Source organism: Lacerta agilis, chromosome 5, assembly GCF_009819535.1.
Source record: "Lacerta agilis isolate rLacAgi1 chromosome 5, rLacAgi1.pri, whole genome shotgun sequence".
Taxonomy (NCBI): Eukaryota; Metazoa; Chordata; class Lepidosauria; order Squamata; family Lacertidae; genus Lacerta; species Lacerta agilis.
The window spans coordinates 92,758,538-92,901,985 of record NC_046316.1 but is presented as its reverse complement, the minus strand read 5'-3'; the positions used below and the strand labels follow the sequence as shown (position 1 = coordinate 92,901,985).

General features: G+C 46.8%; 4 protein-coding genes across 4 annotated transcripts; 1 reads left to right on the top strand and 3 right to left on the bottom strand.

Moving 5' to 3' along the window:
* Positions 1-2,154: 2,154 nt before the first annotated feature.
* Positions 2,155-6,464, bottom strand: LOC117047603 (cytoskeleton-associated protein 5-like). The gene has a single exon (XM_033150912.1). The coding sequence runs from the start codon at positions 6,193-6,195 to the stop codon at positions 2,335-2,337; it is 3,861 nt and encodes a 1,286-aa protein (XP_033006803.1). The 5' UTR covers positions 6,196-6,464; the 3' UTR covers positions 2,155-2,334.
* A 7,141-nt stretch (positions 6,465-13,605) lies between these two features.
* LOC117047602 (somatostatin) lies at positions 13,606-18,775 on the bottom strand. The gene is made up of 2 exons (XM_033150911.1): positions 18,507-18,775; positions 13,606-13,960 (listed from the first exon to the last, which is right to left on the bottom strand). The coding sequence occupies exons 1-2, from the start codon at positions 18,645-18,647 to the stop codon at positions 13,748-13,750; spliced, it is 354 nt and encodes a 117-aa protein (XP_033006802.1). The 5' UTR covers positions 18,648-18,775; the 3' UTR covers positions 13,606-13,747.
* A 5,376-nt stretch (positions 18,776-24,151) lies between these two features.
* On the bottom strand, positions 24,152-25,665 carry LOC117046357 (somatostatin-like). Its single transcript, XM_033148153.1, has 2 exons — positions 25,409-25,665; positions 24,152-24,488 (listed from the first exon to the last, which is right to left on the bottom strand). Exons 1-2 carry the CDS (start codon positions 25,547-25,549, stop codon positions 24,276-24,278), a joined length of 354 nt encoding a protein of 117 aa, XP_033004044.1. The 5' UTR covers positions 25,550-25,665; the 3' UTR covers positions 24,152-24,275.
* A 26,536-nt stretch (positions 25,666-52,201) lies between these two features.
* LOC117047601 (mannan-binding lectin serine protease 1-like) lies at positions 52,202-140,893 on the top strand. The gene is given in 13 exon segments (XM_033150910.1): positions 52,202-52,610; positions 63,450-63,675; positions 91,229-91,289; positions 91,292-91,405; positions 93,557-93,688; positions 95,048-95,244; positions 95,449-95,476; positions 95,479-95,595; positions 102,984-103,102; positions 106,427-106,505; positions 120,883-121,020; positions 125,148-125,222; positions 139,774-140,893. Coding segments are annotated over 13 exon segments (2,175 nt in total). The 5' UTR covers positions 52,202-52,605; the 3' UTR covers positions 140,658-140,893.
* Positions 140,894-143,448: the final 2,555 nt, after the last annotated feature.

Below are 143,448 nucleotides of genomic sequence, written 5' to 3'. Positions count from 1 at the left end.
GAAGGGATTACAGTTGGAGTTATATGATGCACGTTTGGAAATACAGCAGGAAGGCATAAGAATTAAAATGAAATCGGGAGTGGGAAGGGAATGTGTGATATTTTTGTATTTGATTTTTGTTGGAAGCTGCCCAGAGTGGCTGGGGAAATCCAGCCAGATGGGCGGGGTACAAATAAATTATTATTATTATTATTATTATTATTATTATTATTATTATTAAAATAAATAATGAAATGGTATGAATCGTGATGGTCCAAAGGAACTGGGTATCTCCTAAGTTACAAGAAATATATAAAATCACCCACTGCGCTTTTTTGGAGATCTGGACAATGTTTAAAGATTTAAATCTCCAAAATTCCATGTTTGGAGGCAATGTTTCATTTAATTTTACCATTTTTGAGCATTAAGTCTTTCTGTGTTTTAGAAAGATTGGTAAGACGGTTGTTACTGGTTTAAAATTGCAGCATAATCTTCTCCCTTCTGCAACTTCTATTGATTTGCTTTGTTTTGACGCAAACTTCCTTGAAGCCATGTTCTGGCAAAAAGCGCTGTTGTGTAAGAAACAAAAAGTACATAACAGAAATATTTAGGATGATGCTGAGCGTTAGCCATAATCAAGAGTAAGCCCACTGAAACCAATTTGTTTAAATAAAGCGTTCTAAGTTTGCAGCCAATCACTTCCATTGGATGACCCAAGGTCTCATATGACCGGGGGGGGGGGGGGGAGAGAGAACTTTTCACTCCCTCCACTTCATGAAGAATTTTGTAAGCTGAACTATGTGTTTCAGTCGCCTTGAGGACACTGGCGAAAGTAGGCGTGTTTAAAGACAAATTCCATGCTTCGAGCAGAAGAGCAAAATTCTATAAAGCTTTCTCGACTCCCCTATGAAGCTGATGGGGAAGTTATGATCCTTGTAATGGATCATTGTTCTGTGGGTGTCCATAGCAACCTTAATGCATGAGCCATTTTGCATCCGACAAGCGGCGGGGGGTTTTGAAATTCTGCAGGGAGTTCTGATTCCCTGTATAACATGAATGGGGAACAGGCTGCATCTCTAACCACCCAGCGTATTGACATCTCAGACAGTTTCCATGCCTCAGGTGTGTTTGCAAAGCCAGAAGGGTCAAGCGGTGAGAGGTATGTTTTAGGGTACAGAAGAAAGAGGTTTTGTGGAAATGAGGCGGGGAATAAAGTTCAAAAAGCCAAACTCAGTATCCAGCATGTCCCAAGAGAATGCTACTTTTGGGGTTCAAGTACTGAAGACTTGCAGCTGACTAATAATAATAATAATAATAATAATAATAATAATTTATTATTTCTACCCCACCCATCTGGCTGGGTTTCCCCAGCCACTCTGGGCAGCTTCCAGCAAAAGATTAAAATACTGATACATTAAAACACCAGTTACAGGTAGGTAGCCATGTTGGTCTGCCATAGTCAAAACAAAATAAAAAATAAAACAATTCCTTCCAGTAGCACCTTAGAGACCAACTAAGTTTGTTCTTGGTATGAGAAGAATGTATCTGAAGAAGTGTGCATGTACACGAAAGCTCATACCAAGAGCAAACTTAGTTGGTCTCTAAGGTGCTACTGGAAGGAATTGTTTTATTTTTTATTTTATTAAAACACCAATCATTAAAAACTTCCCTAAACAGGGCTGCCTTCAGGTGTCTTCTAAACGTCAAATAGTTGTTTATTTCCTTGACATCTGATGGGAGGGCGTTCCACAGGGTGGGCGCCACTACTGAGAAGGCCCTCTGCCTGGTTCCCTGTAACCTCACTTCTCGCAGGGAGGGAACTGCCAGAAGGCCCTCGGAGCTGGACCTCAGTGTCCAGGCTAGATGACTTCAGGTATACTAAGACAAGGCCGTTTAGGGCTTTAAAGGTCAGCACCAACACTTTGAATTGAGCTCGGAAAGTACTGGGAGCCAATGTAGGTCTTTCAAGGAATGCACCCTGCTGAGTAAAGGAAATTGCTAGCTCAGTGAGGAAGGATTTCAATAAACAATATACCCTGAACATTCCCACATTACCTGTCCTGACTCTCCCAGCATTCAGCTTCATTGGATGTTCAGGAATTCTAGTGTTATGAGAGAGAGCCCATCTATCCAGCCCCAATGACCCAAGCATGATTTCAATAATGGCACCTCTGGTGTGTTAGGTAGGCGGTTGATTTTATTGTTTAGTTTTTCACCTTGAGAATGATCTGCTGGCTGGAGAGGGAGGGCCAGTGGGAAGCATGCCTGGCCAAGTCATTGACCCTCTTCTCCTGGGACTTCTTACTTGAGGTTTCTTTCTCTTTTCTTAGGCAACGGGGGTCTGTAATGTTAGCATCACTCTAAGCCACTTTCTCCAGGAGAAGAGCTCTTCTGTTTGCTTTGTCTGTCTGTCCCTATAACTGCCAAACCGTGCTTGACATAGCTCCGGAAAAGGAGCGAGCTGTTTCTCAAGAAAGGCTCCAAGTCTGCCTGTGGGTTTTCCCCCTTGTATTCGTACAGTTCCTCAAGGCCCGCCCTGGCTGTCTCCTTGCAGTTGATCTTCTTGAAAATGGCTGCCAGAGTCTCGTTTGCTTTGTGCTCACCTGGGTGAGGAGAGCCCTTGTCCTGGTGGACAGCAGCCTGCTCTGACAAGTGCTCCACAACCTTCCACAGGTGATCCTCCAACTCAGACTCTTCTCTGTTCTTGATCAGTGTCAGGTGACCCATGATCTCTGCCCCCTTCAGCTTGCACAGAGTGTTCAGAAGAGACTTCAGGGCTCGGAATGGGTAGCTGCTTGAGTACTGCTTCAGCTTCTCCTTAGGCATTGCCTTCAGGAAGACGTGGATGTCCAGCAGAAGCTGGTCGAGATTGATGCTGCCGATGGTTTGTGGCAGGAACTTGATGGCTTTCCACAAGCACTTGGCAACCATCTCAGAAAAGGCCACCAGGTCAGTGGGGGCATTCAAGCCTTCATGGAGCAGCAGCAGCAGAGAGCTGAGAAGCCTGTTGTGGTCTGATTTCTCCAGCACCTTGCTTATCAAGTGGCTGATAGACTGGGCGGTGCCCTGCTCTTCCTGGACCTCTTCAATGGGAGAATCCAGCAGCAAGGCAATGAGGCTGCTCAGGAGGTCCTTCAGCACCCCAGCAGAGGCTTCCTGGGCGAGGCTCTCCACCTGGAAGAGGGAGACCATGTTGGAGATTATGCAGCTGTAAAGCTCCATGACTTTCTGAGTCCTCATCTCCTCCTCCGCCATCACGTGGAGCTGGTGGATGAACTTCAGCTGCCGGAGCGTGGCGATCAGGAATGGGTTGATATGGCCGGACAGGGTTTCTGCTTTGTCCTCCTGCTTTAAAATCTCCTGGATCTGCAAAAGCGCCTCAATACTGGTGCTGGTGCTGCCGCTGGCTACCCGGCAGATGATCATGTTGATGTTGGGGTTCTCAGACCGGTAGGGGACAACATCAACTGCTTTTGGACTTCTGCAGGAGGCCGTGCCATCGCTGACATTCTGCCCCCCAGCTTGGTCCGCATGGGAAGCCAGATGTTCTCCCCCTGTGTGGCTGCCACCAGCTCCGAGGCTCTGTTTGTACCCTTCTAAGGACCCCAGCCTAAGACTCAGGTTGAAGACCTGGGTGTCCACTGCTTCTTCCTTGACTTGCTTGGCAGCTGCATCTTTCATGCTTCCTTCCAGCAAGTTCATGTGCTTGTCAGAGATGTTCCCAATGGCCTTGAAGGCCTCGACTCCATAGACGTCCCGGGCAATGGCGATGACTTTCAAGGCCGCGCAATGGACAGCATTGTTTGAGTCTCCCGTCAAGGTGATCAGGGTCTTCAGTGTTTTGCTTGGGTTTGGCTGACACACGTCTGGACCATACGTCTTGAGCAGCCAACCAAGCTCTTTCAAGCACCCCACCCTCTGGTTAGCATTCTTAGCCTGGGCTCCCTCCAGGAGGAAGCAGAAAGTCTTGGAGGCCGGGTAGATCAGGGTGGTCTGCTTCACGATCGCCCGCACCTCTTTGAGGATGGACTCCTTTGTCCCTCCCAACTTCAGGAGGAGGTAGGGCAGGAAGGAGGCAGCTTCGTTCTCCATCAGCTGGTACCTCTCCTCAATCAGGAGACTGAAGAGTTTCTTTAAGTATTCCAAGGTCTTCATCAGCACCCATGTGTTGGTGTCAAACAGCCGCAGGCTGAGCCATTTCAGGATGAGGTCCAGGCAGCTGATGACCCCATCCTTCTCACTCTCCAAGTGCTTGGTCATCACGGTCAGTGCCTTGATGTGGTGCTGGAAGTTGGAGTGAAAGAGCTCCTCCTGCAGCCAGGTGGAGAAGCAGGTGCACATCTGGGCCTTGAGTTGCTCCACATATTTGCTGCTGGGGCTGCTAAAATTCCACCTCAGCACCTTCAGAGCCTTCTCGTCCTTTGCCCTCTGCTCTTTTGCTTTGGGGACGATGATGAAGATGGGGCCCAGCTTACTGAGGTCTTCCTTCATGCCGAGTTTCACCTGCGCCTTCGCATTTGGTAGCTTCTTTGGTTTGGGGACGGCGCCTTCCGACTTGGCTTTCTTGACATCCATGCCCCCATCGCTGGCTCCTAAGTTCTCTGTTGAGGAGGAGACTGGCTTGCACTGCTGGGGAGAAGCCAAGATGGATTTGGGCCAAGACTTGCCCCGTGGTAGCTTCGAAAGGGATTTGGGGAAAGGCCGGGTGGGCTTTGCAGGATGACCAGCTTGGGTTTGCTCCAGCAGAGAGAGCACCTGGTCTTTGGAAGCTGGCTTCAGCTTGTTGGCAGCTTCGGACATCCTCTCAAAGCCAAGCTGGAGGACGAAGAACGGCACAGCCTCGTATGCTGCTTTGTGCATGTCCTCGTGGTTGTCCTCCAGGGCAGAGTAGAGGTGGGGCACGCAACGGAGCAGGTCGTTGGTGGCGGAGCTGGAGGACGGCAGCTTCTCCACCAGCCAACCCAGGAGCCCCTGCCTTTGGAAGAAACTCTCCTTCTTTGGATCTGCGGAAAGATCCTCCACTTCCAGCCATTCCTTCATGCCAGTCTGCTCAGCCCAGGCTTCCACAGTCATGAGAGCCGCAGCCCGCACACCACTTTTGCTGTCCCTCAAGATGGCTATGATGGACATCCCCAGAGTCTTGACGTGCTGCCTAATGCCTGGGCCCATTACCTTGGCCAGCTGCTGGAGGACAGAGAGTGTCTGCTTCACAAGGGCTTTGTTGGAGTCGTGCAGGCAAGCCTTCAAGGCAACGGGGAGGTCCCCCAGGCTGGGCTGGATGGAACTGACATTGCTGAGGATCCTGGAAACCTCTTCGAGCCCTTCCTTCCGGACCTTCCAGCTCGTGTCCTGCATCTTTGACATCAGCTCCTTGGAGATCTTCTGGCTAATGTCAACAGCATCACTTCTCTTGCAGGGTTGAGCATCGCCCCCTCTCCGCTCGCTCCCGCTGTCCCTGCAGAATTTGCAGCGGCCTCGTGTCGGAGAGGGCGGGTGCTGACCACTCACCTTCTCAAACTCCATGTCAATCTGGGAGAGCACAGCAGGCTTCTCATCCTCAAAGAAGACCCTCAGCGGGGCTCCGACATACAGGTACATCACTCCGAGGAGGCTGAAGGCAGAAGCTCTCTCGTCCGGGTGAGCAGCAGTCAAGGCAGCTTTGATGTAGCCAACAAAGTCTTGGGCCTCCAGGCTGTCGAAGCCAAAGTCCTTGATGGCACCAGTCAGCCAGCTGAGTGTTTCCGAGTGGGTCCTGGGGCTGTCTTGCAAGAAGGCCGCTTCCACCACCTTCCTCGCTGTCCAGGGCAATCCGCAGGCTTCCGCTACGGCCGTCAGAGCTTCCTTGGTGTCACCGCTGCAGATGACATCCCCGATCTTGTCCACCAGGTTCCCCAGAACAAACTGGGCAGTGGTCTTGGAGAAGTTCCCCCTCTGGGCGATGAGGGTGACGATGTGCAACTTTTTCTGCATCACCTGCAACTTGGTCTCGTTCCACCCGGGCTCCCTGTCCAGCAGTCTCACAAGCGCCTGGCAGGGCATCTGACTCTTTTCCATCTTCTCCACGGCCTTCTCAAACACCTCCAGGCAGGAAATCCGCTCCTTCCAGTTACTGCTGTCCATGTCCCGGAGGCAGGATGCTGGGAGGACAGCGGCAGCTTCCAGCTCACATGTTTCCTCTGAGAGTTCCGCCTCTGGCACAGTCCTTGGATCTAGCATCTTGGCTCACCTTGAGTTCTAGAACTTTGGCTAGCCATGCGGGGCATGGTGGCTTTGTCCTCCCTTGGACGGCCCTCAGACCAGGGAGGGCAGAGGACATTCCGGGGAGTAAGAGAGGTGGCGGAAGGACCCTCAAGTCTTCCTGGCTGCCCCCCAGCCTCCTCCCTGGGCCCCTCCAGAAAGGAGGTGATGGTTCCCACACCTTGGGGAAGGGGCCCTTCCTGAGGGGTTGCTGCTCCCGCTGGTGAGCGGTGGCTTCTGCCCGGAGGCAGGCTGGGCTCATTGTGAAGTCATCAGGACCCTAGCCAGGAGCTTGCAGCAGCAACAGCAGCAGAGGAAAGAAAAGTCAGGAGGGGAGAGAGTCTTGCAGCTGCCATGAAAACCTCCAGAGTGGGATGGTGCGTTAATTATTGAAACCTGCTGTGGGCCCTCAGGATGAAGGTTGGGAGATAATTTTAAATCATCATCATCATCAAAAGTTAATTTTATTCCAAGCTTGTTAAGGTCTAATGTCCAGATCTAGTCTACTTTGGTAAAACCACACCTGGAGTCCTGTGTCCAGTTCTGGGTGCCCCAATTTAAGAAGGATGTTGACCAGCTGGAAAGTGTGCAGAGGAGGGCAACCAAAATGGCCAACAGTCTGGAAATGAAGCCTTATGAGGAACGGTTGGGGGGGGGGAGTTGGGGTGTTTAGCCCAGAGAAGCGGACACTCAGAGGAGATATGAGAACTGTCTTCAAATATCTGCAGGGCGGTCACAAGGATGAGGGAGCAAGCTTGTTTTCTGCTGCTCCGGAAGGTAGAACTAACCCAATGGATTAAAATGACAGGCAAGGAGATTCTGATTAAAGATTGGGAAGAATTTTCTGATGGTAACAGCCATTTGACAGTGGAACGGTCTCCCTCGGGCTCGGGAGGTGGTGGACTCTCCTTCCTTGGAGGTTTTTAAGCAGAAGTTGGATCTGCTAGGGAATCTTCATCTGTGGACCAAGTTAAACAGTACACAAAGAATCACAGAAGCATAGAATTGTAGTTGACCCGTTGGACCCCTTCCAGGTCTATAATTCTATGGTTCTATTATCAGCATCTCCCATTTCACGTTGTTCATCAGTGGTGGGTAGCTATAGTGTCCTATAGCAGTTAGAGTATCATCCATGAATCCAAACACCTCCCTAGATGGTCTCCTGCTACTAATATATTTTAAGAACTTGTTGTTGGTCAATGTTTTTAGCACTGCATTCCTCAAATTCTTTTTTAGCATTCCTCACTGTTCCATTTTTTGAAGGAAGCCTTCTTGCTTCTAACAGCTTCCTAAGGAAAGTTAAGTATTTAATCCTTGTGTTATCTCTGTTTTACTCACTTTTCATTCCGTCCATGCAACGAATGCATGTAGAATGAATGCATGGATGGCGGAACAGAATTCTGCCTCAAGGGGGTTGTCATTTCCCACTTCACTAACCTGGGCGATCTAATCTGCATATTATGGAAGTTTCTTTGCTAACTCTGCCATTTTTGCCCCCATTTTGTGTGAGATATCTGCTTAGTTTTTTGCTCCAGGAAGGGGCCCTGGCTCTCAAAAAACATCGTTTCTATACTGCTCTCTTCAGATCATTCTTTTTCCCCCAAAGAAGCAAATCTGCTAACCAGGTCTGGTGTCAACAGGCAACTAGATACAGGCAGACCTGCTAGGCCAAATAAGTAGCTTTTTATTAATATACCAAAAAAAACACACACCAAGAACTCTAGCCAGAAATTTCAATACTAGGAATAAATCCTACTCATAAGTTGCATAGAACAACTCATGAGTACAAACTCATGAGAACAAACATAGAACCACTTGGTACTTTACTAACTAACACGAACTCACACATTAGGTAAGGAACCAAATGCCACATAATTCTGTAAATTTATAATTTATGATAATTTAGAATTTTGATGCATTGCTATAGAATGTTGATATATTTGTATGCCTTATTGATATTCCCAGCTGATGAAGGCATTCATACCGAAACAGGTCTCTGTCCTGGGTTCTTTCTTTGAATCGACTCTCGACTCCGGCTCCACATACAAAACGACTTTTTGAATACTTTTGGATACGGACTTATACATCATTTCGTTGTTCAGTCAAACCTCTTACGTTCTACATTGTAACGAATTATACATATGTGACTTTAAAGCTGTTTTTTCTGTTAGAATTTACAAGCCTGTAACTCTTACCAGAATATATACCTTTATTTGACTGCAACTCGTGAGTAGGATTTATTCCTAGTATTGAAATTTCTGGCCAGAGTTCTTGGTGTGTGTGTTTTTCGGGTAAGTAGCTTGGCAAACATTTGTTGCACATAACGGGCAGCTGGCACAGCACCATTTATTTTGACCTCTGCGGCCAAAAGTCTTGCATTAAAAAAAAAAGAAATGTTTGCAACACAAGCATCTCCTGCTCCCTGAACCCTAATATGAAGCCTAACAATTTGTGCAAAGGAAACCAGTGCTTTTCTACAAATTGTTTCTTCTGGGAAATGTGCTCGAGCTCTGATTGCAGAATAAAGAATGAATCATAAGTGTGTGCTCTTGTTTGCTTGCCTGTTTATTTGTTTAGCCTCCGGCACATGGAGAGAATTTGTTGCCATTTATTTGCGGAGAGTGAAAAGCTCTCAGGGAATCAGAAAGTGGGAAGCGGGGGTAAGCGAGAAGCTGCTCTTTTCTTGGGAGGAAACAAAAGGGCGCACACAGCCCTTTCCCTCGCCATCTATGAAAAGAGCCCAGCTGGATCAGGCCAATGGCCCGTCTAATCCAGCATCCTGTTGCCACAGCGGCCAAACCCAATGCCTTTTCTGGGAAGCCTGCAGGCACAACACAAGCACAACAGCACCCTGGCCACCTGCAATTCCCAGAAAGTGGTGTTCAAAGGTCTGCTTCCAAGGAAAGTGAGAACATAGCCATGATGGCTAGTAGCTGTCGATATGCCCTCTCCTCCTCCATGAGTTTGTCTAATCCTCTTTAAAAACCATCCAGGTTGACTTCCGGCGAGGACGCCATTGCCGACGGTCGAGGGTCGTTTCGGCAGCGAGACGACCCTGGCCTTCCCGGGGGTTAGGAGCTCCGCTACCGCACAGCGGGCTCCGTTAAACCGCGGGTCGAACGTCCCGCGGCAAGGGCTCTCCAGCTGGCCCCATATTGCACTGAACCCTTCTCCCGTTCCCCTTGTAAAAGGGGCGCGGGAGTGAAGGGGCAACGGCGCGGGGCTGTGGAGGCTATGCCCCAGCCGGGAAGGCGAAGTGGCGGCTGCCGCCAGCAATGAGCATGTCGTTCTTACCTAACTCGAAGCAAAAGAAGAAGAACCCCGTAAGCCGTAAGTACGGAGGTTAATTGGACTTAAAATTCTTTAATTGGCTTTCCGGGAGGAACGTAAAAAGGAAGCCCGTTCCTCTCCCTGCTGAATGGAAGAAAATAACAACGTTTCTAGCTGCTGCTGCATTAGCGGATACAATGTTTCCACGGAGTTCTTTTTTTGACAAGTACGATCGGCTGAATCCCTGTCAGGGGAGGATTAAGATGTTGGAAGTATTTCTTCTTTAAAGTTGCTGGGTTACAATCTTTGCACCCTGATTTGGGGGGAAATGGCGGCTGAAACTTGTGGCTCAAAGATGGAAAAGTACTGAAATCTGATATCCCCTGCCTACTTCTACCATGTTTGGTTTCGCTTTTAAACTGGCTCTAGATCTGGGTATGACCCATGGACAAAGGATAATTCTTTTGAAGTTAGAACTTTTAAATCAGAAATTAGAATTGTTGAATCAGAATGTTGATGAAAAGTTTTCTGGAACGGGAAAGGCTTTTGAGAACTTTGCTAAACTGGAAGAAAACCTTGCTAGGGAACTTGAGGAAATATTTGAGGATCAATATACAGTGACTATGCAACTCCAAGAAGAGGGAAAATCCTGCTGGTGTGAGAGGCCCAGGGTTGAAAGACATATTATATCCGATTTCTGGGGTGGGAGCCCAGAAATGAAGGGAAAACCATTTTGGAAATTACAATTAGAAGATGACTGGAAGTTTGAAACGGAGGTGCTGGATGGTGACGTATCGTGTTTCCTGAAGTTCTCTGCAAGGATGTTTCTGGACAGTGTTTTGGCCTTTGGTTATAAAGAAAAAGAGGACATTCTGGACAATGATGTTGGAAGAGGGTGGAGAGAAGTTTGGTGGGTGATCCCGAGATGGCGAGGGAAAATGGTTAGAAGAGGGATAGGGTGAAAAATCTTTAAAATATAACTAGGACGGCTCATCATGGTACCCTGAAGTCAGTGTGTTAAGAATTTTAGATTTGATTTAGTGAAGAGATACTTGGATTGTTTATTAGCAGCAGTTTTAGTAAAATAAGGTGTTAAGATTTGTTTTAAGAAGTAATATTTTGTATTATGAAGCTACATTATGTACCAAGAAGTTATATTTGGATTTTTTGATGGTAATGGATTTAAATTTTAGAGACGAGAAGTTATTAAAGTAAATTGGAACTGGAAGCAAAGGAGAGAAAACGGGGGAAGTCCCCCAATTAGATTTGAAACAAGATTTTTTATTAGTGAAAGGAGTGTTGGTGTTCCAGTGTGGGTTTGTATCTTTTTATTTCTGTTTTGTTTGATGTATTTGTTGTTGTATTTGTCTTATTGTATTTGTATTTGTCTTATTGTATTTGTATTTGTTTTGTTGTGGAAAACCAATAACGATTTCTGTTCTTATCCTCAAGCAAAGTTCTTAACCTGAAGCGTTATTTCTGGGTTAGCGGAGTCTGTAACCTGAAGTGTCTTTAACCTGAAGCGTCTGTAACCCGAGGTACCACTGTATACACAATATTGCCGTGTGTTTATTCTTTTCAGAGGGATAAAAGGGAGCTTGCCAGGAATATACAATTCAATACTGAATTGTATATGATAGTGAGAGGCTTACACAAGCCTGCAACCTACTATCTGCTGTGCGTTTAAAAGGGGAATGTGAATCTCTGCTAAGTTAAGGAACTTTCTAGCGCAAGTTAGGAAGGATATTAATAAACAATATATTCTCTCCTGCTTCCCTGAACATTCCCACAGATACTAGAGAGGCAATTGGCCTGATCCAGCAGTCTCTTTTTATGTTCTTAAGACCTTATAAGCCGAGGAGGAGTGGGGGGGGCAGGGAGAAGAAGGAGGAGGAGGAGGAGAATCTAAGTTGCTGTCCATTATAAGCATGTCCTTTATAAACGGAGCATCTTTTCTTACTTTTAATTAGGGGGAAATTATTTGATGGTGAAGACATGAGGCTGCCTCTTAATGAACCAGCCCATTGCTGCATCTTTCCCACCCTAGTTGGCAGTAGTTTTGTATGATCCAAGGGAGACATGGGTCTTCTCCATTCCTTGTCACTTGAGAGCCAAGTTTTTGCTGAATGTGTTGAAGGTAGATACTTGGGATTTTCTGCAATGAAAAGCAACTGCTCTGGCTACCGGACAACTCTGGGCCAGTCCAGAACACAACATGTGGGAATGATATTTTCAACACAGTACTGGACATTGGGTTACATTGTCTGCTGATGTATATGATTGTCATTAACTACTAGGATAATTTGCATGAGAAGTGGTTGATTGTTTTTTTCACGTGCTGGGGACTTTGCTTCAGTGTTTGATATGATTCAGGGGAATCTATCATTTGCAGAGGAGCTGCAAAATATTATTCAAGAGTTTATGTTAGCCATGAGTTTAGTTCCACTTAGAAACATAGAATCATAGAGTTGGAAGAGACCACAAGGGCCATCCAGTCCAACCCCCTGCCAAGCAGGAAACACCATCAAAGCATTCCTGACAGATGGCTGTCAAGCCTCCGCTTAAAGACCTCCAAAGAAGGAGACTCCACCACACTCCTTGGCAGCAAATTCCACTGTCCAACAGCTCTTACTGTCAGGAAGTTCTTCCTAATGTTTAGGTGGAATCTTCTTTCTTGTAGTTTGAATCCATTGCCCCGTGTCGGCTTCTCTGGAGCAGCAGAAAACAACCTTTCTCCCTCCTCTATATGACATCCTTTTATATATTTGAACATGGCTATCATATCACCCCTTAACCTTCTCTTTTCCAGGCTAAACATACCCAGCTCCCTAAGCCGTTCCTCATAAGGCATTGTTTCCAGGCCTTTGACCATTTTGGTTGCCCTCTTCTGGACACTTTTCCCTGACTTCGCTCAGGAACCTTTTAGGAAAACCCATTTGTCCACTGATTTCACGATACAGCTCAGCTTCAGCCCCACCCGTCCCAAAGAAAGGAAGGCAGCAGTTAATATTTGTTAACAGCAGTTGATAAAAAGAAAGCCTCCATGTTACTCCACATCTGCTCCCATGCATTCAATCCTTGTGGACTAGCAACATGTTTTAAACTGACAAAACAAGAGAACATGGAACTTCCCAACTGCCATGGCAGTGCTGGCCGGGACTGGTGGGAACTGTTTCCCCAACATTTGCAGAATATGTTTGGCAAATGCTGGAAGAGATAGGCTATTGGCCTGATCCAGCAGGCTTGCCTTATAAAAAATATTCAGAGCAACATATTTAATTACCAAACCACACCTTAGCAGATAATGTAAACAGCCTTCCCCAACCCAGATCTCTTGGACTAGGACTCCCATCAAGCCAGGTCAACATGGCCAAATGTGGCTAACAATTATGGGATGCGTAGTCCAAAATATCTGGAAAGCACTGAGTTGTGGAAGGCTGAGCTAGAAAGGTTTCATCACATTGGTCTCTCTCTCTCTCTTTTTATATAGCTACTGATAGCTGACTTATCTGCTTCTCACCAGGACAAATTTTAATATCTTAAGGTGAGAGCCAATATACTTTAAAACGTTTGTGTGGTCTGTTTACTTCACTGCCAAAATGTCTTGTCTGTGAAAAAGGTACATGTCTAACCATTCTGGAAATTCCTTCTAATTATTATTATATTTTGCAGACACACATCTTAAGCGTGAGGGCCAACATCAGTTGGTGTGCTGGGTTCAAGGAGGTCCTTGGCCCGTAAATGACCTCCTGACATCTCCACTTAAGCAAATATTAAACTGAAGAACCTGCACTGGACTCAATCCTTGTAAAACCAGAGAAACTTGAGATAACCAAGTCAAGGGTGGTTTTAGAGGTCTCCATCGTGACATCGCTTTTTCACCTGAACTCTACAGAAGGGCAGAAAGAAAATTTATAACCATGACACTTTGAAGCATAAACTTTATTGCAAGAAGGGGTTAAAAAGGGCACATCAGAGGGACTTGCAATGTGGGGTGGGGTGGGGGGTGGATCAGTGTGTCATGAAGAAATAGTCAGAAATCACAAACGCCAAGGAAATTGTGTACAATTGAAAGTGAATGTTTTATTAAAACAACTTCAAAATCAAAGTGAGGTGGTGTTTTTTTTTTTTTTTTTTCCTTTTCATATTACCATAACAATGAATTTTATACAATACAGTCTTCAGCTCCTGGCATGAAGGGACTGGGAAAGAAAGGAGAGGCTGGAGGTGGAGACAGGGGGAAAGGAAGAGGTTTCTCGAGCTAACAGGATGTGAATGTCTTCCAGAAGAAGTTCTTGCAACCGGCTTTGCGTTCTCTGGGTCCCAGGGCTGGGTTCAAGTTGGCCGATCTCTCCAGCTCCAGCCTCACCTCATCCTGCTCGGCTCCACGGGACAAATCGTCTGATTCCAGGGCCTCGTTGTCTGTCTGGCTTGGTTCTGAGAGCAATTCCGCCAGGAAATACTTGGCCAATTCCTTTGAGGAAGAGAGAGAGAGAGAGAGAGAGAGACTCAGCTCGGCATATATATGTGGCATGATTCCTTTCAGCTCAGTGCCACCAGTATGTCTGGCTCATACCAGATTTCACAGCACCTTTATTCTCAATAACGACGGAACTCAGAGGTGGAGAATTAATACTCATTCCACATTTGTAAGAAATCAGTAGTTTAGTGTGGCAGCACCTGCACTTTGGAACTCCCTGCCTATTGACAGGCACCTGCACTGTACTCTTTTCAGCACCTGCAAAAAAAACATGTTTGTCTGGACAAACCTACCCAGATATTTAGACAGCTGGAGCATGTTTAAGACTGTTTTTGGTTCATTTCATTGCCAGTTTTACCTTTTGAATATCTTAAAGAGTTGTTTTGACTGATTTGACTGATAATTTTATTGCTTCTTTCTCTTCATATAGGTTTTCTTTTACAACCAAGCAGTGTGTAAATTTTATAAAATAAACGAATGCACTATATCTTTGTCCTTTTGTCCTCCCAGGCTGAGATGCTTTATGGTTCACACTTTTGTTTGTTTGTTTGTTGTTGTTTTCTCTTTTTGTTATGTTTGTGCTTTTTGACAAAAAAATATCAATTAACCAATATTGCATATCAGACAAGAGAGAGGCTCATGTCAATAGTTTTTTTGGTGACCACCCCATGAGCCACTGGGTGCAGAAAGTGGTTCTGTATCGCTGGACAATGGCTTCTATTTACATCCATTTCATCTCGGACAAAGGAACAGCTTGAAGAGGACCTAGAATGGCAGCGGGGAATCTTTCACAGCTCAAGGGTCACATGACCTCATGGGAAATGTTCTGGTGGTAACCTGCCAGTAGTGGGTGGAGCCGAAGACAACAGAGGGCGAAGCAACAGGTGTGAATCTTAACATTCACATGATAGGCTGCGCCCCTATCCGCACACCAGCATCCAGGCAGGCAAGTTCAAGGAGACATTCTAGTCAGGCAAAAGTGTTCAATGAGGGCACAATGCAGAGCTGGGGAGGGGTGTGGTCTGGGAAGAGGGGCTGGATGGAGGGGCCTGGTGTGCCATGTTTGGTCTGCAGTCCAGAGATTCCCCCCTCCATCCTTGGAAAGGCCCCTTTCTGCCTGAAACCCTGGAGAGCCATTGCCATCTCCTGAGCTGGATGAACCACTGATCTGACTTGTTATAACACAGTTTCTCATGTTCCTAATTGGGAAGGATCATACCTCCATGACAGAGCATCTGTTTGGTATGCAGAGGACCCCCAGGTTCAAACCTCTCCAGATAGGGCTGGGAGACAACCCACCTTACACCCTGGGGGGGGGGCACTGTCAACCATGCTGAGCAAGATGGACCAGTGTTCTGACTCCAATATTAGATTAGATCATATAAGACAGATCCAGAAGCGGCTGCTGAAGAAAACAGCTAAAGACGTCTCCATGTATTATAGACACATTTTGCCTCTCAGTACCAGAGATGAGGTTTTGTTGGGGGGAGGGGGACAAACAACAGCTGAAAACGGTAAGTAGTTTTCTTCTCAGTTTTCCAGGAGCTTCTGGTTGGCAATTGCAGGCAAATGCTGGACTAGGTGAACTTTCATCAGATCCACCAAGGCAGATCTTAAGATCTCACCTCATATCCTTTCCCATCCTCCCCACCCAGCCACCCCCAGTTATTCGCAAATGGATCTGTGATCTGTACAATAATTGATCCAAGGAAAAGAGGTTGGTTTGGATCTTCCACACGATCACCACCCACAGTAGGACTGGTCCTGAACAGGAGGCCCATCATCTAGAGAGGTTCACCATGTAGTGGATTTTGAGGCCATCACATTTTCTGAAAGGAAAATTTTCGTGTCTTGGGGGTGGAGGGCAGTGCCAGCACCTGCCATTCCTCAGTCCCTTTGGCACCCACTGCCAAATGGACGGGCTCTAGCTCAATGGTACAGCATCTGCTTGGCACACAGAGGGTCCCAGGTTCAATCCCCATTGTCTCCTCTTAAGGCTGGAAGAAACTCCCTGCCTGAAACATGCCTCAGAACCATTGCCACTTAGTGTAGACAACACTGGGCTAGAGGGACCAAATGGTCTGACTCAGTACAAACCAGCTTCCTATGGATGCAGCTATTGCAGAAGGCAGCATCTAACAAAAGTGGAAGGAAGCAGTAATCTGGATCCACTCGGAATGGTGGGTCACAGCATGTGTGAACCAGCTCTTTAAGCTCGTGGAGATATTCAGTGGGAAAGACAGAGAAAATTTAAAAGATTCTCCAGCTATTGGACCAGCACCTTTTAAAAGACTTGTTTGCATCTCACTATTGCATTGAGTCATTTTGTGAAGCTCAGGCATTTGCTTGGCTCAGTGGTACAGAGCATGCTTTTCCGGCAAAACATCACCAAGTAGCTGGGGAAGACTCCCTGTCTGAAACCCTGGAAAGGTTCTGCCAATCACTGTTGATAATACTGAGTAAGATGGACCAACAGTCAGTGTGACGCAGCTTCCTTTGTTCCTATGCTTGCCAACACAGTTGGCCCCTGAAACTCTGTGCTCTTACATGGTTTGAAGCCAACTTCCTTTCCCCTCTGCCATCCCAAGATCAGTGCAACATCCCTCTGGTCACTTTCTTAAGCCTGCAATGTAAACACACTCGCTAGGATGCAAGGCTTCCTTCTGAGTAGCCTTGGTCAGGCTGAGCTGTTGGAGCGATGTTCTTTTCAGCACCACGGAGAGCTCCGCATCAAACAACTCTGTTAGCCCTGGCCAGTTCCCTATTACATAAAAGAGGACCGGATGAAAAGCTTGACAGCTATCTGTCGGGAATACTTTGATGGTGTTTCCTGCTTGGCAGGGGGTTGGATTGGATGGCCCTTGGGGTCTCTTCCAACTCTAGGATTCTATGAAAACATAAAAATGCTTTCTGCTGTTAGGAAATTCCGGCGAAGCTTTTCTCTAGTACTGCATGTGTTTATTCGTGCTTTTGAAATTGATGACAACAAAATGTTGGGTGAGGAAATTGCATTGCTCAGGGCCAGTGCAAGGCTGCCTGAGACAGAGGAGCAAATGGCAGGCAGGAGTAGCTTGCCAGGGTTTCAGGGAGGATGAATACAGGAAGCTGCCTATGCCCAGACCCTTGGTCCATCTTGCTCAGTATTGTCTACCCTGACCTGCAGCTGCTCTCCAGGGTTCCAGGCAGAGGATATTCATAGCCCTACCTGGGAATATTGGGGGCTGAACCTGGAACCTTCTGCAAGCAAAGCAGATGCTCTACCACTGAGCTCTTCCCCTGAAAAATAAAACAATATTCCAGTTCTCATGGTCCCGATTTAAGGTCTGATTTAAAAGGAACATGGGAACCTGCCTTATACTGAGTCAGAACCTGCTGTCCCAACTAGCCCACTGTTGTCTACCCTGACCAGCAGTGGTTCTCTAGGGTTTCCAGCAGGAGTCTCTCCCAGCCCTACCTGGAGAGGTTGCCAGTGGGAATTGAGTTATATGTGGGTAGCCGTGTTGGTCTGCCATAGTCGAAACAAAATAGAAAATTCTTTCCAGTAGCACCTTAGAGACCAACTGTGTTTGTTCTTGGTATGAGCTTTCGTGTGCATGCACACTTCTTCAGATACAGTGGGAACTGAGTTTGGGACGTTCTGCACGCAAAGCAGATGCTCTGTCACTGAGCTTTGGCCAAGGATTAAACCTTGGAGCATGACATGCGTGGACTCTGAGCTACAGGGTTCCCCCTGACCAGAGTTTAGTCAGAGAGACACCCAAACTGTCTAGGAAGTCCTAGGACCTTTGGAATTTGCGTCTCCCCGCCATGTCTCCTAGATGTCTGTATCAGGGAGTGGGATTAATTTCGGTTGTGGTGCGGTTGCATTTGAGGCTGGCTTTGTGACTGGTTTTTTTTAAGTTCACGCCGCTCATTTACTGCCTTTGTCTACTTGCAGGTTTCTTGTGCTCTTTAACACTTGCTACAGCACAAGCTTAAGCATATAATCATAGAACTGTAGAATTGGAAGGGACCCCAAGGGTCATCTAATACAATGCAGGTCATCTACCCCCCCCCACTGAGTGCAAATAGATTTACCCCCAGTAAGTGCATGTAAGGGCGCTTCCAACCCAATATTTGTTGAGGGGTCGGTGCTACCTGTGACAGTTATCTCAGCTGTTCCGTAGTGCAGTGGGCTTCATCAAAATGCCAACCTGTATCCCCACGCAGTTAATCCGGATTTACCATTTCTGGGGGAAATCTTATTGAATGAATAAAATAAAATAAAATAACCTGTTGCCAAACACCCATTTGGGATATCTTCTGTTGTTCGTATTAGCTTTTTATATAACTGAGGAGTGAAACCTCTATGGCCAGCGGCAGTCTACCTCTGAATTAAGGGGAAGGAGGTCTAGGGTCTGATCCAGCAGCTACTACTGCTTCGAAGCAGTGATAAGGAAAAGGGATTCTGCACCTGCTCAGAGACTCTCCGGTTTCCTTCTAGCTCTGTCCCCACGCCCTTCTCTCCCTCCGTCCTCCCTCAGACTCCTGGGTCTCTTACCTGTTTCCCCGCCGCTGCGGCCAGCGACTTCTGCAGGAATTGCCGGAGCCTCGGGTCCGAGGGGGCGGCGGCCACGGTACTCAGCGCCAGGGCGACCGAGACGAGCAAGGCGAGGGCGCACTGGAGGCGGCAGGTCAGCATGCTGGCGAAGCCTGAGAGAGCGGCTCTTTCCCGGGGAAAGCGAGCGGAGAAAGGAGGCGAAGAGCGCGCGAGAGCCGGACGGGGTGGGAAGCGACGGTGGAGTGGCGTCTCCGCTCCTTGGGATCGCTGCTACAGCTCACGGGGGGCGATCTTGGCTTCTGGGATCTCTACCGACGCCCCCCTTTTATAATGCCTTTTGGTGACGTCAAGGAAGAGGTGTAACAACACCCCCATCCCCGCAAAAAAGGAGCCCGGCGCTTTTTGACGCCCCATTAAGCGCGCGGATCTGTTATCCCCCAAGTGAGGGGGTTGACACGTGTCTGCAGAGGGAGGACTGAAAAAGAGGGGAAGGAGGAGGCATGGTGAGGCTTGTTCCCACAGGACACGCAACGCACACACACACACACACAACGCAACCCCAGTCTCTTCGGTGGCCGCAAAGATTGGAGAAAATCGGTGAGCAAAGTTCCCACAGGCGCGCTCGCAAGTCTGAACGCACAGAGGAGAGCTTTGGCCTGGAGGAGTGGGCGTCGGGTGGAGGGGAGGGTGAGCTGGGGGACGTTTGCGAATCCCTCCTTCCCTCCCAATGGAGGAATTGGTATCTGCCGGAGCAGCTGCAAAGGGCAGGAGGTTGCTCCGTCCAGAGAGGGTGGATATGACAGACGTGGAGCGAGGAAACTGACCAGAGACCCGCTCATGAAAACCTCCAGGCGCGCTGCTTCGTTTTTCAGGCAGCCGAATGGGAGTCTGGTCGGATTCATTCGGATCCGCTTCTCCGAATTTGCTCAGGACTGAAGCCTTGAGGGGTCTAGGTGGAGATTTGGGGGCCAATCCAGAGGGAAGTTCTGCTGCGCGAGATCCACTGAAACGAAGGTGGAGCCGCAGAATTTACCGCCGGGTTGGGTCCTTCGTTTCAATTTCCTCGGTTAGATCCGTTTTCCCTTGTAACCTCGGGCACAATCGGATTCTCTTCTAACCCCGTGGATACACGAGACCTCTCTTAACTCCGGATAAACGCCTGTGGCCTGAGTGTGTGCCTGGCCGCATCCTTGCAATCATAGCCATAAGAGCGGAAGAAGAACTTGCTGGATCAGGCCGAAGGCCCATCTTAGTCAAGCATCCTGTTCTCACAGTGGCCAGCCAGATGCCTCTTGTGGGAAACAGGATCTCAGCACAGGAGCCCCCTCTCCCCTCCTGTGGCCACTGGCGCACTCGGGACAAACACCAGCTCATCGTCCTCCCTGAGCTTGGTGGTGCCAGCATTGGTGTGGGAAATAGGGACATTCTGAGATCAAATCATAACCCGGGGTGGCTTTCGCTATTCCGGGTCTGTCCCTGGAAAATCGGGGCACTTGGAGGGTATTAAGTTCTGGTGTTATGAGAGAGGGAGAAACGCTCCCCCCCCCTATCCACTCTCTCCATAGGAAACATCTTACTTTTCTCTAAACCTAAAGCCTCCAAACACTGCAACCTTTCTTCATAGCGGATCTTCTCTACTCCATTGATAATTATGGTTGCCCTTCTCTGAACCTTTCCCACTTCCACAAGATCCTTTTTGAGGCCAGGTGACCAGAACTGTATGTGGCGTTCCAGTTGTGATGATTGCAGCAGAGATCTTGAAGGTCCTCTTCCCTCAAAGCACATTCTCTGCCACTGAGCCGCTTCACTTTGAAATAAAACAAGTTTCCAGACCTCATGGTTCTGAACCATGGGCTGATTTAATCAGAACTTGAGAAGCTGCCTCATCAGACCATTGGTCCCATCTAGCTCAGTGCTGTCTACACTGACTGGCAGCAGCTCCCCAGGACTATTAGACAAGTTCTAACCCTTGGGAACCTGGAGATGCCAGGGATTGAACCTAAGATCTGCTGCCACTGAGCTATGACCCTTCTCCTGGGGAATGGGGAGCACTTGGCATGAAATGAACTGTCCTAGGCCCAGGAGCCAAAGTCTGCTGTTGTTTCCTGGAAGACTTTGACATATTACGGTGATGTTTGGTTCACAAACACCAACGTGATTTCTCCTGTTACAGGTAGGTAGCCGTGTTGGTCTGCCAATTTTTTATTTTGTGATTTCTCCTGAAACAGCATGGAGGGGAGACCGCATAGCTCAACTGAAGGTGTTCCTTGCTGTCAAACTCCTCTACTGTTCTTCAGAATCAGTAGAAATCCTTAACATGAGAATTTAATGAAATCTTTAGCCTCCTTCCAGCATCTGTGTGTGTGTCCTTGACATTGCGGGAGGAGGATTGAGACACGCAAGACTCTCGCTAGCCCTAATGTTGTGGAAGCAGGTTGAAAGAACAAGGTCTGGTGTGTGGTCTGTGACTGTGTATGCAATCAAATGCCAACAGTGCCCTTCACCTCTCTGTATTGGACAAACAGGCCAAACCCTACGCCAAAGGATAAATGGACATAAATCTGATACCAGGAATCACAAGACAGAGAAACCAGTAGGAGAACACTTCAGTCTCCCAGGACATTCTATACAAGATCTCAAAGTAGCCGTCTTAATACAAAGGAATTTCAGAAATAGACTGGAAAGAGAAGTGGCTTAATTGCAACTCATTACCAAACTCAAAACCATGGAGAAACCTGGTCTGAAGAAAGAAATTGGATTCTTATCTCATTATACATGACAAAGCTATCTTTAGCCATCTCACCCCTTGCTTTTTCCTGTAGGACTAATTGCAGTCGTTAACAGTCATCACCAGGTTTTCCACACCCATCAGCCAATCCCCCATTCCCACCACCCTTCTGAGTAATACCCCTCCTCACTCTATCACTATATATAAGGGTCTGGTGACTTCTATTTCAGTGTATCTGAAGAAGTGTGCATGCACACAAAAGCTCATACCAAGAACAAACTTAGTTGGTCTCTAAGGTGCTACCTTAGAGACCAACTTATTTATGTCCAAAAAAACTAAGATCATGGCCACTGGTCGCATTACCTCCTGGCAAATAGAAGGGGAAGAAATGGAGGCAGTGAGAGATTTTACTTTCTTGGGCTCCATGATCACTGCAGATGGTGACAGCAGTCATGAAATTAAAAGACGCCTGCTTCTTGGGAGAAAAGCAATGACAAACCTAGACAGCATCTTAAAAAGCAAAGACATCACCTTGCCGACAAAGGTCCGTATAGTTAAAGCTATGGTTTTCCCAGTAGTAATGTAAGGAAGTGAGAGCTGGACCATAAAGAAGGCAGATCGCCAAAGAATTGATGCTTTTGAATTATGGTGCTGGAGGAGACTCTTGAGAGTCCCATGGACTGCAAGAAGATCAAACTTATCCATCCTTAAAGAAATCAGCCCTGAGTGCTCCCTCGAAGGACAGATCCTGAAGTTGAGGCTCCAATACTTTGGCCACCTCATGAGAAGAGAAGACTCCCTGGAAAAGACCCTGATGTTGGGAAAGATGGAGGGCGCAAGGAGAAGGGGACGACAGAGGATGAGATGGTTGGACACTGTTCTCGAAGCGACTGGCATGAGTTTGGCCAAACTGCGGGAGGCAGTGGAGGATAGGGGTGCCTGGCGTGCTCTGGTCCATGGGGTCACGAAGAGTCGGACAAGACTGAACGACTGAACAACAACAAAGGTGCTACTGGAAGGAATTTTTTTATTTTTTATTTTGTTTTGACTATGGCAGACCAACACGGCTACCTACCTGTAACTGTGTGGAAACTGTGAACTTTTGTGCACAACCGCAAAAAGCAGCTGCCACTGAGGAGGGGTTTCTGCCTAAGGTTTTCTCTGTGACTGTTTATGAACTATTTAATGTAGCCTTTCATTTATACTTAGGCTCTTAAAATGCTTTTAAGTCACATTGAGACTTTTTTTTCTTTTTCATTCTTGTCTCTTGTTATGAATAGTTAAACTTAGGAACTTGCAGGAGGCAGTGAGGGCCACCAACCAAGAAGACTTTAAAAGGATTAGACAAATCCATGGAGGAGGAGAGGGCTATTGATGGCTACTAGTCAGGATGTCTGTGCTCTGTCTCAGAATACCAATTTCTGGAAATTGCAGGAGGAGAGAGGTCTCTTATGAGTTTCCCATTGGGGCATCTGCTTGGCCACTGTGAGAACAGGATACTGTGGGATATGATACATAAGTAGCAGTCAAGTACAACATTTTCAGTACATGTGAAAAGGATCTAGGAGTCTTGGTAGACCACTAACTTGACATGAGTCAACAGTGTGATGCAGCAGCTAAAAAAGCCAATGCAATTATGGGCTGCATCAATAGGAGTATAGCATCTAGATCAAGGGACGTAATAGTACCACTATATTCCACTCTGGTCAGACCTCACCTGGAATACTGTGTCCAGTTCTGGGCACCCCAGTTCAAGAAGGATACTGACAAGCTGGAACGTGTCCAGAGGAGGGCAACCAAAATGGTCAAAGGCCTGGAAACAATGCCTTAGGAGGAACGGCTTAGGGAGCTGGGTATGTTTAGCCTGGAGAAGAGAAGGTTAAGGGGTGATAGGATAGCCATGTTCAAATATATCAAAGGATGTCATCTAGAGGAGGGAGAAAGGTTGTTTTCTGCTGCTCCAGAGAAGCGGACATGGGGCAATGGATTCAAACTACAAGAAAGAAGATTCCACCTAAACATTAGGAAGAACTTCCTCACAGTGAGAGCTGTTCAGCAGTGGAATTTGCTACCAAGAAGTGTGGTGGAGTCTCCTTCTTTGGAGGTCTTTAAGCGGAGGCTTGACAGCCATCTGTCAGGAATGCTTTGATGGTGTTTCCTGCTTGGCAGGGGGTTGGACTGGATGACCCTTGTGGGGTCTTCCAACTCTATGATTCTATGATTCCTTGTTTTCCTAGAGTGGACATGCAGGGGAATGTTGGTCCATCCAGTCACAAACTTCCTGTTTCCTCCTGGGCTGGGACAAAACTTCCTCTGCATGTGACTAAAGGTGGGTGTGACCTTACCTGTGCAGGTAACAAAACAAAAAGGCACACAGCCCCCCCTCTTTCTGTTTCTCCCCTTCTCCATCTAGCTTTCAACATGTGAGCAGAAGTGACTGCCTGTCTGCAGTCACTTGGAACTAACTCCCTTATGGGATAGTTCCACTTTTGTAACCTAAGTCTGTCTTCAGGGATCCAACTGTGAACTGAATGTATGTGAGTAAACTACTTTTATACTTTTAACATAAGATTGTCATGTCTATTCTTTTTAAGAGGGACAAGAAGGGATCTTAGCAGGAATCTTATACTGAGAGGCTCAAACAAGCTAACCGCTTTGTATTACAAAGGGGAATGCACTCTGCTAAGTAAAGGGATTTGCTAACACAAGTTAGGAAGGATATTATTTAACAATATGTCCACTCCTGCTTCCCTGAACATTCCCACAAGAGTGACTTGCAATGTGGGATGGGGTGGGGTGGGGGATCAGTGTGTCATGAAGAAATAGTCAGAAATCACAAATGCCAAGGAAATTGTGTACAATTGAAACTGAATGTTTTATTAAAACAACTTCAAAAACAAAGTGAGGTATTTTTTCCCCTTTTCATATTATCTTAACAATGAATTTTATACAATACAGTCTTCAGCTCCTGGCATGAAGGGACTGTGAAAGAAAGGGGAGGCTGGAGGTGGAAACAGGGGGAAAGGAAGAGGTTTCTCAAGCTAACAGGCTGTGAATGTCTTCCAGAAGAAGTAATTGCAACCGGCTTTGCGTTCTCTGGGTCCCAGGGCTGGGTTCAAGTTGGCCGATCTCTCCAGCTCCAGCCTCACCTCATCCTGCTCGGCTCCACGGGACAAATCGTCTGATTCCAGGGCCTCGTTGTCTGTCTGGCTTGGTTCTGAGAGCAATTCCGCCAGGAAATACTTGGCCAATTCCTTTGAGGAAGAAAGAGAGAGAGAGAGAGAGAGAGAGAGAGAGAGAGAGAGAGAGAGAGAGCTTGGCATATATATGGCATGATTCCTTGAAGCTCAGTGCCACCAGTATGTGCAAATGTCTGGCTCATACCAGATTTCACAGCGCCTTTATTCTCAATAACGATGGAACTCAGAGGTGGAGAATTAATACTCATTCCACATTTGTAAGAAATCAGTAGTTTGGTGTGGCAGCACCTGCACTTTGGAACTCCCTGCCTATTGACAGGAACCTGCACTGTACTCTTTTCAGCACCTGCAAAAAACATGTTTGTCTGGACAAACCTACCCAGATATTCAGACAGCTGGAGCATGTTTAAGTCTCTTTTTACTTCATTTCATTGCCAGTTTTACCTTTTGAATATCTTAAAGGGTTGTTTTGACTGATCTGATTGATTATTCTATTGCTTTATTCTTTTTGGAAACTGCTTTGAGGTTTTCTTTTAAAATCAATCAGTGTAAAGATTTTATAAAATAAATGAATGCACTATATCTTTGTCCTTTTGTCCTCCCAGGCTGAGATGCTCTATGGTTCACACTTTCATTTGTTGTCCTTGTAGTTGGGGGAAATCTTATTAAATGAATAAAATAAAATAAAATAAAATAACCTGTTGCCAAACACCCATTTGGGATATCTTCTGTTGTTCGTATTAGCTTTTTATATAACTGACGAGTGGAACCTCTATGGCCAGTGGCAGTCTACCTCTGCATTAAGGGGAAGGAGGTCTAGGGTCTGATCCAGCAGCTGCTACTGCTTCGAAGCAGTGCTAAGGAAAAGGGATTCTGCACCTGCTCAGAGACTCTCCGGTTTCCTTCTAGCTCTGTGACTGTCCCCACGGCGCCCTTCTCTCCCCCCCCCTCCCTCGGACTCCTGGGTCTCTTACCTGTTTCCCCGCCGCTGAGGCCAGCGACTTCTGCAGGAATTGCCGGAGCCTCGGGTCCGAGGGGGCGGCGGCCACGGTACTCAGCGCCAGGGCGACCGAGACGAGCAAGGCGAGGGCGCACTGGAGGCGGCAGGTCAGCATGCTGGCGAAGCCTGAGAGAGCGGCTCTTTCCCGGGGAAAGCGAGCGGAGAAAGGAGGCGAAGAGCGCGCGAGAGCCGGACGGGGCGGGAAGCGACGGTGGGGTGGCGTCTCCGCTCCTTGGGATCGATGCTACAGCTCACGGGGGGCGATCTTGGCTTCTGGGATCTCTACCGACGCCCCCCTTTTATAATGCCTTTTGGTGACGTCAAGGAAGAGGTGTAACAACACCCCCCTCCCCGAAAAAAATAGGAGCCCGGCGCTTTTTGACGCCCCATTAAGCGCGCGGATCTGTTACCCCCCAAGTGAGGGGGTTGACACACGTGTCTGCAGTCGGAGGACTGAAAGAAGAGGGGGAGGAGGAGGAGGCGGCATGGTGACGCTTGTTCCCACAGGACACGCAACGCACAAACACACAACGCATCCCCAAATCTCTTCGCTGGCCGCAAAGATGCGCGCTCGCAAGTCTGAACGCACAGAGGAGAGCTTTTGCCTGGAGGAGTGGGCGTCGGCTGGAGGGGAGGTTGAGCTGGGGGGCGTTCGCTTATCCCTCCTTCCCTCCCAATGGAGGAATTGGTATCTGCCGGAGCAGCTGCAAAGGGCAGGAGGTTGCTCTGTCCAGAGAGGGTGGAAATGACAGATTTCGTTTTTCAGGCAGCGGAATGGGAGTCTGGTCGGATTCATTCGGATCCGCTTCTCCGAATTTGCTCAGGACTGGAGCCTTGAGGGGTCTAGGTGGAGATTTGGGGGCCAATCCAGAGGGAAGTTCTACTGCGCGAGATCCACTGAAACGAAGGTAGAGCCGCAGAACTTACCGCCGGATTGGTCCCTTTGTTTCGATCTCCTCCGGATAGATCCATTTTCCCTTGTAATCTCTGGCACAATCGGCTTCGGTACACCAGCCCTCTCTTAACTCCGGATTAACGCCTGTTGCCTGAGTGTGTGCCTGGCCGCCTCCTTGCAATCATAAGCCATAAGAGCGGAAGAAGAACTTGCTGGATCAGACCAGGGGCCCATCTAGTCCAGCATCCTGTTCCCACAGTAGCCAACCAGATTCCCTTTGTGGGAAACAGGATCCGAGTACTAGAGCAATTCTCCCCTCCTGTGGCTTCCATCTGCAGGTATTCAGAAGCATCGCTGCCTCTGTGGAGGCAGGGCAGAGCCATCCTGGCTAGGAGCCATCCATAAGTCCTCTCCTCCTCCTCCGTGAATTTGTGTAATCCTCTTTTCAAGAGCCATCCAAGTTGGTGGCCATCTCTGCCTCCTGCGGCAGGGAGTTCCACAGTTTAACTGCGGTGCGTCAGGAACGGTTTCCTTTTATCTGTCCTGAGGCAACCGAATGGAAGTCTGGTCGGCTTCATTCAGATCCACTTCTCTGAACTTGCTTAAGACTTGAGACTTGGGGAGTCTAGTTGGCGATTTGAGGCCCAATCCAGCGAGAAGTTCTGTTGCGCCAGGTCCCCTGAAAGGAAGGGGAGCGAGCGCCCTCCGCGGGGCCGCAGAAATTACCGCTGGATTGGGTCCCCTGCAGCTTCCGCTTCTTTTCTAACTCCGCTGATTCTCAAGATCACAGATTTGTGTTAACTCCGAACTATCTCCTGTGGCGCGATTGTGTCCGCTTTCCTTTTCCCCCTCCTCATTTAATCCCCACAACAACCCTGAGAGGCAGGCGAGACTAAGAGGCTGTGACTGGCACCCAAAGTGAGCTTCGTGGCCGTGTGGGGATTTGAACCCTGGTCTCCCGGGTCCTAGTCCACACTCTGACCACTAGGCCACACTGGTTCTCTAATGGGGTCCAGTGGGATGGACTCCCTGGGTCAGCTTGCAGACAGGGTGGCAACTTCGGGCTGCGATCCTGAATATATTTCAGGATCCTCTCCTGAACAGTGAAGTTAACTTCCAAGGACGCACCCTCGGGATCGAGGGAATACTGTTTTCGCCTCTAGCCTTCTTCCAGGCGGATCATATTTATTCGGTAGTTAAGTCCTGCGAAATTCAGGAAAAATTCCCGATGCTAAAAGAACGTGTCCAGAACTACAGCTTAAATACTGTGTCCAGTTTTGGGCACCACAATTTAAGGAGGCCATTGATAAACTGGAATGTGTGCGGAGAAGGGAGACCAAGACGATCAAAGGGCTGGAAACCAGGCCTGATGAGGAACGGTTGAAGGAGTTGGGTGTGTTTAACCTGGAAAAGAGGAGACCGAGAAGAGATAGGATGGCCATCTTCAAAGATCTCAAGGACTGTCACATGGAAGAGGGAACAAGCTTGTTTTCTCCTGCTCCGGAGGGTAGGACTAGAACCCATGGTTTCAAGTACTGTAATAAGAAAGGAGTTTATGACTTAACATGCGGGAGGAAACGTTCTGACAGTAAGAGTTGTTTGACAGTAGAGATTGTGAATTCTCCTTCCTTGGAGGTTTTTAAGCAGAAGTTGGATGGCCATCTGCCCGGGACGCTTCAGATGAGATTCATGCATTGCAGGGGGTTGGACTAGATGACCCTTGGGATCCCTTCCAGCTCTACAGTTCTACGATTCTATTATTCTAATGCCAGGTCAGTAGTGCGGAATAGGCAGAAAGGAACCTGCTTTATACTGACTCAGACCAAGTGTTGCCTACTCTGACTGGCAGCAGCTCTCCAAGGCTTGAGGGGGCTGCGGTGGTATTCCCAGCTTTACACAGAGATGCTGCCAGAGATTGAACCTGGGACCTTCTGCACGCCAATCAGGTGTCCTGTCCACTAAGCTATGGCTTTAAAGGGGCGCTGAGGGGTGTAGCTGATCTACAGCCGAGGGTACCCCCCCTTTCACTCCGTCACCTAAACCGGAATAAGGAGTAACCCTGCGAAGCCGGCTCCAAAACTAAGCGCAATCAAGGCGCACTGAATCATAGAATCCTAGAGTTGGAAGAGACCACAAGGGCCATCCAGTCCAACCCCCTGCCAAGCAGGAAACACCATCAAAGCATTACTGACAGGTGGCTGTCAAGCCTCCGCTTGAGCGTGTGGAATCCCTGCCCGCAAGAACATACTAGATTATACAACAAGACACTAGACCTCGAGGACACCCACAGGAGCTGAATGTTGGGAGCTTCGGGTGGATAAAAGGAAGTATTCTTCATGCGGCTCAAAACCAAACTATGGAACTCGCTGCCACAGGAGACAGTGATGGACACCAACCTGGAGGACTTTAAGAGGAGATCAGGCAAATTCACTGAGGAGGAGAGGGCTATCGATGGCTACTAGCCATTTGCTAGTTTGGGAATTATTTGGGAAATATTATTCCCAAATACAGTATTGAGGCTGCAGTCCCAGAAGCCCATTTACGTGAGAGTGAGCCTTACTTCTGAGTAAACATGCCTCTGTGGTAGGGCTACATACCCAAGTGGCTTAGGACTGCGTACCCTGCTATCCCATATACACCTACTTGGAAATTGGGAAGGGAGAGAATAACTCCCGAGTAAGATGCACCCATGGACACAGCAATGCGTCCTCTCTCATATCGGGACTTTAGTTGGATCGCGCCCGTCAGTTATAAAAAGTAAGCTCGTCGGAGGCACTCCGTCCCCACTAATCGATCCTCTCCATCGATCCCTTTCTTTTCTTGAATCGATAAGGAACTGGCTAAGGGGAGGGGGGTCCCGGGATCAATTCACCTGTCTTCTCCAGAATATTTTAAGCCACCCCACTGTTCACAACTCCCAGCCTGCCCTTATGAAGTTTTGGCTTGCTGAGGCCCCGATCCACTGCAGTGCGCGTCACTTACGCACGCTTACTCGGAAGTAAATTCCACACAGCTCAGTCTCCAACACTCTAAATAAGCCTGCAGACAGTCTGAGCATTTCCAGCCTCCGTCAGCCAGGTGGCCATTCGAAGGGGATTACTCTGGAGAAAACAGATGGATCGTCTCAACAAGAGGAAACTTAAAACTGGCAAATCCTCCCCCGCGCCTCCAAGGAGGAGAAGCACTCATAAATCACAGGTGCTGGGGCTCACATCATTTAAGGGATTTTATTACTATTGTTAATATTATTGACCCTCACCTTTGTCTATTTTATCTAGTGCCAGATTCCAAAGCCTCTATTTTATGTCGGAAACGAAATTCTAAATTACTTGTGCTGTTTGTCTGCTTGTGTTGTTTGTTTTTCTTCTCCCTTCATCTTTTTAGTCCATTTGTCCTAGATCTCAGCCACTTGTTCGAAAGTAAACCCGCCCGCCTCGAAATCCACGTGTACTTCCCTGAGTAGGAGGATCGCAGCCTAAAGCGGCATAAAAACAGATTCAGTTGCAAAAAATTTTTTAAAAAAAATAAAAAAACCCCGACAATTTCCCTCCGGATTCTAACGGATGCGCACCTCAGGCGCAGGACTTTTTACTTTGCTCAAAGGAGAATTGGGGCATATTTGTCCCAGGTTGGTTATTTTAAGGTGCCTGGAAGGAACAGCTGTGTTCTTTTTCTCCCTTTGAAGGGGCTGCGTCCCGGGCCCCTCCAGTCCGGTGGCTTTTCCTCGAGGATATTCTGCAACCTGTCATGCATTGCAGGGGGTTGGAGCAGATGACCCTCTGGGTCTCTTCCAACTTACGGTTCTGTGCTTCCAGAGGTGCGGACCGCCCACACGTCATTGCGCTTTATTAGACCTTCTGCAAAGCTCCCTCGGGAGTCCTCGCACGACTGCTGTCCTCAGGGGGCGCTCCTGTGCTATACCCGCAACATAAGCGGGACCAACACCCCCCCCCCACAAAACCCTGTGATCCTTTATAGGATAAAAAAGTTACAGGGTTTCGGCAGGAAGCTCTCTGGCATGCTCCAGTCGGAAAGGAAGCAGATTGCGCCCCCCCCCCCAAGCTATCTAGGTGCAAAAGGGTCTCAAGAGCAGAACTGCGTGTAACCGCTCTGATAACATCAGGGCACAAATCATCATGAATGAGTAATAACAACAAGGATGTCTGGAAGGGGTACTGAAGCCACAACATACTGATAGCACAATCCTATGCATGCTTACAGATGTGGGTGGTGCCGTGGGTTAAACCACAGAGCCTAGGGTTTGCTGATCAGAAGGTCGGCGGTTCGAACCCCCGCAACGGGGTGAGCTCCCGTTGCTCGGTCCCTGCTCCTGCCACCCTAGCAGTTCGAAAGCACAAAGTGCAAGTAGATAAATAGGTACCGCTCAGGCGGGAAGGTAAATGGCGTTTCCGTGCGCTGCTATGGTTCACCAGAAGCGGCTTAGTCATGCTGGCCACATGACCCGGAAGCTGTACGCTGGCTCCCTGGGCCAATAAAGTGAGATGAGTGCCACAACCCCAGAGTCGTCCGCTACTGGACCTAATGGTCAGGGGTCCTTTTACCTTTATCTTTATGCATGCTTACACAGAGGTAGATGCTATTGAGTTCAGTGGGGCTTAGTGTCAGGCATGTCTGTCTAGGATTGCAACCCAAAGCCGCCATCATTTTCTGAGGGTGCTACTTGACATGTGACACAATTTGTGAATAAATGTGTTTTGGAGCAAGAGAATAATAGAACTATAGAGTTGGAAAGGACCTCAAAGGTCTTCTAGTCCAACCCCCCTGCTGTGCAGAAAGCTAAATGGAACAAAATGTCTCTTGAAATACATCTTCCATTGGTCTCATAGCCATGCCCTAGCTTTACTCAAACTCATGTTGTGGTTAAAACAAAATAAAATAAAAAATTCCTTCCAGTAGCACCTTAGAGACCAACTAAGTTTGTTCTTGGTATGAGCTTTCGCGTGCATGCACACTTGTTCTTCATGTTGTTGTTGTTGTTGTTGACATTTATGTTTACATCCCACCTCTCCTCTAAGGACCATGCCCTGATCCTGCCAACTTTGGCTGAACACTCATTTAAAGTGGCAGATAACACCAAGGTTGCAGGTTCGATCCCCTTATCAGGCAGCTGCACTGCAGGGGGTTGGACTGGATGATCCTTGGGGTCCCTTCCAACTCTGTGATTCTAGTATTCTATATGACCTTAGAACTAGGCTGCATCTTCTCATAATGGGCATTGCAGAGCTTGAAAAGGTTCAGAAAAAGGCAACCAAAATGCTCAAGGGAATTGAGCAATACCCCATTGAGGAAAGGTTGTAATATTGGGGGGGGGGTGTTAGTTTAAGGAGGAAAAGCGAGTGAAATGAGTGACATGATAGAAGTAAATAAAACCATGCATGGTTTGAGAAAGTGGACAGAGGAAATCTTTTTTCAATCTGGCCTGAATCTTCCAACATTCCTGAATCTTCACTGGATGTCTACGAATTCCAGTGTTTTGAGAGAGGGAGGAAAAACCTTTCTCCACCCACTATCTAGATGCCATGCATAATTTTACAGACTTCTATCATGTTGCCTCTTTCTCAGCTTTTCTCTTAAACTAAAAAGTCCCAAGCGCTGTAACCTTTCCTTATCGGGCGGTTAACCAACTCATAGAGGAAGCAACTAGTGATTTTGCGAAAGAGCAGCCCTGCTAAATCAAAACATGTCTATTATTATTATTATTATTATTATTATTATTATTATTATTATATGCTGCCCATCTGACTGGGTTGCCCCAGCCATTCTAGGTGGCTTTCAACAAATTAAAAGTACAGTTAAGACATCAAACATTAAAAACTTCCCTATACAAGTCTGCCTCTCCAGGTGTCTTCTAAAAAGCCAGATAGCTGTTTATATCCTGGACATCTGAAAGGAGGGCATAGTATTCCCTATTGTGGCAGAGCAGGAGGGAATGAGTGGAATAGCCCCCCCCCCCCCTTGCTGCTGTTCCTGGGGCTCAGCAGCAGATATTGCCTTTATGACACACTATCCTAAATGCATCTACTTGGAAGAAAGCCCTGTGGATCCATGCATCCCGTATCTTCAACTGGTTTAAACGGTATCTGAAGAAGTGTGCATGCACACGAAAGCTCATACCAAGAACAAACACAGTTGGTCTCTAAGGTGCTACTGAAAAGAATTTTCTATTTTGCTTTGGTTTAAACCTAGATGTGGTGGCTTAACTGTGCTGGGGATCAAGCTGCAGGTGACATTTCTTAAACCCGTTGCTCTACACTATCAAGACTTATCATTTTTTCCTGCTTTAGGCCACTTGCTTTCAGTTGCAAATTATTATTCATTGATCCAAGAGTTCTTTTCCCCCCCGGAAATGTCAATACCCATCCAATAATATTTGCCTAAGGATCTATTCTGATCTGCATCTTTCATTAAGCGATTGGAAGCTGGCGGGTCTTATCATTAGCCAAATTGCATGTGAAATCAGCTCAGGGCATTTGGCCCTAAAACAATGGATCTTTATTAAGCAAGGGGTATTTTTGCCTCGCTCAGTTCGAGCCACACACTCATAAATGCCTGGCTGGATAATGAATTGCGAATAAAGGAAATGAAATAGACATAGCTGGATCAATATCGTATTCGTCCTGATTCATAAACCAGTTATCCTGAACCAAAGCATTCTGGGAGTTAGACAGTGTCCAGGAAACTCTGGACGGTGCTCACAGAGAGATGTCATAAAGGGCTGACACTACGATGCCTGCTGCAATTGAAGACTGTCAATCTAGTAGGTGATGCTTCTTAAAGCCTTTTTTATTATACATAACTTACTGGATACAGCTAAAATTATGGAGATATTTAGGGAAGCTTTTAATATCTGATGAATTACTGTATTTTATGGCCGACAAAGGTCCATATAGTTAAAGTTATGGTTTTCCCAGTAGTAATGTACGGAAGTGAGAGCTGGACCATCAAGAAGGCTGACCGCCGAAGAATTGATGCTTTTGAATTATGGTGCTGGAGGAGACTCTTGAGAGTCCCATGGACTGCAAGAAGATCAAACCTATCCATTCTCAAAGAACTCAGCCCTGAGTGCTCACTAGAAGGACAGACCCTGAAGTTGAGGCTCCAGTACTTTGGCCACCTCATGAGAAGAGAAGACTCCCTAGAAAAGACCCTGATGTTGGGAAAGATGGAGGGCACAAGGAGAAGGGGACAACAGAGGATGAGATGGTTGGACAGTGTTCTCGAAGCTACTAACATGAGTTTGGCCAAACTGCGAGAGGCAGTGGAGGATAGGCGTGCCTGGCGTGCTCTGGTCCATGGGGTCACGAAGAGTCGGACACGACTGAACGACTGAACAACAACAACAACAACAACAACAACAACAACAACAACAACAATATCGTGTTGGAAGCCGGCCAGAGTGGCTGGGGAGGCCCAGCCAGATGGGCGGGGTATAAATAAATTATTATTATTATTATTATTATTATTATTATTATTCAGTAGAAAAGAGAAGTCAAGCATGGAATTATTTTAAGGCCATTTAAATACACACAAATGCAGCACACTTTGGCCTCATTTTAACTGTTGCTAACTCCTGCCTGAGTGACTAATGTGTTGATTGTTGAAACTGTAGTCAAATGTTGACATTAAATGCAAATTGTAGCATGTGATAATGTGTCTGAGAGACCAGAGTTCAAGTCCCCTCTGAGCCACGAAGCTCACTGGGTGGACCTTGGGCGTCGGTGACTGTCTTCGCTAACAGTTACCTACCTCACAGGGTTGTTTTGCTAGAGTGGATGTTTAGTCCAGCCAGTCAAAACTTCCTGTTCCTCCTGGCCTGGAGCATCCTTCCTCTTGCATGTGACTAGACCTTTCCAGACCTGGTAAAAGGACAATGAATGCTGCCCCTCTTTCTCTTTTCCATCTTCTTTTCGTCCTGCGAACTGCCAGACTGCTGACTGCAGTCACTAGGTCAACCCACATATGGGGCACACCTGTTTGTATATTCTTGTAACTTTAAGCCTAAAGCCTGCCTTCAGGGATCACACTGTGATCTGCCTGATCATGAGTAAACTTCCTTTTTTATTCAAAACAAAATAAAAAATAAAAAAATTCCTTCCAGTAGCACCTTAGAGACCAACTAAGTTTGTTCTTGGTATGAGCTTTCGTGTGCATGCACACTTCTTCAGATACACTGAAACAGAAGTCACCAGACCCTTATATATAGTGAGAGAGTGGGGAGGGGTATGACTCAGAAGGGTGGTGGGAATGGGGGATTGGCTGAGAGGTGTGGAAAACCTGTTGACAACTGTTAACGACTGCAATTGGTCTTACAGGAAAAGGCAAGGGGTGAGGTGGCTAAAGATAGCTTTGTCATGTGTAATAAGATAAGAATCCAATGTCTTTGTTCAGACCAGGTCTCTCCATGGTTTTAAGTTTGGTATTGTTGTTGTTCAGTCATTCAGTCGTGTCCGACTCTTCGTGACCCCATGGACCAGAGCACGCCAGGCACCCCTCTCCTCCACTGCCTCCCGCAGTTTGGCCAAACTCATGCTAGTCGCTTCGAGAACACTGTCCAACCATCTCATCCTCTGTCGTCCCCTTCTCCTTGTGCCCTCCATCTTTCCCAACATCAGGGTCTTTTCCAGGGAGTCTTCTCTTCTCATGAGGTGGCCAAAGTACTGTAGCCTCAACTTCAGGATCTGTCCTTCCAGTGAGCACTCAGGGCTGATTTCTTTAAGGATGGATAAGTTTGGTAATTAGTTGCAATTCAGTAACTTCTCTTTCCAGTCTATTTTTGAAATTCCATTGTAGTTGAAATTCCTTTTTTATTGTTTATGAATAAGACTGTAGTGTCTTTATTCTTTTAGGAGGAATTCAAGGTGTCTTACCAGGAAAATATTAGAACATATTTCAATCTGGACAAGCCATATGTAGGTTGACCTAGTGACAGAAGAAGAAGAAGAAGAAGAAGAAGAAGAAGAAGAAGAAGAAGAAGAAGAAGAAGAAGAGGAGTTTGGATTTGATATCCCGCTTTATCGATACCCTAAGGAGTCTCAAAGCGGCTAACATTCTCCTTTCCCTTCCTCCCCCACAACAAACACTCTGTGAGGTGAGTGGGGCTGAGAGACTTCAGAGAAGTGTGACTAGCCCAAGGTCTCCCAGCAGCTGCATGTGGAGGAGTGGAGACGCGAACCCGGTTCACCAGATTACGAGTCCACCGCTCTTAACCCCTACACCACACTGGCTGGACCAAACATTCCCTTGCATGTCCACTCTAGCAAAACAATGAATGTTGTACTTGACTGGTCTCAGTGGATTAATGTGATCTATGAATCAATTGCAAGATTTTTGCCTGTCCACGCTGCATGCTCTCTCTCTGCATGGATGTGCAGAGACAGTGGAAGTTGGGACAATGTGCTGAGTTGGGGAGCCAACGTGCATTTATTCCTCTCCATGGGATGGGACTGACTGGGGAGCTGCTGTTCCTGATCCAGCCCACTGTTTTCATTTTACTTCACATATTGCTTTGCAGGCACACGGCCTTGAGTATGAGCTCCCAGGGAATTCATTCCCCACCCCCAGGGGAAATGATTGAAATATTAGAGGCTGCCCACACATATGGTAATTCTGCAAAATAAGTGCCATAAAACTCGCATGTGGCTTGACAATATCAGATGTGGGGCTTGGTACAGCAGTGTGACCACACAGGAATTGTGGCTTCTTGCTTGGACTGTTCTTATAGATGCAGAGGGAAAGAACTGCCATCGAATGGCTACTAGACATGGCTGGAGGCAACGACGTTTCTGAAGCCACAGGAGGGGATCTCGCACTCAGGTCCTGCTTGCACACTTCTCAAGAGGCACCTGTTGTGTCTTTGAGGAGCATATAGTCTCTGGGAGCCTGAGCAAGAGAAATGCATTGAGCTACTTCAAGATAGGGAAGATAAGTTGGAAGCAGAGCCAGCATCAAGAGCTGGGGGACTCTCATAGGAGACTGGTGGCGGTGGAGGAGGAGAGGCACAGCATGCTCCTCATCAGCCCTGAAGCCCTGGCCCAGGAAGCCGACGACTCCAGGAGTTGTGCGTTCTGTCAAGGCACTAATTGGATCATCACACACCAGCTCCACACACAACACATATCCAATATAATCCAGACAATCAACTCTCTCCATGCAGGGAGCTCAGCGGGGCCTGTTTCCTTTGCAAAGCAAGAGACAAATTCAAAGGAAGAAGCTCACCGTTCTTTCATTTCTGAGTAATCTCCCCTTGCTCTTCCTGCCAGCCTCTGATGTGACACGCACACTCACACTGCTTGACCTTCGCATGGATTTGGAGAGGCAGGAGAGAGTAAAAACACAGAGAGGTACTCAAACTGAATGGCAAACTGGACATGAGCCGGCAGTGAAGTACTATGCCAGAAAAGGCCAGTGTCATCTTCATTATATTGTTATGAGTTTCTGGGTGCCTCGTCTCCCCTAAATTCCCGGGTGTTTAATCAGTGCCCAGGGTGTTAAAATGGGCTGCCAGATGCCGGATTTAGCAAAGTGATAAAATACAGGCCCAACTAGTTCAGGAAATCGCCTGGGAGAGGAGCCATTATGGAGAACAAAAGGCAGCCAATGGGCAACTAACAAAGCAAATACTCTGTGCCAGATGCCTGGTGGGTGTGAGCCGCTCCTTCAACAGAGAGACAGTGAGCAGGGGCAAAGCAGAACCTTAGGACTGAGGTTGGGGGTGATGTGGGCTGGAGGAAAAATAGTCGCAGGCTATCAGCATCAGCAAGCTGGAGAGAAAAGTGGCAATCTGTTAAAGACAGCAAGATGAGCAGAGGGGTAGAGGGGCATGGCTGATTTCTGCTGGCATCCAAAACTGTAGCCATGGGAGAAGCAAGACCCCTTTGGAGTGTTGATGCTGTGAGCCCATCCATCATAGGCTCAGGTTGTGTTGTTGTTCAGTCATTCAGTTGTGTCCGACTCTCCGTGACCCCATGGACCAGAGCACTCCAGGCACGCCTGTCTTCCACTGCCTCCCACAGTTTGGTCTGACTCATGTTGGTAGCCTCGAGAAAACACTGTCCAACCATCTCATCCTGTGTCATCCCCTTCTCCTTGTGCCCTCAATCTTTCCCAGCATCAGGGTCTTTTCCAGGGAGTCTTCTCTTCTCATGAGGTGGCCAAAGTCTTGGAGCCTCAGCTTCAGGATATGTCCTTCCAGTGAGCAATTGGGGCTGGTTTCCTTCAGGTTGGATCTTCTTGCAGTCCATGGGACTCTCAAGAGTCTCCTCCAGCACCAGAATTCAAAAGCATCAATTCTTCGGCGATCAGCCTTCTTTATGGTCCAGCTCTCACTTCCATACATTACTACTGGGAAAACCATAGCTTTAACTATATGGACCTTTGTCAGCAAGGTGATGTCTCTGATTTTTAAGATGCTGTCTAGGTTTGTCATTGCTTTTCTCCCAAGAAGCAGGCGTCTTTTAATTGCGTGACTGCTGTCACCATCTGCAGTGTATATATGTGTTTGTGTTGTATATATGTGTAAATAAACCATATATCATAAAGACACCACAGTCTCTGCTGTGTCTCATTTCCTAAGGAAACATCAACCCTGGAAACATCAACCCATAGAATCTTGCACTGCTCAGAGATTGGGGTGGCATGAAAGAATATTGGGTTCAATGGGCTGTGCTGTCACTATTAAGCTTCGGTCCGCACAATTAGGTGGCTCCTGATCCTTCTTTTGACTTAAGTATTATAATAATCTGAATTGTTGATTTTTTAATTAATTTCTAAATTTATTCTTTTAAAGCAATAATTATTAATTTTAATGTACTTTAATTTTAATACAGCCAACCCCTTTTAGATCAAATCTCAGATCAATTTTAAATTGCATTTATTATTGATTCTGTATGTGTCTTTTAGTGTGTGTGTGTGCTGGTCGTCGACCGTAATAAAGTACTTACTTTCAACCAGAAAATGCAGAGCACTTAGAACTTGGAATCACTGTCCCTGAATGCCTTGATCTCCAGCTTCTCACGGACTCAGCCAAAATACTTTTAAGCCTACACAAACACACACACAAGCATCCCTTTTCAATGCATGTTTGTGGGGATCCAAGTCCTTGTAAGTAATCAGGACATCTGAAAATCCCTGAAGTCTGTCCGAGAGGATATCAGCCTTCAAGGTATATATCGGTTTATAGCAGAGTTGAAAGACTGTGAGCTGGGGCTACCAGGAGTCAGGGGCGCACCAAGGGGGGAGCGGTGGGGGCGGTGTGCTCCTAGTGGTGCCACGTTTCCGGGGGTGACAAGGCATGTGGTTTGCTGGATGCACCGCTCCAGCACTGTACAGACGGCTTCCTACACCTGTGCCTGGAGTGACCCTGTGCATCCACCAGCCACCCTGTCCCATTCACACGTCACTAGCATTGCTTAAAACAGGAAAGGAAAAGCTCCCAAGCCCCACTCCTTCATCTTCCTTGCCCTTTCTCTCTCTTTACTTACAGTTTCTTCATATTTACAAGGATGGTCCCGAATTCTAAACCTACATGGTGGGAGCCTGGTTTCATGGCTGCATCATGCAGGAGATGGGTGGGGAAGAGGAAAGGGAGGAGCTTGAGAGTTTGACAAGGGAACTCCCTCCCCGGAGAAGCCAGACTGGCTCCCTCCTTGTGGTCCTTCTGCCAGCAGGTAAAGAACTTCTTGTTGCAACTGGCTTTTGATGAAAGGGCTCGGGCTCTGCTGTTTACATTGTAATTATCTGTATGTTTGAAATAGATTATTCGTATTTTATATAGTTTGAATTCTATACAACAACAATAACAATAACAGCAACAACAACAACAACAACAACAACAACAACAACAACAACAACAACAACAACAACATTTGCATACCGCCCTTCATCTATAGATCTCAGGGCAGTTCACAGCATAAGAATGAAATATATTTAATGGCGTTTTTTTTAAAAAAAGATTGGTTTTTATGTTTTACCCATTTACCTGTTCCTGTTTTACCTGTAAGCCACCTTGATCTCCTGTTAGGAAGAAAAGCTGCTTATAAATAAATGTATAATTAATGTGGGCAACCCACCCAGATGGGTGGGGTACAGATAAATTTTTATTATTATTAAATAATCTATTAGTTTCCACCCTGCCTCTGCTGAGTGGAGGCAGGCAAGGTTGCTTAGATCCAACGAAAGATGGGTGCAATAGCACTCAGGTTGAAAGGCCAAACCACAGGCGATGTTAACCACATATTTTATTTGCCCTCACAACAACCCTGTGAGGTAGGTTGGACAGAAAGATGGTGCCTTGCCCCAAGGTCACACAGTGAGCTTCGCTGCAAAGTGGGGATTTGAACCCTGGTCTCTCATGTCCTAGTCTGACAATCTAACCCAGGCTTCCTCAACCTCGGCCCTCCAGATGTTTTTGGCCTACAACTCCCATGATCCCTAGCTAGCAGGACCAGTGGTCAGGGATGATGGGAATTGTAGTCTCAAAACATCTGGAGGGCCGAAGTTGAGGAAGCCTGCTCTAACCGCTACACCACACTGCTTCTCTCTTGAATGCCTTCTTTGCCTTCCACAAATTTCCAACCCGGGGATTGGATTGTGCTGGCTGCCTCTGGTTTAAAGAGGAGGGACGTCTCCGCACGCTACCCAGCCTCTCTCTGTGATTATGGAACTGCAGCATATTTACAAAAATGGGTACAGTTCCATCTGGCGGATTTAGAAAGCCATTGCACTCCAGTAGGGTGCAGCACAACAAATAGGGGCCTGATAAGATTTATTTATTGTCATTGTCCGTATATACACAGTATACACAACAACGAAAATCAAACACCCAAAGACCGGATTTACCATACACATTTGCACATATCTCCAACACTCTCATCCTTATTAAAACATAATCTATTAAAACATAACATAATCCAGAGTATAACATAACCTATTAAAAGCATAGCATAACCTAAGAGCCTGTCTCATTCCTTACTACTCACTGCTTACTATTACTTACTACTGACCCTGAGATCATTATTAAGTGCAATCAAAGCTCTTGGATAGAAACTATTCAGAAGGCGTGTGGTTCGAGTTTTCATTATCCTGTATCTTCTGCCCAAAGGCAACAGTTCAAAAAGGTTGTGAGCAGGATGGGTGGGGTCTCTCAGGATGTTGTGTGACTTCTTCAAACAGCGAGACGTGAAGATCTCGTCCAGGGTTGGTAGTTGGAGCCCAATAACATTCTGGGCAATTTTAATTATTCTCTGTAAAGCTTTTTTATCCGTTACAGAGCTGCTCCCATACCACGATAGTATACTATAGGTTAAGACACTCTCAATGGTACTGTGATAATAGGACAGGAGTAGGTGCTGAGATAGATTCAATCCCCTGAGCATTCTCAGGAAATACAACCTCCCCTGCACCTTCCTCACAGCCATATTAATATTTACAGTCCATGAGAGGTCCTCGGAGATGTAAATGCCCAGGTATTTAAAACTGCCAACCCTCTCCACCTCCTCGCCATTTATGTGCAATGGTAAAAATACACTTTTCTTTCTCCTAAAGTCAATTATAAGTTCTTTGGTTTTTTTGGTGTTAAGCATAAGATTATTTTCTTTACACCATTGAATTAACCCCTGTACTTCTTTCCTATAAGCAGACTCATCATTCTCACTAATGAGCCCCACCACTGTTGTATCATCCGCAAATTTGATGATTGTGTTGGAATTATACAGTGGGGTGCAATCACATGTGTACAGGGAATAAAGAAAAGGGCTTAACACACATTGCTAGGTTGATCCAAGATGCCTGAAGCTAAGGTGAGCTGAAACACATTCACTGCATCTCCCCAATATCTCCTCTGCAAGTTTTTAGGGCAACCATTCTTCTACTGTTCTCTGGATCTGCAAATATTTTACATTAAACAAAGAGAGAGAGAGAGGAGGGATGATTATGAGTGAAGGAGCAAGCCACCCAAGAAAGACAATTGCAAAACCAGGGCAGGGCTGTGGTCTTTGACTTTTTTTAGCCACCACATTGAGCACCATTTGGTAGAAAGGCAGGCTGAACTTGGCAAAATGTGTACAAAAGCCAGAAATTGGTAATTAAACAGCTGGTGTGTAGAGAGAAGGGATGGGTGTGTTTTGAAATGATAATTGGAAAAGTTATTTTACTGGGAGTGACAAAGGAGGGAGGAAAATAAAGGGGACATCTTGGGAGAGGGGAGTCAGCTTTTAAATTTGGATTGAATTGTTATTAATTTGGTGACGATTCGTTAAAACATATGGAAAATCAATCAAAACAATTGGCGAAAAAAAGAGACTGCTTTTTACGTGAAATGCTTTGAGCACAGAAGTATTTGTGGAAAATTTAGCATGCAAATGCACCGACAATGGGTATAATAAAGTTTATTTTCCTACATCCCTGCAGCACAAGGACAGTTTAAGTGTGCATGTGTGAAGTCTGTGCAATTGTGAGAGAAGTCTCTAAGGACATAAGAAGAGTCTGCTGCAGGATCAGGCCAAGGGCCCATCTAGCCCAGCCTCCTGTTCTCGCAGTGGCCGACCAGATGCCTGTGGGAAACCAGCAAGCAGGATTCGAACACAAGAGCAACTCTCTCCTCATGTGGTTTCCGGCAATTGGTCTTCAGAAGCATAGCTGCCTCCGACTGTGAAGGCAGGGCAGGGCCAACATGACTAGTAGCCATCAATAGCCCTCTCCTCCTCCATTAATTTGTCTAATGCTCTGTTAAAGCCATCCAAGTTCATGGGCATCGTTGCCTCCTGCAGCACGGAGTTCCATAGTTTAAGTACATGCCGCATGACGAAGGACTTTCTTTTATATCCCGTGAATCTTCAGGGCAGGTGTTGGCTGTGGGATGTGATACATAAGTAGCAATCAAGTACAATATTCCTTGTTTTCCTAGAATGGACATGCAAGGGGATGTTTGGACCAGCCAGTTGAAAACTTCCTGTTTCCTCCTGGCCTGGAACATACATCCTCTTGCATGTGACTAGCAGTGGGCATGACCTTACCTGTGCAGGTAACAAAAGCACAAGGACTGCAGCCCTCCTCCCTTCTTCTCCATCTTCTTTTCGTTGTGTGAACTGCAGTGAAGAAGAAGAAGAAGAAGAAGAAGAAGAAGAAGAAGAAGAAGAAGAAGAAGAAGAAGAAGAAGAAGAAGAAGAAGAGTTTGGATTTGATATCCCACCTTATCACTCCCAGATATCCCGCCTTATCACTACCGCTCTTAACCCTCCATATGGGGTAGATCCATGTGTATATATTTCTGTAACTAAGTCTGCCTTCAGGGATCAATCTGTGAACTAATGCTGCTGTGAGTAAACTACTTTTATATATCTTAAATAGGATTGTGGCATGTTTATTCTTTTAAGAGGGAAATAAGGGATCTTACCAGGAATCTATATTGAAAAGCTTAAAGAAGCCTGCAACCAGCTACCCGCTGTGCATTTAAAAGGGGAATGTTAAAACTCTGCTAAGTTATAGAACTTGCTAATGCAAGTTAAAGGTACCCCTGACCATTAGGTCCAGTTGCGGACAACTCTGAGGTTGCAGCGCTCATCTCACTCTATAGGCCAAGGAAGCCGGTGTTTGTACGCAGACAGCTTCCGGGTCATGTGGCCAGGATGACTAAGCCGTTTCTGGCGAACCACAGCAGTGCACAGGAACGCTGTTTACCTTCCCGCCGGAGTGGTACCTATTTATCTACTTGCACTTTGACGTGCTTTCGAACTGGTAGGTTGGCAGGAGCTGGGACCGAGCAACGGGAGCTCACCCCATCACGGGGACTCGAACTGCCGACCTTCTGATCTGCAAGCTCAGTGGTTTAGACCACAGCGCCACCCGCGTCCCTACCGCCACCTGCATCCTAACGTAAGTTAGGAAGGATATTAATAAACAATATATCTTCTCCTGCCTCCCTGAACATTCCCACATTGGCATGGGACCTTTTCGTGCTATGCCAATCCTTGTCAGCCAGAAATTGAACATCACATGTCCTTTTCCTTTCCTCTTGTCTTCTGTCTGGTCAGGATGATGAAGCAGCAGCAGCATCATAAAATAAATGGCAGAAGAATAAGCAGATACCCAATGTTCCTCTGGAAGATAAATAAAGCTCTGCACATCTCCTCTTGGCCTGAAGAGAGCACCCTTGTCTAACCAAAAACAGAGAACCAAATGAATCTCTTCCCCTGAGTCAAAAACAAGTTTATTCATCGACAGGTTTATTTCCACTGAATGTGTTCATATGCAAATGCTACGGCTGTCAAGAAATAAGTTTTAGTTGATAAATGGATTGATTGAATTTCGGTGTCCTGGGAAGCCAGAGTTGAAATCCTCACTGGGTGATGAAGCTCATTGGGTACCGGTAATCACGCGACAGCCACACTCTTTCCTAGCCTAACCAACCTCACAGGGTTCCTCCTCGGAGGAAAGGTGGGACAGGAAAGTAATAGTGAATTCAAATAATAATAAAACAAAAGAGGAAGTGGCTTCTTTAAATAAGCTGTCCTCTTCAGATTTTAAAAGCATCTTCATTTTTAAAAATAAAAGAAGACCACCGACAAGAGAGATATATCACCCACACACCCCAGCAGACCCCGGGCATGGAGAAAAGGAAAATGGGGTATCAGGAAGAAGACAGAAGGTGGATGTTTGAAAGAAAGGGACATAAGAAACTAAGGGGAGGACAAGAAGGGGGGAGAAAGGGAGTGTTAGAGAGAGAAAAGGAGGTGGCAATAAAATGAAGAGGGTTTAAAGTGTGTGTGTGTGTGTGTGTGTGTGTGTGAGAGAGAGAGAGAGAGAGAGAGAGAGAGAGAGAGAGAGAGAGAGAGAATTGAAACGCACCCGAAACAGAGACACGCTGGAAAACCCCTTGGTGCTAAAAAAACAACAACAACACACACACACATTACACTGGAGTCCTGTGTTCAGATATCACAACTTTTTGCAAAAGCAGCTACTGGGAGGGGGCATTATTTGGAAGGGTGAGTAACTGTGCCATGGCACTGATCCTGCCCCCAGATGTTATTGGCCACCAAGAGGGAACTTCTTGACTTAATTCCCCCCCCCCCTCTATGTAAGCTGTTAGCAGCTCCACATACAAAGATCCAACAAGGTGTAATTTGGCATTTCGGTTGTAAGCCTGAAGGGAAAGAAGGGCGGTCTCTTTCATGCTGTTTTGCAAACAGCACCTCCTGCCTACAATCATTCTAGAAATAAGAACACTTATTTGCCTATGATAAATAGCCATTAAGGAACATATTACTGATGCCAATGCATTCAGAATTGCTTGGGACCATGCAACCTCACTAGGCGCAAACATTGAGGTGGAACATAGAACTTATGGTGCATTTACTGTGCTTGCCATCATTGTGAGAAGCTGTACCTAAATCTAGACTGAGGGGGCAGGCAGTGCTTTTTTTATTTTTTTAGAAAAATGGGTGCCAGAACTCACCATGATGTTGTTACAGTAAGTGGCACAAGGTACTGCAGATTAGTTGATGTCCAATCACAGAACATTTCAGGATTTGGGCCTCTGCCATTGGCCCTTGAACTCTGAGTCATGATTCGCAACTTGGAAGTTTAGACAGCCAATCATGTTGGGAGTGGGAGTGGCCCAGGCTTCCAGGAATGTATATAAGTAGTTGCTTTGCCCCTGTTGACCAATTATGTAGTTCAGTAAAGGTTCTTGCTGTTGTTAATGTGTCTTGCCTCATGGGAACCCACCTACACTTCACCTATTGTTGTTGTTTAGTCGTTTAGTTGTGTCCGCCTCTTCGTGACCCCATGGACCAGAGCACGCCAGGCACTCCTGTCTTCCACTGCTTCCCGCAGTTTGGTCAGACTCATGTTGGTAGGTTCAAGAACACTGTCCAACCATCTTGTCCTCTGTCATCCCCTTCTCCTTGTGCCCTCCATCTTTCCCAACATCAGGGTCTTTTCCAGGGAGTCTTCTCTTCTCATGAGGTGGCCAAAGTCTTGGAGCCTCAGCTTCAGGATCTGTCCTTCCAGTGAGCACTCAGGGCTGATTTCTTTGAGAATGGATAGGTTTGATCTTCTTGCAGTCCATGGGACTCTCAAGAGCCTCCTCCAGCACCAGAATTCAAAAGCATCAATTCTTCGGCGATCAGCGTTCTTGATGGTCCAGCTCTCACTTCCATACATCACTACTGGGAAAACCATAGCTTTAACTATACAGACCTTTGTCGGCAAGGCGATGTCTCTGCTTTTTAAGATGCTGTCTAGGTTTGTCATTGCTTTCCTCCCAAGAAGCAGGAATCTTTTAATTTTGTGACTGCTGTCACCATCTGCAGTGACCATGGAGCCCAAGAAACTAAAATCCCTCACTGCCTCCATTTCTTCCCCTTCTATTTGCCAGGAGGTGATGGGTCCAGTGGCCATGACCTTAGTTTTATATGATGTTGAGCCTAGCCAAAGCTGCTTCCTGACTGTTGCTATTTTGCAGATGTGATTCAATCACATACCAGCAAATTTAGGGCCCACAATAAAAATATTTTTGCCTGGCAAAATATTTGCCGCTTCCAAAAAACAAAAACCTAACCCTGAGTTTTTACAGTAAAAAAAAAAAAAAAAGTGATGGGGAAAATGACCAGAAAAGTGTGGGACAAACATGGTGTCATATAAACTCCATGCAAGCAAATCAAAATGCATGTTGAATAAACAGGCGGCAAAAGGCCAGAGACTTTCTCCTAGTACCAGGCCTCATGCTGCTTGCAAATTGAAGAGTCTGATGTTGTCTGTGGTGGAGGCTGGTCTTTTAGGCTGAGTGGGGAATTGCCCAACTTCAATCTGTCACCACCTTCCTGCCTTCTAAGTTACAACAAGCTGCCAGCCACTCCTGGGGGTCAGTGTGTCCCTTGCAGAACTCATCTGGGAGGAGGAAGATGAAAGGGTTGTGGTGAAAGCGCCATGGTGGTTAGAATACTCGGAGTCGAGTGTGAATTTCATGCTCTTTATTCAGCTCATAGTAGCAATGAATGAATCTTTCCCCAAAATGTCTGCTATATATATGTTATTTACACAATGGGCCCCGTGTGATTGGCTAATTCTGGGCTGCTCTTGTAGGCCAATCAGGTTGCGGATTCACTTTCTCAAGAAGCCTGATTGGCTGTTCCTGCAGGCCAATCAGGTTGCTGATTCACTTCCTCCAGGACCCTGATTGGTTGCTCCTGCAGGCCAATTAGGTCACTGATTCACTTCCACCTAAAGCTGTATTGGGTGGCTCCAGCGGACCAATCAGACTGCTGCATGCTGGATCCTATTGTTCCAGGAGTCAGCTCAGTACATATCAAAATCAGTCATAAGAACATCAAAAGAGCCTGCTGGATCAGGCCGAGGGCCCAGCTAGTCCAGCATCCTGTTCTCAAAGTTGCCAACCAGGTGGCTGTGGGAAACCTGCAAGCAGGATTCGAGCACAAGAGCAACACGCCCATCCTGCAGTTTCCAGCAACCAGTACAGAAGCATTGCTCCAACAGTGGAGGCAGAGCAGAGCCAGCATGACTAGTCCTCTTTGCTAGCCTTCTCCTTGTGGGAATGTTGTGGGAAATAGGAGCGGATATACTGATTAATATTATCCTTCCTAACTTGCGCTAGCCAGTTTCTTTATACAGCAGACTGCATTCCCCCCTGTACACAGCAAGAAGCTGGTTGCAGACTCGTGTGAGTCTCTTAAGACCATAAGCAATTCAATCTGGTTTCCCCAGATATGTTCCTGGTAATATCCCTTGAATCCCTCCTAAAAGAATAAAGACACAACAGTCTTATTCATAAGTAACAAAAGGAAGTTTACTCACTATCAGGCAGAGCACAGTGTGATCTCCGAAGGCAGGCTCAGAGTTACAAATATGTACAAATAGGTTTACCCCATATGGGAGATAACCCAGGGACTACTCCAGGTGAAGCAGGAAGCAGGCAGGACGAAAAAGGAGAAGGGGGGTGGCTATGTGACTAGGTCTGGAAAGGCCACGCCCACCTACAGGTCACATGCAAAGGAAGGATGATGCAGCCAGGTGTACCAGGAAGGTCCACTGGCTCTGGACCAACATCCCCCTGCATGTCCACTCTAGCAAAACAGGTAAGGTTGTACTTGACTGCTCTAGTAAATATGTCCAGGGTTTTGTTTTTTTCCAGCAGGAACTCACCAGAACTCAGTTCTGGTACTTCTCAGGTGGGTGAAATTGCCATTCCAAGAGAACGAGGGAGGGTGTTCATGGTGAGTTCCAGCACCTCTTTTTCTCAAGAAATAGCACAGAATATGTCTAATCCTGACCCTGATGTTGGGAAGATGGAGGGCTCAAGGAGAAGGGGACTACAGAGGATGAGATGGTTGGACAGTGTTCTCGAAGCGACTGGCATGAGTTTGGCCAAACTGCGGGAGGCAGTGGAGGATAGGGGTGCCTGGCTTGCTCTGGTCCATGGGGTCACGAAGAGTCGGACACGACTGAACGACTGAATAACAACAACAACAATGTCCTCCTCAAAGGCCATCCATGTCGGTGGCAATCGCTGTCTCCTTTGCAAATGAGTTCCATAACTTAACTCTGTGCTGTGTGAAGACGTGCTTGAGCAGTGGAGGGGAACCAAATTATAGGAATGCAGCGATTTAGGGATGAACGTTTTACGGCGTCGCAGCATGGAGAAAATGGCTAGTTTGGAAGCAGCCTTCAGAGAAAATATGCTTAATTTCCGCAAGATAAACTGCTGCTTAATGAATGTTTATGGCATTGCCCTTGAAGGAAAGATGGAATATAGCCAGATTCCTGCAGCTTACACAATTCATTTTGAGCAAAATGTTCTTGTGCCCCATTCCCCACTTCCCTGAGTGGCTCAAGACTTCAGGGGCAGCCTGACCCAGATCCAGTTTCCTTTGGCTCAGACAGAACACTAGAGCATCTCAGATTGTTTTTTGTAATATTTGCTTTATTTGCAAATACCTAAGCAGAGCCTAAGTGGAGGCAAACAGACCACAGCAGACCTCCCAGCACACATGTGACCCCTGGAGAGAAACATCCTGCCCACAAGATGCTTCTTCCGTTCAACTAGCCCACAGCTTGTTCACTCTCTGATCACATAAGCAGAGCCTGTTGGATCAGACCAATGACCCTTGTACTCTAGCATCCTGTTCTCACAGTGATCAGGCCCTAATGGGAAGCCCCCGAGCAGGTAAAAGGTAAAGGTAAAGGACCCCTGGACGGTTAAGTCCAGTCAAAGGCACCTATGGGATGTGGTGCTCACCTCGATTCAGGCCAAGGGAGCCGGCGTTTGTCCACAGACAACTATCCAGGTCATGTACGTTTCTGAGCAAAACTCAAAATGTTCATGCTGACCTTTAAAGCCCTAAATGGCCTCGGCCCATTATACCTGAAGGAGCGTCTCCACCCCCATCATTTAGCCCGGACACTGAGATCCAGCACCGAGGGCCTTCTGGCGGTTCCCTCACTGCGAGAAGCAAAGCTACAGGGAACCAGGCAGAGGGCCTTCTCAGTAGTGGCACCCGCCCTGTGGAATGCCCTCCCACCAGATGTCGAGGAAATAAACAACTACCAGACTTTTAGAAGACGTCTGAAGGCAGCCCTGTACAGGGAAGTTTTTAATGTTTCATGTTATATATTTTTTAATATTTTGTTGGAAGCCACCAAGAGCAGTTGGGGAAACCCAGTCAGATGGGTGGGGTATAAATAATAAATTGTTGTTGTTGTTGCTGCTGCTGCTGCTGCTGCTGCTGCTGCTGCTGCTGCTGCTGCTGCTGTTGTTATGTGGCCAGCATGACTAAAGCGCTTCTGGTGCAACGGAACACCGTGACGGAAACCAGAGCATACGGAAATGCCATTTACCTTCCCACCACAGTGGTACCTATCTATCTGCTTGCACTGCCGTGCTTTCAAACTGCTAGGTTGGCAGGAGCTGGGACAGAGCAATGGGAGCTCACTCCGTCACGGGGATTCGAACCGCTGACCTTCTGATCAGCAAGCCCAAGAGGCTCTGTGGTTTAGGCCGCAGCGCCACCCGCTCCCTGTCCCCAAGCAGGACCTGAACACAACAGCACTCTCTGCACCTGCAGTTCCAAGCTAGCGGCAGTCAGGGACACAACGTCTCCAACTGCGGAGGTGGAACGTTGTTCATTTGAAAATGAACCAGAGGCATTTCACAGAAGTTCTTTTCAGTTTGAGGACGGGTGTTTAACTAGGTGCTTTTCAGCTGAATTAAACCCATTCTAGGAAAGATCTGGTGTCCAAGGGAAGCGCAGCAAACATGTTGTTTGGAGGGAGTTGTGCCAACACCCCCTCTCTTTCTTCCAGGCTGACTCAGGAGGACAATGCTGAGTGCATAAACAGCTATTAATTTTCTTCTTCTTCTAAAGACTCTAAAGAATGGCTTTGCCAGGAGAGACACCACCCAGAACTGTCTCCAATCGCCTGCCTCCCTGCAACTCACACAGGCTGCGTTCCTGCCCGTTTTTTGAACCACGCAGGGGCACTTTATATAATTTTATTTCAATTCTGTTTATTGCCAGCCATGTTTGGCAGGGAGGGGTCACTCCCTGTTGATTTCCATTATCTCAAGGTGTTTTCAGCAATTATGCAATTTCGGATATAAAAATGATTATAACGTGTGTGTGTGTGTGTGTTTCATTTTGTTGGTTGTTTTTTAAAAAAACAACTCAGAAATTCTAAATCCAGATTAAAGTGGGAGGGGAAGATTATGGGCTGGTATTCTGATGCCAACAATATTGTGTGGTTGGTTGTTGCAAAAATAATAATAATTCTGCACCCTTCTGCAGCCAGTGTGGTGTAGTGGTTAAGAGCGGTAGACTCGTAATCTGGGGAACCGGGTTCGCATCTCCGCTCCTCCACATGCAGCTGCTGGGTGACCTCGGGCTAGTCACACTTCTCTGAAGTCTCTCAGCCCCACTCACCTCACAGAGTGTTTGTTGTGGGGGAGGAAGGGAAAGGAGAATGTGAGCCGCTTTGAGACTCCTTCGGGTAGTAAAAAGCGGGATATCAAATCCAAACTCTTCTTCTTCTTCTTCTTCCTTCTGGGAGCACCTGCAAAGCGTTCCACAATTCAGCGCCTTCCTCTTCCTCCCTCTATCCAGCAGCCTGCAGGTGGCATCAGCGTTCAGAAGTGAGTCATTGTGATATTCTGACAGGGGTACAGTTTACAGCAGCACTGGATTTAGGGCACTACAGGGTGACAAGCGAAGGTGGGACAAAATGGAGAAGATCCATAGCCGAGAAGATCCATTTGGGGCACCAAATTTTGGGCTTGCACAGGTGCCATATTACAAAAGATTATCAAAATCAGCCCCTGCTTCCAGCCTTCAGAAAACATAAGAAGAGCCTTCTGGATCAGGCCAGTGGCCCATCTAGTCCAGCATCCTGTTCTGGCAGTGGACAACCAGGTGCCTCTACTGGAAAACATGCAAGCAGGATCTGAGCACAAAAGCAACGCTCCCCTCCTGTGGTTTCCATAAACCAGCATTCAGAAGCATTTCTGCTTCCAGCTGTAGGGACAGAGCAGAGCCACCCTGGCCACCGGCCACCGATAGCCCTCTCCTCCATGAAACTTTTAAAATAATTTAAATCCAATAAAAACTTTTGAACTATGTTGTAATTAAAAATGTGGTGGGGCCCTGGGGGGGGGCAGATTTGGCCCCTGGACTGCTAGTTGGCCATCCTTCAAATTCTCTTCTGAATTGTGGAGTTGGAAGGGACCCCCAACGGTCATCTAGTCCAACCCCCTGTAATGCAGGAATCGCAGCTGAAGAATCCCCGACAAATGGCCATCAAACCTCTGCCTAAAAATCTCCAGTGAATGAGAGTCCACCAGCTTCCAATGCAGTCAGGAAGTTCTTCCTGATGTTTAGTCGGAATCTCCTTTCTTGTAATTTGAATCCAAACTATTTAATGATAACACTTACATATAAGAAAAATGCAATCCATAATAATCAAGAAAAAAGATATAAAAGGATGTCATATAGAGGAGGGTGAAAGGTTGTTTTCTGCTGCTCCAGAGAAGCGGACACGGGGCAATGGATTCAAACTACAGGAAAGAAGATTCCACCTAAACATTAGGAAGAACTTCCTGACAGTAAGAGCTGTTGGACAGTGGAACTGGCTGCCCAGGAGTGTGGTGGAGTCTCCTTCTTTGGAGGTCTTTAAGCTTGACAGCCATCTGTCAGGAATGCTTGGCTGGTGTTTCCTGCTTGGCAGGGGGTTGGACTGGATGGCCCTTGTGGTCTCTTCCAACTCTAGGATTCTATGATTCTAGGTGGGCCTTATCTTACATTTCTGGAATGACCATGTGAATGATTCAGTTACAGGTAGGTAGCCCTGTTGGTCTGCCATAGTCAAAACAAAGTAAAAAATAAAAAATAAAAAAAATTCCTTCCAGTAGCACCTTAGAGATCAACTAAGCTTGTTCTTGGTATGAGCTTTCCTGTGCATGCACACTTCTTCAGATACCTCAATGTGAATGATGTCAGGGCAGTATTTATTTATTAAAAATAAATAAATAAATGCTATTTTATCCCTTCCTCCAATTTTCCAGCACAATCTATTTCATTTGCTTTCTGTTTTCTTCTCGAGAAACGGGGACGTTTGAGAGAGAATAGTTTTTTCGGGGGTGGGGAATTGTAATACAGTAATAAAACTTTAATAAAATGATTTAAAAACGAACGAACCAACGAACGAACAGACAGAAATCCTGAGCAGGTTTCTACTAGGCATTGTCTCTTTTTGCGACAGCTTCTCCTGCCCTGTTGAGAGGCAACTGTTGTGTGTGTACGTTTTTTCCTCTCTCTCCAGAGCCATCTGGGGGCGGGGGGGAGAAGAGAAAGCAGCAGGGAACGGATTTCTGGCTGCGCTGCTTTTAGAAAGACGGATGCCGAAGTTGCGCTTCTGCGCGGCGGCGGGCGATTGAGACATCCTCATTAGTGGCTGGGAGAAGGGAGATACATCTGGCCCTGGCAGGTCTGTGTGCGTCTGGAGAGAGAGAGAGAGAGAGAGAGTTTTGCAGAGAGGGGAAGGCGTGACCAGCATGGAGAATGCCAAAGGACCTCAGAGAGAGAGAGGCATTCTCTCCCTCGCTCTGTCTTTCACACACAAATCTCTGAGCAAAGATAAGCCCGGCAGCTGAAGGCTTGGGGACAGCGCGCAAAAACACGGCGTCAACAAACCAAACCGCCTCTCCAAAAGGGATCTAAAGTAATCAGGGCCAGCGGAGCTCGCAGAAAAAAATGAGGTGAGTTGCTGGTCAGGGAGGGGGACATCCGAAGCTGTTTTTTCTTCCTGAGTCAGATCATTGCCTCCACCTAGCTCTGTAGCGTCTGCACTGACCGGCAGCGCCTGTCCAGGATTTCAGGCTTTGAGCAGGAGATGCCATTGGGGACTGAACACGGCCCGGGACCTTCTGCGCGCAAGGCAGGCGCTCCTTCGCCCCTGAGCTACGGCCCAACCCGAGGGGAAAGGGGTGTCGGGGAGGGCTGGCAAGAGCAGTGGGGCACCAGAGAAAAAAATCGGGGGGGGGGGTGGCACAGAAGGGGCGAAGTATATTTCTAGGCGGGAGAGCTGTGTCCCGCATGTTTAGGACCCTGAGAGAATGAGAACAGTAGGCTATTAATAGCATGGGTCCAGCAATCTGGGGAGAGGCAAGTGGGGGCGAGCTCCTTGTTTGGGGGTGCTTGCCCCCCCCCCAGATCCGGCACCAACCATGGTTATCCTCCACCACTATTTCTTATATTGCACTCTTGCAAGCAGGGGCAGAGAGAAGATTCCTGTTTCTAGGAAAGGAAACGGTTTAATTCTGGCACTCGTTGGCTCCTAATATTTCTTGAGGCGCTTTATCTGGAGACAGACGGACGCCAGCTTTCACAAGTGACACCATGCAGGGGCTGGACTAGATGACACTCTGGGTCCCTTCCAGCTCCCATTCTAGGATTCTATGTGCTTCCACTTGAAACGCCACACATGGGGGCGTTGTTGTTGGCGTGGATGCGTGCTTGTGGGGTTTTAAACTGAAATGTGCCCTCGTGCTTTCTGAACCATGTGAGGCTCACCGTCACATATTTTTTTTAAAAAAAAGCATTCCTGGTTTAAGATGTGGAACTTGAATTGGGACAAAACAGTCTCTTGCTTGCAGGAGAAGCCTTCTGTCTGGAAGGTCCTCGACTTAAGAGGAGGTTTGGATCTCTCGCTGTCCCAGACAGAAACCAGGGAGAAAACGAGGCAGAAAAAAAAGGTGATACCTGCCCTGATCTGATTTGAGGTTCCCTTGAGATTCCTGGCACTAGAATGCACCCATTTCCCCTAAAAGCGCAGCTGGGTTTAAACTGGAGCGAAACTTTTGAAACAGAAAAGGCCAGCCTCGGCAGGAATGACCCCCCCTCTTTTTTAAAAGAAGAGGAGCAGGGGGGAGGGAGGGGGTGGAAAGGGAAGGCTCCCTGTTCCTAACCTCCTCTTTAAGGCACGCTCAAGCTGCGCCCCGCATTTTAACACAAAACCCTCTGCTTCTCATGGGGTTAACAAAACAGAGAGAGCACGCTCAAGGCTAAGGGCTCAACTAAGTTCCACTCAGAGTAAACATATTAAAATTAATGGATCTAACTTAGACTGTGTACACAATGTAAATTTAAAGGACAGTTTCTCCCTTCAAAGAATCGTGGGCACTGTAGTTTGTGAAGGGGTTGCTTGGAAATAAAGCTCTGACAGTGGCCCAGACTACTTTGAAGGAATGAATGTGCTCTGAAAGTATAGTGTGTGCACAGCCTTGCAATGTTGTTGTTGTTGTTGTTGTTCAGTCGTTCAGTCGTGTCTGACTCTTCGTGACCCCATGGACCAGAGCATGCCAGGCACGCCTATCCTTCACTGCCTCTCGCAGTTTGGCCAAACTCATGTTAGTAGCTTTGAGAACACTGTCCAACCATCTCATCCTCTGTCGTCCCCTTCTCCTTGTGCCCTCCATCTTTCCCAACATCAGGGTCTTTTCCAGGGAGTCTTCTCTTCTCATGAGGTGGCCAAAGTACTGGAGCCTCAACTTCAGGATCTGTCCTTCCAGTGAGCACTCAGGGCTGATTTCTTTAAGGATTGATAGGTTTGATCTTCTTGCAGTCCACGGGACTCTCAAGAGTCTCCTCCAGCACCATAATTCAAAAGCATCAATTCTTCGGCGATCAACCTTGCAATAACAATCAATAAAAATACATAGCTAACGGAGGTTCTGCCTTCCCCCCAAAAAAGGCCTGCCCCCTCCCAACAAAAATCCTGGCTACTCCCATGCTTGTCATGTTCATTCTGAGGGTCTACTTTGAGTAAAACTTACCTGACTACCACCCAATATTAAGAGAGCAGAATTTTTTGAATTACACAGACGACTTCTTCAAGGGAGGGTTGCAAGATTTAAGGTTTCACATAATTCTACTTTGGGAAAGATTCTTTTCACAACTGGAGCTGATGGGCCAGAAAATGGCCTGGCCATGCCTGGCCAAGGGTAGACTCTCCTTCCTTTGAGGTTTTTAAAATTGAGGTTGGCTGGCCATCTGTCAGGTACCCTTTAGCTGAAATTCCCACATTCAACTCTACATAAGGGACACGGGTGGTGCTGTGGTCTAAACCACTGAGCTTCTTGGGCTTGCCAATCAGAAGGTTGGTGGTTCGAATCCCTGCGATGGGATGAGCTCCCATTGCTCTGTCCCTGCTCCTGCCAACCTAGCAGTTCGGAAGCACTCCAGTGCAAGTAGATAAATAGGTAAGGGAAGGTCAATGGCGTTTCCGTGCGCTCTCATTTCCGTCACAGTGTCCTGTTACGCCAGAAGCGGTTTAGTCCTGCTGGCCACAGGACCCGGAAAGCTGTCTGTGGACAAAAGCCGGCTCCCTCGGCCTGAAAGCGAGATGAGCACCACAACCCCATAGTCGCTTTTGACTGGACTTAACTGTCCAGAGTTCTTTACCTTTTTTTAACCTCAAATCCACAATTCTATGGTCCTGTTATTCCCGTCCAGAGGTCCTTATCAAGCTGGCCTCATCATCTGAGATGGTGTAGGTAAGAGCTGGGGGAGGGGGCAGAGAGAGAGAGAGCCCCTGCCAATAAACACATTTGTAGGGATGAGAAGGGGCAACGGTGGCAACATTTGTGCCATCATTGCAGTTTTGTTGGCAATCAGGATCCAGTGGCAGAAAGGTCATTGGAGAGTTTTTGTATGAATGTAGCAGCACTAAGTTGTTTTCTGGTTGCTGTTTCGTTAATGCAGTTGCTATTTTACAGATCATAAATGCTGTATTGTTTTGCCAATTATATAATATGCCTTTTGCTTTCATTGCGATATTCCGCTTAGTTTTCCGTTGTTGCTTTGTTAACCGTGCCTTATAGATTGTAATGGTTCCGCTGCTAATTTTTCGATTACCGTAATTTTTGCTTCATAGGGCACACCGGACCATAGGGCGCACCTCGTTTTTAGAGGAGGAAACAAGAAAAAAAAATATTTTTCTGGTTTTCCTCCTCTAAAAGCCCTGTTGTTGTTTTTTGAGGATCAGCTAAAAGTTTTGCAGTTTTTTTGCAAAGGGAAAAGCCCTGTTTTTTTGAGGTTCATCTAAAAGTTTTGCAGCTTTTTTGCAAAGGGAGAAAAGCAAAGAGGAAAAGCCCAATTTTTATGGGGTTCAACTCACATTTCTGCAGCTTGTGAAGGAAAGGGAGCCTTTTCTACAGTTTCCAGACTGATAATCTAATCAGCCAGTCCCATGTCGCTGGGAAACAAACAACCTCCCTCTGCAGCACATTCAACAAAGGAGGGCGGGGCTGAAAGGGAGCCAGGACTCTTATCTCTCTCCCGATCTCTTGCTGCTGAGGGGTGTCCTTTCAACACCCCCTTTTTCTCTTTGTAAAATAAAAGGCACTATCTGCTTTTGGCCCCTGGGAAATTTGGCTCCAGGGACCACCATTCGCTCCCCTTAATTTTTAGGAGGGAAAAAGTGTGTCTTATGAAGCAAAAAATATGGTATTCCATACCGTTCATGCTATATTTGTGATGCTCTATTGCGTTCCATCGTGTTATTGTTACTTATTGTTACTTATTGTTCATAAGCCGCATTGGGATTCATTGGAATTAAAAGTGACGTAAATAAAATAAAAAAAATCTGCCCCCAGAGATGCTTCTCTACATTATTGCCTTTTCAGTGGCAGGCAAATCATACAACCTGCCCCAGCCCCCAGCAGCACCACAAACTTTTATATGTATACTAGAAATATTATCCACACGGTCAACAGTTTACTTTATAACGTGCCAGAAAGTCCTATGCAATATTTATTTCGCTTCATCTTTGAATCGTATCCTGTGGAACATCCCGAAGCGATTAAGAATAAAAAAAGTCATGAAAGCATCTATAAAAGCATTGAAATGGTTTCAAATCTGCTACAGATGCTGGCTGGGATTTTTAAAAAAAATCCACTTAAAAGGCATATATGGATACATGTTAAACATACTGTATATTCTGGTGTATAAGACTACTTTTTAATCCAGGAAAATCTTCTCAAAAGTCAGGGGTCGTCTTATACGCCGGGTGGAGAAACTGCGGTCAAGTATATCTCAAACTCTATATTTTAACTGGGAAAGTTGGGGGTCGTCTTATACGCCCAGTCGTCTTATACGCCAGAAAATACGGTATGTATTATAAATATTATTCATAGGGAGAATAGGACAAGGGAGCAATCCTATGACGGATTCCACTGGGAATCCCAGCTCACCCAGCGTTCATTCCCCAACTCCAACTAAATTGAAGATAGGCTGGCATAATTTGCCCATCCCGTCTGAGCTGAGGCCAGCATAAGTCCCCAAAAGGCAGTATTCTGGGAGTGGGGTGGGACTAGGCAGGGGGCATTTAATCTGGATCCTAACTCTATTCAGCTCAGTCACGTGACCTGGTAAAAACAGTAGTCTAAGTCAGACTCTAGGGACATGGGTGGCGCTGTGGTCTAAACCACTGAGCCTCTTGGGCTTGCCGATCAGAAGGTCAGTGGTTCGAATCCCTGAAACGGGGTGAGCTCCCGTTGCTCGGTCCCAGCTCCTGCCAACCTAGCCCAAAAAAGGTCCAAGTAGATAAACAGGTACTGCTCCGGCAGGAAGGTAAACGGCGTTTCCGTTCGCTGCTCCGGTTTCTGTGTTCAGTTGCACCAGATGACCCAGGAAAACTGTCTGCGGACAAACACCGGATCCCTCGACCTGTAAATCGAGATGAGCGCCGCAACCCCAGAGTCGTCTGGGGTCCTTTACCTTTGCCTTTTTAAGTCAGACTCTATTTTAAAGAGTTTGTTATCCCTCTGAGAATAAGGAGAGCCTACTGGATCAGGCCAGTGGCCCATCTAGTCCAGCATCCTGTTTTCACAGGGACCAGCCAGATGCCTCTTCTGAGAAGCCTACAAGCAGGATCCGAGCACAAGAGCAACTCTCCTGTACCACCTCCTGTGCCCTCCTATGGCTTCCCTGAAACTGGGATTCAGAATCATGGCTGCCTCCAGTTTTGGGTGAAGAGCATAGCCATCATCGCTCATAGCTATTCATAGCCCTCTCCTCCTCCATGAATTTCTCAAATCCCCTTTTCAAGCCATCCAAGTTGGTGGCCACCGCTGCCTCCTGTGGCAGGGAGTTCCACAGTTTAACCACATGACGTGAATACGTTCTTTTGTCTGCCTTGAACCTTCCAGCTTTGCGTTTCATTGGCTGGCCGTGTCTTCTAGCATTAGGGGGAAGGGAGGGAAACATTCCTCTCTCTACTTTCTCCATTCTGTGCATAATTTTTATAAATATCTGTCATGGCGCCTCTTATCCTGACAGGCTTGGGCCAGCTCAGCTGGCCGTAGCTGTGCTCTTGGTTGGGGTTTGGATCTGGTGTAAGTGAACTTATGCCAGCTCGCTTCATGCCACCTTCTTGCATACAGGGTTGCTGTGACAGTCCAATTTTGTCTTCAGAAGGCTTTTCCATCATGCTGTAGCCTTAGAGATAGGGAGGGAGGAGAGGGAGAGAGATGAGAGGGGGGGCATTAGAGGGCGTCCCTGTCCATATATCCTGAGCAGATTTTTCCTTTGGCTTGCAACTTCTGTGGTCAGATGGGAACTCTTAGAAGCCTACTTGCTAGAAACCTCAACTCATCTGGAGGAAGAGAGGCCCCGTCCTCAACCTCAGTCTCATTAACTGTCCGTGTTTCGAACTGGGTGTCAGATCAGCCAGTTAAAATCTCTCCACATGCACACTATATATATCAGCCCATCTGTTCAGAACATCACACCCCAGAACTATGCAATGAATTCCTTGGATCACCAGCATGTCACTGCCTCGTGGCTCCCAAACCCTAAGCAATCCAGTTGTTTTCCTAGCCCCACAAATCCCTCCTGCAAGTACCCAGGTTCAGGGCCGGCCCATGACCGTGTGCCGCCTGAGGCGAACCACAAAATGGTGCCCCTTCCCCAACAGGGAAGAAGAGGCGAGTGGAGATCTACATCAGAAAGAAGGGGGCGAATGAAGATTCTGAAGAAGTGTGCATGCACACGAAAGCTCATACCAAGAACAAACTTAGTTGGTCTCTAAGGTGCTAGGACGCGGGTGGCGCTGTGGGTTAAACCACAGAGCCTAGGGCTTGCTGATCAGAAGGTCGGCGATTCGAATCCCCACGATGGGGTGAGCTCCCGTTGCTCGGTCCCAGCTCCTGCCCAACTAGCAGTTGGAAAGCACATCAAAAGTGCAAGTAGATAAATAGATACCACTCCGGCGGGAAGGTAAACAGTGTTTCCGTGCGCTGCTGTGGTTCACCAGAAGCGGCTTAGTCATGCTGGCCACATGACCCTGAAGCTGTAAGCCGGCTCCCTCGGCCAGTAGAATCATAGAATCCTAGAATCCTAGAGTTGGAAGAGACCCCAAGGGCCATCTAGTCCAACCACCTGCCAAGCAGGAAATACCATCAAAGCATTCCTGACAGATGGCTGTCAAGCCTCTGCTTAAAGACCTCCAAAGAAGGAGATTCCACCACACTCCTTGGTAGCAAATTCCACTGTCCAACAGCTCTCACTGTAAATTCCACTGCCGAACAGCTCTCACAGTAACACGAGATGAGCGCCGCAACCCCAGAGTCGGACGCGACTGGACCTAATGGTCAGGGGTCCTTTTACATTTACCTTTAAGGTGCTAGGCTACTGGAAGGAATTTATTTTATTTTATTTTATTTGTTTTGGGAATGAAGATCGACATTGGGGTTGGCTGTCCCTGTGGATCCTGCCACCTGAGGCGATTGCCTCACCTTGCCTCATGGGTGGGATGGCCCTGCCCAAGTCCCTCCTGTCTGTGTTACTTATCACTTGATGAATTTCTGTTTTCAGCTTGGACAAGCTTCAAAGCATAGGCATCCACAAAGAGTGGGAGATGGGCACTTACACACACAGGGAGATGAATCACAATCTCTTGAGAGCCAGTGTGGTGTAGTGGTTAAGAGCGGTAGACTCATAATCTGGGGAACCGGGTTCGCGTCTCCGCTCCTCCACATGCAGCTGCTGGGTGACCTTGGGCTAGTCACACTTCTCTGAAGTCTCTCAGCCCCACTCACCTCAAAGAGGGTTTGTTGTGGGGGAGGAAGGGAAAGGAGAATGTGAGCCGCTTTGAGACTCCTTCGGGTAGTGATAAAGCGGGATATCAAATCCAAACTCTACTTCTTCTTCTTCCAAATTTAAAAAGAGTAAATTTCTAGCTTTTGAAGAAACTGAGATATGAGGCAAAATGTACAGGCACTAGTCTCCTCTCTCTTTTTTTGTGAGAAAGTAGCTGGTTTCTCAGCCCCCCTCCTTGCAAGAAACCTAGCTGGCTTCCCATCCCTCCCCACACAGTGGAAAAATTCTTGCAGACACCACCCAGGCTTCAAGAAAACTATTATTTAAGCGCAGGTTATGAAATAAAGGTTAACTATATTATAACATATGTAGGTTATACCAGCTGGGGACTGAGAAGAAATTTCTCACTTCTCATAGCACTGCTCAACCTTAAACGCAACAGTCCTTTGAAATCTACGCTTCTCTGAATTTTGCAGTGCAGTTCTCCAAACAAACAAAAAATGTGCATATCGGGGGAAGCTATGCATTAAACTGCATAGATCAGTGAAAATAATGTGCAAAAAAATGGCATTCTAGCAGGGGAAAACACTTGCCCAAATATGTATATTTGGATAATAATAATAATAATTTATTATTTGTACCCCACCCATCTGGCTGGGTCTCCCCTACCACCCTGGGCAGCTTCCAAGGAATATTAAAATACATTAAAACCATGCACTTTAAAAGGGGACTTATTTTCATGAGGACTAGAAAAACAAGAAACTGAGAGAATTCACCCATGTCTAACGCCATTCCTCATCCTTCCTGCAGATGCTTTGAATTCCTGGGTTTGATGGGAGTTTTATTTCCATGCAACTGAAGGGCAACAGGTTGCCACGGACTGGGTTCTACAGTTCTGTGCTGCTTGCTTAACGTTTGAACCCCAGCCTTCCTCTGGCAAACACAAGCTGGTGCTGAATAGGAGGGCATCCTGTTATATCTTCACAGCAGCCCTGTGATGTAGGCTAAACAGGGCCGGCGCGTCCATTTAGGCGAACTAGTTAATTGCCTAGGGTGCCAAAATGGAGGGGGCGCTGGCCAGGCTTGGGCGGGACGGGCTAGCCAGCCCCGTCCCGTCCATTGGGGCTGGTGGCGCAGCACGCCAGGGCGCCGCCCCCCCAGGGGCGCCCCCGCGAGCCCGCCGGCATACTGGGAGCCCCCTCCCCATCCGCCCCCACGGGCGGGTGGGCGGGCGGGCGTTCGTGTGCCGGCGGCACAGCCGCTGCCACCCATGCTGCTCCCAGGTGGGCTGTGAGCCGGCCGCCCCGCCCCGTCTTCAAGCCCAGCGAGCGGGGGGAGCCGCGCGGCCCTGCCAGCGGCCTCTCCCCGCCCCCACGGGTGGCTGGGTGGTTGCGCCGCCCGCACTCTCCCCCGGACGCCCCGGACGCATGGGGGCGCCGGAAGGATCACCGCACCATGGCAGCAGATGTGCCTGAGACGGCCCTGGGGCTAGCAGCAGCTTCTCCACTGTAGCGGAGACGTGCTGCTTGCCCCCTACACCACCCCCAGCTCCCGCTAAAGCAGGCTTTGGCGGGAGGGGGGCGCCAGAAGGTGGTTCACCTAGGGCGCAAGAAGCCCTAGCGCCGGTCCTGAGGCTAAAGTGAGGGCCAGTCTAGACGGGAGCAGAGGATTGTCCCTCATCTCACAAAGAGCCACAGTGGAAAGTCAGGGATTATGGCTACATTTCAACCTCGTATAATTGTAGAGTAGGAAAAGACCCTGAGGGGCATCTAGTCTAACCCCTTGCAATGCAGGAATCAAGAATCCATGGCTGATGGTCAGCCAACCTCTGTTCTGAAGACCTCCAATCAAGGACAGTCCTCCTTCTGCTGCCAAACACCTCTTACTTCCATAAAAAATTCTTCCTGATATCTGGCTGGAATCTCCTTCCTTGCCATTTGTATCCATTGGTTTGGGTCCTCCCCCACAGAGCAGGAGAAAACAAGCTTGCTCCGTTTTCCATGTAGCACATACCTTTAAATATTTGAAGACAATTAAGATTTTCATTTGTTTGTCACCGAATTTGTTTGTCAAAGCGACCGACAGCCGTAAAATGCAAGGTAACAGTTAAAACCAAATGCATCAAGAAAACACTACGAAACAATATTTTTTGCAAAACATGCACAGTGATAACAAACAGAAAGAGCAAATCTTACCCCCATCCTACCAGATGAACTGGGAGTTAGCTCCACAGAATACAATGGGACTTTAAAAGGTAAAGGTAAAGGGACCCCTGACCATTAGGTCCAGTCGTGGATGACTCTGGGGTTGCGGCGCTCATCTCACATTACTGACTGAGGGAGCCGGCGTACAGCTTCTGGGTCATGTGGCCAGCATGACAAAGCCACTTCTGGCAAACCAGAGCAGTGCACGGAAACGCCATTTACCTTCTCACTGGAGTGGTACCTATTTATCTACTTGCACTGCGTGCTTTCGAACTGCTAGGTGGGTAGGAGCTGGGACTGAGCAACGGGAGCTCACCCCGTCGCGGGGATTCGAACCGCCGACCTTCTGATCAGCAAGCCCTAGGCTCTGTGGTTTAACCCACAGCGCCAACCGCGTCCCTACAATGGGGCTTACTTCCAAGTAAACATACAGAGGATTACTATGGGGGCGGGGGGGGGGGGTAGAGGCTGCTGGAAGCCACAAATTTCGACTTGGCTACCAAATTTCCAGAAAGTGCATTTAGACCACAAAAGGAGACATTCTTGTTCTCCAGAAGCACCCATGTTGGGCTTTCCTGGGATCTAAGGTCAAGCTTTTTCTCAGTATAGGTAGGTGTGAATGTGGGGGGTTGGGGTTGGAAGGGTGCTACCTATGGAATCATAGACTTCTAGAATCATAGAATCCTAGAGTTGGAAGAGACCACAAGTTCCATCCAGTCCAACCCCCTGCCAAGCAGGAAACACCTTCAAAGCATTCCTGACAGATGGCTGTCAAGCCTCCGCTTAAAGACCTCCAAAGAAGGAGACTCCACCACACTCCTTGGTAGCAAATTCCACTGTCCAACAGCTCTCACTGTCAGGAAGTTCTTCCTAATGTTTAGGTGGAATCTTCTTTCTTGTAGTTTGAATCCATTGCCCCGTGTCCACTTCTCTGGAGCAGCAGAAAACAACCTTACTCCCTCCTCTATATGACATCCTTTGATATATTTGAACATGGCTATCATATCACCCTTAACCTTCTCTTCTCCAGGCTAACCTTCTCAGAGTTGGCTGGGACTCCATGAGTCTTCTACTCCAACCCCCTGCAATATAGGAATCACAGTGAAAGCATCCCCGACAAATGTCCCTTCAACCCCTGCTTAAAAACTCAAATGAAGGGGAGTCCACCAGCTTCTGAGGGAGTCCATCCCCCTGTCAAAATACCGTTAGCATCAGAGAGTTGTTCTTTAATCTCCTTTCCTGTCATTGAAATCCATTGGTAGTCGTCATGGTCTCTCTGTGTCTCTCCTGCAGGTACTTCCTGGTCTGGTCCCTTTGTGCCTTCCACCTCGTCAAAGCAGACACCATTGAACTGACCGACATGTTTGGGGAGATCCAGTCCCCAAATTATCCAGACTCCTACCCCAGCGATTCGGAAGTGACTTGGAACATATCGGTGCCAGACGGCTTTCGGGTCAAGCTCTATTTCATGCATTTCGATCTGGAATCGTCCTACCTTTGCGAATACGACTTTGTGAAGGTGAGCATCAGGGGCTCTTGTTCATTCATTTGCTTCATAAAAATTTCACACCACTGAATTGCAAAAAGAAAAAAGAAAAAGAGGAGGAGGAGGAGGAGGAGGAGGAGGAGGAGGAGGAGGAGGAGGAGGAAGCTTCCAGGTGGTTTGCAAGAAAGCTAAAACAATAAGTAAGAATCATTGACAACAATAATTTAAGGTATTTGGAAAGTTAAAATAACAACGGACCAAAACCAGATTAAAACTCACATCAGCATTCTAATAATCTGGGTAAGGCATGTGCCAAAAAGAGTACAGTGAAGGCACCTTTCTGATATCAATAGGCAGGGAGTTCCAAAGTGTAGCTGCTGTCACACTAAATGATTGAGTTGCAGTTGGTCTTGGCTGGGGAAGAGTAGGTTCACCCAACCCCACATGCCATTCCTTTTTTTTGCTTCAGAATTTCGCTCTGCACTGCCGACCCATTCTCTTTAATTCCCATTTAACTAGGAAATATTGCACAGATTATTCCGGAGTTAAAGGATATATTCGAAACAAAATATAAAAAATCCTTCCAGTAGCACCTTAGAGACCAACTAAGTTTGTTATTGGTATGAGCTTTCGTGTGCATGCAGACTTCTTTTCTTCAGATACACCAAAGGATATATTGTTTGCCACACCCGTTCATTTCTTTGCACCTCTTCCTCTGCTGTGTTTCCATGTTGCCTGTGAACTCTTGACGTTTGCATTTTCTGAAACACTGGGGGGGGGGGGAAATAGGCACCTGCATGTCTGTATCAGTGTAAATCTTCTTCAGCCCTGTTTGCATTCCAGCTGCTGAGATTCACAAATAGCGAGAGCACTGCTGTGGCACTCGGCTCATGCAGGTGGGCTTCCCATTGGGGCATCTGGTTGTGAGAACACAATACTGGCCCAATCCAGCAGACAGGCTCTTCTCAGCCTTCCCCAACATGGCTCCCTCTGGATATTGTTGGACCACAACTCCCATTGGCATAAGTCCACTGTCCCTCAGACCTTAATTTTTTTTAAAAATATATGAACGAATTCCTATGCCCCACAAATAACCCAGAGATGCGTTTTAAATGAAAGCACACATTCTACTCATGTAAAAACACCAGGCAGGCCCTACAAATAACCCAGAGATGCATTTTAAATAAAAGGACACATTCTACTCATGTAGAAACACGCTGATTCCCAGACTGTCCGCGGGCCGCATTTAGAAGGCAATTGGGCCGCATCCGGCCCCTGGGCCTTAGTTGTACTCCAAAACATCTGGCTTGGGGACGATGGTCTATGGTCTGACAGAGATTTTTTTCTGCAGGTTTCAACCAAACCTTTGGTTGATTTGTCCCTTTTAAAATGTGTTTGAGGGGGGTTATTGGATGGTTTCTGTTTTTATTTTGATTGTGTATGTTGCATTTTTATGTTGTCATTTGTATCCTGAGGGCCTGCGGGGTATAGGGTGGTATACAAATTTAACAACAACAAACAAACAACACGTAAAAAGTGTTCCTGGACATCTGTCAGGCACCACCAAGAGGCTGTTGGTCCTCTGATATGGAACCATAAAGAAGGCTGATCGCCGAAGAATTGATGCTTTTGAATTATGGTGCTGGAGGAGACTCTTGAGAGTCCCATGGACTGCAAGAAGATCAAACCTATCCATTCTGAAGGAAATCAGCCCTGAGTGCTCACTGGAAGGACAGATCCTGAAGCTGAGGCTCCAGTACTTTGGCCACCTCAGGAGAAGAGAAGACTCCCTGGAAAAGACCCTGATGTTGGGAAAGATGGAGGGCACAAGGAGAAGGGGACGACAGAGGATGAGATGGTTGGACAGTGTTCTCGAAGCGACTGGCATGAGTCTGACCAAACTGCGGGAGGCAGTGGAAGGATAGGCATGCCTGGCGTGCTCTGGTCACGAAGAGTCGGACACGACCTACTGAAACGACTGAACAACAACATGGAACCAGTTCCCCCATCCCCGAGGGAGACTCCGTGGGGAAAGGGGCAGGGAGGGTGACTTGCCCAAACCTGGAGCCATCCCTGCCCACCAGAGAGAGAAAAAGCGAGTGTGTGTCCTGAAGCTAGGGATAAGGACCCCTTTGGCCTCTACATCCTCTCTCATGTTCCTATTTATATGACATTTGTTTCCATCGTTCCATTTAAAACACATTCTGTCATCGTTCTGGCTCATCCAGGATAAAAGACATCCTCTGGAATCTCCATTCACGCCAGCTCACTCCCTGCGCAACCGCTGTCAGACGTAATAATTGCTTGCAGCGGTTTGGGATTTAAGCACGCCGTCCCATGGCGGCTGTTAAGTAACGTTGAGGACATAAGGAGCAGCCCGGCTGGATGGGGCCAGGGATCCCTCTGACACCCGGTATCCTGTTTCCAGCTGGTGAGATGCCCCCTCCCCGGAATGCCACAAGGAGGCAGATAAAAGAAAGGACTCATTCGTGCAGTTCGTGGTTAAACTGTGGAACTCCCTGCCACAGGAGGCAGTGATAGCCACCAACCTAGGTAGCTTTAAAAGAGGATTAGACAGATTCACGGAGGAAAGGGCTATTGTGGCTATGCTCCGCTCCCACAGCACCAATAATTCTACACCCAATGCTTCTGAATACCAGTTGCTGGAAACCACAGGAGGGGAGAAGAAGAGAAGAGTTTGGATTTGATATCCCAATTTATCATTACCCAAAGGAGTCTCAAAGCGGCCAATATTCTCCTTTCCTTTCTTCCCCCACACCAAACACTCTGTGAAGTGAGTGGGGCTGAGAGACTTCAGAGAAGTGTGACTAGCCCAAGGTCACCCAGCAGCTGCATGTGGAGGAGCGGGGGAAGCGAACCTCCGGTTCACCAGATTACGAGGTCTACCGCTCTTAACCACTACACCACACTGGAACGGACTTCCTCATTAGGTGGTAGACTCTCCCTCCTTGGAGGTTTTCAAGCAGAGGTTGGGATGGCCATCTGTCAGAGACGCTTTAGTTGAGATTCCTGCACTGCAGGTTCCCCAGATTACGAGTCTACCGCTATTAACCACTACACCACACTGGCTCTTGTGCTCATGTTCTGCTCACTGTTTCCCCATAACAGGCATCTGGTTGGCCTCTGTGAGGGAAAAAAGGATGCTGGACTAGATGGCTATTGGCCCTTTTCTAGGTCCTTGTGTTCAAGAGTGTTCTTGCAGCCAAACAATCTGGAGGACGTCATTTTGGGATCGCTGATGTATTCTGCGGCGCTGAATTTCAAGGATCCCATGGGAGGTTTCCAGGGCTCCTGGATGAAAATCAAAAGGGAGGAGGAGTTTACAAGTGTTAAAAAGTTTGGAAAACATTGTCAGGAGCACCGGAGGGTGAGATGTTGGCACTACTGCCTCGCAGATGTCTGTGTGATTCCACCTGCTTGAAGCTTTGTTCCCAAAAATAATTAAAAAGCGGGGGGGGGGGGCGGTGTCCTGCTTTGATTTTCTCTGGCTTTGTTTCTCCTTGCTAACAGCTGCTTGCCCTTCCTGCTTATTGTCTTTTAATTCCTCTGCATCTTCTCCAAATACAAAGTTCAGAGCCTTATGGTTAAAAAAAATATATGCATGAATATAAATAGATCGTTGTTTGTTTTTTAATGGGAAGGAGGTATAAAGAAGAAAAGGTTGGAACCTGCCCAGGTTGGGGAGATGAGTTATCTCCACCGATATCACTGTGTATGATTCAGACCTAACACGGGTATGACCAACTTTTCTGGGTGGGAGGTTCTCCGGAGAAACTCAGATCCCATGTAGGTTGCTAAATAACTGCTGTCAGGCTGATATGAAGAGTCTTGCTGCCATCCATTAGATGGGGAAATGTAAAATTATTTTTTTGCCAAGTGCTTGTGGGCTGAGGAAGGGGGAATCCATGCAGCTGTTTCGATGGTGACTCACAAATAACAGTCATACCTCGTGTTGCATACACTCCGTGTTGTGTACGTTCGGGATATGCACTCCCGCACCCCAGAAGTGTTTTCCGGAGCACAAATGCGCTGAACGCTTCTGCGCACTTCGCGCATGCACAGAAGCACTCAAATCACGCGACTTTCTGGTTTTTCGGGTTGTTTTTTTTTACGTGCGATTGAGTTACGCATGCCCGCGTTACGCACAGTGACCCGGAACGGATCGCGTGCGTAACCCGGGGTTCCACTGTAACTGAAAAGTACACACGGCGCTTTTTCAAACACCAAAGTATTTTATGGGCAGTACACGACATGATCTGTTCCTCAGACATGCAAGCAAACACAGGCATGGGCAGCTGTCATGATGGAACCCAGGGAATAGGACCATTGGGGATCAAACTGTAGAATATATACATTTAATGTGCATAAATCAAAGAATCATAAATTGTAGAGTTGGAAAGGGCCCAAGGGTCATCTAGTCCAACCCCCTGCAATGCAGGAATAATAAATTGTTATTGGCAATGCAGGAATAATGTTATTTGGTGGTTTGCATTAGCAGAATGTCTGTTTTGCAGAGAATTGTGGCAAGTGCAGAGGGGTGGTTTTGCAGCTAAAGCTGCAAAAGGAGGGTAGAGTCTTTTCTTTCAACGTTTTATGTGTGATTGATTAATTATTCTCTGAAGTCTGGGTCTCTCTCAGAAGCTGCCCGCATACTGAAGAAGCAATTTGCTTAACTGAATCACTCTCTGGGATTAGAGAGAGAATAGTTCTTGGAGTGCGTTAACAAGAACAAAAGAAAAGTAGACTGCATTGCTGATTGTTTAAGAGCATGTGTTTGTTTGTATTTACAACCATTTTTTTGGTAACAAGTTTACTGCTGCAGTCAAACTTTGGAAATCTTTCCTATGTGTGCAGAGCTGATTGAGTCATACTCTGCACAAGGTCCAGATTCCACTGACACAACTCTAACAAAAACTAGATGTAGCTGGCATTTAAAAAAAAGCAGCCTTGAGGCTGGTACCCCACGACAAATATAGATAGATCGATAGATCGATAGATCGATAGATCGATAGATGATAGATAGATAGATGATAGATAGAGATAGATAGATAGATAGATAGATAGATAGATAGATAGAGATATAGAGATAGAGATATACTATAGATACAGATACAGATAGATACAGATACAGATAGATACAGATACAGATAGATACAGATACAGATACAGATACAGATACAGATACAGATACAGATACAGATACAGATACAGATACAGATACAGATTTGTTGTTTAGTTGTTTAGTCGGTGTCCTCCTCTTGTGACCCCATGGACCAGAGCACGCCAGGCCCTCCTGTCTTCCACTGCCTCCCGCAGTTTGGTCAGACCCAGGCTACTTTTGGAGAGAAGTGAGTCAGAGCTGACAACCAGTTTAACATCAAACACCCGCTTAGCAGATATCTCCAAGCCTCTGTAGGATTGTGGTGCTTCTGTTATTCCAGAGTTGTTTTGTTTTTTTCCCAAGTCAGCAGGAATCCCAGCTTGTTAAAAAGCCCAGACCCAGAAACGGGTGTGAAAGCAATTGCACTCCCTTCACAAGCTGTTTTCAAAAATCTGAACAAGGATCAAAGCATCAATGATTTTTTTTTTTACGCTTGTAAATTTAATCTTGACCTGGCAACTACATTTGCCCAGAAGCCACTAGAAAATGAATTGTAGGGGCAAGGAGCTGTGGCCAAATTCTCACAGTAACCTGGCTGGAAAATATTATCATCAACAACAACACTTTTAGTGGCATCACATACAAACATCCAAATCAAATCAATACAAAATTACCACTTCCCCAGTGGCACAAAACATTTGCTAAAAGAAAGGAGGCGGAGCAGTTTGTCATGTATTTCGACACAAAAAACCAAACAGAGATATTTAGCCACTAACTTGGTGAGCTCCTGGTCATTCCCCAGTAATAGGAAATGTATGACCTCCATCTCTGGTTTCCATTTGGGGATGCAGAGTTGATCTAGAAATTGCTGGCGGAGATCAGCATATAGTTTACAATTAAGAACCATATGTGTAAGGGTTTCCACCAGGTGGTCTTCACATGGGCAAGTTCTTTCTCCTTCCACCCTGCCTGAGTTGTTGTTGTTGTTTAGTTGTTTAGTCGTGTCCGACTCTTCGTGACCCCCTGGACCAGAGCACGCCAGGCACGCCTATCCACCATTGCCTCCTGCAGTTTGGTCAGACTCATATTGGTAGCTTCGAGAACACTGTCCAACCATCTCATCCTCTGTCATCCCTTTCAGGGGGTTGGACTGGATGGCGCTTGTGGTATCTTCCAACTCTATGATTCTATGATTCCTTGTGCCCCCCATCTTTCCCACCATCCGGGTTTTTTCTAGGGAGTCTTCTCTTCTCATGAGGTGGCCAAAGTACTGGAGCCTCAACTTCAGGATCTGTCCTTCTAGTGAGCACTCAGGGCTGATTTCTTTAAGGATGGATAGGTTTGATCTTCTTGCAGTCCATGGGACTCTCAAGAGTCTCCTCCAGCACCAGAATTCAAAAGCATCAATTCTTCGGCAATCAGTCTTCTTTATGGTCCAGCTCACACTTCCATACATTACTACTGGGAAAACCATAGCTTTAACTATACAGACCTTTGTCGGCAAGGTGATGTCTCTGCTTTATAAGATGCTGTCTAGGTTTGTCATTGCTTTCCTCCCAAGAAGCAGGCGTCTTTTAATTTCGTGACTGCTGTCACCATCTGCAGTGATCAAGGAGCCCAAGAAAGTAAAATCTCTCACTGCCTCCATTTCTTCCCCTTCTATTTGCCAGTTCCCTGCCTGAGAACCTTCCCCAAAGGAGGTTTGATGGGTCTGAATTAAACCTGGCCAGCAAATATGCCCTTCTTTCTTGAGGGTTAAGCAGAAATTCAAGACAAAATAAAAAATAAAAAATTCCTTCCAGTAGCACCTTAGAGACCAACTAGGTTTGTTCTTGGTATGAGCTTTCGTGTGCATGCACACTTCTTCAGATACCTTTCAGTGTGCATGCACATGAAAGCTCATACCAAGAACAAACTTAGTTGGTCTCTAAGCTGCTCCTGGAAGGAATTTTTTATTTTTTTATTTTGTTTTGACTACGGCAGACCAACACGGCTGGCTACCTACCTGTAACAGAAATTCAAGGTAATTGTGGTTAGTTTCATGCTGGAAAGCATGGTGGCAAGTGCGATAGCTGTTAATGTCAGGATCTATTAAAGAGCCCATCGTGGCACCCATGCCAAAATACTCATTATTATTTTATTAAAAGTATTAAAGGACGCGGGTGGTGCTGTGGTCTAAACCACTGAGCCTCTTGGGCTTGCCGATCAGAAGGTTGGCGGTTTAATCCCCGTGACGGGGTGAGCTCCCCTTGCTCTGTCCCAGCTCCTGCCAACCTAGCAGCTCGAAAGCATGCCCAAAGTGCAAGTAGATAAATAGGTACCACTCTGGCAGGAAGGTAAACAGCATTTCCGTTCACTGTTCTGGTTTCGGTGTTCCATTCCACCAGAAGCAGTTTAGGCATGCTGGCCACATGACCCAGAAAAACTGTCTGTGGGCAAACGCCAGCTCCCTCGGCCAGTAAAGCGAGATGAGCACCGCAACCCCAGAGTCGTCTGCGACTGGACTTAACTGGCAGAGGTCCTTTACCTTTACCTTTTAAAAGTGTTAAATGTCTTTATATTCCACCTTCCTTCCCAAGTTGGGATTCAACATTTTAAAACTTCATAAAATAGAAAGTAATAAAAACAAACCAGTTGGAAACAATAATTGAAATATACCAGAACACATTTAGAACTGGCAATTAAAATATGATTTGCCCTGGGTGGTGATTAGCATTGTCTGCACCTCAGCTTCCAATGGCCCATCTGAGCAGGAAAGTCTCAGCCTGTTGACAGAAGGATAACAGGGAGGGAGCCTGGCTATCCTCCCTTGGGAGGTAATCCCACAATCTGGGTGCAGCCACAGAAAAGGCTCTGTGTCGTGTGACCACCATCTATGCCTCCAATGTTGATGGGATGGAGAGAAGGTGCTCACCTGAGGATTTTAGGCTTCCGTTGGAGAGGACGGCTTAAGGGAAGGGGAATGTGTTGCTCCGCCTACTCTTGCTTCTGGCCCCTCCCACCACTAGCAAAAGACCCTGTAAATGGAAAGCATTCCTCAAGCTGAAGAAGGCTCCCCGCCTCTGACTTAAGGAGCGGCAACAAGGAGTGTCATATTTGGTACATGAATCAGAGAAGCGATGTTCGTTTTGGTGCAAGGAGGAAAGAACATCTTGAGCTGGCCCCCTGCGTTCCAGGGAAGCAGCTGAGAACAGCTCGACTCTGAAGAGCTAAGCCATCCCATATTTCTGTGGCTCCTGGCAGCTCCTCAAATGCCACAGGATCAGCATGTCTTTGGCAAAGGCTTTGTTGCAGCTGACACAGGGGGCATGAGCATTCGCCACTGCTGCCTCCTGCCCATTTCTTGCAAAACCAGTGCAGTTTCGAAACTGCAGTCACAGATCGGGGTTTTGTTTTTTTATTCACTCCCAACAGCACCATAGTTAATCCTCCATGTTTTTTTAATTTTGCAGCTATTCTGCCAGCCCAGCAGGCTGTTCCGTGGGGTGTGGCCTGGGCCATCTGTAGCCCTGCACTTAAATGTAATAATGAAAAAATATGCATGGGATCTCTAACTCTCCCCAAAGAACAGCTTCGTTTTATGCCTTGCAAATGGAAATATATCTGCATGCTTTGCTCACAGAGAAAGTCAACAATCTTTACAAGGCATGGACCCTCTTTCCCCCTGCATCACCGCTGGAAATACAACACGGTTTCCATTCATGAGAGCTAGAAACTTATTTGTTAAATGAAGGCTGGTGTCGTCCGGAACAATTCTGTGTTTGTTGGGCACTTTTTAGTTTAGGGAAAAGGTGAGTTAGAGGAGACACGGTTTTTGTTGTTCAGTCATTCAGTCATGTCCGACTCTTTGTGACCCCATGGACCAGAGCACGCCAGGCCCCCTATCCTCCACTGCCTCCCACAGTTTGGCCAAACTCATGCCAGTCGCTTCGAGAACACTGTCCAACCATCTCATCCTCTGTCGTCCCCTTCTCCTTGTGCCCTCCATCTTTCCCAACATCAGGGTCTTTTCCAGGGAGTCTTCTCTTCTCATGAGGTGGCCAAAGTACTGGAGTCTCAACTTCAGGATCTGCCCTTCCAGTGAGCACTCAGGGCTGATTTCTTTAAGAATGGATAAGTTGATCTTTTTGCAGGCTACTTGCTAGGATGGCTATGCTCTACTTCCACAGTTAGAGGCAGCAATGCAGATTTCTGTGTCCCTGGGTAGAAAGCGTAGCATCCTTGAATGTTTTGATGGGAGGAAACACTGAGAGCGGGTGTAGCTTTCCCTCCTGCACCTAAAGCCAGTGCACTCCTAGGCTGCTTTCAGACATTTGCTATTTTGTGGTTGGGATTCGGGCACATACCAGCGAATTAAGATTGCACAATTAGAGCAGCTTTGTCACTCTTGCACAACAAAGGCACATCCCGAAATATCCGAGTTTTTGTGGCAACGAAAGTGACGTGAAAGTGTGGGATAAGAGCATAAGGAGAGCCTTCTGGGATCAGGCCAGGGGCTCATCTAGTCTAGCTTCTTGTCCTGTGGCCAACTAGATGGCCATTATGTGAAACCGGTGAGCAGGATCCAAGCGCGAGAGCCTTCTCCCATCTCGTGGTTTCCAGCCAGTGGTATTTAAAAGCATTACTGCCTCAACTGTGGAGGCAGAGCATAGAGCCATCATTGACAGCCCCCTCCTCCCCCTTGAATGTGCCATCTGGGTTGGAGGACCTCACACATTACTTGTTGCACTGTCCCATTTATTCGGATATATATATAATATATAATATATATATATATATATATATATATATATATATACACACACACACACACACACACACATATATATATATATATATATATACTTCATTTACAGAAAGCCTATGTGATCTTACAAACCCTCTCTGAACCCTGTGCCTTCTCCTCCCCAGCCGCCTCGCCAGTCATCCCCTTCCCCAAAGAACCCAGGACAGACCTCTGACAGTAAACTAAACAGAGGGGTCACGCGGCCTGGTTAATGTGTGCTGCCTCTGCTGAGGACTGTATACTTTTTCATAGATCATTTACATCCCGAGAGCCGGCTGGTAATTAAATCTTGGCTGCTTGTTTGGCGGGATTCCCCTCTGGGGTCATTATGTCGACATGTTCACTAGAGAAGATCTGTCCCTAAGGAGGAGCATCAACCACTGGCTGGAGAGAGAGAGAGAAATGCGTTGCAAAAACATGCAGCCCTCTCAAACAATGGCTGTTTCTCTTGGACGCCGGATTGAAAGCAGCCATGCCAATGTTTCTCCTCGTAGCTGGCCAGTCTGAGTACTCTGGGACTGTGAAGTCACATAGAATCAAAGAGTTGTAGCTTCACTCGACCTGCCAGCGGAGGCTGATCCATTGGGATGAATGGAGCTCTTCCCCCAACGACTTCTGCCTGCCCTCAGCCAGCCCTGACCTGCCTGCCTTCCTGTGTAACAGGATCTATTGATTGATATTATCCTTCATAACTCGTGTTAGCAAGTTTCTTCACTTAGCAGAATGCATTCCCCTATTACACAGCAAGAAGCTGGTTGCAGACTCGTGTGGGTCTCTTAAGACCATAAGCTGGTTGCAGACTCGTGTGAGTCTCTTAAGACCTTAAGCTGGTTGCAGACTCGTGTGAGTCTCTTAAGACCATAAGCTGGTTGCAGACTCGTGTGAGTCTCTTAAGACCATAAGCTGGTTGCAGACTCGTGTGAGTCTCTTAAGACCATAACTGGTTGCAGACTCGTGCGAGTCTCTTAAGACCATAAGCTGGTTGCAGACTTGTGAGAGTCTCTTAAGACCATAAGCTGGTTGCAGGCTCGTGCGAGTCTCTTAAGACCATAAGCTGGTTGCAGGCTCGTGCGAGTCTCTTAAGATAATAAGCAATTCAATCTGGCTTGAGATATGTTCGATTATTCCTGGTAAGACCCCTTTGATCCCCCTAAAAGAATAAAGACATAACAGTCTTATTCATAAGTTTAAAAAACGTAGTTTTACTCACAATCAGGCAGAGTACAGTGTGATTCCTGAAGGCAGGCTTTAGGCTTAAAGTTACAAATATGTACAAACAGGTTTACCCCAATATGAGAGATAGCCTAGGGACTGCTGGCCTTCTACCAGGTCTGGAAAGGTCATGCCTACCTACTAGTCACATGCAAAAGAAGTACGTACCAGCCAGGTGTAACAGGAAGTTCAACTGGCTGGACCAACATCCCCTGCATGACCGCTCTAGCAAAACAGGTAATGTTGTACTTGACTGCTCCAGTGGATTACATCCCACACTTCCTCCTTGCAAACAGTCCAGGGAACAACCCTGCTTGTTTAGCGTCTTCCTCCTCCTTAGTCTCAGTGTTTTGATTTGTAGAGCAGGGAGGAGGAGGAGGAAGATGGAGTCAAAACCAGAGTTTGGCTCTGCCTGCCATCACTTCTGGCTCCACCCACAGTCCAGGCTCCCTGCTTTCCACCCTGCTAGTCCCGATGGGCAGCCACTGTGGGTACCTGATCCTGCCAGGATCCACGCTCAAAGTATCTTCCGCTTGGGTCTCCCAAGATCTGAGCTTCAGGACACCTGGTGGCCAGGGTCTCACATCCTAACTCCAGACTGCATTGCTGCTGTGGTTGGCATCTGTCTTAGTGCAGTACCCCTCTGGGGGTGAAGTCAAACCGACTGTCTCGCCAGAGTGGTGCATGCTCTAGTTATCTCCCGCTTGGACTACTGCAATGCACTCTACGTGGGGCTACCTTTGAAGGTGACCCGGAAACTACAACTAATCCAGAATGCAGCAGCTAGACTGGTGACTGGGAGCGGCCGCCGAGACCACATAACAACAGTCCTGAAAGATCTACATTGGCTCCCAGTACGTTTCCAAGCACAATTCAAAGTGTTGGTGCTGACCTTTAATGCCCTAAATGGCCTCGGTCCAGTATACCTGAAGGAGCATCTCCACCCCCATAGATCTACCTGGACACTGAGGTCCAGCTCCGAGGGCCTTCTGGTGGTTCCCTCATTACAAGAAGCCAAGCTACAAGGAACCAGACGAGGGCCTTCTCGGTGGTGGCACCCTCCCTGTGGAATACCCCCCACCAGATGTCAAAGAAAACAACAACTACCAGACTTTTAAAGACATCTTAAGGCAGCCCTGTTTAGGGAAGCTTTAATGTCTGGAATTATTGTATTTTAATATTGTGTTGGAAGCCACCCAGAGTGGCTGGGGAGGCCCAGCCAGATGGGCGGGTATAAATAATAATTATTATTATTAATATTATTATTATTATTATTATTATTAGCACCTGGGCAGGGGGCAATCCTGGGCAATGTGTCTGGAGGTCCTGGGCTGTCCAGACGACAAGACCCCTCTCTTGGCCTTGATGATGTGCTCCAAAGGAAAGCAGAGCAATACATCTAGCACTTGCTTGGCTGCAAGAGTTGCCGGAAGGAGGCGTACAAGGTGCTATCCAGATTTGTGTAGCCTTTTCTCCTCCCGAAGATACCCCACAAGGTAGCAGAGGTTTTGGGGTGGGTGAATCTGTCAATCTTTAGTTTCTCGTTTTTCCAGTCTTGAATTTAGCTCCAAACATTTCCACATCAGCCTGAATTTTTTTTACAAAGGGACTCATGAAAATTCGCCAGCAGCTTTTTCTCATTTCGCATTGCTGTGAAATTTCGCCTACACATTTTTGCAAGCAATTTCCCCTATTACAGTGCATTTTTTGCTGTTATTTTCACATATGTGCATTCCACACCCACTTTATCCTAGTAAATGCACGTTAGTTGGCTGCAGAACTGCATTGCAAAATTCAGTGACTGCCTTTCGGCCCCTGTATTGCTTCGGGAAGTGTGAATCGGGTAGGTCCGCCTTTAACTTCAGAGATAATTCGATTTCTCCCCCATCCCCAGCTGGGATGCAAGGAAACAGTGCAAGGATCTGTTTTCGAAAGTGGTTCCTACGATGTCATGGGAACCCTCTCGATGCCAGTGTTCTTCATTGCTACCCTGCGGCAGGCAGTCAACGGCTGAGGCCATCAACCTCTCCCTCGCCTGGCCTGGAATGCGCTAATTGGGTTGATGAGGAGAGGATATAATCCATCCCTTGTAACATATATATAAACTCCTCATTAAAGCAGCAAAATTCCATTTGCGGGTGAAAGCATTCTCGGAAATGTAGTGTCAAGAGAGCAGTCAGGCGGCCAGGAAATTTGTGGCGTGCTGGTGGACTTAGGAGGATGGACATTGTGAGGGTGGATGGCTTAAATCAATGTGAAACAACAGGAAACCTAAATGCCAAGGTCCCGATCCGGCAAAAGTTCGGCATTTTCTTTTTCTTTTTTATATAAAAGAGCTTAATTGGTTTTACAAATTAGTGTTTACATTCACACAAAAAACCCCCACACAAATAAACAAGATTCTTCTGAATCTTTGGACTTCCCCCCACCCTCCATGGGTTCTTTATTGACCCTGTTCTACTGCATATCATATGTCACTCCAATTTTCCAGATATCCATTTTGTCCAAAGTCTTTGTTACCTTACAAGAGTAATTTTAAACCTGCTAAAGAGTTCAAGAGCTTACAGTGGTCCTTCAAATATAATATAAATTTCTCCCAATCTCTATTAAAGTTTTGATCTTCCTGCTTTCTGGTTTTCCTGGTCATTTTTGCCATTTCTGCATAGTCCAGCAATTTGTTCTGCCATTCCACTCTGGTAAGCACCTTGTCGTCTTTCCAACTCTGGGCTACCAGAATCCTACCGGTTGTCGGCATTTTCACTCACATTGATTTCAGTGGAAGAGTTGAGCTCATCCTTTAGTTAAGAACATAGAATCACAGAACTATAGAGTTGGAAGGGACCCCAAGGGTCATCTAGCCCAACCCCCTTTAATGCAGGAATCAACTGAATTAGACCGAAGGCCTATGAAGGCTTTAGCCCTCTCTCACGGTTCTTTCCCAAGGGCTAGTATTCAAAGGCCTCTGAGCTTGGAGGTGGCATCTAGCCATCACACTAATAGCCATGGGTAGCCTTGATCGCCGAAGAATTGATGCATTTGAATTCTGGTGCTGGAGGAGACTCTTGAGAGTCCCATGGACTGCAAAAAGATCAAAATCCATTCTGAAGGAAATCAGCCCTGAGTGCTCACTGGAAGGACTGATCCTGAAGCTGAGGCTCCAGTACTTTGGCCACCTCATGAGAAGAGAAGAATCCCTGGAAAAGACCCTGATGTTGGGAAAGATGGAGGGCACAAGGAGAGGGACGACAGAGGATGAGATGGTTGGACAGTGTTCTCGAAGCGACTGCATGTTTGGCCAAACTGCGGAGGCAGTGGAAGACAGGAGGGCCTGGCGTGCTCTGGTCCATGAGGTCATGAAGAGTCGACTAAACGACTAACAACAACAACAGCCTTTATCCTCCTGGTTGGCCACCTTGAGAACAGGATGCTGGACTAGAGGGCCCTTGGCTTCATCCAGGAGACTCCTGTTATATTCTTAAAGCCATCACTTTGGTAGCCATTGCCACATCTTACGGCAGGGAATCCCACAATTTAATCACGAGCTGCGTGGTGAAGCCCTTTATTTAATTTGTCCTGAATCTCAGAATATTCAGCATCACTGGATGACCCTGAGTCCTAATATTTTTTTGGGTGGGGAGGACTGCTCCCTATCCATTTACACCAATATCCTGTTTCCTCTCACTCATTCCCCCCCCCCTAAACTAAAAAGGCCCGACTCGAGGAGTAATAGAATTGTAGACTTGGAAGAGACCACATGGGTCATCTAGTCATCTCATCTTTGCAAAGCAGGAATCTTTTGCCTAATGTGGGGCTCGAACCTATCACCTTGAGATTAAGTCTCGTGTTCTACTGACTGAGCTATCACACTGTAACTTTTCTTCGCTCCAGTGGGAGTGAGTTCCATAGTTTAACTATGTGCTGCTAGAAGACTTTCTTTCTTTCTTTCTTTCTTTTCTTCTTTCTTCTTCTTTCTTTCTTTCTTTCTTTCTTTCTTTCTGCTTATTGACTGCATTCTGCATCCACAAGGGATCTTGCCATCTGTCTTCCTACCCAGGGCCTGATTTAGATTTGATGAGGCCCTCAGCTACTGAATGTATTGGAGGCCCTTTATATGTCCAGCTGTCCTTTGTGGACAACAAATTGTCGCTGTTTTTTGTGTTGAATATATGGTATATGGTAATTTATAGACCTAATAGGTATCCAAAGCCATTTGCACATAAAAATATGTACATCATAGAAGCCTACACAACACAAAACACTTGCTGTATGTAGGTTTTATTTTATTTGTTCTTTATCCTATATTTTGGAAATGTACATCCAGTTTTTTTCCTTTAATTTTTTTGGGTTGGGGGCCCAAGAGAGTGGGGCCCTAAGCTATAGCTTGTTTAGCTTATACGTAAATTCGGCACTGTTCCTACCTAACCTTTCTATCTATATTGTGAAATCAAAGCCAGAGACATTATTCAAGTACTTACTAGGCCATGGAAAAATGAATGTTGTTTCAAATTAAATCTTAGACCTTATCAGTTTGTGAGGGTGTGTGTGTGTGCTTTTGTCCACTTGTCCCTCACGAGCAAGTAAATATGACTGAAAAATCCCGATGGAAATACCTGCTGCGGTCTTTAAAACCCTTGGCTGTAGGAGCTCTGCTTCAGTTGATGGACGTGAGCTCTGTCCAACCATCAGCTCTGTCCAACCATCAGCTCAGCTGCCGAGAGATTGTGGAGCGTCTATGAAAATTCTAACTCAAAGTTTTGTGGTTTTTTAAGTGTTCTGCGTGAAGGACTTGGGATCTGTATGTTTAGGGTAAAGAGAAGGTAGAGATCCACATTCTCAAAGTGCTTGCCAGATGCTTAGCTGTGTCTGCGAATATTTCCTGTGTTCAATAAGCGTGGCATGTGAATGACATATGAGAGTCATGTTTGAATACAGCACCCTGTTTGTGAAAGAGAGAGACAAATACCACTTGACCAAAGGAACTGAAATTTGACAGAGGATAATATATTACCCAAACGAACAAACCCACAGCAAATGAATGTGGGTTTCTACTTGGACATTATTTCCCCTTTCTCTTTTGGGAAAAGAAAAAGAATGTTTCTAATTTTAATGATGAAGAGAAGCTTCTGTTTAATCTCCCTGCCATTGCTCCCCGTTTTGTCACCACCCAGAAGACACATTGCTGTCGAGGTACAAGAGCGTTAAAGGGTTTTGGGGGCTTAACCCTGCAAGTGGGCCGTTCTGAGGCACGAGCAGCAAAAAAATCCCATGGCAAGCTCCCAGCTGGGAGCATCCTTTTGTAGCTTCTCACACACTTGCTGCCCCCGATATCTGGGGTCCTCCTGCCGATGCGCCATCCTGGACATCTACTGGGAGAAAACTGAACTGAATACCCATCCATTTTATGCTCTGAAGAAGTGTGCATGCACACGAAAGCTCATACCAAGAACAAACTCAGTTGGTTTCTAAGGTGCTACTGGAAAGAATTTTTTTTATTTTGTTTCGACTATGGCAGACCAACACGGCTACCTACCTGTAAATGAAATACTAAACAAACTTGATATCCTGTTTCTCTGAATGATATCAGAGACCCACCCATCTAATCTCCCTCTTTTGCCACGACAGTGTGAGTTGCTCGCATCTCTGGAATGAAAGGGGCCTCTCTCTCCTCTCTCACGCCCCCCCCCCCAAAAAAGAGAAAGGACATATTCATATTCAAATCATTTCATTAGGAATGCAGACAGGGTTCCTGTCTGGGAGAGGATACCCCGTTCCTGACCAGACCTTAGAGGAGATGGAGTCTCTAAGCACTGGGAAGGCATTTGACTAATATAGGGACACTGGTGGGGGGCGGGGAGGGGGGGCAGACGATGGCACCAAGCCAGAAAGAAAAAGAATTTGCACCCAGGATGCCAAGTGAGCAGGGGGGAGCCCCTCTGCATTTGTCTCAGGAAATCCCCATTGCTTTCTTTTAAAAGGCTTCAGGGGAAAGCTATGAGGCGAGGGGAGACGGACCCAGCCGACAAGGGGAGCTTTGTCCTCACTCTGCTGTGGCTGCAACCAGCTACTTAACTTTTTATTTACAATACGCTTTGTGACTCTCCAGAACCCAGGAGCAGAAAACTCCCCGCCCAAAGAGATGGCTGCATCACTTTGAGGTTGGGGTCGTTTTAAAGAAGAGGAGGAGGAGGAGGAGGAGGAGGAGGAGGAGGAGTTTGGTTTTGATATCCCGTTTTATCATTACCCGAAGGAGTCTCAAAGCGGCTAACATTCTCCTTTCCCTTCCTGCCCCCCCCCCTCAGCCTCTGAAGGCTGAAAGACTTCAGAGAAGCATGACTAGCCAAAGGTCACCCAGCAGCTGCATGTGGAGGAGCGGGGAAACGAACCCGGTTCACCAGATTATGAGTCTACAGCTCTTAACCACTACACCACACTGGCTGCCATGTGCTGTATGCCGCCCAGAGTGCCTGGGGAAACCTAGCCAGATGGGCGAGGTAATAATAATAATAATAATAATAATAATAATTAAAAAAATTATTATTATTATTTAAAAATCTTAACTTTATATTTCAGTTTCTAAAAAGGCATTAAAAAAAATACCCCATATACCCCCACAAGAAACAGTCCGTGCACATACAGAACGCAAACGACAGAGTCAAAATTAAGTAAATATTGAAATAGTTTAGAGCTGATTATATTAGTCTTGTACTCTGTTATGATTCTATGTCTTTTTTGTACACATTTTTTTGGGCGATGGGGAACGGCACTGCAGAATTCAGAAAGGTCTGGATTTCATAGGATGTTGTGTTTCGGTTTGATGGTTGTTTCGGGAAGTGTGAATTAGGCAGGTCCAGCTTGTTCTCTCCCACCCCTATCATCAAAAACCAGAAAAAGTTTCAAATTCAAGAGCTGGCGGCCCTACAGGAAGGGGTGTTCCTTGCCCAAGGCATCACATTTCTGCCTGCTCCTTCCAGCACCTTCTCCTTTATCCTTTCTTGCCTTGCAGCCGGCATGTGTATTTCTCACGTCCCAATCTAGCCAATCATTGCCCACTTAGGTCAGGACAAGATGAACCTTGGTCTAATCCAGGAAAACAATTTGTGCAAACATGCCGGGAAACAGTTTGTAGAAGCAAGGAGGAGACAGCTGCCCCGTGCCTCTAACTGGCTAAAGGTTAAGAATTGTTGCAACGTTGGACTTTGGGTTTCTGCAAGATCTTTGGTATCTGGTCTGCCTGGGACAGAAGCTTCACCTGACCTGCTCTTTAGTTCTGCCTGCGCTGACAATCCCCAGGAAAAAAAAGAAGTGAGACTTTAAAGTGAGATTGGTAATGTAAGAAAGGTTTGCTGGATCGGTCCAATGGCCCAGCCAGCCCTGCTACCAGATGCCTCTGAGAAGCCCATAAGCAGGACCAGAGTGCAAGTGCTCTTTCCCCACTAGCAGGACTAGTGGTTAGAGCAGGGGTCAGCAAACTCAGGCCCGGGGCCAGATCCAGCCCAATCGCCTTCTAAATCCGGCCCACGAACGGTCCAGGAATCAGCGTGTTTTACATGAGTAGAATGTGTGCTTTTATTTAAAATGCATCTCTGGGTTATTTGTGGGGCATAGGAATTCATCCATTATTATTTTTTCAAAATATAGTCTAGCCCCCCACAAGATCTGAGGGACAGTGGACTGCCACCACCCCCCACCACCCCACTGAAGACATTTGCTGACCCCTGGGTTAGAGTGCCAGACCTGGGAGACCAGGGTTCAAATCCCCGCATGGCGATGGAGCTCACTGGGTGACCTTGGGCCAGTCACTGCCTCTCACTCTAACCTACCAGACAGGAGCAATAAACGGCACCTTGAGCTCCTAGGAGAAATAGGTGGGATATAAATGTTTAGTAGGAATTTAACAGGGAAAAATGTAAAGTACTACACTTGGGCAAAAAAAAATGAAAGGCACAAATACAGGATGGGTGACACCTGGCTGGAGAGCAGTACATGTGAAAAGGATCTAGGAGTCTTGGTAGACCATCAACTTGATATGAGTCAACAGTGTGATGCAGCAGCTAAAAAAGCCAATGCAATTCTGGGCTGCATCAATAGGAGTATAGCATCTAGATCAAGGGAAGTAATAGTACCACTGTATTCCGCTCTGGTCAGACCTCACCTGGAATACTGTGTTCAGTTCTGGGCACCACAGTTCAAGAAGGATACTGACAAGCTGGGACATGTCCAGAGGAGGGCAACCAAAATGGTCCAAGGCCTGGAAACGATGCCTTATGAGGAACGGCTTAGGGAGCTGGGTATGTTTAGCCTGGAGAAGAGAAGGTTAAGGGGTGATATGATAGCCATGTTCAAATATATAAAAGGATGTCACATAGAGGAGGGAGAAAGGTTGTTTTCTGCTGCTCCAGAGAAGCAGACACGGGGGAATGGATTCAAACTACAAGAAAGAAGATTCCACCTAAACAGCCTATCACCCATTCCCACCACCCTTCTGAGTAATACCCCTCCCCACTCCCCCACTATATTTAAGGATCTGGTGACTTCTGTTTCAGTGTATCTGAAGAAGTGTGCATGCACACGAAAGCTATCTTTAGCCATCTCACCCCTTGCCTTTCCCTGCAAGACTAATTGCAGCCGTTTAGAGTCGTCAACAGGTTTTCCACACTTATCAGCCTATCACCCATTCCCACCACCCTTCTGAGTAATACCCCTCCCCACTCCCCCACTATATTTAAGGATCTGGTGACTTCTGTTTCAGTGTATCTGAAGAAGTGTGCATGCACACGAAAGCTCAACAAAGCCATCTTTAGCCATCTCACCCCTTGCCTTTCCCTGCAAGACTAATTGCAGCCGTTTAGAGTCGTCAACAGGTTTTCCACACTTATCAGCCTATCACCCATTCCCACCACCCTTCTGAGTAATACCCCTCCCCACTCCCCCACTATATTTAAGGATCTGGTGACTTCTGTTTCAGTGTATCTGAAGAAGTGTGCATGCACACGAAAGCTCATACCAGAACAAACTCAGTTGGTCTCTAAGGTGCTACTAGAAAGAATTTTCGATTTTGTTTTGACTATGGCAGACCAACACGGCTACCCACCTGTAACTGGAACTTCCTGACAGTAAGAGCTGTTTTGACAGTGGAATTTGCTACCAAGGAGTGTGGTGGAGTCTCCTTCTTTGGAGGTCTTTAAGCGGAGGCTTGACAGCCATCTGTCAGGAATGCTTTGATGGTGTTTCCTGCTTGGCAGGGGGTTGGACTGGATGGCCCTTGGGGTCTCTTCCAACTCTAGGATTCTAGGATTGCTTTTCTTTAACTTGAATCCATTAGTTAGGGACCTGCCCTCTGGAGCTGGAGAAAACAGGCTTGCTCCATCTTCCGTGTGACAGCCCTTTAGCTATCTAAAGATGGCTACCATACCTCTTTTCAGCCTCCTCTTTTCCAGGCTAAACATTCCCTCAACCATTCCTCATCAGGCTTGGTTTCCAGACCCTTGATCATCTTGGTCGCCCTACTCTGTACACCTTCCAGCTTGTCCACATCCTTCTTAAATTCTGATGCCCAACTGGACACAGTATCCCAGGCGTGGTCTGACCAAGGCAGAATAGAGTGGTACCATAATTTCCCTTGATGTGGACACTATACTTCTCTTGATGCAGCCTAGAATTGCATTAGCTTGTTTTGCTGCTGCATCACACTGTTGACTCACGTTAAGCTTGTGGTCCACTAAGACCCCGAGATCCTTTTCACATGGACACCAGATGTCTCCCATCTTACATTTGTGCAGCTGGACCTTCCTGCCTAAGTGCAGAACCTTACATTTGTCCCTGTTGAAATTCATTTTGTCAGCTTGGGCCCAACTGGTTAAGGTCATCTAAAATCCCAATTTGGTCTTCTGCAGCATTAGCTATGCCTCCCAATTTGGTGTCATCTGCAAATTTGACAAGCTTCCCCTCTATTCCTTTATCTAAGTTGTTTATAAGGATGCTGAACAACAGGCACAGGACAGAACCCTATGAGCTCTGTAAATAAGCACTTTCTCCGATAGTACGTTTCCGAGCACAATTCAAAGTGTTGGTGCTGACCTTTAAAGCCCTAAACGGCCTCGGTCCAGTATACCTGAAGGAGCGTCTCCACCCCCATCGATCTACCCGGACACTGAGGTCCATCGCCGAGGGCCTTCTGGCGGTTCCCTCGCTGCGAGAAGCCAAGTTACAGGAAACCAGGCAGAGGGCCTTCTTGGTGGTGGCACCCGCCCTGTGGAATGCCCTCCCATCAGAGGTCAAGGAGATAAACAACTACCAGACTTTTAGAAGACGTCTGAAGGCAGCCCTGTTTAGGGAGGCTTTTAATGTTTAATAGATTATTGCATTTTAATGTTCTGTTGGACACTGCCCAGAGTGGCTGGGAAAACCCAGCCAGATGGGTGGGGTATAAATAAATTTATTATTATATTATTATTATTATTATTATTATTATTATTATTACAGCAGATGTAAGACTCATCCATTATAGCCAGTACCCATCAAAAGCCTTTTCCTGCATGAGGTTGTCTTATCATCTGATATCACACATTGGTATTGTGAGTCAGAGGTAAAATCAAATAACAAGGGGTATTGCTGAGCATTAGTCGTGTTTTTTTTTTGCAAAGAGTGTGGGAATTCTCTGGCGTATGGCTTGTTTCTTTTTCTTTTTCAATGTCTTTTTGGCATGACATTTCATGTGACGGATGACAGATCGAGGCGGAGACAGCACCAGAAGGGGACTTTGTGAAAATGAAAGAATTTGTGGGTTGAGACGTGAAAGTTTGGAGCAAGTGGGGGAAAGCGAGAGAATACCAGAGCCCTTTCGATATAAAATGAGAAACATACTTCGCTATGAGAGTGCATCTTCTCACACATTTTTAAAACCGTGGTGTTAGAAGGAGAGATGCAGAAGGACGGTGTGCACATGGTGGGGGAGAGATTGCCGTGTCTGGGTCACGCTTTACTTGGCTGGGATTGTAAAGCTGTAATTGCAGACACGATAGTATGAAGTGAGAAAGGGAAATCCATATTGGGGACCCAGTGTGTGGTGCAATGGTTAGAGCAGGCCTGGAGAGCCTCAGACTGGGGCCAAGAAAGAGTGCATCTCTGACTCTCCGCCTGTCCCTCAGAACAGATGCCATTATAGATTTATGGAGCTGCAAGGAATCCCAAGGGTCATCCAGTCCAACCCCCTGCAATGCAGGAATCTCAGCTAAATAACCCCTTGTTGTTGTTGTTGTTCAGTCGTTCAGTTGTGTCCGCCTCTTCGTGACCCCATGGACCAGAGCATGCCAGGCACGCCTATCTTTCACTGCCTCCCGCAGTTTGGCCAAACTCATGCTCGTCGCTTCAAGAACACTGTCCAGCCATCTCATCCTCTGTCGTCCCCTTCTCCTTGTGCCCTCCATCTTTCCCAACATCAGGGTCTTTTCCAGGGAGTCTTCTCTTCTCATGAGGTGGCCAAAGTACTGGAGCCTCAACTTCAGGATCTGTCCTTCTAGTGAGCACTCCGGGCTGATTTCTTTAAGAATGGATAGGTTTGATCTTGTTGCAGTCCATGGGACTCTCAAGAGTCTCCTCCATAATTCAAAAGCATCAATTCTTTGGCGATCAGCCTTCTTTATGGTCCAGCTCTCACTTCCATACATTACTACTGGGAAAACCATAACCCCTAGCAGATGGCTATCCAACCTCTGCTTAAAATCCTCCAAGGAAAGGGAGTCCATCACCTTCCTAGGTAGTCCATTCCATTGTTGAACAGCTTTTGCTGTCAGAAAGTCGTTAATAATAATAATAATAATAATAATATAATAATAATAAATATTATTTGTACCCTGCCCATCTGGCTGGGTCTCCCCGGCCACTCTGGGCGGCTTCCAACAAATATTAAAATCCATTAGAATATCACAGATTAAAAACTTCCCTAAACAGGGCTGCCTTCAGGTATTTTCTAAATGTCAGGTAGTTGTTTATCTCCTTGACCTCTGATGGGAGGGCGTTCCACAGGGCGGGTGCCACCACCGGGAAGGCCCTCCACCTGGTTCCCTGTAACCTCACTTCTCACAGGGAGGGAACCGCCAGAAGGCCCTCGGCGCTGGATCTCAGTGTCCGGGCAGAACAATGGGGGTGGAGACGCTCCTTCAGGTATACAGGACCAAGGCCATTTATGGCTTTAAAGGTCAGCACCAACACTTTGAATTGTGCTCGGAAACGTAATGTTTCGTCGGAATCTCTTTCCTTGTAGTTTGAATCCCTTGGTTCAGGTCCTGCCCTCCGGAACAGCACAAAAGAAGCTTGCTCCGTCTTCCATATGACAGCCCTTTAGATACAGTGGTACCTCGACTTACGAATTTAATCTGTTCCGAATGCACATTCGTAGGTCGAAAAATTCGTAAGTCGAAAAAAGTGATTTTCCCATAGGAATGCATTGGAAACGAAAAATTCAGAAAAATTCGTAAGTCGATTAAACCGCATCTAAAACTTCGTAAGTCGAAAAAAGTGATTTCCCATAGGAATGCATTGGAAATGAAAAATTCGGAAAAATCATAAGTCAAGTAAACCGCATCTAAAACTGCCAATGGCTGTCCTTCAGATGTCGAAAAATTCGTAGGCGTGCGGGCATTTTTTCATTCATAAGTCGAAAAATTCATATGTCGAGTAATTCGTATGTCAAGGTCCCACTGTATTGAAGACAGCTCTCATATCAGTTTAAGATTTCTTTTCTCGGCTAAAGATACCCAGCTCCTCATCGATCCCTGTCAGGCTTGGTTTTCCAGACCCTTTTTCTGTTGACCCGCTAGCAGATTAGCAGCCAGATCAAATTTTGCAAGCAAGGTGTTGTGTGGTGGCAGTAGCTTGACCACACACACGAACTCGCTGCCACCTTCTGCACCAGCTGCAGCCTCCAGATGGACCCCAGGGGCAGCCCCACCCTAGAGTTGCTGCCAACTGCTCTCCTGGCCCTTAAGCATATACCTTTCCGATCTCAGTTCATCTACCTGTGACCCTTTCAAGTGGAGATGCCAGGGTAGGGGGCTGAGCTGGGAAATACAAACTGCATCTCCTCCCCAGTAATAAAGAGGCCTCCAACATACCCCCCTCCCCGAATTGTCTCCGCGACTATTTTGCAAGTCCTCGGCTCCTTGCCGTGCAGCTATTTTTAAAGATAATATTCCAACGGAGTGGAAACAATTTTTGCCTACATCCTGAGCGCGTTTGTCTTCATCTGTTCCTAAGCTGTGATAATTAAGACAACCTGATGGAAAGTTCCCAGTGGCTGAATGACTTCATGGTCTTTTGGTGCCACAGTACGCTTGGATTTCACTCTCCCAGTTTGTGGCAAAAAGGTTTACATACTTTCTGGAGGGGCAGGGTGTGGGCAGAGAGCCTTGGAAGGCTGTGGGCTTGGCGCGTCTCAGAATACGGGTCTGCCTTTGGGAAAGCTACGCTTCAGATCACCCACATGTTATTGGCCTTGGTGGTGTTTAACTTACCGAGAGAGGATCCTTTCCTTCCTGGAAACTGCAGGGTCCGACTGTGATTGATTAGCTCGACTTGGGGCGCGCTTCGCCTTGTGGGTTCGGGGTGGCTGGCGATGCTTTGAAAAAGATCGCTGTGTATGAAAGCAGGATTTGTAAGCCATCCCGAAAATGGAAAAGAGGTTCCGTCCCCTTCTGTCAAGACTTGCAGACCAGCCTGGTTTCCAAACGATGTTCAGACTCCAGGAAGCGGGTTGGGTAGGAGATCAGAGGGGGGGGGAAATGGCAACAGCAGCCCTACATTGGTTTGATAATGGATATGTTCCATTTGGAAAAGGTCCTGCCTGCTTTTGGGGAAAGTTTCAGGCTCCATTGCACACGTCACATGCCATCTGGGGCAATCGTGAGCCCACTGCTGGTGGGTGTGGTGCAAAATGCAGAAATGCAATTTTATTTTATTTTATTTTTAAAAATCCGTTCAGGAAGGTGGGTTTATAATCGTGTTTTAACCTTGCTATGTCATGCACGACAGCTGAACACAGAGACATAAGAATGTCAGGCGAGCCTGCTGGATCAGACCAATGAGCCAACCAGATGCCCCGAGGGAAACCAGCAAACAGGATCCGAGCACAAGAGTCCTCTCTCCACCTCCTGCCAGTCCAGAAACTGGTGTTCAGAAGCATTGCTGCTTTCAGCTGTGGAGTCAGAGCAGAGCCATTGTGGCTTTTAGCCATCGATAGCCCTCTTCTCTCCTCCCTGAATTTGCCCAATCCTGCTTCCTGTCTGGGCGAGTTCCACAATTTATGAGCTGTGCGAAGATGCACTATCTTTTATCACATGGTCTGTGCTTGTATTTGTTTTACTGTATTGTATTGTATGTATTGCATTGTATTGTATTGTTGTATTGTATATTGTATGGCTAAGGAAACACAGTACCTCAAGGATGGCCTCTTTCCATATGAACCTACCCGGCCCTGAGATCATTTTCCGAGCCCTCCTTTGTGTGCCTCCTCCTCGAGAGGTCCGGAGGGTGGCAACACAAGAACGGGGCCTTCTCTGCAGTGTCTCCCCGCCTGTGGAATGCTCTCCCCAGGGACGTTCGCCTGGCACCTTCACTATACACCTTTAGGCACCGGGCAAAAATGTTCCTTTTTAACCAGGCCTTTTGTTGTTGACCTGATGGACATCCTATACCCTTTTAAAATGTGGCTCTTTTGGGGGGGGGCGTGTTATTGAGTTGCTGTTTTTATTCTGATTGTATATATTGTGATCTGCCCTGAGACCTCCTGGTATAAGGTGTTATATAACTCAATAAATAGTAATAATTTTTTCTATCAATTTGTTCTCAATTGATAATCTAGTTTATTTTGTGTTTTGTGGATTTGAGGCATCTTTTTCTGGAAAACAACAACAAATTATTATATTATTGTTATTGTTATTGTTATTGTTATTGTTATGTTTTATTACATTTTACCCCCTTTTCCTCCACAAACTATGTGGTTTTGTTGTGAGTCTTAATGGGGGCCTCACCTACAGCAGCACCACCCTTATTTCCCCTTCTTTTTATGGAAAACCCAGGTCTGGAAAGGCATGTTGCTGCAACAGTCAGTGAAAGAACAATATATTGCCCTTATTCCTCTTCTTGTTCTGCAAAGCCCTGGGAATGCATGTATCTGCTTATTAAGTAGCGGGTGGACATAGCAGAAGACACAGTGATCCTCCAAGCAGCTCTCTATTCTCAGGCTGGAACAGAACTGGACTGAAGGGCTGAGCCAGCCTGCTTATATAGCACTCAGTAACATGCAACAAGTAACAACTCTCTCTCTAGCTACCCAATCCGTGAGCGGCACTCTCAATCCTTCATTTGCATGTTGTGGGACCTGAGTGAGAACTGCAGCCACGGCGGGCAGAGTGAAACTATATACACACACACCCCTAGTGGCCCAGGGTGAGAACTTCAATACATAACACCTGGCGTTGCTGCAACAATATATTCCACCTTCAGTGGGGTGTAGTGGTTAAGAGCGGTTGACTTGTAATCTGGTGAACCGGGTTCGCGTCTCCACTCCTTCACATGCAGCTGCTGGGTGACCTTGGGCTAGTCACACTTCTTTGAAGTCTCTCAGCCCCACTCACCTCACAGAGTGTTTGTTGTGGGGGAGGAAGGGAAAGGAGAATGTGAGCCGCTTTGAGACTCCTTCGGGTAGTGATAAAGCGGGATATCAAATCCAAACTCTTCGAGATAGAGATTTGAACCGGAAATTAGTTGAATTAATGGCAGCAGCAAAGATTGTGTTTAGAAAAAGTAGGATATAATTGCTAGAATTGTTAAGGTGTATAAGTATGATATAAGCTGTTAAAGTTAAAGATAAGATGATAGATAGATAAGGTATAGATTATTTGTGAATGTTGATTTAAAGCTGTTATAAAGTTACTAAAGTAAATTGTAATGAACGCAGCATAGAAGATGGGAGGAAGTCCATTTAGTAAGATTTAAATATGAGGATGCTTAGATTGTGGTATTTTTGGTGTTTGAGTTTTGTTTTTAGTTAAGTGTTGTTTTTATTTTTTGTATTTGTATTGTTTGTATTTTGTATTTCGTGTTTTTGTATTTTGTTTTTCTTTTTTTAAATATAATAAATTTTCTTTAAAAAAAAAAAAAACTCTTCTTTGAGAGCCAGAGTGTTGTAGTGGTTAAGAGCGGCAGACTCGTAATCTGGTGAACCAGGTTCGCGTCTCCGCTCCTCCACATGCAGCTGCTGGGTGACCTTGGGCTACTCACACTTCTCTGAAGTCTCTCAGCCCCACTCACCTCACAGAGTGTTTGTTGTGGGGGAGGAAGGGAAAGGAGATTGTGAGTCACTTGGAGACTCCTTCAGGTAGTGATAAAGCGGGATATCAAATCTAAACAACTCTTCTTCTTCTTCTTCTTGCTGATGGTTGTTTTCTTTCCTGTTGGGCTTGGAACAGGTGGAGTCTGAGGACCAAGTCCTGGCAAATTTCTGCGGGAGGGAAGCCACGGACACAGAGCAGACCCGGGGCAGCAAGCCATTGTCTCCCCAGGTTCTTTCATGAGCCTCACGTTCCGATCGGACTTCTCCAACGAGGAACGTTTCACAGGGTTTGACGCCCATTACACAGCCGTGGGTGAGTAGCCGCTTGGCCACAATGTGGCTTGCCCAAGCCGCTGGACTCCAAAGTACCCGCAGTTGACAACAGCTAAAATACACCAGAAGTGTGTTTTTTTAAAAAATACTGCACAACTAAAACCCACAACAAAGCAGTCTAAAACCCATATGCTGGCAAAAAGTGTGGTACTAAGCAAACTCTAATTGAAAGGTTTGTTTGTTCCCAGTAAATAGTATTTGTGGCATTTGGGTGGGTTTAAAAAAAAAAAATGAAATTGCTGTATAAATGTACAGGTGAGACTAGAAAAAATAGAATATCGTGAAAGGTTCATTTCTTTCAGTAATTCAACTTAAAAGGTGAAACTAATATATGAGATAGACTCATGAGATGCAAAGCGAGATACGTCAAGCCTTTATTTGTTGTGATGATTATGGCGTACAGCTGATGAGAACCCCAAATTAACAATCTCAACTTGGGGTTTTCATCAGCTGTGCACCATAATAATCACAATTATAACAAGCAAAGGCTTGACATATCTCGCTTTGCATCTCATGAGTCTATCTCAATATTAAACTCCAGTAGCTAATGAAAACAATTGCTTACACAAATGGACTTTTCCATGATATTCTAATTTTTCGAGTTTCACCTGTATGTGTTTCAGTGACATGCACTTGCTGAAGCCTCTGGACAGTCTCCAGGGGCAGTCACCAATAAAGTATGTTGCAGTAGTCAAGCCCTGATGTTGCAGAAGCCACATCATAAAGAGTAGCAGCCAAGTCAAAATGGGAGGGAAGCTGAGTGTTTGCTTTAGTAAATGTGCAGCTATCAAGACTCACATAGCATTCCAATAATTCAACAAAAGAGAATTACAGTCAGGTATAAGGTAAAGAGGTTTAAGACAATGGGTGTGTTTGGAGGAGTTTATTGGTTTGCCTTTTTGTTCTTGGGTTCATCATGTATTTTGTGTTTTTATGTTGTAATTTTGTGTGTGTGAACCACCCTGAGATCTATGGATGGAAGGTGGCATACAAATTTAATAAATAAAATGATAATATAAAGGAAAATGGGGAGATAAACTTGTACCAAAGAGGATCATTCCAAGGAATCATTCCAAGGATTATGGCATCATTCCAAGATAAACAATAAGCAGCGGATCAAAAAAAATATATATATAAAAAATGGCACCATGTGAAATAATATTTGGATGGAATTTGCCATCTGTACAACCGTGTCGTTAAATTAGCTACAATAAACCACCAGGCAGATGTAAAGTCCAACAGGTCCACTTCCCTTCTGGGAACCCAGAGTTGGGGGCCAGTTTCTCTGGTTTGGCTACCAATAAGGCTTTCAAAAACCAGTTTGTTTTAGAGTACACAGAGGCATCCTTCTAGCCTTGAGATGCGAATGAACACAAAGCTCTTAGCAAATGAGGTATTTGTATCTCGGTTAACTGGAGTTACCTCCCAAACTTGGAAAGTAAGCACAACCTGGGGTCCATATAGATCTTTTGCCTGGCAACCAGGGGCGTCGCTAGGTGGGGGCAGTAGGGACGGTACGCCCCGGGTGACAGGGGAGGGGGGTGACAAGCGGCGGTCCCTCCCGCCACTCCCATGCGCCGCCGCTCCCTCCGTCACCCCGGGAGCAGCAGCGCACACCGAGCGAGCACCCCGTCCCTGCAGCGCTGCTGCTCCCGGGGTGATCGGTGGTAGTGGGGAGTGGCGGGAGGGGCCGCCGCTTGTCACCCCCACGTGCCGCCGCTTGCTCCGTTGCCCCGGGAGCAGCAGCGCACGGTGTGTGCGGTGCTGCTGCTCCCGGGGCAACGGAGCGAACAGTGGTGCGTGGGGGTGACAAGCGGCAGCCCCAGCCGCCACTCCCACGCACCGCCGCTCCCTCCATCACCCCAGGAGCAGCAGCGCACGGCCCGACGACGGAGTGCGCCTGCGCGACTCCTTCATCGGACCGCCGCTTCCACGGCCCCCTTTTGAGCCACAGAAAAGATGGCTTGTGGGGCTGCCATGTGCGATTGTCGGGGAGCCCTGGGGTGTTTTCTTTTGCCGCCCTGGGTAGCACAGAGCCTTCCTCCACCACTGCTGGCGATGGTTCCGAGTTCAAAAACCACAGAATCCTAAAATGTTTATGAGTCTGCCGCTCCCTCCTGTTCTGTAACAGATATCGATGAGTGTCTGGAGAAGAGCGATGAAGAGCTGGCCTGTGACCACCACTGCCACAACTATATCGGCCGGTACTACTGCTCCTGCCGGTTTGGCTACATCCTCCACAACGACAACAGGACTTGCAAAGGTATTGCCCGTATCACAGTGCTGGGAGTGAACTGGGCTGGTTGCTCTGGAACTCGAGAGCAGGAGTGGGGAATAGGTGCTTTAGCTCCAAGCTTAGCACTTAGTGCATGGATTCAAAATAATAGATATTATTTCGGGTGACTGTCAGGTTGGTGTCAGGCTTCCTTCCCCCGGAGAGCAAAAGGAGTCTCTTACCAGTTAGAAATTTTAATGATCACAGGGGAAGAACAAAGGCACCCATTCCTACGACGAAGATGCTCCCAATTAAGGATTCCACCTACTCCCTCCCCAGTCACCCCTCTCACTTCCATGTCTTGCAACCTGATCTCGCAACCACTTTGCTTTCTGTTCTGCCACCTGATCTGCTCTCCTTGACCTTGGGCTGAGCAGATAGACGCTTTCCAGCAAAAGAGAGTCTGTTAACTCTCTCTCTTCTCTCTCCCAGTTCTTCTTCTCCTAGCTGTTCAACACTCAGCTCTTCCCAACTTCTGTCTTCTGAACTATGTCCCCCTGCAAACCACTGTTCCAAATCTATACAGTCCAGCTGCCCGGGAAGATTCAGGATCCGGATTCAGGAGCAGGGTGGGGGTGGGGGAGGTCCCCACCATTCCTCCTCAATGCAGCCCTCCTCAGCGCGGTCCCTGACAGTTGGGGTTGTTTGCCCAAAATGGCTTTACAGGCCAATTGCAAGAGTTTGGCAGGTGCAATTAGACCCATGGGCTTGCGGCTACCAATGCAGGTTCACCCACACCTGAATCCTCTGCCCGTCCCACCTCTGCCACTGAAGCTGCTGCCTCAACACAGATTTCTACCCAAACTCATGTTGCTTCTCCACCAGCCTTGCTACCAGTGGCGTAGGAAGGGCGGGGCGTATGGGGCGGGGTGCCCTGAATTCCAGGAGAGGGGGGGTGACACTCGGCGGCCCTCCCCAAACCGAGTCCCACCACCCGGCACGGACGGGGCAGCCCCACAACCCGCCGCTCGCTCAGCGGCTCGCCCAGTCGCCACAGGAGCAGCAGCGCCGGCCCAGATGGATTGGGCATGCGCGGCATTTCCGCGCATGCACAGTCCATCAGATGTCATGATGTCACAGTTCCCCGCCCCCAGGGAGGTGCCTCCGCACTGCCTACCCGGGCAGCCAAAAGGCTCCCTCCACCGCTGCTTGCTACCAGGACCTTGTGTCACGAGGTTGAACCAGGATCTCTCCTGCGTGCACTCAGCCCCGGAGCTATTACTTCTCGTCCCCTAGAAACATGGGAAGTGGCCTTCTGTGGAGTCAGACCATTGGTCACGGCAATACTGACCCCGGCAGACACAACGTAGCCAAGGTGTTGTGTGTTCACCCTTGTCTCCCTTGCAGTGGAGTGCAGCGACAACCTCTTCACCCAGAGAAGTGGAGTGATCAACAGCCCAGACTTCCCCAATTCCTACCCCAAGAGCTCCGATTGCTTGTACCGCATTGAACTGGAAGAGGGCTTCTTCATTACGCTGGAGTTCAACGACAACTTTGACATTGAAGACCATCCAGAGGTCACCTGCCCATATGACTACATCAAGGTGAGCAAAGCAAGCTGATCTGGCTGGAGTTGTTCCACAGCGACTGGAAAATGCCAGGAGGCCAGGGAGAAATTCCACACACCCTTCCCCTTGTGTTTTAAGTACACTACGGTTGCATTCGACTTGCCTGATTTCAACCAGACGAATGAAGGTGACCAACTCTCGCCTTTTCTCTGCTCCTCCTTTGATTGTTTTTCCTGGCAGATCAAAGCCGGACATCAGGAGTTTGGGCCTTTTGTGGAGAGAAATCGCCAGGACGCATCGAAACCAAGAGCAACAGCATCCAAATCCTGTTCCACAGTGACAACTCTGGAGAGAATGGAGGGTGGAAGCTGTCCTACACAGCAATAGGTAATCTTCCCCAAGGCGATGCTTCTTGGCCCCCACCTGTTCTATACATCTAGACCAGCAGCATCCCACTCCCAAAGAATCATGGGTACTGTAGTCTGTTCAGGGTGCTGAGAGGCTCTTAGTCCCCACACAGACCTACCAGAGGAGAGGGGGCGCTTGAGCTCAGTTCCTGCCTCCAGGTTTCCCACAGGCATCTGGTTGACCACCGTGAGAACAAAATGTTGGACTGGTTGGACCACTGGCCTCATCCAGCAGGCTTTTCTTGTGTTCTTAATTCCTAAAGTGGTTTGTTTGTTTATTTATTTATTTTCAATAAATTTTATTAAATTTTCAACAATAAAACACAAACCTTACAAACAAACACTACACACAGGGCCGTCTTAAAGGGATCGGCCACCGTGGCGCAACAATCCCTCGGCGCCCCTGGGGGGCCCAGCGCCCTGGCGCGGCGCGCCACCCAGGCCCTATGACGAGACGGCCCTGACTACACACTTAACATTGTTAATTGACTTCCTCACGTCCTCTCCTTCTGCTTTCACTGTATAACATCGTTAGTAAATTCTTAACATTGTAGAATCATCAATTACACCTAATCTTGTTCTAAATCTATTTTCCTTATCAAACTTCTAACTTACTTAGTCTTATCTATTTTCCATATCTGTAGCCTATCAATTCTTCTAGTTCAATTCTTAGATACTAATCTTAGCATGAATTTTCAAATATTCTTTAAATTTCTTCCAAGCTTTCTGTACCGCTTCGTCCTCTGGTCTCGGAGTTTCCCGGTCAGTTCTGCGAGTTCCATATAGTCAATCATTTTCATTTGCCAATCTTCCACCATAGGTATCTCTTCAGTTTTCCAGTTTCTAGCTAGTATAATTCCTAAAGTGGTTTAAAGTCGATCCCTCTTCCCAGAGAACTCTGTTGCTCTGGGAAGGGAACAGGGGTCTCCTAGCAACTCTCAGCACCCCCACAAACTATAGTTCCCAGGATTCCTTGGGTGCAGCCAAGAGCATTTAAAGCAGTAGCTCTCAAGCTTTTTTATCTGGGCCACACTCGCAGAATAAAAATTTGCTCACGCCACACTGAATTTTTTTATTGATAAGAAATACATTGGAAAATACATTGGAACCAGGCAGAGGGCCTTCTCGGTGGTGGCACCCCCCTGTGGAACGCCCTCCCATCAGATGTCAAGGAAATAAACAACTACCCAACTTTTAGAAGACATCTGAAGGCAGCCCTGTTTAGGGAAGTTTTTAATGTTTGAAGTTTTATTCTGTTTTTAATGTTCTGTTGAAAGCCGCCCAGAGTGTCTGGGGAAACCCAGCCAGAGCGGCAGGGTAGAAATAACAAATTGTTATTATTATAAAACAAAAAGGGAAAGTTCCTAGCAGTGCTTGATTTGTGACACAGAACACAACTGCTTTATGATATAATCATGGGACATCCCGAAAGTATAAAGCACGGGTCAGCAAACTTTTTCAGCAGGGGGCCGGTCCCCTGTCCCTCAGACCTTGTGGGGGGCCGGACTATATTTTGAAGGGGGAAAAAATGAACGAATTCCTATGCCCCACAAATAACCCAGAGATGCATTTTAAATAAAAGCACACATTCTGCTCATGTAAAAACACCAGGAAGGCCCCACAAATAACCCAGAGATGCATTTTAAATTAAAAAAGGACACATTCTACTCATGTAAAACATGCTGATTCCCGGACTGTCCGCGGGCCAGATTGAGAAGGCGATTGGGCCACATCCGGCCCCCGGGCGTTAGTTTGGGGACCCCTGGTATAAAGCAATGCAGCTACTTGAATGATTCCCATAATTATAAACTATACCTTAGGTATGTATACAAACCCAGTGAAAGGTGTGGTCTTGCTTTTGCAAGGGAATCTCATTTGTAACAGGTCTAATCTGAGACACGAAGAAGCCTCTCTCTTTTCCGATCTTTCATATTTCTTAGATTATCCTTGAATCTTCCAGCCGCACTTAACCATTCTCTCCTGCCACAGCAGTGTGGCGTGCCACACCCTTTGAGAACCACGGGTTTAAAGCAATATGATACTTCTTCCAATGTATGGTCCAGGTGGAACCTTAAGCTTGCATGCAAGTAATAATAATAATAATAAAATAAAATAATAATAATAATAATAATAATAAATTTATACCCCACCCTTCTGGCTGGGTTTCCCCAGCCACTCTTTCAATACATCTTCTGGAGCTTTATCTCCAAACAAATACTACACGGGGCCCATCTTTCCAAATGAAATGCTATTTTATTTTATTTTATTTTATTTTTCAGTGTATTTTATTTTATTTTATTGAAGTTCATTAAACTGCATGCCCAGTAAAATCAAGATGTCGGTTGCTCATCAGCTTCATCCTTCTGCTGCGTTTGCCCACTCAAATCTGCATCAAATTATGGTCTGGCTGAGCATCAGTTGCCTGAATCAAACACAGAGGAATAATTCCCGACCACTCGCCACCAGCACAGATTGTAAAATGTCAGGACCACCAAGGAAAGTGTAAATTTTACACAACGTGCAATTATTTGCAAAAAGAGCCCATTAATATAATAGCTACCGGGCACAGCTATAAAAACTCTTTTAAAAAAAAAAAAATGCAGCTTGACATCTTAACTCAAACATGCAATTCAATTGCCTACCAATTAGGAAAAAAATGACTTCTAAATAGAATAATAAGATGCATAATGTGTGTTGAAAGGAGGAGATAAATGGATAAATTCCCTGTTACGAATAAGCAACACTGCTATTTTTAAATACATACGTACACCGCGTGTTATAATTGTGTCTCAAATTCATTTAATTAATTGCTTTCTGTCAATAATTGCATGTTGTGTGAAATGTGCAGGGGGGTCCTGATCTTTATAACCTACGTCTCAGCCATCAATTTCTGGGTGAGAAGCCAAGCCAGGCATTTCACTCCAAGAGAAGCACAATTTTGCCACCTCTGGCGCCATATTCATTCCCGAAAGCCGCCGCCACCACAAGGTCTCCCACATTCCAACTTTCTGCAGCTTACAAATCCCAGTCCATTTCCCACTATGTTGGAATGGCAACAAAGGAGAGATGGAGACACAAACCAGGCTTCTCTGAACCTTCGCTTCCAGTTTCCCTTCAGCCGCATTCACACAGAAGTTTATTCCCTTTCCCCGACATTTCCCTAACTGTTAATTATTTCTACGTTATAACTGAGCTTCTGCACAACACAAGAGCCACTTCCAGTACTCTAGCAGAGTACAACGCAGGTCTAGTGTTCATTTCTGTGTTGTTTGCTTCAGGGTGGGTGGCTGTTTGCAAATAACACAGAAATAAGTGCTAAACTGGTGTTGTTTTTGTTGTTGTTGTTAGTCGTTTAGTATCTTGAATCCAGGTCCGAGTCTGACACTCTAACCATTACACCACACTGTCTCCCATGTTGAGGTTGGGGCTGTTCCGTCTCACCAGCAAAACCAAACTGGCACTTCCAACAGCCCACAAATTGTCTCAGCCTCTCAACATCCCCGCACATGCTAGGATGTGTGAGAAACTCCCTTTGGGGGTTCGATGGAGCCTGAAACCAGATTCCCAATTAGTCAAACTTTTTATTCAGCAATGCATCACGGGACAAAAGAGTTTCTGAGAGCACTGCATTTACACACACGCTTGTTGTTCTTGTTTAGTTGTTTAGTCGTGTCTGCCTCTTCGTGACCCCATGGACCAGAGCACGCCAGGCACCCCTATATTCACTGCCTCCCGCAGTTTGGCCAAACTCATGTTAGTAGCTTCGAGAACACTGTCCAACCATCTCATCCTCTGTCGTCCCCTTCTCCTTGTGCCCTCCATCTTTCCCAACATCAGGGTCTTTTCCAGGGAGTCTTCTCTTCTCATGAGGTGGCCAAAGTACTGGAGCCTCAACTTCAGGATCTGTCCTTCCAGTGAGCACTCAGGGCTGCTTTCCTTCAGAATGGAGAGGTTTGATCTTCTTGCAGTCCGTGGGACTCTCAAGAGTCTCCTCCGGCACTGGTGTTATATTCTGTTATATTTCCGGAAGTGGTTTCCGTGTCGTGTGAGAGCTCAAATAAAATATGGAGAGTAACGAAGAAATGTCAGGGAAATGGAATAAACTGCTGCGTGAATGCAGGCCATGATATTCTTTGAGAAGACCTTACTGCTGTAGCCAGTTTTTGAAGTTGGTGTGAAGAAGAGTTTGGATTTGATATCCTGCTTTCTCACTACCCGAAGGAGTCTCAAAGCGGCTCACATTCTCCTTTCCCTTCCTCCCTGTGAGGTGAGTGGGGCTGAGAGACTTCAAAGAAGTGTGACTAGCCGAAGGTCACCCAGCAGCTGCATGTGGAGGACCGGAGACGTGAACCCGGTTCCCCAGATTACGAGTCTACCGCTCTTAACCTCAACACCACACTGGTGTGGATTTGATTGAGTTGGTTAGAGCACAGTGCTGATAATAACGCCAAGGTTTCTGGTTTGATTGTCGGGAACTCTTCCAGCTCTACAATTCTACAAAATTAGATAAGCTCCTCTGAGGCATTTCTGAAAGGAAGCGTATTTTATACATAGAGTGAACTAGCACTGCGTCTGTCTTTTCAAAGCACGACAACTTGAGTTCAGCTGCAACAGTGCCTGCCTTGGGTTCCTTTACTCAAAAGCAAGCCGCTCTGTGTTCAGCTGGGCTTGCTCCCAGCAGCTTAGAAACACCACACTTCTGTTCTGGTTCCTGCCCATCGATCCTTTGGCAGATGGTCGCTACTGCACCTCTCAGCTTTTCCATGCCGAGAAATCAAGAAGCAATTATTCCATTTCCTCCTTGAGCTGACTCACAGAGAGCGGTTTGGATGCACCAGTGAAAAGGGCACAGAACTCTACGTTTTCAGTCCAAGAGGACAGGAGTCGTTCTTTTGCTCCCCAGAAACATTTGCGCACTTTCATAGCATCATAGAATTGCAGGGTTCGTTGGCCAACCCTTTGCAGTGCAGGAATCGCAATTGCTCCGTCTTCAGTGCTTAACATTGCAGCTGAATCTTCTGGAGCAGGAATGTCCAACAGGTAGATCGTGATCTATCAGTAGATCACTGGATGTCTGTGGTAGATCACTGGTAGATCACTGGCTCTTCACAAAGAAGCTCAACAACTTTGGCTCCCCTAAAAAAAAAAGCTCAACATTTTTGCCCTGCACCCCCCAAAAACAGGGCTTTCCTCCTCCTTAAAAGAAGCTCAACAACTTTGACCTGAACCTTAAAAGGGGGGTAGATAAGATAAGATTTCTTTATTGTCATTGTACAAGTACAACGTTGTAGAAGTGCAATGAAATTGAATCCCATCCCATAAAAACAAGACACAAAAAACACATTTTCAGCCACACATGCACATACATACACACCCATCACAACTCTCCAAGGTCATATGATCTGGTTACAGCATTTAAGATGGTTATAGCTCTGGGGTAGAAACTATTATTTAATCTATTTGTTCTTGCTTTAATTGTTCTATATCTCTTGCCCGAAGGCAGTGGGCAAAAAGACTGTATCCCAGATGAGACGGATCCTGTAAAATATTGTTTACTTTTTTAAGGCACAATATTTTACAGAATATTTTTCACTGGGGCTCTTCAGAATCAGGCCCCGGACTTGGTTCAGATGATGTCTGAGGCAGAGGATCCGGCTCAGACTGAGACTTCTCTGGTTCCGAGTCAGTCCCAGGCCAGCACAGGGAGAATGATGCTCTCCAGATTTTTTCATTATTTATTTCTAAAGGTCTTAATAGTTTTTTTCCCTTTTTTAAAATAAATTTTATTAAGGTTTATAGAGAAAAATACAAAACTTAATATCCCCCCCTTTTTTTAACCAAACCAAGACTTTTATCTAGATACAAAAAAACAAAAAGAGTGGTGTTTTAAAAAAATAGGGAAATAATAATTTAATAAAATCTTAAGCAGTGTACAATATGAAAACAATACCTATTAAAACAGAAATACAACCTGAAACCAATAAAACTGCATATAAAAGTAAGTGGAATTGTGATCTGGGGTATTTATGTATATAAAACATCACACAGATGTTTCTGGACTTCCATCAGGCCATGAGTCAGGAATGATCAGAATTGCAGTACAGCAGCATCTGGAGGGCACAAGGTTGGAGAAGGCTGCTCTGGAGATTATTCCCAAAGGGCCTTTGGTTCATCGAAATGCGACAGCCATTGGCATAAATCCCCGGTGAGAAAATGTTCATGAAAAAAAAAAACCCAACCTATTTTCTCTCCCTTCCCTGCCAAATTTTTATTTTTTTATTTTTTTATTACATAAGAATTATATGCCACTTAACCTTTTTTTTAAAAAAAAAAACAAACTCAAGGCGATTTACGAAAAAGAAGAAAAAAACAATAAAATTATCACAAAGCAAAATTAACAACAACAATTTTCCAAAGTTAAAATATCAACAGGCTAAAATCAGATTAAGACTCACAGGACCTTTCTAAACATCTGGGTGGGCTTGTCTAAACAAAAAATAAATATATTAAATATAAATAAATATATATTTTGACGAGGCACCGAAAAGAGTACAATGAAAGCGCCTGCTTGGTATCAATCAGCAGGGAGTTCCAAAGGGTAGGCCCAGGGGCGTTCTTAACCCCCTGGCTTCCGGGGGGGGAAGCCAAGAGGCACCCCTGGGAGCGGGGCATCGCGGGGCGTGCGTGCGTCATGACGTCATGACGCACGCGACGCCCCGCCCCCGGGGGTGCCGGGCGGCGGATTCAGGAGTCTTTGCGGGCTGCAAACTCCCAAATCCGGCCCGGACTCCCTTGGCGGAGCGCAAGTCGGGGCAGGGAGACGGACGGGCCACCTTGCTGGCCCGCCCCTTGCCTCCATGCCGAGCTGCGCCGCTGGAAGGGGGGCTATTTTCGGCGCTGGGGCGGAGCCGCAGGAGCGGCCAGCGTGGGGGGGTGACACCCCTCCTCGCTGGCCGCCCCTGCGGCTCCACCCCGGCAGTGCCGAAAATAACCTAAAAAGAATTTTTTTAAAAAAAATAATATTATTTTTTTAAAAAGCCCAGTGGGCGGGGCCGCCCCCGATGTGTCACCCCAACAGGGGCGCTGCCCGGGGGCCCCCCGCCCCCTCCGCCCCCCCTGCGACGCCCCTGGGTAGGCCCTGCTCCACTAAACGACTGAGTTCTTACCCATGCCTAACAGGCGATACTTGACCCCTGCAGTAGGGACAGTTCCTCCAATTGAAGTGGTTTGAGTGGGCACATACGGGCAGCTAAATGGTCTTAACTTGCATATTTTATTTCATTTTCAAAATGTTGCGGATGCTGTTATGTTGATCATCACCTGGGGGTTCCTCCCTTTTCTTTCTCTCTGCCTGCATGCGCCCCAAAGGGGACCCCTGCCCACTCGTGGAGCCTCCTCCCCACGGCAAGATCGAGCCCTCCCAGGCCACGTACACCTTCAAGGACCAGGTGGTCATCAGCTGCAACACCGGATACAACATCCTAAAGGTACGTGGGGGGGGGCTGTGGCGGCACTTAGAGCATGTCCTGAGACATCCTGGAATTACAGAAGTCATTCCGGCTTCTGATTGGATCCCAGAACATCCCATTTCCCCCCTTCCAGCGCCGCTGAGCTCAGGGAGGAGGATAACCTTGCAGTGGTACCATGATGGTGATGGTTATATATATATATATTATAATATATATATATATATATATTTATACCCCGCCCATCTGGCTAGGTTTCCCCGGCCACTGTGGACGGCTCACAATAGAATATTAAAAAAACACAATAAAACATCAAACATGAAAAACTTCCCTAAACAGGGCTGCCTTCAAGTGTCTTGTAAAAGTCAAAACAAAATAGAAAATTCTTTCCAGTAGCACCTTAGAGACCAACTGAGTTTGTTCTTGGTATGAGCTTTCGTATCTGAAGAAGTGTGCATGCACACGAAAGCTCATACCAAGAACAAACTCAGTTGGTCTCTAAGGTGCCACTGGAAAGAATTTTCTATTTTGTTTCGACTATGGCAGACCAACACGGCTACCCACCTGTAACTTGTAAAAGTCAGACAATTGTTTATTTCCTTGACATCTGATGGAGGGCGTTCCACAGGGCGGGCGCCACCACCGAGAAGGCACTCTGCCTGGTTCCCTGTAACTTCACTTCTCGCAGGGAGGGAACCGCCAGAAGGACCTCGGAGCTGGACCACAGTGTTGGGCTGCAGGGCCGTCTTAAGTATATCAGGCGCCCTGGGGCGGCCGGCGAACTTGCGCTCCTGCGCTCCGCCAGGCAGCCGGAGGGTGCGGCCAGTGAACTCGCACTCCCACACTCCGCTGGGCAGCCGGAGGGCGCTGCCAGCGGGTGCTGCCCGGCGGGGCCAGTAGGCTCAATGGTTAAGACGGCCCTGTTGGGCTGAATGATAAGGGTGGAGACGCTCCTTCAGTTATGCAGGTATACTGGGCCATTTACCGGTAGGGCTTTAAAGGTAAGCACCAACGCATTGAATTGTGGTTGGAAATGTTCTGGGAGCCAATGAAGGTCTTTCAGAACCAGTGTTACCATGCTCTCTCGCAGCACCAAAAGACACAGCTGCTGATTCGTGCAAGAGAGCAGCCCAAAGACACATGTCCCAGTTTACTCCAGTGGAATGTTGGAGGGTGTGCTACTGGGAGCCCAGCTGAGGGTTCCGTCACAATTGCCTTGTTGCTCCCAAAATTAACCAATTGGAAAGGGGTGTTGCCCAGTAATAGAGCATCTGCTTTTCATGGAGAATGTCTCAGGTTCGATTCCTGGTATCATTGGTAGGACTGGAAAGACCCACACTGAAACCCTGGAGAAATGCTACCAGTCAGTGCAGACGGTATCAGTTAGCTGGACCAATGGTCTCACTCAGCATACAGAAACTTCCATTGTTCCACTGTCAATGCTATACCTTCTTGCTTAAAACATTGTTTTGTTTTTTGTCATTAGCCTCTTTGGACTATTAACCGGAGGAAAGGTGGGGGGGGGGTTTAAACACAAACCCCTAGAGGGGTCGTCTAGGTAAAGGTAAAGGGACCCCTGACCATTAGGTCCAGTCACGGACGACCCTGGGGTTGCGGCGCTCATCTCGCGTATTGGCCGAGGGACCCAGCGTACAGCTTCCGGGTCATGTGGCCAGCATGACTAAGCCGCTTCTGGCAAAACCAGAGCAGAGCACGGAAACGCCATTTACCTTCCCGCCGGAGCGGTCCCTATTTATCTACTTGCACTTTGACGTGCTTTGAACTGCTAGGTTGGCAGGAGCAGGGACTGAGCAACGGGAGCTCACCCTGTCACGAGGATTCGAACCGCCAACTTTCTGATCGGCGAGCCCTAAGCTCTGTGGTTTAACCCACAGCGCTACCCGCGTCCCAGTGGACCTGTTAATTCACCACCCTTCATGATTAGTTTGCACAAAGCCTGCATGGAGGTCAGATTACATTCAGCCTTTATTGAGCATTTGTTTACAGGGCAGTTATACAACAACTGGAAGCTGCCTTTTAATTACAGCTTCTAATTTTTTCTCATATATTTTAATTATTGCTTTTGACTAGTTCATTTTTATTACTATCTATTTTGAATCACAGCTGGGAAATAACTGACAAGGGCATTCGTCCTGAATTCACCCTGATTTTTTAACAGGGTGTTAAGATTTCACAGAATCATAGAATCTTAAAGAGTTGGAAGGGACCCCCAAGGGACATCTAGTCCAACCCTGTGCAATGCAAGAATCTAAAGCATCCATGACAGTTGGCCATCCACCCTCTGCTTAAAAACCTCCAAGGAAGGAGAGTCCACCACCTTCTGATGGAGACGGTTCCACTGTCAAACAACTCTTATCATCAGAAAGTTCTTCCTGATATTTAGTTGGAGTCTCCTATCTTGTAACCTGAAGCCGTTGCTTCGAGTCCTATCTTCCGGAGCAGGAGAAAACAAGCTTGTTCTGTCTTCCATGGGACAGTCCTTTAGAGATTTCAAGATGGTACTAGTACTATACTATTCCTAGTCCCAGACAGTTTAAAGAAGGAAGATAAAACATTATACTTATATGCAACAGGAGCCGCAAGGTTACTGATAGCAAAAAATTGGAAAAGTGGAGCAATCCCAACAAAAACAGAATGGCTCGCCAAACTTCTAGAATATCACAATATGTCTTAAATAATGGAAGAAATTGGAAGGACCACAAAAGAAAGGGCAGACAAAGATTGGAAAGGGCTCAGAGGATACTTGAAAAATTATGTTGAAAAGTTAAATCTCCTATTATAATGAACAAGTTCCGTTACAACTATTGGATATTAAATAAGTTAGACAACAAAGGGGAACTGTAAATAAACGAGAAATTGGAATAATAGTGTGTTAGAAGAAAGAAAGAGGAGAAACAGAAAGAAATTATAGCTGAGTTGACTGGAAGTCATGCACAGGGTGGGGTGTGGGGTGTTGGAAGGTGGTGGGTAGAGTGTGATGAAGATAAGGAAAGTATGATGGAGTGTTTGGTTTTTAAGATGTTGAAAAATGTCTGTAGGTTGTGTATGTTTTGTCGGAAATATGTGTATGTATTATAATTTGAAACATTAAAATAAAGCATTTTTATTAAATAAAAAAAAAGCAAAAGAAAAGAAAAGATGGCTTTCCTGTCTCCTTTCAGTCCCCTCGTTTCCAGGCTAAATGTCCCCAGATCCTTCAACCGTTCCTCATCAGGCTTAGTTTCTTGAGGGTTCCCTCCAGAGGTGTGATCAGGAAGGCTTCACAGCAGGGCGCTGTTGCCTTTCCCCACCCCTCTTCTACAACCCCCCGTTTCTTCTTTGCAGGATGGCGTGGAGAGCGAGACGTTCCAGATCGAGTGCATGAAGGATGGCTTGTGGAGCAACAAAGTCCCCATCTGCAAAGGTAAGCCCCTCTCTCCATCCTTCCTAAGCGCTGGCGTAAAGGGATGCTCCTCAGATGAGATCAAAACACCCACCAACATTCTTCATGTCCTGACGGGGTTGTCTAAACAAAATATGGTTTTAGCCAGTGCCGAAAAGAACTCAGGGAAGGCCCCTGCTGGGTGTCAATAGGCAGGGAGTTCCAGAGTTTAGGTCAGCGGTCAGGAACCTTTTCCAGCTGTAGGCCAGTCCACCGTCCCTCAGACCATGTGGTGGGCTGGACTATATTTTGGAAAAAAATATGAGCAAATTCCTGTGCCCCGCAAATAACCTAGAGATGCACTTTAAATAAAAGCACACATTCTACTCATGTAAAGGTGGGTAGTCGTGTTGGTCTGCCATAGTCAAAACAAAACAAAAAATAAAGTAAAGTAAAGTAAAGTAAAGTAAAGTAAAATAAAATAAAATATTATTTCCAGTAGCACCTTAGAGACCAACTAAGTTTGTTCTTGGTATGACCTTTTGTGTGCATGCACACTTCTTCAGATACACTGAAACGGAAGTCACCAGACCCTTAAATATAGTGAGGGAGTGGGGAGGGGTATATATTTAAGGGTCTGGTGACTTCCGTTTCAGTGTATCTGAGAAGTGTGCATGCACAAAAGTCATACCAAGAACAAACTAGTTGGTCTCTAAGGTGCGACTGGAAAGAATTTTTTATTTTTTTGTTTTTACTCATGTAAAAACACTGATTGCTGGACCGTCCGCGGGGCGGATTGAGAAGGCGATTGGGCTACATCCGGCCCACGGGCCTTAGGTTGCCTACCCCTGATTTAGGTGCTGCCACGCTAAGCGATCAATTTCTTACAAATGCGGAGCGGGTTTTACGGTATTGTGGCACCTGTAACAGATTGAATTGGGCAAGAGGCCTCATGGGGGCAAGACAATCTTGCAGTATGGACTACGCATTCAAAATCTGATCCTCGGTGAGGGGCTCACTCCAGATTAATGATTCCAGACTAATGAACACACAAGACTCCCCCCTCCCCCTGGGTACTGTTTGGCATGATTGAATGTGATCGATAACTTAGCGCCTGCCCTCCTTGCTTGGGTAATTGAGGCTGTGGACCCTTTGACGAATGGCTCCTGGTGTTACTGGCTGGCTCCTGCATGCATGCTCTCCCTCTCGCTGCCTGACTACTAATTCCTGCTTTCTCTTTCTCCGCTTCCTGCCCTTCCTGGCCCCCGCCCCCTCTGGCCTTTTCCTCCCTCCCTTCCTCTTCTGCCTTCGGAACAGTTGCCGGAGCTGAAACAACAGACAACAGGACGGAGATCAAAGAGGAGGTGGAGCCGGTGGCAGACTGACCGGAGGTGCCTTGCGCACGGCACCGTTCAGAGAGCGGGTGGTCCAAAGACCTTATCTGGGGGGGCCACTTCTGCCACCACCCCAGTCACCTTTCACGATTTTAAGGGGAGGCGCCAGCTCCCCTGTTTCTGCATTCATTGCGGGCCTGGGATCCTCATCCTGCTCGGACACGCTCTTGACTCTGGGATTGGCGAGAGAGAAGGCATCAATGCACGCCGTGAAAACAAAAATGTTCTCCATAAGGGGGGGGGACAGTCACTCCAGTGATGGCTTCCGCAGGTGTGGGGCATGCATGTGTTGTGCATCAGCTGCTTGCCTCTGTTTGGTCCTCTGCTTTGGAACACTCCATACCTGCATCCACACGAATGAAAATGGTTTTTCCCCCCAAGGACTGGCTGGGCTAACTCTGCTTTTCTTGGTGATGGGCTGTTTCCCCCCCTTTGCTCAATGTTTACTCATTCCCCGGCTTTTATCCCAGGGCCCAAGTGTCTCTCTTTTAACACGGCGTTACTTCCATCGTTCCTGAATTCAACCGGCTGGAAAGCAAGTCTGGGGCAGAGGCGGAGATATTTGCTCGGGCGCCCGGAGCGGCGCACATGCCATGCACCCGGGGGCAGGGAGGAAGCCACCCAGGGGGTCTATCGGCACGGCGGCAATCCGCCTGGGGGAATTTGGTCACTCCCCTCTGGGATGACACCTGGGGCAGAACGGTCCCCCCCCTTCCTACACCCCTGGTCTGGGGTGAGCGGCAGCCCCATTCAGATGCTTCAGATCCAGCAAGCATCAGTAAACGGATGGGGTGATCAGGATCATAGCGGCTGGCCCCGCCTCTGACTTCCATGCGCTGACGCAAACTTGTGCACCTTCAGGTCAACTCATGGAGGCCAAAGTGGTCCTGTTTGTTGAGCAGTCATATTGATATGGTTGCACAAAGCTTATGCAGAAGTTAGACTATGGCCCCATCTGCCCAATGCACTTAAAGCGCTGTGATGCCACATTAAACAGTCACGATTTGCCCCAGAGAATCCTGGGAAGTGTAGTTTGTTAAGGATTTCTAGAGCGGTTTAACAATCAATCCGTCTTCCAGGGAACTCTGGCACCCTTAAGAAGCTACAGCTCCCAGGACTCTTCGTTGCAAAGCTCTGTGTATCGATGAAGTGCGCTGCCCGCTTTTAAAATTAGTTTCATTTTTCAGCAAAATTATGCTGACAGAAGGGCTGGCAGCTTTTCTTTTGCATCGTGCCTGACAGGCAGAAATCCAGCAGGTGAAGCTTTTCCTAGCATGAAAACGCAGCGCTGGGGAAAGCGGAACCTCCCCGGTTTCTGTGTCTCAGGCAACAATTTTATCTGCATATCTGGTTTTTTGGAGGGAGGGGGGCAAGTTGTTAATTTTGGGTGCTTGGGGGAAATTTTAAAGATTAAAAAACAACCCTACTTGACATACGTCTGGGTTTTCACAGACACTTTGCCAATTCAGCAAAAATCCACCCGGACAGCCATAGCAAACCGTGTACACAAAACGGCAGATAAAGAGCAGGTCCAATTATTACTCCCCAGCTTAGAGACCCAAGCAGATGCCTGCACTCGAAAGATCCAGCTCCTCTAACTCAAACAGAAGCATGGAGGGAAAAGGAGTAAAATCCTAAGATCGATCTCCACTGTCAGGAGGCCTGCATCCAAATAAAAAAAAAAGGAGATTAAATTTCAGAGGGGACGCACCCTCTCACCACAAATCACACTCCAATTCCGGAAGGTCGAACACATCAGCATACATTGTAAGGTGGCATAGCTGCAATTCCTAGACGAGATGCATTGATTAAGGCAAGGTAACTCTGCTCATCTAGAAGTTAGGCACCTTAGGTTTGTTAGAAACCATAGTAATGAAAGAGGCGGTTCACAAGCAAATGTATTTGCTGGCATTGGGCTGATTCACACATTAGCTGTGGTTCCTGCATTGCAGGGGGTTGGACTAGAGGACCCTCAAACTCTACAATTTGTGATTCTATGCTGTTCGGCAGGCACAGCCCATGTGGTGCCCTTTAGACCACAAACTTGACATGAGTCAACAGTGTGATGCAGCAGCTCAAAAAGCCAATGCAATTCTGGGCTGCATCAATAGGAGTATAGCATCTAGATCAAGGGAAGTAATAGTACCACTGTATTCTGCTCTGGTCAAACCTCACCTGGAATACTGTGTCCAGTTCTGGGCACCACAGTTCAAGAAGGATACTGACAAGCTGGAACGTGTCCAGAAGAGGGCAACCAAAATGGTCCAAGGCCTGGAAACGATGCCTTATGAGGAACGGCTTTGGGAGCTGGGTATGTTTAGCCTGGAGAAGAGAAGGTTAAGGGGTGATATGATAGCCATGTTCAAATATATAAACAATGTCATATAGAGGAGGGAGAAAGGTTGTTTTCTGCTGCTCCAGAGAAGCGGACATGGGGCAATGGATTCAAACTACAAGAAAGAAGATTCCACCTAAACATTAGGAAGAACTTCCTGACAGTGAGAGCTGTGGAATTTGCTGCCAAGGAGTGTGGTGGAGTCTCCTTCTTTGGAGGTCTTAAAGCGGAGGCTTGACAGCCATCTGTCAGGAATGCTTTGATGGTGTTTCCTGCTTGGCAGGGGGTTGGACTGGATGGCCCTGGTGGTCTCTTCCAACTCTAGGATTCTAGGATTCTAGATGTTGCTGAACTACAACTCCCATCATCCTTGGCAGGGTCGGGCTGGCTGGGGCTGATGGTAGTTCAAAAGAATCTGGAGGGCATCACATTGACTCTTTCTGCTCTTGGGTATGTATTGAGTCATAGGATCAAAAGCAATGCGAATGTTCGGTGATATTTTACTTGTTAAGCCAATTGTGTGCAACACTCCAGTCCTGCTACTTCTATGCTGTATTTGGAGGGGTGCACTTTGAATTATGGATGGGGAGTAAACTCAGTTCAGTCCACATTTAAAAGTGAATCTACCTAATTCACACTTTCTGGAGCAATGCGAGAGCCGTTGACACAGCCATCCTTCAAGATTCGCACTTCTTCTAATTTTGCAATGCAGGTCTCCAGCCAAATAATGCAGACATAAATGCATATACCAAGTTAAAGAAGACATGGCAATGCATACATTTGTTAAAATTACATACAAGAATGCATTGTGTTAGAAGAAACTGGCTTTACAAAAAAAATGTGTATATCAGCTGAAATTTGCACTAAAAAATGTTAGTGAATTTTCACAAGGAGTTTTTGCTTTTAAAAAATCACAAACGGATTAGGAAATGGGAAGAACCATTTGGAAGAAGTTGCATTTGTTCCGCTTTGTTGCAATTCATCTTGGTTTGCATGCATAGTGCTCATGCATCTTCCTGTCACTCATTCGTTCATCCCACACTTTTGAAAAAATAATAATAATTTTTTACTGTTTTTTTTCACAATTTTATACATTTTAACATGACCATGTCAAACATTAAAATACAAGGTTCCTTTGAACCTTCGGACCTCCTTCCCTCCCTCCATGGGTTCCATGTTTAAGATTAAGTTTGCTGCATCTTTTACCATTATCCATCTGTTAAATATCTATAATATCATACAAAATTCCACCTTACAAGTGTCATTACATCCCTGCCAGTGATTTTAACTGTTTACAGTGGTCTTTTAGATAAATTACAAATTTGCTCCAGTCTTTAGAAAATACTTGCTCTTCCTGGTTTCGGTTCTTCCCCGTCAGTTTTGCCATCTCCGCGTACTCCATCAGTTTCGTCTGCCATTCTTCTTTGGTTTCTACTTCTCCTTCCTTCCATCTCTGGACTAGTAGTGTTCTCGCTGCTGTCGTAGCATACGTAAAATGTATTTTGTCTTCTCTTGGTAACTCTTCGCCTATTATACCTAGTAAAAAGGCTTCTGGTTTTTTAACAAATGTATTTTTAAACATTTTCTGGGAAATGTTACATAATGAACTAAACAAAATGCACCCCACACTTTTCAAAGCACTTTCCAGCCAGGGGTTGTAGGACTTTTCAGTGGACTTTTGCACAAGGTGACAGAGAGTTTTAATCCACTTTCATTGCATGGGCTTAAAAGCCTGGTGTGACCATGAATTTATCCTGCAAAATACTGACAGTCTCGGGGGCAATCAGTGTCCCTTGTCCAACATTACTTGGAGAGGGTCAAATCTCTTCAAAATGCTGGGGGGGGGGGGCGTTTAAAAGCCAAAATAGTACAAATTCAGCTAGATGTCTACTGGAGGTTGAGAAAGGTACCACGAGGGCCAAGAGGATGCCAGTTTGATTAATGAGCAGAATCAAAGAAGCCATTAGAGGCTTCCTTCAGAAAAATGGAAACATTTGGCCAAATTAGGAGACCAAAAAAGGAATACAAACATGGACAAAAGAAATACAAGCAGACAGTAAAGAGAGTTAAAGAAAAGAAAGAAACTGAGGAACACACTGCTAAAACCTAAAAACCGCGCAGGAACAAAATTATTTAAATGCATCATTCTTCCTCTTCTTTGCAATCACTCGTAGCTGAGTAAGATTGTCTTCCACAAACACGGTTTTAACAAAATCGAAAATTCTTTCTAGTAGCACCTTAGAGACCAACTGAGTTTGTTCCTGGTATGAGCTTTCGTGGCATGCACACTTCTTCAGATACACAGATACTTCAGATACACAGGTTTTAACAGTTGGTCTGTAAGTGACTGTGGAGGCCAATTCTGGATCCACACATCCTTCCACAGTGGGGACATTGGTTCCCAGGCAGGAGCTGATCACAGTGTGGATTTGCCAAGCGTGCCTTCCTCTTAGCATATATTTCCCTTGCGTTCTGAGTTTGAGCGTCTTCAAAGCCCACGACACCTTTGATAAAGGCTGTTCTCTAACTGGAGCGCTCGCAGGCCAGTGTTTCCCAGTTGTCGGTGTGTTGTTGTTGTTCAGTCGTTCAGTCATGTCCGACTCTTTGTGACCCCATGGACCAGAGCACGCCAGGCACTCCTGTCTTCCACTGCCTCCCGCAGTTTGGTCAGACTCAGGTTGGTAGCTTCGAGAACACTGTCCAACCATCTCGTCCTCTGTCGTCCCCTTCTCCTTGTGCCCTCCATCTTTCCCAACATCAGGGACTTTTCCATGGAGTCTTTTCTTCTCATGAGGTGGCCAAAGTACTGGAGCCTCAACTTCAGGATCTGTCCTTCCAGTGAGCACTCAGGGCTGATTTATTTAAGGATGGATAAGTTTGATTTTTGCAGTCCATGGGACTCTCAAGAGTCTCCTCCAGCATCATTCAAAAGCATCAATTCTTCGGCAATCAGTCTTCTTTATGGTCCAGCTCTGTCGGTGTTTATACTACATTTTTTTAGATTTGCCTTGAGAAAGTCTTCAAACCTCTTTTGTTGACCACCAGCATTACGCTTTCCATTTTTAAGTTCGGAATAGAGTAGCTGCTTTGGAAGATGATCATCAGGCACCGCACAACATGACCAGTCCAATGAAGTTGATGTTGAAGAATCACTGCTTCAACACTGGTGATCTTTGCTTCTTCCAGTACACTGGCATTAGTTCCTGTCTTCCCAAGTGATATGTAAAAAAATTTGGAGACACCGTTGATGGAATCTTTCGAGGAGCTGGAGATGGTGTTTATAAGTGGTCGTGTTTCACAAGCATACAGGAGGCTGGTAGTACTATAGCTTTGTAAACAAGCACTTTGGTTTCCCTGCAAATTTGCCCGGTCCTCAAATACTCTGCACTTCAGTCGGGAGAAAGCTGCACTTGCAGAGCTCAGGCGATGCTGAATTTAGGCATCAATGTCGGCCCTTGTGGAAAGATCCAGTTAGTGAGAAATGTATCAGTAACAAGAGACCAGCTAGGGAGGCAATTGGATGGCAAGGGAACCTAAAGTGTGCTAAAGGAGAATAAGGAGATTGCAGAGAAACGGAAAGGATTTTTTGCATGTCTTCGCGTAGGGCAGAATCCTGTGCCCAAACTAACTTTCACAGGAAGCGAGTCTGAGGAACTGAGTGGTTGGCACATGGACATAGCTCGAATACGGCAGCCGGAAGCAGTGTCAGGGCAGAAATCCCTTAAATTTTGCCCAAAAAAGCTTCCACTCACCTGAGAATGCTGAAGAACTCACAAGTGAAATTGCTCACCCACTAACAAACTCATACCAAGAACAAACTTAGTTGGTCTCTAAGGTGCTACTGGAAGGAATTTTGTATATATATTTTTTTGTTTTGACTATGGCAGAGCAACACGGCTACCTAAGTGTAACTGGACCCCTGGATGGTTAAGTCCAGTCAAAGGCAACTATGGGGTTGCAGCACTCCCGACGTTTGTCCACAGACAGCTTTCCAGGTCATGTGGCCAGGAGGACTAAACGCTTCTGGCACAACGGGACACCATGACGGAAGCCAGAGCGCACGGAAATGCCGTTTACCTTCCCATTGCAGCAGTACCTATTTATCTACTTGCACTGGTGTGCTTTCAAACTGCTAGGTTGGCAAGAGCTGGGAGAGCAACAGGAGCTCACCCTGTCATGGGGATTGAACTGCCCTTCTGATCGGCAAGCCCAAGAGATCAGTGGTTTAGACCACAGCGCACCCGCATCCCTTTTTATGATGTAGTGCACATGCAAAACAGAAGGTGGGAGGCGGGGGGAATTTTGGCCTCGCAGAGGATGCCACCGAAATCTGAAAGGCCATCATCTACCCTGGACTAGCCTCATGCCGCAAGGCTCCTCTCCTAGAAGAAGAAGAGTTTGGATTTGATATCCCGCTTTATCACTACCTGAAGGAGTCTCAAAGCGGCTAACATTCTCCTTTCCCTTCCTCCCCCACAACAAACACTCTGTGAGGTGAGTGGGGCTGAGAGACTTCAGAGAAGTGTGACTAGCCCAAGGTCACCAGCAGCTGCATGTGGAGGAGCGGAGACGCGAACCCGGTTCACCAGATTACGAGCCTACCACTCTTAACCGCTACACCACACTGGGTAAAGCATCACATTTGGCTACGTCAACAATGTGCCGCAACAAACGCAGGGGAAGGTTCCCAAATGATGCTCAAGGCAGTTGTAAGCGCACATGTGATTCCAGCCTTCGTATTTTCCACCAGACATCTGGAGGTTGCAGCAGAGGAGGAGGAAGCGCAGGCCATCTGCTTGGCCCACTGTGAAAATCTGTCGCCTCCACATTGGCAAAGCAAATCTGTCCCTGGGAGATACTCTGGTGACAGCTCGAGAGGGAAAACATTGCCTCCCCACCCCCAGCCTTCCCATGACACTAGCAGCCCATCTGTTTCTCTTGGCTGAGTGTGACGAGAGCCCGTATAGGAATGCAGAGACACTGGGATTAGTCAATGACAGGATCTCTGCTCAAGAAAAGGGGTGGAATCAGCTGTGTCATAAGCATGAAGGACGTACTGGGGGGCATTTTTGGTCCCTTTGCCTGTTTCCATGGCCACCCACCGCTGCAGTTTTATGCTCAATTTCTTTCCTTTAAAAAAATTTATTGAAGCAAATCAAACAAATGGATACAGTGAAATAATAGAAGTACAAAAAAGCAGTGCAGCATATGAGAAGAGATGTCACATTATGCTGGTAGAGTACAAAGCGATATGATAACCATCTTCAAATGTCTGAAGGGCTGTCACATGGAAGCAAGTTTGTGTTCTCCTGCTCTGGAGGGTAGGACTCGAACCAAGGGCTTCAAGTTACAAAGAAAGGAAATTCTGACTAAACATCAGGAAGGAATTTCTGGTGTAAGAGCTGTTGGAAAGTGGAACAGACTCCCTTGGGAGGTAGAAGAGTTTGGATTTGATATCCCGCTTTTTCACTACCCGAAGGAGTCTCAAAGCGGCTCACATTCTCCTTTCCCTTCCTCCCTGTGAGGTGAGTGGGGCTGAGAGACTTCAGAGAAGTGTGACTAGCCCAAGGTCACCCAGCAGCTGCATGTGGAGGAGCGGGGAAGCGAAGCCGGTTCACCAGATTACGAGCCTACCGCTCTTAACCACTACACCACACTGGACAGTTCTCCTTCCTTAGAGACTTTTAAGCAGAGGTTGGATGTCCACCTGTCAGGGATTCTTTACCTGTGATTCCTGCATTGCAAGGGGTTGGACTAGATGGCCCTCGGGTCCCTTCCAACTCTACAATCCTATGATTCTATAATTTGTTGTTGTTGTTATTCAGTCGTTCATTCGTGTCCGACTCTTCGTGACCCCATGGACCAGAGCACACCAGGCACACCTATTTTTCACTGCCTCCCGCAGTTTGGCCAAACTCATGCTAGTCACTTCGAGAACACTGTCCAACCATCTCGTCCTCTGTCATCCCCTTCTCCTTGTGCCCTCCATCTTTCCCAACATCAGGGTCTTTTCCAGGGAGTCTTCTTGCCTCAGCTTCAGGATCTGCCCTTCCAGTGAGCAATCAGGGCTGATTTCTTTAAGGATGGATAAGTTTGATCTTCTTGCAGTCTATGAGACTCTCAAGAGTCTCCACCAGCACCAGAATTCAAAAGCATCAATTCTTTGGCGATCAGTCTTCTTTATAGTCCAGCTCTCACTTCCATACATTACTACTGGGAAAACCATAGCTTTAACTATACGGACCTTTGTCGGCAAGGTGATGTCTCTGCTTTTAAGATGCTGTCTAGGTTTGTCATTGCTTTCCTCCCAAGAAGCTTCTAATTTCGTGACTGCTGTCACCATCTGCAGTGATCCTGGAGCCCAAGAAAGTCAAATCTCTCACTGCCGTGGGGAGTGAGTCCTGGGTGTCTGTATGTGTTGTATATAAGATAAGATCCTACCAAACAGCACAGAACTACACTTGCCATGAGTTGGGAGATGTGGCTAGATCTGCACTTAGGTGAATTAATTTTTTCCCTAATGATGGGATGGTTCAAATTTATCTTCCTTTGCTGATGCTTGATGGAGTTGTTTATGAGCCCATTCCAGGAAGTACGCTGGGTCTCTCCAGTCTAAAGGTCATCAACTCTATGGCGCAATCCGGGGGAGGGGGGACATTTTAGCTAGATCTCCCTACTCCCTACTCATTGCTTCCCAGTCACCGGTACCCAAATGTTAGAAAGGCAAACAGTTATTCCTGTCTCTGGCAATCTCTCTTATGCAATGGATATTCTCTGCTTTGAGAAATCCGTGTGACATAACCCGACCTTGCCGTCCTGAGTCTTTACTATCGTTTCTGCCATTCGCCGGTCATTATTTGCTCTTCCCAAAATGTGCTTGTTGGTGGGAAAGGCAAGATTAGACAGTTGGCTAATGGAAAAGAAGAGAGAGCAAATTCCTTCCTCGCTATCTCAAATGCGCTTACTCGGAGACTCAGAAGCGTGAGAAAGCCGAGGAAATAAAATGGAATTTATTCCAGCACCTATTTTAATGAGTCTGCCCCCCTTCCATTTTTTCAACTATGCTATGCGGGAGACCCACGTGGTGCCATGTGCTGGACCCCCTAGAGGGTTTGGCCAGAACAGTTGCCAATAGCCTGCAGGTGCATAAACACACCCTGAAACCAGAATTCCGTGTGAGCCATTGAAAAACTGAACTGTGGAGTTGGAAGGGGCCCCCCAAGGACAATCTAGTCCACCCCCCTGTGGACCAAGGTCATAGTTCAGTGGCAGAGTATCCATTTTGCATGCAGAAGGTCCCGGAACATTGCATCTCTGGTCGGGCTGGGAAGGAGCCCTGTCTGAAACCCCGGAGAGCTGCTGAAAGTCAGAGTAGATGATGGTGCCCCAGGTGGGCCAATAGTATGACACAGCTTCCTATGTGCATAAAGGTAAAGGTAAAGGGACCCCTGACCATTAGGTCCAGTCGCGGATGACTCTGGGGTTGCAGCGCTCATCTCGCTTTACTGCCCGAGGGAGCTGGCGTACAGCTTCCAGGTCATGTGGCCAGCATGACTAAGACACTTCTGGCGAACCAGAGCAGCGCACGGAAACGCCGTTTACCTTCCCGCCAGAGTGGTACCTATTTATCTACTTGCACTTTGACGTGCTTTCGAACTGCTAGGTGGGCAGGATCCTATGTGTATATGGTCCAGCATTCCTCCCCCCTATCCGCTAGCAGACATTAGCTGCTCAGCCAGAAATGGGTCCATCAGTGGATCAACTCACCTGTGCTCTCCATCCCTTATGCAGAAATCCCCCCTTGCAATGTCTCCTCCAATGCCTGATTTAAAATGTGCAACTCCAACCAACTAAAAAGGTCAGGCTCCTTAACGTGGGCGTTCATTTCCCATTAATTAACATAGTTCTTTGCATCTCACCTCTTCCCTTGCAAATTTCTTCTCTCACAAGTTTACTGAGTTCCTTGCACCTTCCTTCTCCGCCGCCCTCCCCCTTTCCCGGTGATTAAAATCCCACTTTTCAAAGTTTTCAGCTCCAGGGAAGCCTTTTTGCTGCATAGAGTTCTCTGTTCCTCGTTGACCTGAATTCTGGAGGGTAGGACGCCACTGAGAGCAAACTGCACGCTTTCAGGACGACACATGCTGGATTCAAATGGCACGTGGGCCACTGGGCCAGGCCTTCTTTCCTTCCAGCTGCTCTGCCACCTGGGGCTTGTGCCAGGTATGGCCCAGCCTTTGGCACCACGACCCCAGAGGGACCCAATGTCAGGGACTGGCAGGGCTCTGGTGCAGAGGCAAGTGGGCTGGAGACTGAGCCAGGAGAGGGGGGGGCAGCAATTTATGGAGTCCAGTGCCACCCAGGAGCCAGGGCGGGGGAAGAGGAAGGGGCAGAGCTGTCAAGGACAGATAGGAAGAGGGGCACAGGACCTGTCCGAGGTGGAGGAAGAGACTGATCAGGCAAGGGATGGGAGGGAGGCAAATCCCCATCATCTCCTGCTGGGCCACTACCTTCTGAAAAAGGAGAGCAGCAACGACTTCCATGCAGGAGGAGTCTCGGGTTGTGTGCATGCCGCCCGTCTGAGGAGGGTATGTCTTATCACCTCCGATGTCCCTGAAGAAAGTTGGGGTCTTGCCAAATGCAAGGCGGTTCTTTCGTTTGGAATTCAGAAGCAATACAAAACACAAGTGAGTGAGAAGAAGATTTTATTCCTAAATAGCAAGCAATATATAAGGTAAGGGGGGAGGTAAAAGACCCCTGGATGGTTAAGTCCAGTCAAAGGCGACTATGGGGTTGCGGCGCTCGTCTCGCTTCCAGGCCGAGGGAGCCGGCATTTGCCCACAGACAGCTTTCCGGGTCATGTGGCCAGCAGGACTAAACCGCTTCTAGCGCAACGGAACACCGTGATGGAAACCAGAGCGCACGGAAACGCTGTTTACCTCCCTGCCACAGCAGTACCTATTTATCTACTTGCACCGGTGTGCTTTCAAACTGTTAGGTTGGCAGGAGCTGGGACAGAGCAACGGGGGCTCACTCCGTTGTGGGGATTCAAACCGCCGACCTTCCAATCGGCAAGCCCAAGATGCTCAGTGGTTTAGACCACAGCGCCACCCATGCCCCCAGCAAGCAATATATATATATATATATATATATATATATATATATATATATATATATACACAAACCAGGACATGCACTTCTATCTGCCACTTGGAAGTCCCAAAGAAGTGGCGAAGTGACTCTTCCCCCCCCCCCCGGTAGCCTAGATTGCACAGCCCTGCAACCGAGCAGTCTGTGCATGAGCTTCTAAATCACCCTCTCCAAACCATTTGATTTTATAGAGATAGCCGCCTCCTTTCAGTGTCCCACCCTCCAATAACAGTTTCTAACATTAAAGAAGGTTCCCAATCTCTCAGACTGGTTAAGGCAGCCCTGGGGGGGCACTTCACCTCCTCCCAACTGATTAGGACATCAGAGAAGGTTGCCAGGGAGGGGGAAGGAACAGAGGGAGGAAGGGAAACTGTGTTAGAAATCACTGCCTCCTCGATATACAAGTGGTCTTCCGCTTGGGTTTTCCCATACAGTTTGTAGGGGAGTCAGCCCTCTTTCACAAGCTCCCCCCCCCCCCGTGTTCCCAGGCAATGATTCCGGATCCTGCAAACAAGGTGGGGAAATGTTACGCAAATGATATAGAACAACTTATTTGCTTCTGGAAAAAAAAACACCAGCGACACTCAAACAGAGAGAGCAGATACTCTTGTGCAACTGGAATCAAGGATGCAAGTTAACCAATTAATTAAACCTGCCGGTGTTAAATAGGAACAAATTGCGCAACCCTAGTTTGCTTAATTCTTTCAAAGCACAGCACCGGCCTCTCCGGGGAGTGGGGCCTGGGGTGGTTCAGACTTCCTTCTACGCAAACAGACTTTCCTCTACACGAAGGCTCAGAAGCGGTCATAAAACTATCACTCAAGAATGCAATGTGCAATTGCCATCAGTGCAAAGTGCAATCATTCCAGACTGCAAAAAGTCAGGCCATCGGGGTTTGTTTGTTTTTCCCCTATCCAGTAAGCTGCAAGGAACATGCCAACCTTATAACTGGCGCCCTCCCCGTCCCAGTGCAATCCTGAGGACGGCATTGCATCCTAGGGTGCATTTTCTTCCGTCACAGCTCCCACCCTTAAGTGTCAGACCATAGGAAGAAGAGCCCTGGGGCTGGATCAGGCCCATGTCAATAAGGTGCCCGCCATGGTGAGCATGGTGGGGGGTGGTGCGGCCGATGTCACCCCCCCTCAGGGATGACACATGGTGCAAACCGCACCCTGCTTCCTCCGCCAGTGGCAACAGATGGGCACAGCCAGTAGATCTCTGCTCTTGTAGCAAGCAAATGGCCTTCTCTCTATAACCAGCCCCCATCTGCAATCTGGCTAGTAGCTGCAATTTCCTCTTTGACCAGCTGACATTATGGAGATTAATAATAATAATAATAATAATAATAATAATAATAATAATAATAATAATAATAATTTATTATTTATACCCTGCCCATCTGGCTGGGCCTCCCCAGCCACTCTGGGCGGCTGGACACTGGACTTTTTGGAAGGGCCTTAGCAAAACAGGGAGAGCCAAAGACTCCAAATTACTTCTCAGAGTCTTTTTTTTTCCAAACCCTCCCCTCTGCTCGGCTTTCCAGTTACAGACTGCAAGGCGCCACGAGATCTGGACCACGGCTTTGTCACCTTCTCCACCCGACACAACCTGACCACGTACCAGTCGTCGATCCAGTATTCCTGCCAACATCCGTACTACGAGATGGTCCCCAACGTCACAGGTGAGAGCGGCTGCCGTGCCGGGGGGGAGGGGGGCAGGTCCTGTTTGCATGCTGGGTGGGGAGCAGTGACTGGACAAGGGATAAGCAGCATTCACAGAAGAGCACAAAGAGCTAGTAAGATGGGCCGGGTGAAGAAATGTAGCTGGCCCAGGGGCCTGTGCTCAAGAGTTGCCTTCTAAAAGCATCTAGGAAGCCCTCAAGCAGAGCACGATGGCTATTTGTCTGCAATAAGTTATCCAGTATTTGCAGGTACAGTGCCCCTGTACATGGAGGCTCCACTAGCTGTTGTGGCTCATAGCCATTGGCAAACATAGGGTGGGGATTGAAGAGCATGTTAAGTAGATACGTTCTGTTCTGAGAGGAGCTCTAGGAGGGGGAATCCAGCAGCATTTTGGTGCAGTGGTTCACTTTGAACTGGCTTCTGTGGGCATGTACTGGTCAGCGCCAGGGACATCACCGACACTCAAATCCCCAGTGCAGTTTTCCAATTGTTTTCAAAACGGTTCCTGTTCCACTGAGCAGAAGGCTAATCTCACATTCGATTTGCTTATAAGTATGTGGCTGCCAGGCGGGATTCAGGCCCTGGCTCAGAAGCCACTGTGACCACCATTGAGAATTCTCCTCCTGTCTTCGGTCTTCGTGTGAGGAGAGGCAGGACACGCATTGCATTCTTAGGAAATCACCTTCCTTCCCCTCCAGGGCCTGAAAGACTTAGTTGCATTCCAGCCTCCCCTTCTGACAGCAGCGCTGCAAAGTATTGATTTTGTCTCCGTGCCTCTGTCTAGCAATATCCTGCGGTATGCCTGTTGCCTGGGGCTGCTTCCTTGAGTTCCTAAAACATCTCTTGTGTCACAGAAGATAAGGCTACCGATGGCTAATGGTGGGGAGGGCTGCATGCAAAGCCTTCTTTTTCGAGCAGAGGTTCACCCCAGTTTCCAACCCATCTCTATTCCTCCCCTCCCTCAGCAGTCCTCTTCATCGCTGGCTATAGATTTCGACCACATTTGGAATACTTTGTACAGTTCTGGTCGCCTCACCTCACAATGGAGATAATAGGGTTGGGAAAAGGTTCGGATGGGAGCAACCAAAACGATGAAGGGAATGGGATTTTAGAATCTTAGAATGGCCGAGTTGGAGGGGACCATGAGTGCCATCTAGTCCAACCCCCCTGCAATGCAGGAATATTTATTTGCCCAATCTGATTTAGGACAGATTTTAAAAGGACTTCTTCACACAACACATAGTTAAACTGTGGAAATCCCTCCCACAGAAGGCAGTGATGGCCCCCCCACCTTGAATGGCTTTAAAAGAGCTTTCAAGAAATTCGTGGAGGAGGAAGTAGCAGATCCAACCTCTTACCACCAATGAATATCTGCCGGACTCACCCTGCTAACTGCCCCCTATTAAATACAGTGCCCACACCTTAAAGGTAAAGGGACCCCTGACCATTAGGTCCAGCCGTGTCCGACTCTGGGGTTGCGGCGCTCATCTCACGCTACTGGCCGAGGGAGCCGGCGTACAGCTTCCGAGTCATGTGGCGAATCAGAGCAGTGCACGGAAACGCCGTTTACCTTCCTGCTGGAGCAGTACCTATTTATCTACTTGCACTTTGACGTGCTTTTGAACTGCTAGGTGGGCAGGAGCAGGGACCCGAGCAACGGCAGCTCACCCCGTCGCGGGGATTCGAACCACTGACCTTCTGATCAGCAAGCCCTAGGCTCTGTGGTTTAGACCACAGCGCCTCCCGCGTCCTTTGTTGTTGTTGTTGTTCAGTCATGCAGGTCGTGTCTGACTCTTCGTGACCTCATCGACCAGAGCACGCCAGGCACGCCTATCCTTCACTGCTTCTCGCAGTTTGGCCAAACTCATGTTAGTAGCTTCGAGAACACTGTCCAACCATCTCACCCTCTGTCGTCCCCTTCTCCTTGTGCCCTCCATCTATCCCAACATCAGGGTCTTTTCTAGGGAGTCTTCTCTTCTCATGAGGTGGCCAAAGTACTGGAGCCTCAACTTCAGGATCTGTCCTTCCAGTGAGCACTCAGGGCTGATTCTTTAAGGATGAATAAGTCTCCTCCAGCACCATAACTCTGTATGCCAATTAATACAAAGTTTTACAAATTTACCATGGGAAATTCTAGTGAGGGGAAATGTAATGATTAGATTCTCAGGCAAAAAAAAAAAAAAAGAAATCAAACGAACAGGAGAAGCTTATTAAACAAAAAAGAAGGTAATGAAACAAGAGGGTCAGGAAATGCAGTCTTGAGGTAGAACTTACCAACTTTTACTGTCTCTAGGATGTCTCAGGCTTAAACACAGTGTTGCAGCCACAGCTTCTCTTAACCTCTCTTTACTCAAAACCAGTCCTTATACTCAGTTTCTTTTAACACCATACAGCTTCCTTCACCGATTAATACCTTGGTTCATGAGCGAGGGGCACTTCTCCTCAGTTACCTGCTCTCTTAGCAATCCCACTCCTTTTATTTTTTTAAATAATCTTTATTAGATATTCAAACCATACACATCAAATTTAAAATCATACACACATACAATAAAAAATTGACCGCATATTGCCTTTACATTGATTATCTTGAAATAAATAACATTCCTATGCTTCGTCTCCTTTTCAAAATTATTCCCTTACACCTTGAGTAATCAATTAAAGCATCTCACCAATTCTGTTACTATTCTTTTTTTCAAATACATCTCCATATACCTCCATTCTTCTTTCAATTTCTGCTTTGATATATTCCTAATTGCTCCCGTCATTTTCGCCAAATTCAAAAACTCTATCAATTTAGTCTATCAATCCTTAATTTGGGGTATCTTTTCTCCCTTCCAGTTTTGTGCTATAAGCATCCTTGCAGCTGCAATGGCATATAAAAAGATTATTTCTCCTATCCTCTGGGATATTCATAGGAATTACACTCAACAATAAATGCTCTGGCTTTTTTTCAAATGTTACTTTCAATATCTTTTTCAAATTTTCATATACCTCATTCCAACTCCTGAGGGTTTCCAAACCCAGGGGATCCCCTCACCCCTTGCAACTGGCTTGGGATTCTTCTCTACCTAGAAGAACTCTCCCCTCCTGGCTAGGATGAGACCCAGGGAGCCTGAATTCCCACAGGATCTACCTCACCCAGATCAGACTCAGCCCCCCCCCCCAGAAACCCACCTCTCTGTATCCCATTCCCAGACCCTCAAGCCGGTCTCCCTATCCAAGCTGAGAGGGTTTTTCCTCTTGCTCTGGATAGCCTCCTCGGTGTGGGTGTTTAACTTAACTCAGAACCAGTTCTCCCTCAGTCAAATCCTATCTTGCTGCTTATCTCTCCTCTTAAATCCAGCCCTATCTCTTAACCTGACCAGGTAGGTAGCCGTGTTGGTCCGCCGTAGTCGAAACAAAATAAAAATTAAAAAAAATTCCTTCCAGTAGCACCTTAGAGACCAACTAAGTTTGTTCTTGGTATGAGCTTTCGTGTGCATGCACACTTCTTCAGATACACTGAAACAGAAGTCACCAGACCCTTATATATAGTGAGAGGGTGGGGAGGGAGTTTTACTCAGAAGGGTGGTGGGAATGGGTGGTTGGCCGATAGGTGTGGCAAACCTGTTGACGACTGTTAACGACTGCAATTGGTCTCACAGAAAAAAGCAAGGGGTGAGGTGGCCAAAAATAGCTTTGTCATGTATAATGAGATAAGAATCCAATGTCTCTATTCAGACCAGGTCTCTCCATGGTTTTAAGCTTAGCAATGAGTTGCAATTCAGCAACTTCTCTTTCCAGTCTATTTCTGAAATTCCTTTGCAATAAGACAGCTACTTTGAGATCTTGTATAGAATGTCCTGGGAGACTGAAGTGTTCTCCTACTGGTTTCTCTGTCTTGTGATTCCTGATGTCAGATTTATGTCCATTTATCCAAACCCTACACCAAAGGATAAATGGTTTTCCACAGGCTGGTTTTCCACAGGCAACTATGAGAACAGGGTGCTGGACTAGATGAGCTATTGGCCTGATCCAGCAGACTCTCATTATGTCCTTATAGACTGAAGAAAACCGGTAAGACATTATGACAGCACCACCTAGTGGTATGATTCCTGTCCAGAGCTTGTGTTTTGATCTTCCCCAGGTACCTACACCTGTGATGCCAGAGGGCTGTGGAGAAGCGCAGAGCTGGGAACGCACCTGCCGTCTTGTCAACCAGGTACCTAAATTGCACTGAAATGCAACCTTCATGCAAGCTGGCTTCTTTAAGCTTCTCGCCCTCTTAGAATCCTAGAATCCTAGAGTTGGAAGAGACCACAAGGGCCATCCAGTCCAACCCCCTGCCAAGCAGGAAACACCATCAAAGCATTCCTGACAGATGGCTGTCAAGCCTCCACTTAAAGACCTCCAAAGGTCTTGTTTTAGATGCAAACTTTTCCAACTTTGCAGAGCTCCACGTGTGGCTAAATCAGAATTGGTGGGGGGCAAGAAGTGTCTGCTTTTGTTGCAAATATGGCAAATGATGCTAATTCTCACCGAGTCAGACCATTGGTACATTCAGCCCTGTCTAGTAGCATCACCTCTCCCGGTTTTAGGGGGAAAGCCTTGCCAACCAAGTTCCTTTTAACTGGAGAATTGAACCTGGGACCAGGTTGCATGCGCAAAGCATGTATTCTGCCACTGGTACATGAACTCTGTTTAGACCCATCCATGAGCAACCCTGTCACTGGTTAAGCCAGGAACGCCTGCCCAGATTTCTCAGTTGCTGGTGTTAATGCTAGCTAGTAAAGGTAAAGGGACCCCTGGCCATTAGGTCCAGTCACGGACGATTCTGGGGTTGCGGCGCTCATCTCGCTTTACTGGCCAAGGGAGCCAGCGTACAGCTTCTGGGTCATGTGGCCGGCATGACTAAGCCGCTTCTGGTGAACCAGAGCAGCTCACGGAAACACCGTTTACCTTCCCACCAGAGTGGTACCTATTTATCTACTTGACGTGCTTTCGAACTGCTAGGTGGGCAGTAGCAGGGACTGAGCAATGGGAGCTCATCCCGTCGTGGGGATTCGAACCGCCAACCTTCTGATCGGCAAGCCCTAGGCTCTGTGGTTTAACCCACAGCGCCACCCGCATCCCAATGCTGGCTAGTAGAAGCCAGGATTGCAAGGGCTGAAGCAGGCAGGATTGGTTGGAGAGGGCTTGTTGAGGGAGGGAGAAATCGGAATATTCCATTTGCATTTAAAGGCAAATTACCTAATTTGCTTTTTTCCAAAAAAACGAAGAAGCAAAGCTCGGCCGTCTTTCAAAACACACGCTTCTCCAAATTTCACAACAGAGTTTTCCAGACAAGTTAATGGGTCCAAAAATGCATAATTGGGGGGGTGAAGTGTCCACATCAATGCAAATATGAGTGAAAAAGACATGCAAAAAAATGCATATTTGGGGGGGGGGGAATTGTTTTGCGAAAAGATGCGCATATTGGGCCAAATTGCACACAAACATCAGGAGAGATTCGCACCAAAAAGCTCATGGGGACTTTCCACGAAGAAATTTGCAAATTGATGTGGAAACATGGAGAGCCGAATTTAAGATTGGGAAAACAAGGAACTGAGAAAAAATGAATTTGTCAGGTTCCTCTGTCCCAAGTTCATACCCACCAAGATATGATCTGGGGGACATACATCTTTTTAAAGTGGTTTGTTTTTGTTTTGGTTTGGTTTGGTTTTTTTAGCTTTCAGGGTGTTATAGAAACTGGATTGTACAAGCTTCCATTTTCCTCTTTTTTAAAGACTGGCTGTTTTTTAAACATGCTCTTTTTCTGTGTGCGTCTGCTTCTGGTCCTGATGGAATCCAGGCGGGCTGGCAAGTCCCAGGGAAAGTTTTCCAGAGGTCAGAGCAAGTTGGCCGAGAGCTGAGAAATCGCTGCGCTTCGCTCCCCTCTCCTTGGAGAGCCAGTTTCTTGTCACTAGGAAACCCCTCTTTCTTCTCTAGCAGATCACCGACTTCTGCACGCAGCCAGAATAAACATTCTGGCAGTGCCCTGTTCCTTTGTCGTGGCTTCCGCTGCAATCCTGCACACAATTGGAGCAAGCGGGGTTTTCCTTCTGGGTAAACATGCCTTGTCTTGGGCTGCGCTATTTTTAGCCTGTTTGTTTACCATGTTTTCTCCCACTTAAAAAAGAAAACCAAATACCCAAATCATTCCATTGTTATGGAAAAAATCCAGGTGTGGAACTGCCCAGCCACCTGGCCCTTAGGGATAGGCCCACTGGTTTCTGCGGAGTTAAATAAAAGAAGTCCAGCCACTGGAGCAAGGACAAGACAGGGTTTATTGCGCAATAGGTTACAGTCAAACTGCACACCCAGAACAGTGTTACAAGAACTTTTAAAACTCCTATCATCTCCCAGAATACAGTTTGGAAAACATCATCACTACATCATCACTACCTCACAAAAGGGAAGGGTTATACATGATTTGCATATAGGAAAAACAGGAAAGACAAGATTAGCATATGGGGGAAACAGAGCAATATCAGGGAGATAGCCCTGAGAAGTGTGAATGGGTGTTAAGTATTGGCAAGGATACCTTGAGCACTTATCTGGGAGAGAACAATGGGATTCTGGTTGAGGGATATTAGCCTGAAACACCCAGAGATTACCTCCTGAGGCATTTCCCTGTGTACGTGGTCTCTCGCCTACTGGATCATGGCAGAGATGGGTCCCCTTAAGGGCATCACTCCATACCCCAAATGAGTTTACTCAGGAGGAGACTTTGCTTAGGTGACCCCCCCCCCATAATTTCCGTATCATTCCCCCCTTCGGAGATAGATTTGCATCAGGTTCTGAAGGAAACGCAAATCCTTTCTCCGCACTGAACTACAGTTCAGAGATAGACATATTTCCCACCCCCCTTTCGTCCTGCATGTTATATACACTGAATATTATCATGGCATCCAACCTCCCAGGTGTGGGTGTATGTAACCTGAAAGGGACTTGCATGTCACGCCTCTTAAGGCTCTTTGGAAGTGTATCAGTGTACCTAGCGAGACATAGGATATTACGTAAAAATAACATATGCTACATTTTGTTACTAAATTACTATTCTAGCACTTTGGGAGAATCATTTCCAATAGTGGTTTATGCTTATTTACCAGAAAGGTCCGCCTGTGACTGAAAATGCAGTTTGTTTTGTTTTTTCTCTTTTTTTGTGTGTGTTGTGTTCCCAGGTGTCAAAGCTAGCTGTCCTCTGGTCTCTTGATGCCACAGCAACACCCATCAACATGCATCCCTGGTGTAAGGGCTTGCATTGACTTGACCTAAAGCCTTTTTACCCCATGTGGTTAGGTGTGACACTCCCTGGAGAGAAATGCCGCACCCTGACCAACTGTGGGGCCTCTGTGGCTTTGGTCCTGCTCTCAAAGGGGTGGGCCTGCGCTCTTGCTATTTAAGGGGACAAAAGCCAATGGCACCTTGGATACACTTTGTCCAATTCAAACAAAGTCCAATTAGAATTTACATATGCCCCTGGTTCTCACTTTCCAAACCAAACTGTGAAAAACCATTCTAAAAAGGCAGTGGTCCAAATTAATAATTTAACCTATAGGGAACCATTCCTGCTAAATCAAAGCATAAACACCTTCATGTATCTGGGGTTCTGTTTTGATCTTGAAGTTTCTTCTTGATAAAATGACCTAAAACAATCTAAAATGTGTAGGGAAGGTTGGAATACCATGTGAGACAAGGAATGTGGTCATAAATTGGTCTAACCTAAATACATGACTATGCAATAGCCTGATCTATTGAAACATAAAATGCATGCAATATACTATACATTAAACATAAAAACAAAACAATTAAACACAAAAGGAACACACTATCAGACACATTTCAGCATTCCTACATAATAACACATTATACACAACATTCAATTATTAATTCCACAGCAGTTGGATGTCTTTGAGGAACTCATGTGATTTTGAGACAGAATCTTGAGGTCAAAAGAAAAATGTCCTTACAATTCAACTCCCCCCTTTGTTAATTCCCCCAAACCCCCCTCAGTCTTATGTCCTTTGGAAGGAGATTGCTGTGGCCACTCTGAAAACTCTGAAGTCTTGTTGCTGTTGTTGCTGCTGCTGTTGCAGGAGGTAGCTAGTCTTGTGGTCACATGGAATTGGGCTGAGGGTTTTCCATCATTGGGTCTGCATTAACGTCTGTAGAAGGGATATCCTGTAAGGGGTAGGGTTTGGGGGCTTAAGGACATAGTTATCAAGGGAATAAGTAAAAGCAAAATAAAAATAATAAAAAAAATCTCCCGGAGTCCTCCTGGGAAACTGCAAACAAAAAAATCTTGATGCATTAAGCATTTTAATTATTTCAATATTATCATCATATTTCTATATAATTACTGTTAGTACCTACTTAGTTTGTTTGGATTCTTTTTTTTCAAAAGGTAAAAATATTAAAAGGAAACAAAATTAAAAATTAGATCCACATTAAACAATGTGCTATCTGATAAAAAAGAACTTTATGAAGGAAAAACAAACAAACTTATAGATGGTACCTGACCCCATCCAAGTTAGTCAAAAATAAATAAATAAATATCAACCATAAGTTTAGGAGATGCAACAAATGACATGTCCCCAAAATAAAAAATGACCTATGAGGAACCAAAAATAAATGATAAAAAACACAATTTCTAACAATGGTTCCCAAATGAAACAAAAAAAATGTTTGTTTATGTGACAACATCAGCTAGAATGTTAATAGCAAAAATAACACCAATAAAAGAATACTTGGTTGTGCTTAGATCAATTTCATAGACATAATGGAGAACTAATTTAATAAATGAAAAGCAGATTATTTGTAGCCTAAAAATATAGGGAAGTAAACTAACATAGCAGGGATTATTAGCAGGGATTCAAACTTGTTATGAAGAGAGGAAAGGGTTATAGCAGATTAACATAAGAGAGAATGCTTGGAGTCAAATGCAAAGAGTGAGTACCTACTGGGAAAGAACAATAGAACCTTCGTTTTGCATAGTCTTATCACCTGAGTGGATTTCAGAGGAAGCATTTGACCAAAGGTGCAAATCAGTGGTAGAATAAAAAGAAGACGGCAATTTACCTTTAGGTGCCCCTCCCCCATTCCTTAACATCCCCACTCAGAAATAGAATTTGCATTTAAGGTTCTGAAAGAACTGCAATTTTTTTTTTTCTGCACCCTGGATCTCAGTATCCTGATGTAAAAGGAAAATTATTGCCTGTGAAAATCTGTCAGGATGTGCTGTGGATAAAATGCATAGGCATACATACATACAAAACAAAACAGAAGGGGAAAAAACTACTAAAGAGATGAACTAGAGTGCTGGGATATTTACCTGTGGAAAGAATTTTGCATGTTAGATTTGGAATGGCAACCTCCTAACTTGCAATGGTTCAGTACTTAATCCCCCCCTTTTTCAAAAAAGAAAAGAAAAGAAAAGAAAGAATAGTGCTCCTGAGAGAGCACTCATTTTTACCTATTGAAAGAATTTGGCATGTTAGGATTTTAAAGCCCGAATACTTAATTCTGTTCTTGTTCTTCAGGTGGCTTCTGCAGCAATCTCCCTGCAGGGCTAAACTTTGTCAGTAGCCTCTGTGCATGTACAGAGTTCATGATTTAGAAACCTATTGTACCATTTGAAAGAATTGTATCCATTGGCTAAATTACCTTGAATAAAGGAAGGTAAGCGTGAAGAGTAGATTTTTAAAGAGCAGGGTGGGATTTTTAAACAGAAACCTAGCAATTCACACCCCTAACCAAACAGCAATGAAATTGGTCAAATTAAATTTCGGTTTGGTCAGTTTAAATCCATTTTTCTAGGGTTTCGTCCTAAGACATTTTCTGACACATTTCCTGTTTCTCACTGCTTAGGAAATGGGCTTATAAATCTTAAACTTTAAATAATTAGAACTTCAGCATTCAGACAAACCTAGCTAAGTTTGGTCAAATTAAATTCCTAATAATGAAGTCTCAGCACTAATTAATCATGTTTACGGTATCAAATAAACATCTCATACCCCAGGCAAAATAAATTGGGAGCTATGCCTCCTTTATCTACAGGTTTCGGGGTACAGATCTCTATTAAATGTGGGCTATCATTATTTTGTGTGCACCCCCTCTGGTCATTTAGCAGAATACCTGCTCCCTTATATATGAGTAAAAATGGCCAGAGAGTCAGAATTCATAAAATTCAAATATTCTCAGTGATTTTAGCCAAGGCAGACTAAACTCTCTGCCCCCCTCATGTATGGGAAAATGGCTCTTATAGGGAAGGTCAATTTTGTATGTGTGTGCTTAAACTTTAAAACTTAAATAATAGGTGAAATGGTAAAACTTAGATAATCACTCCTTTAAAAAAAACAAAACACAACACTCTCCTCTTAACTCGGAAAGCTGGGCTGAATTTCAACCCACCACCACACCAGGATTTAAAAATTACCCTCCAATGCTTGCAGACACATGGCCTTCCACATAGCTATAAAGTGGGAGTTGAAAGAAGGACCCTGAGGTCATCCAGTCCAACCCCCTAAATTACAGGGTTCACAAGTTTTGTACTACCTCGTTGTTGTTGTTGTTGTTGTTGTTGTTGTTGTTGTTTTAAGGCTTAAGGCTGATGAAAATCAGACACTGCAGTTTATCTTGTAAAACTTAAGACTTCTGCAGCAGGAAAATTGTGTATTGCACCCTCTTTTACTCTTTGGAGGGGGGGGGGAAATGGCCTTCTACAGTCTCTTTAAAACAACAAATCTTTACACACCACTTCCACCCATTCCAATATTTGCCATGTTTTTGGGTTGATCAAGCCCTCACACATTTTTTTTTTTTAACTGTGCACCCTTAAGAAGCTATGGCCAATTTCTAAGGCTGACAAACTCAAAAGGAGAACCTGGGCAAACTCCGATTTGGGGACCAGAAAGAGACAGAAACTGAAGGGGCATTTTCCAAGAAAAGGGCTAGTTAATCCTGGCTGATCTTACAGACCGATATTGGGAGCCTTACAATAACCCTTCTGTCCAACCAAATCAAAGTTAAAACTGGACTCAGATAGACAATTGCTGGCTATGGAAGCTTCTACCCTTAATAACACTTTTCCTAGAAGGAACACCATATTTTCATAGGCATATAGTCATAACAATTCCTCAGAACAACAGCAACCACATTTCTCTCTCAAAGGGAGACCTACCTAAGGCTTAATGAAATTACAGGCGCTGCAGTTTAGCTTGCGAGAGCAGTTATACTCAACTTGGCTGTCTGCAGCAGAAACATTAGGCTAAATTCACAGCACATTCCAAAGTAGACTAGAACACAATAGTAGACTAGCTCTCATAAACTTACGTTGCAACTAAACATTTCTCATTAGGTACAGATTTCTTTCCTGTTTAGTTGCAAAAGGAAGGGGGGGAATCCCCCTCTCAGAACACAGTCAAACCCCTTCAGGGGATTTTCCTACCACTTGGAGAGCCACTTTTGGAGCCTCTCTTGAATAATAAATATTTGCTCACACCTCAGTTTTATATTCAATAATAATAATAAGTTATTATTTACATCCCACCCATCTGGCTGAGTCTCCCCAGCCACTCTGGGTGGCTCCTAATCGAGGGTTAAAACATATCATGTTTAAGTTGATCAGGTCCAAATAGTTTCTTTAAACTAAAAATTTGAAGCAAGCTTGCAGTTTTAAATTATGCACACTTAAGAAGGGCAGTCTGATGGCCAGTTTTAAAACACAACTCTCTTAAGATCTCTAACATACATGCTCTCAGACTGGATTTTTGTAATTGTTTCTGGTTTTCTCTGGCCCTTTTAAGATCACTGAAATTACATAAGGAAAACAAAATGACAGAGACACAACAGACTCACATACACATAACAGACAACATGTAACATGTAAAAGAAAACTTAACAACTAAACCTATCAACTAAACTTCCGTGTACACCTCAACAACCGTCTGGTTCCCTCCCCAGACCTCTTCTTCCTTATTCCTTTTCCCAGGGGTGCAATCTACCACTCTGCCTTGTCCTGCCCCTCAGGCCAAGCTCTCCCTCCTGGCAACCTCCTACCTATTGTCACAAACTTGAGAAAAGGGGGGACACCCTACTGAACGCCCACTCAATGTGGTGCCAGATCGGGTGGCCCCTGGATAGAAGACAGTCCTTCCAACCCCTTCTGTCGACAGGACACCCGTTTGCAGGGAGGTGGTTGTTTAGGCCGTCCTCCCCGACTTATTCTTCGGGCTCCACACCGATAAGGCAGGCAGAAGTATGAAAAAGAACTCTGACCCCTTGCTTTCGATAAGGTGCCCACAGCGGTGAGGTGGTTGTTTAGGCCGTCCTCCCCGTCTTACGTTCGGGCCCAGTCTCGGTGCGGCTGGCCAGAGAATTTGAGAGAAAGTAATAGAGCTCAGAACTCCCCTGTCGAGTTGAGCAAAGGTCCACAGGCTTTGTGGTCTGGACCAAGAGAAAGGCAAGAAGTAATAACAGGTAAGAGGGCAGAGAATTCGTTGCCAGGAGTCACCACCCCTCTCCCACCAGTGCACTGGGTTTTTCCCTTTAACCTATACTCACGCGTCCTGCGCTGGGATCCCGGGATCAATGAATAAGCCGGCTGGATCTTGTCTTTGCTCCCCGGCTGGCTCCTTAGAGACTTGCAAATTACCGCCCCTGAAGATGGCCGGGGGTCCAAAAGATCTTCCCAGGCAAATGGCCTGGTGCCGGCTGAAGATTTCAGGGCCCCCAGTCAGCAACATGGGAGAACCGCAAGTCCCGGCTTTCGGCACCAACTGTTATGGAAAAAATCCCAGGTGTGGAACTGCCCAGCCACCTGGCCCTTAGGGATAGGCCCACTGGTTTCTGCGGAGTTAAATAAAAGAAGTCCAGCCACTGGAGCAAGGACAAGACAGGGTTTATTGCGCAATAGGTTACAGTCAAACTGCACACCCAGAACAGTGTTACAAGAACTTTTAAAACTCCTATCATCTCCCAGAATACAGTTTGGAAAACATCATCACTACATCATCACTACCTCACAAAAGGGAAGGGTTATACATGATTTGCATATAGGAAAAACAGGAAAGACAAGATTAGCATATGGGGGAAACAGAGCAATATCAGGGAGATAGCCCTGAGAAGTGTGAATGGGTGTTAAGTATTGGCAAGGATACCTTGAGCACTTATCTGGGAGAGAACAATGGGATTCTGGTTGAGGGATATTAGCCTGAAACACCCAGAGATTACCTCCTGAGGCATTTCCCTGTGTACGTGGTCTCTCGCCTACTGGATCATGGCAGAGATGGGTCCCCTTAAGGGCATCACTCCATACCCCAAATGAGTTTACTCAGGAGGAGACTTTGCTTAGGTGACCCCCCCCCCATAATTTCCGTATCATTATCTATTCAAGAAAATGGTTCCAAAACATTTTTGGGCCGCTACTCACTTGGTTGCATAAACTCATCCCCAGTGCCACCTACCTTGAAAAAAAATTAATATTCAGAACAGTGATTTGGCAAGATAATAATGCAATAAAAATTTAAAAAATGAACAATTAATTTCACATTTATCCATAATCCAGTTAAAACTACTTAGCTGATTTAATTCAACAAAACTGATGAGCTTTATCCAGTGATACTGGCTTTTCAAAATCCGGTAGTCATTGACACCCCCAGTGCCTCCCCCCCCCCCCGCAGCCCCCTTGCCTCTTAGCGCATCCTCCAACCAGGTAATCCCATTGACTACTGGGGGGGGGGACAACAACCCATTTTGGGAATTACTGATTTAAGATGAAATCAGCATAAGACAAATCTTGCCCTTGAAGGGGAAGAGATCATAATGTGGGAATGTTCAGGGTGACAGGAAAGGGTATATTGTTTATTAATATCCTTTCTAATTGCGCTAGCAAGTTCCTTTACTTTGCAGAGTTACATTCCCCTTTTACATGAACAGCGGATAGCTGGTCGCAGGCTCGTGTGAGCCTCTTAAAGGTAAAGGGACCCCTGACCATTAAGTCCAGTCGCGGACGACTCTGGGGTTTCGGCGCTCAATTTGCTTTACTGGCTGAGGGAGCCGGCGTTTGTCCAAAGACAGCGTCCAGGCATGTGGCCAGCATGACTAAGCCGCTTCTGGCAAACTACAGCAGCGCACGGAAATGCTGTTTACCTTCCCGCTGGAGCGGTACCTATTTATTTACTTGCACTTTGACGTGCTTTCAAATTGCTAGGTTGGCAGGAGCAGGGACCGAGCAACGGGAGCTCACCCCGTTGTGGGGATTCGAACCGCCGACCTTCTGATCGGCAAGCCCTAGGCTTTGTGGTTTAGACCACAGTGCCACCCGCGTCCCTTGTGAGCCTCTTACTATTATACAATTCAATCTGTTTCAGTTGAATTGTACGTTCCTGGTAAATTCCCTTTAATCCCTCTTAAAAAGAATAAAGACGCAACGATCTTATTCAAAGTTAATAAAAGAAGTTTACTCACATCAGTTCACAGCTGGATTCCTGAAGGCAGACTTATTTACAAATATGTACATGTGGATCTAACCCACATGGGGGTATAATCCCAGTGCTTCTGCTAGCTGAGAGCTAGCAGAGCAGTCCTAGCTAGAAGCTGGTCAAACGAAGAAGGAAGTGAAAAAGAGACAGGTGTGCTGCGTGACTCGTCCTACTGTCCTAAAGTTCGGAATAGAGTAGTTGCTTTGGAAGACGATCATCAGGCATCCGCAAAACATGACCAGTCCAACGAAGTTGATGTTGAAGAATCATTGCTTCGACACTGGTGATCTTTGCTTCTTCCAGTACACAGGTTTTAGTTCACCTGTCTTCCCAAGTGATGTATAAAACACTACACCTTTGGCCATGAGATGGTGAAACCAGTTACCTTCTTCTCTCTTGAAAGGCCCATAGAGCTGGAAGTTGGATGAGTGGCAGTTTTCTACAGTTCCTCTTTCCGCTCTACATGCCTTTCAAGGCTCAGGTGAATTCTGCTGCATCCAGCTTTTGCCAAATACCTTGGAAAAGTGAACTCTTTGTGGGTGCACTTCCATGGTTTCTGTGTCTTGGGTGGGGGAATGGTTGGCCCTGGGGGTGGGGAGTGAGCAGAAGGAGCAGCGGCAACACCCATGGCTCTCGCTCAAGAAGCCACATGTGCTCACAGGCCTAAAACAGTCGGCAGTCCTTGACAAAGAGCATATAGAGGCAATGTTCTAATTAATTCCCCTTGCTCTGCCATTTTAGCAGAGCTCCTTCCGTCAAGCTTTCTCTGCCCTTGCCAAAACTTTAATCAGTATCCATTTTAGCAGAGCACTAATTTTGCCGACTGACAGTTAAGCAAAACAAATAAACACACACTTAATGCGTTTCAGTACCCTTGGCTGCTGTTCAATTAACTCCAGTGCGATGTAAATTAATGTAGGAAGGCTGCCAGATGATGTCCTTGTGCTGCTGGTTCCAAAGGGCGTGGAAGGGTGGATGAAGGGGGAGAGAGAGGGGACTATTCCGCTATGAGGGTGTCCTACCTTGGGACGTGCAGAGATCTCGGCTGGCCATGCACCACACTCTTCAAAGTGAGCTGATTTTTGTCTCCATGCAAATGTTTGTTTTGATTTTCAACTAGCATAACCAGTGATTTATTCTGGCTGGGCACCTGTGCCTTTCACAGTTGCAAGACAAGCAGATATTTCACAGGTGAAGTGTTTTTCCGTTCTGCAGCTGCCCTGAATGAACAAAGAACTCATTGTGTTGATCTCACTTGACAGTTCCACCCCTTAATTTGCAAGCGTTTGCAACAGACAAAGCTCCAGGTCGAGCCCTTTACACTTCTCGGGTTTTGCTAAGGTGTTGCAGCGTAAAGTGTTGCAGACTGGAATCTATGGGTGTCCTCCCCCCCCCCCCGTTAACTGAGGCAGCTTATCAATTGCCGTCCAATTTTAGCTTTCACTTGAGAAATCCAGCACTTGTCGTTTGCACTCATTTATGTAACTAGGGACTCACAGAACCTATGATTTCTTGACACTATGGTTATGCCCAAATATAATGGGATTCCACTGTGCTTGGGTACTAAATGGGCAATCTCAAACCCTGGTAGGCAGCCAGCGGGAGGGGTATAGCCACCTCCACACCCACAGCCCTACCAATTGTGCCAGCCAGGGAAGAAGAGGGGAGCAGAGAAATTTACACTTGCCTATGCCCACTCTTGCACTGGACCAGCCCAACTCCACTTTCTGATGCCTTCTTCCCAAGCATGTGGGCTGATGCAGTGGGGCATGCCTTGCCAGTGGGGCTCACAGTCCTGGCAAATACGGGCAGTGCTGGGCGAATCAGAGGTCTGGCTTGCTCTGTCCGGCTGTGCATAGTATGATGTTGGGATGACGCCTGGCACTCTGACCCGCCGACCACACCGGCCTCCATCGAAATCCCGGAAGGTGTTGAAGCTCCAAAACAATCCTTCCTCCTCCCTTCCCGAGAGATGCTGGTGACATCCGCCCGATCACCCTCCATCTGTTTCGTTGCCAGCCCATGCCACCTCTGGAGAGTGGGCAACTTGTCCTGCCCGGCAGGGGCATCTTGGCCATAGATGCTAGTGGTGCGGGGAACCACGGTGCCACGTTCTGGAGGGTGTCAGGGAAGAGGTTAGGGGGCCATGTCGGCGGCTCGGTAGGGGCAGCAGCCTGCCCACGGGGGAAGGCAGGAGGAGGCGATCGGAGGTGGCGAGCCAGGCACGCACTAATCAGCCCTCCATCCCTCCCTCCCTCCATCCATCCATCCCTCCCTCTCCAGCAGCCACCCCTCCTCTCAGTGCTGCAATTGGTCACCAGAGTGCTTCTCCAGCCTGCCACTGCACAGGATTGGAGGAGGGCGTGGGGTGGGCGGGAAGGAGCCCGAGGGGTCCCCGTGGAACACAAGCTGAGATCAATCCTGGCACCTCTTCTCCATGCCCGGCGCTCACCCAGCCTTACACCTGGAACAGGATCCTGTGTGGAGAGAGGAGGGGTGGAGACCTCCCTGCCGGAGGAGTCACCCTCCAGCTGCTGCCCGCCCGGAGGGAAAGGTGGGCGTGGTGGGAGCCGGAGGGATCCTTGCACCACGGCGCCAGATAGGCTTAAGACGGCCCTGCTGCCCGGCTAGCAACAAGACTGGCACAGCTGCCTCCCTTCACCGTGCATGCTGGTGAGGAGCTCAGCTACTTGCTTTCCTGCCCCGCAAAGGTATTCCGGATCTCTGAGGGTGCAATGATGGATAGCACCAGGGGGTGTGAGTGCATCATTGCCTGTAGATTATGCCACGGGTCTCCTTGAGGGAAGCTTCTGTACATATTTGCATCGGGCATTTAAAGCTGCATCGTACCGCTTTAAACATTGCAGGCGGTTGGGCAGGACGGCCCTTTGGGTCCCTGACAATCCTGTGATTCTATGAATTGGTCAAGAATCCTGGGAAATGCAGTTTGTTAAGGGTGCTGAGAGTTGTTAGGACACCCCCCCCCCATTCCCCGCCACACAGCTATGGAAGGAAGAAGAAGAAGAAGAAGAAGAAGAAGAAGAAGAAGAAGAAGAAGAAGAAGAAGAAGAAGAAGAAGAAGAAGAAGAGGCGGAGGAGGAGGAGGAGGAGGAGGAGGAGGAGGAGGAGGAGGAGTTTGGATTTGATATCCCGCTTTATCACTACCCGAAGGAGTCTCAAAGCAGCTCACATTCTCCTTTCCCTCCCCCCCCCCCACAACAAACACTCTGTGGGGTGAGTGGGGCTGAGAGACTTCAGAGAAGTTTGACTACCCCAAGGTCACCCAGCAGCTGCATGTGGAGGAGTGGAGACGCGAACCCGGTTCACCAGATTACGAGTCTACCGCTCTTAACCACTACACCACACTGGCCTGCTGTGAGCCTGCTGGATCAGGATGAAGGGAACCCCGCAAGCAGGATTCGAACACAACTCTAGTTGAGATTCCTCAGGGCCCCTTCCATGATTCCACGATTCTATGATTCTCCCCTCCAGCGGTTTCCAGAAGTATTCAGAAGCAAAGCTGCCACCGAACTGTGGAGGCAGAGAGATCATGGCCATCGTAGGACTTGCCTGGGAACAGGGATTGATTGTTAAATCCCTGTGGGGGTGATAGCTCTGTGATGGGGATAGGGGTCTTCTAACAACTCTCAGCATCCACAACAGACTACAGATCCCAGGATTCCATGGGGGGGCATGCAAAATGTGTGCTCTGCCACTGAGACATAGAACATACTGTAGATGCAGGTGTCCAGCAGCAATTGAGGGTCTAATTCCAATAATTACCAAACAGCAACAATTTTTAAAATATATATATATCAGATATATTGTATGAAGCCCTAGTGTTTTGCCAGTGACATTTGATGGATTGGCACGTGTATATAATCCTGGCATGGCCCATTGAGGGAAGGTCTTGCCGTGTTAAATTCAAAGCCTCAAGACTGAAAATTTGTAATTTCGTAATTTAAAACTCTGCTGGTCAATTTGAAATTTCAATTGTTTGAATTGGTACAGCGGAATGTTGCCCAGCTCTAAAATGATAACCGATCCAGCGCACCTTTACACAGAGTAGCCCTGCAAGATATAGGAAACAAAAATTGGAAGCAAGGCAGGAATTTTCCTGCCACCCTGCCCCCCCCCATTGGGGGAGGGAAATCCTGGCATAATCTACTGGGAGTCGCAGTTTGGCTACTTTTTGGTGACGGATCCAACCCTGGTCGTCTAACCATCTGTTCTGTTGTTTTCTTTCCCCAGTTTGTGGGCAGCCGACGCGGTCGCTGCCCACCCTAATCAAGCGCATCATTGGCGGGCGAAACGCAGAGCCCGGTTTTTTCCCTTGGCAAGCCCTGATCGTGGTGGAGGACACGTCCCGAGTGCCTAATGACAGGTGGTTTGGCAGCGGGGCCCTGCTCTCGGAGTCGTGGGTGCTGACCGCCGCTCACGTCCTCCGCTCCCAGCGCCGCGACAACACCATCATCCCCGTCTCCAAAGAGCACGTCACCATCTACCTGGGCCTTCACGACGTGAGGAACAAGGTGGACGCCGTCAACCGGACGGTGGAGAAGATCATCCTCCACGAGGCCTTTGACATCCGGAACTACAACCACGACATTGCCTTGGTGAAGCTGAAGGAGAAGGTGACGCTAGGACCCCACGTCATGCCCATCTGCCTCCCGCAGTACGAACACGAGTTAGAAGGACCTCAACCCAACACCTTGGGCCTGGTGGCCGGCTGGGGCATCTCCAACCCCAACATCACCGTGGATGAGGTCATCAGCTCCGGCATGAGGACCCTCTCTGACGTTCTCCAGTATGTCAAACTGCCGGTGGTTCTGCATGCCGAGTGCAAGATGAGCTACGAATCTCGGTCGGGGAACTACAGCGTCACCGAAAACATGTTCTGTGCCGGCTATTACGAAGGCGGGAAGGACACTTGCCTTGGAGACAGCGGAGGAGCCTTCGTCATCCAAGACCTTGAGAGCCGGAGGTGGGTGGCCCAAGGACTGGTCTCGTGGGGAGGCCCCGAAGAATGCGGGAGCAAGCAAGTCTACGGGGTCTACACCAAGGTCTCCAACTATGTGGACTGGCTGCAGGAGAAGACCGGGTGGACATTCAGGGGGGTCGAGAGGAACAGATGAACCTTTTGAGAGCCTTTATGGGCCGCCAGTTGTTGTTTCCCCCCCACACACACACAGAGAGAGAGAGAGAGAGAGAGAATAAGTGTGTACAATTGTTATTAATTGGAAGGAAGGAGAGACCATTCCTCTAAGCAGCGCTCCTGTCAAACAAATATCACATTTTCCAAGAGAAGGAACTCAACATGTCCAAAGGGGAACCAATTCCAGATCACTGTTTGATTCAAAAAAAAAAAAAAAAGAGTTGCCTGATGTCAGTGTGATGTCTGGCGATTTACAGGTACAGTAGGCATCCTCATCAACCAGACAAACTTTGCCCCCCCCCAGGGGGCATGGGAAATAATAATCTGGCCTATCCCTGAGCATTTGACATAAAGGAGCTCCTCGCCCACCCAGGTGTATCTCCTTTCCCACCCTGCAAAATGCACAGTTTTCCCCACTTCCAGATTAACGTGAAAGCATGAAATTAAAAGCCCAGGAAGACACCATTTAAATGCAACCTCTAAGTAGTCGACTTTGTCTGATGGCCAGTATGTTGCTTGTGTGGCTCAGAGAAAGAGAAGCCCCCTCTAGTGGTCACTTTTTCTTTCTTTCTTTCTTTCTTTCTTTCTTTCTTTCTTTCTTTCTTTCAAAAGTATGACTTTGTCATGAACCCCTCCCCTTGAATGTTTAAAACATTATTCATGTCTTTCGAATCTGTCCCCAAACTCCAGCTATGTGATAGTGATGGGTGTTTCCTGTTTCCATAAATTCAGGCTTCACAGTCAGACATCCTCCGAAACCATTGCAGATCTCTTCCGAAATCCAAGGCTCGCAAAATTCGGTCTGGAATGTTTGAAAGCGATTTGTGGGGATTCGGCGAATTCCATATTCTGTATCGCTCATTTCTGCATCACTTCCTTGAATTCTGGATTCAATGTCACGTCACTGCTGCCTCCCCCCCCCCCTCTTCCCCATCCCTTGTGCCCAAGAGAAATATATTTCGACATCATGGGATCAGAAGGAGACATTCGCGTTTGTCCCTTTTAGAGGGAAAAGATGGCATTGGATCTCACCCTTCGGCCCTCGGTTAAAACTGTTTCCTTTTTTTAGTTACAGGAAGGTAGCCATGTTGGTCTACCATGTTGTTGTTGTTACAGGTGGGTAGCCGTGTCGGTCTGCCATAGTCGAAACAAAATAGGAAATTATTTCCAGTAGCACCTTAGAGACCAACTGAGTTTGTTCTTGGTATGAGCTTTCGTGTGCATGCACACTTCTTCACACTTCTTCAGACTTCAGACTTCATGTTGTTGTTGTTGTTGTTCAGTCATTCAGTCGTGTCCGACTCATGACCCCATGGACCAGAGCACGCCAGGCACGCCTATCCTTCACTGCCTCTTGCAGTTTGACCAAATTCATGTTAGTAGCTTCGAGAACACTGTCCAACCATCTCATCCTCTGTCGTCCCCTTCTCCTTGTGCCCTCCATCTGTCCCAACATCAGGGTCTTTTCCAGGGAGTCTTCTCTTCTCATGAGGTGGCCAAAGTACTGGAGCCTCAACGTCAGGATCTGTCCTTCTAGTGAGCACTCAGGGCTGATTTCCTTCAGAATGGATAGGTTTCATCTTCTTGCAATCCATGGGCCTCTCAAGAGTCTTCTCCAGCACCATAATTCAAAAGCATCAATTCTTCAGCGATCAGCCTTCTTTATGGTCCAACTCTCAATTCAAAACAAAATAAAATAAAAAAATTCCTTCCAGTAGCACCTTAGAGACCAACTAAGTTTGTTCTTGGTATGAGCTTTCGTGTGTGAGACCCTTCTATTTCAGTGTATCTGAAGAAGTGTGCATGCACACGAAAGCTCATACCAAGAACAAACTTAGTTGGTCTCTAAGGTGCTACTGGAAGGAATTTTTTTATTTCCTTTTTTCAGGGCAGGCTTCCTCAAACTCAACCTTGGCCCCCCAGATGTTTTGAGACTACAATTCCCATCATCCCTGACCACTGGTCCTGCTAGCTAGGGATGATGGGAGTTGTAGGCCAAAAACATCTGAGGGGCTAAGGTTGAGGAAGCCTGTTTTAGGGGGCCAGTTCTTGAGCAACCTGTTGCCTCTCCAGGTGTTCTGGGCAGCAACAGCTGTGCTAGACGAAGCTGATGGGAGTCATAGTCCAAAACATCCCGAGGGCGCCAGGTTGGCAGAGGCTTTTCTTAGCCTTCAAGCCAGGTGAGCATCTTTAACGAAAGGAGGGGGGACTCTTGCTTGTGCATGCTAGCATGAGGCAGCTGCAATGCTTAAATTTGGGACTGCAAATTTGAATACTAGGTTCAAAAGCTTCCCAATCTGAAAAATCAGCCTGAGGAAGATGGTGCCCATCACGGTTTTGGATCACGGGGGTTTTCTCAGCATTGTAAGGTCAAAGGTCTTTTCCTAATTTGATAACACTCCTTGTGGAGCCTTATTTGCCCCTACAGGTTCCCATGGTTGCGCCCGGTGAGAAAACATGGAAGCAGAAAAGACACCTGAGGCTGCTGGCTTCAGAGAGAGAAAATTTATTTTCTGCATGCAGAGGTACTGCGGTGTTCAGACAGCCAAGCAAGTACAAAACTAGTCAATTTTCAGACAGTTCTTATAGACAGTTCTCTGGCTCTCTTCCCACCCCAGGAATCTTCCTCTTGTCCATATAAGGAACATTTCCTGTTGTACATATAAGGCAAAAGGACATTTAACCCTTAGTTGGTTCATGCACACTCCAGCAAGGACATCCTATCTCTGACCTACACAGTCAGTTCCTCTCTGTGCAAGGACAGTTACTCT

What these genes read in the sequence shown, in the direction of transcription:
- LOC117046357 (XM_033148153.1), bottom strand. Translation starts at nt 25,549, where the DNA reads ATGCTGACCTGCCGCCTCCAGTGCGCCCTCGCCTTGCTCGTCTCGGTC. An exon ending in CCTCAGCGGCGGGGAAACAG is followed by an intron (nt 24,489 to 25,408) that starts GTAAGAGACCCA and finishes TCTTCCTCAAAG; the next exon opens with GAATTGGCCAAGTATTTCCT.
- LOC117047602 (XM_033150911.1), bottom strand. Translation starts at nt 18,647, where the DNA reads ATGCTGACCTGCCGCCTCCAGTGCGCCCTCGCCTTGCTCGTCTCGGTC. An exon ending in CCGCAGCGGCGGGGAAACAG is followed by an intron (nt 13,961 to 18,506) that starts GTAAGAGACCCA and finishes TCTTCCTCAAAG; the next exon opens with GAATTGGCCAAGTATTTCCT.
- LOC117047603 (XM_033150912.1), bottom strand. Translation starts at nt 6,195, where the DNA reads ATGCTAGATCCAAGGACTGTGCCAGAGGCGGAACTCTCAGAGGAAACA.